At 44.7% G+C, this 141,844-nt stretch overlaps 3 protein-coding genes and 2 non-coding genes across 12 annotated transcripts; 2 read left to right on the top strand and 3 right to left on the bottom strand.

Annotated features, from left to right (window-relative positions):
- Positions 1-1,210: 1,210 nt before the first annotated feature.
- On the bottom strand, positions 1,211-1,338 carry LOC138831192 (small nucleolar RNA SNORA40). Its single transcript, XR_011373143.1, has one exon. It is a non-coding gene; the product is annotated as a small nucleolar RNA SNORA40 (small nucleolar RNA).
- Positions 1,339-23,152: 21,814 nt separating this feature from the next.
- Rhbdl3 (rhomboid like 3) lies at positions 23,153-78,863 on the top strand. Of its 2 annotated transcripts, XM_070027230.1 has the most exons (9): positions 23,153-23,263; positions 25,192-25,215; positions 40,750-40,908; positions 44,549-44,773; positions 48,189-48,337; positions 50,617-50,729; positions 58,540-58,640; positions 70,671-70,731; positions 75,253-78,863. In XM_070027230.1, exons 1-9 carry the CDS (start codon positions 23,153-23,155, stop codon positions 75,522-75,524), a joined length of 1,215 nt encoding a protein of 404 aa, XP_069883331.1. In that variant the 3' UTR covers positions 75,525-78,863. The 2 variants fall into 2 exon arrangements, with proteins under 2 accessions (XP_069883331.1, XP_069883332.1); XM_070027231.1 differs by lacking the exon at positions 25,192-25,215.
- Positions 78,864-82,915: 4,052 nt separating this feature from the next.
- CUNH17orf75 (chromosome unknown C17orf75 homolog) lies at positions 82,916-96,960 on the bottom strand. The gene is made up of 10 exons (XM_070027229.1): positions 96,776-96,960; positions 96,003-96,071; positions 92,346-92,471; positions 90,555-90,698; positions 90,271-90,328; positions 87,080-87,199; positions 86,594-86,658; positions 86,320-86,456; positions 84,841-84,944; positions 82,916-83,285 (listed from the first exon to the last, which is right to left on the bottom strand). Exons 1-10 carry the CDS (start codon positions 96,913-96,915, stop codon positions 83,070-83,072), a joined length of 1,179 nt encoding a protein of 392 aa, XP_069883330.1. The 5' UTR covers positions 96,916-96,960; the 3' UTR covers positions 82,916-83,069.
- LOC138831186 (small nucleolar RNA SNORA3/SNORA45 family) lies at positions 84,191-84,326 on the bottom strand. The gene has a single exon (XR_011373137.1). It is a non-coding gene; the product is annotated as a small nucleolar RNA SNORA3/SNORA45 family (small nucleolar RNA).
- A 148-nt stretch (positions 96,961-97,108) lies between the features above and the next one.
- Positions 97,109-128,483, top strand: Znf207 (zinc finger protein 207). 7 transcript variants are annotated; one of them, XR_011373052.1, is made up of 14 exons: positions 101,063-101,289; positions 103,028-103,154; positions 108,575-108,713; positions 109,159-109,326; positions 109,726-109,801; positions 110,264-110,311; positions 111,875-111,945; positions 113,200-113,357; positions 114,615-114,707; positions 115,789-116,031; positions 116,799-116,958; positions 117,138-117,613; positions 120,541-120,595; positions 124,668-128,483. XR_011373052.1 is itself a non-coding variant. In XM_070027224.1 (13 exons), the coding sequence occupies exons 2-13, from the start codon at positions 101,249-101,251 to the stop codon at positions 117,296-117,298; spliced, it is 1,485 nt and encodes a 494-aa protein (XP_069883325.1). In that variant the 5' UTR covers positions 97,109-97,125; positions 101,240-101,248; the 3' UTR covers positions 117,299-117,506. The 7 variants fall into 7 exon arrangements, 4 of the variants coding, with proteins under 4 accessions (XP_069883325.1, XP_069883327.1, XP_069883328.1 ...); XR_011373051.1 differs by having other exon boundaries at positions 124,665-128,483; XM_070027224.1 differs by lacking the exons at positions 120,541-120,595; positions 124,668-128,483 and adding an exon at positions 97,109-97,125 and having other exon boundaries at positions 101,240-101,289; positions 117,138-117,506.
- Positions 128,484-141,844: the final 13,361 nt, after the last annotated feature.

Genomic DNA, 141,844 nt, shown 5'->3' with positions numbered 1-141,844 from the left:
AGATGCTTATAATGGAAACCCAGCGAAGATTTATTTAGCAAAGCAGGACAAAGTAGGGAGAAGTCAAAGGAGAGAATATTCCCTGCCTATTAGGGACTCAAAATGTCAGTCTTTTCCCTAGGTATATTTATACCTTCTGAGCTCAGAATCAGTTTAAATCCTTATCTGGATATGGCGTCACTCCCTAGGAAACTCTGGTTTTGTTTAATTCCCAAACATGGAGATAATAGGATAGGTGGATTATTACCCCAAACCATGAGGGCAAGGTGCCGAGGATGGATTTTCTTATTACTCAAAACATGGAGACCATGGGTACAGTCTTTGGGCCCTTTCTTGCTAAAACTAAATGACTCTTCTTGAGAGATTGCAATGCACTTTGCTTCTAAGAAAGGAGGGTGATGGGAGAAATGCTTGCTACCTCACTGGTTTTTCAGCTTCACTTCCTAATCCTCTCAGTTTCCTCATTGTGACTCTTTAAAGATTCTTTCCTTATTTCTAAGTTCCTTGTTGTCTCATCCTATGCTGCCTCTGTTATCTCCCAGTTTCTATGAGTCAGGAATTAGGTACAGTGTTTTTTGGAGGAGTCAGTGGTGCTGGGAAATTAAACCTAGGTTCTCACACCTGCTACACAAATGGTCTACCATTAAACTGTACTCTTCATCATAGAAAAAGTTTAACTAGATGCTGTGCCTCAGAATCTCTCATTAGATTGCAAGCTCTTGGTTGAGTTGTGGTAATTTGGAAGCTTCACTGAAACTGGAGGATCCCTTTCTGACATGGCTCAGTCACATGGCTATTAGAACACCCCAGGATACATGTTTAACAAAGGAAGGTTTTTCTCCTGTTTGTGAAGTTTTGTTTTTTTGTTTTTTGGGTTTTTTTTTTTTGCCTTTACATCAACATTATTTTCAGAGCCAACCTGCAGGGTTAACAAGCCCCATCATTACCAACTAGTGTAGGAATCATATTCCTTCTTTCTGTTGTTGTTGGCGGTGGTCTAGGGGCTTGAACTCAGGGCATGGGTGCTGTCCCTGAGCTCTTTTGCTCAAGGCTAGTGCTCTACCACATTGAGCCATAACGCCACTTAAAGTGTTTTGGTGGTTATTTGGAAATAAGAGTCTCTGACTTTCCTGCTGTGGCTGACTTTGAACTGCAATCCTCAGATCTCAGCCTCCTGAGTAGCTAGGACTACAGGCAGGAGCCACTGGTGTCTGCCCATATTCTTACATGTACCAAAAACTCATACTCAACAATGAGTTCTGGATTACAAAAGAGGATTTACTGTTTGCATCTGTCAGTAAGGTTTTGTTACAAATTAAACACACACACACAAAAGAAACAAGTGCTACTTCTTTGATTTTCTTGATAGTGACTTTTGTTGTGGTTGTTGTTGCCCATGGGGCTTGAACTCTGGGCCTGGGCGCTTTCCCTGAGCTCTTCAGTTTAAGGTGAGCGCTCTACCACTTGAGCCACAGTGCCATTTCTGTTTTTCTGGTAGTTAATTGGAGATCAGAGTCTCACAGACTTTTCTGCCCAGGCTAGCTTTGAACTGTGATCCTCAAATCTCAGCCTCCTGAGTAGCTAGGATGGTGCCCAGCTTGATAAAGATTTTTTTAAGTGTATTTTTTTTTTGTCAGTCATGGGGCCTCAACTCTGGTCCTGGGTGCTGCCCCTCAGCTCTTCAGCTCAAGGCGCTCTACCACTTGAGCCACAGCACCACTTGCGGCTTTTTCTGCTTATGTGATGCTGAGGAATAGAACCCAGGACTTCATGCATGCAAGGCAAGCATTCTACCACTGAGCCACCTTCCCAGCCCCTGATAATGACTTTTTTTTTTTTTTGGTCCAGTCGTGGGGCCTGAACTCTGGGCCTGGGCGCTGTCCCTTAGTTCTTCAGCTCAAGGCTAGCACTCTACCACTTGAGCCACAGCGCCACTTCTGGCTTTTTTCTTTTTGTTTATGTGGTGCTGAGTAATCGAACGCAGGGCCTCATGCATGCAAGGCAAGTGCTCTACCACTGAGCCACCTTCCCAGCCCTGATAATGACTTTTGAAGCACCTAAGTTTCTGTTTTGATTTGTTTTGGTGCTGGTGATTGGACCCAAGACCTCATATGCTGAGCATGTATCTATTCCTGAGATGTACTCCAATCCCATACATTTTTTATTTTGATGAATCCTAAATTACCTAGTTTTTCCTTTTGTTGCTTGTGATTTTGTTATATCCCAGAAACTATTGCCCAATCCAAAGCCACCAAAATTTATACCTGTTTTCTTCTTAGAGATTTGGCTTTTATATTTGGATCTTTGAGTTAATTTCACACCTCATATGAGCTAGAGAGCCCACAACATTCTTTTGTGTGTGGATTTTTTGCATATGTGGCTAAGTGGTGTCACCATGGCACCCCTTATTGAAGTTATTCTTTTCCTATTGGTTTGTATTTTGCTTTTGAACTCCGGGTCTGGGCATTGTCCCTTAGCTTTTTCTTTCTTTTTTTTTTTTTTGGGGGGGGGGTCTGGTCATGGGGCCTGAACTCTGGGCCTGGGCACTGTCCCTCAGCTCTTCAGCTCAAGGCTAGCGCTCTACCACTTGAGTCACAGCGCCACTTTGGGCGTTTTTCTTTTTGCTTATGTGGTGCTGAGGAATTGAACCCAGGGCCTCAGGCATGCAAGGCAAGCGCTCTACCACTGAGCCACCTTCCCAGCCCGTCCCTTAGCTTTTTCTACTCAAGAGCTAGTGCTCTACCACTTGAGGCACAGCTCCACTTCTGGCTTTTTGGTGATTATTGGATATTAGTGTCTCATGGACGTTCCTGCCCCTGCTGGCTTCAAACCTCAATCCACAGATCTCATCATCATCCTGAGTTGCTAGAGTCACTGGTGCCTGGCATTGTGTTCCTCTTTAATAAGACTTTGGTGATTTCATTGCTCTTCAAGATTTTAACACCAGCTATATACCAAAGATTCCCAGAGTAGAGCCTATGTATTAGCTCATCTTTAGATTTATATCTGAGGCTTCCTGGATATTTTAACATGAATGTTGAATGTACATCTCAAATGTGACATGTCCAAGATTGCACTTGATCGAGCCCACAAAAACTTCCTCCTCTCACCAACTTCCCCTTCATTATTAACCACACTTTATTTTTAGCTCAGGCTAAAAATATCATCCTTATTGGCTTCTCTTACTCCCAACAGCCGTTCCATTAGCAAATCCTTATGGGCCGCACTTCAGAATAACCAGAGCACAGCCACTTTTACCACATGCATGACTAGGTTATCTTTCTCTAGCAGGATTGTTGGAACACGCTTTCCTACTCTCCCTGCTTTCCCCTGTGCCTGCCTTCCTGCTTTTCTCAGTATAGCAGTCACCTGGGAGCTGTTATCCTGAATAGATGTTGAGTTTTGTCAGACAATTTTTTTCATTTATTAATATCGTCATATAGTTTTTCCCCAGTCTGTTAAAATGGTAAATTACATTGATTTTCAAATCTTAAGCCAAGTTTGCATCCCTTGGAATTGTTCCATTTAGTCGTTGATGTATTCTCCTTTTCATATATGTTACAGTTGATTTTAAATCCTAAGAATGTTTGAAACTGTGTTCACAAAATGCACTAGTCTATGGTATTCTTTTCTTACAATGACCTTTTAGGTTAGGCATTAGGGTAATTCTCATAGAATTAGTTGAGAGGTATTCTTATTTTTTCAATTATCTAGATAAAAGTATGTAGAATGGATATTATATATATATATATATTATATATATTATATATATATTATATATATTATATATATAATATATATATATAAGAGAGAGAGAGAGAGAACATATGTGTGTGTGTGTGTGTTCATATGTGCATGCCAGTTCTAGAGCTTGAACTCAGGACTATACTGAGGTTTTTTGCTCAAGGCTAGTACTTGATCACTTGAGCCACAGCTCCACTTCTAGTTTATTTGTGGTTCATTGAAGATAAGAGTCTCATGGATGGGCTGGGAAGGTGGCTCAGTGGTAGAGCGCTTGCCTTGCATGCATGAGGCCCTGGGTTCAATTCCTCAGCACCACATAAGCAAAAAGAAAAAAGCTGGGGGGCTGGGAAGGTGGCTAAGTGGTAGAGTGCTTGCCTTGCAAGCATGAAGCCCTGGGTTGGATTCCTCAGCACCACATAAACAGAAAAAGCCGGAAATGGCACTGTGGCTCCAGTGGTAGAGCTGCCTTGAGCTGAAGAGCTGAGGAACAGTGCCCAGACCCAGAATTCAGGCCCCATGACCGGCAAAAAAAAAGAAAGAAAAAAGCTGGAAGTGGCACTGTGGCTCAAGTGGTAGAGCGCTAGCCTTGCGCTGAAGAGCTGAGGGACCAGGCCCAGAGTTCAGGCCCCATGACGGGACCCAAAATAGAAAAAAAAAGAGTCTCATGGAGGAGCTGGGAATGTCACTTAGTAGAGTGCTTGCCTAGCATGCATGAAGCACTGGGTTCAATTTCTCAGTACCACATAAACAGAAAAAGCCAGAAGTGGTGCTGTGGCTCAAGTAGTAGAGTGCTAGTCTTGAGCACAGAAAGGCTCAGGGATAGTGCCCAGGCCCTGAATTCAAGCCCCAGAACTAGCAAAAAAAAAGAAAAGAAAAAAAAAGAGAGTATCATGGACTTTCCTGTGTGGACTGGCTTTGAACCATGATCCTCAGATTTCAGCCTCCTGAGTAGGTAGGATTACAGGTGTGAGCCTCTATCACCCATTTTAAAAGAGGAATTAAGTGGCTGACAAAACCCTTTCCCTGGATGGCTTCATCTGACTTCATCCATTGCCACTCTGATTTTATCTCCTGCCCTCACTCCTTTCCTTATTCTGGTAGGGGTACATATTCAAGATGTGCTTCTATTCCAGGGCCTCTGCACTTGCTTCCCCTTTGGCAGAAATGCTCATCTCCCATGTATGTATATATGCCTTAGCCCTTATCTCCTTCGATGCTTACACAGATGTCATCTCAGTGGGGTCCTCCCTCCCTTAAATTTCAGGCCTCCATCATCCAGAAACAGAGCGTTGCTTCATTTTGAATGAATGTCCTTGCTTTACTTTTCTGTTCAGTGCTTTTCATCTTTTTTTGTTGAGCCAGGGTCTCACTCTGTATCCCAGGCTGTCCTTGAATTCATATTCCTTCTACCTTCTGCCTCCCAAGTGCTGGTACTAGAGGCATTTGCCACAGTGTTAGGTTACCCAGCTACACTATATTCTTTTGTATATATAATCAGTTTTGTGGTTTGTTAGTCTCCTAAAGCTCCCTGTTTTTTTTTTTTAATTTTATTGTGAAAATACCGTACAGAGGGGTTACAATTACATGGGCACAATAACGAGTACATTTCTTATCAAGCATTGTTGCCTCTTAAGCTCCCTGATTTTTTTCTCCTTTCTTCTCTGTTATATTTCCAGCTCATAGCACATAGCAGACACTTAAATATTTATTGGGTAAAAGACCTACATGAGAGTCTCAATATAAAGCAGATAGGTAGGAGAGTGTAGTAAGGAAAAACTAGTCAGGTACCAGTGGCTCACACCTGTAATTTTAATTACTCAGGGGGCTGAGACCTGAAGGGTCATAGTTCAGAGACACTCATGCATGGAAATCTTCTAGACTCCATCTCTAAGTATCCATCAAAATACTGGTCCGGAGACATGACTCAGGTGGCAGAGTTCCAGCCATGAGGAAGAAAGCCAAAGGAGAAGGAGAAGCTCTTGAGTTCAAGCTCCAGTACCTACACACACACATACACACACACACACACACACACACACACACACACACACACACACACACACACACACACACACAGAAAAAAAATAGCCTTTTTTTTCTTCTTCTTTTGTTGTTGTTGGTATTGGTGGTGGTGGTCGTGGGGCTTGAACTCTGGGCCTGGGCACTCAGCTCAAGGCTAGTGTTTTACCACTTGAACCACAGCACCAGTTACAGTTTTCTGGTGGTTTATTGGCAATAAAAGTCTCATGGACTTTCTTGCCCGGGCTGGCTTTGAACTGTGATCCTCAGATCTCAGCCTCCTTAGTAGTGAGGATTACAGGCATGAGCCACCAGTGCCCAGCAACTTAGCCCATTTTATATAACTGTTTCCAAAGTCCTTCTCACGTACCATTGAGTTCTTATTACCAAGAGGCATAGATATGATTGTCATCCCCATTATAAATATGGTGATACTGAGGCTAAAGGAGTTTGAATAACAAATCACAGGCCAGTGAGGCCATGGGACTGGAACTTGAGCTCCTGTCCCCTGCAGTACCTTGTCAGAAGTTGGTATCCAGTTAGGGACCCGAGAAAGGCTTTCATGTTGATTTTACTTGTGACTATTCCCTAAGGAAGGAGCAGAGCTTCGGCCATGGACTTGATGATATAAGCAGTGCCACATTTCTGACTTACAGCAGCCTGAGAAATCCCTAGCATACAGCATGAACACACCACCTGCAGATGCCCAGGAGAGCCTGGGACTTATTTTTAGCCAAGAAAGGAAAATCGCCCAATATCTTCTAGGAGAGTTGGCAGCTGGAGGGCTGCTGATACAGCTGTGTTTATGTAAGCTGGTGGCAGAGGGGAATGTGAGGGCTTCTGAGGCAGGAGGAGCGTCACCCACCTCTGTGTTTGCTGCCTGTTGAGGCTCTGACATCCAGCATGTTTTGTTGGGAAGTTGCAAGTCAGGAGTTACTGCTAAAGAGAGGGGTTTGTAGATCATTTGGAAATTCCAGACAGCACAGGAGCACCTGGCTCCCTGAGTCATAGCCCTTGTCAAAGCAGGCCCTTGAAAGGTCTGTCCTGGTCTCTTTATCCTGGAGAAAATAAAAGAACAAACGCCTTTTTCAAGTGGTTGTAAAGCAGAGCAGGTCACCTGATTTTAAGCACACTGCTTAGGTGTGTAGATGAAAGCCATCCGTAACACCCCATCCTACAGCAGCTGCCACATATCCAGTGCATCTTCTGGAAGCTTCTGAATAAGGCTTTTAAATATATATATATATATATGTATGTATATATATATATATATATATGATCATCATCATTATTATTATTTTGAAGCTAGGCACTGGTGGCTCATACCTGTAATCCTAGCCACTCAGGAGATGAGATCTGAGAATCATGGTTCAAAGCCAGACTGGTCAGGAAAGTCAGTAAGACTCATCTCCAACTAACTACCCAATGGACATGGACCTGTGGCTCAAGAGGTAGAGCACTAGCCTTGAGCAAAAAAGCTCAGGTATAGCGTCCAGGCCAGGAGGTCAAGTCTCAGGCCCAGCACCAAAACAAACAAAATCAAGCTGGGCACCAGTGGCTCATGCCTGTAATCCTAGCTACTCAGGAGGCTGAGATCGGAGGATCATGGTTTGGAGCCAGCCTGGGCAGGAAAGTCCATGAGACTCTTATCTCCAAAAAAAACACCAGAAAACTTGAGGTGGTCCTGTGGCTCAACTGATAGAGCACTAGCCTTGAGCTGAAGAGCTGAAGGACAGTGCCCAGGCCCAGAGTTCAAGCCCTATGACTGACAAAACAGAAACCAAAAAAACAAAAAAAACCCCACACAATTTGAGTGAATAGTGTAAAGAAGGTTCAACAATTTTCAACATGGATTATTTCACCTGTTCGTCTACCTGCTCTTCAATTATTTTGAACAAATCCTAATAGAACATTTATTTCCTCTGGAAATATTTTATTTTGTATCTCCAAAGCATAAGGAATCTTTTAAAATATTTTTATTATCGTTAAGTAGTTGTACAAAAGAGTTGCCAATCAACAAAGCACTTTATGAATACAATGCACCTTGATCAATGACACACCTTTCATCATTCTTACAAGGAATCTTAATAAAACAAAAGCCAACTACACTCTTTGCACTTTAAAAAAGGAACTGTTTTGCCAAGTGCTAGTGCTCATGCCTGTAATCCTAGCTATTCAGGAGGCTGAGCTCTGAGGGCAGGAAAGTCGGTGAGACTGTTTTATTTGTTGTTTGGTCATGAAGCTTGAGCTCTGGGCCTGGGCACTGCCCCTGAGCTTTTCTGCTCTAGGCTAGTACTTTACTTCTTTGAGTCACAGCTCCACTTCTGGTTTTCTGGTGGTTAATTGGAGATAAGAGTCTCATCGACTTTCATTGCCTGGTCTGGCTTCAAACCAAGATCCTCAGATCTCAGCCTCCTGAATAGGTAGAATTACAGGTGTGAGCCATCAATGCTCTGCTTATGAGATTCTTATCTCCAGTTAACCACCAAAAAGCACACGTGGGCATGTGCACATGTGCGCGCGTACACACACACACAACTGTTTCTAGCTAGCTAGTTGTTCAAGCCTATAATCCTGACCATTGAGAGACTGAGCTCAGTAGATAGAGGCCAACCCAAGAACAAAAGTTCTCAAGACTATCAATCAAGATCTGGGCACAGTACTTATCCCAGTGACAAAGAGAAGTAGAAATAGGAGGATTACAGTCCAGGCCTGCCTAAGCATAAAGCAAAACTTTATTTTGAAAATAGCCAGTATAAAAAGCTGCTGGTGGAGGGCTGGGAAGGTGGCTCAGTGGTAGAGCGCTTGCCTTGCCTCATGCATGAGGTCCTGGGTTCGATTCCTCAGCAACTCATAAGCAAAAAGAAAAAAGCTGGAAGTGGCACTGTGGCTCAAGTGGTAGAGTGCTAGCCTTGAGCTGAAGAGCTGAGGGAGAGTGCCCAGGCCCAGAGTTCAGGCCCGAGACCGGACCCCTCCAAAAAAAAATTAGAAAAAGAAAAAAAAAAAAAAGCTGCTGGTGGACTAGCTTAAGTGCCTGCTTTACAAACATGAAACTCTCATTCAAACCTTGGTACCACCACAAATATATGATACTCAGATTTCCACAACTATCTAAGCAACTTTTTCCCTCTCAGAATAGTTCGTTTAAATAAAAAAAATTTTTTTTACATGATTCACCTCATTACCCAATCCATTACAAGTTACTGCTGAAGAAACCAGGTCTTTTCTGACAGTATCCCTTCATTATCATTTAATATATTATTCTGTACATTTATTTATTCATTAACTGCCAATTATTTCCTGTGACTTGGAATATACAGCCAGAAACTTGGTGATCTGAATCGGGTGCAGTTTTGTAAGCTAAGATCACTTCACAGATGGTGCTGTGTTCTTCCATCAGCAGCCAGTGTCTGTCTGCAGTCACTGCCTGGATCACTTGTCCCACTGACACCTGAGTGTTAAGGAACAAATGTGACTGCAGTGGCAGTCTCTGAGTCATACATGTAGAAGAGCATTTCTTGGAAACAGCCATTTTCCGTAAGTCTGCCTTGGAGTGTGCACCTTAGGGAACCCACTCACCCTTGGGCACTGTGTGCTCTCTAGGATGCTATGGCTACTATTGTCCACTAGAGGACACTGTGGCTCCAGAACATTACATGGCTCCCAGCCAGCCTTCTCAGGAGGCAAAGCCTTTAGTGTGCATTTATTAAGCACCAACTATATGCTTCCTATGGCAAGGACAGAAAAACAAGTCCCTGTGTTATTGTTTCCAACATAGTTCCTGTGTATTTCCCTTAAAAATAAAAAACAAGGGGCTGGGAAGGTGGCTCAGTGGTAGAGCGCTTGCCTTGCATGCCTGAGGCCCTGGGTTCAATTCCTCAGCACCACATAAGCAAAAAGAAAAAAGCTGGAAATGGCGCTGTGGCTCAAGTGGTAGTGTGCTAGCCTTGAGCTGAAGAGCTGAGGGACAGCGCCCAGGCCCAGAGTTCAGGCCCCATGACTGGACCAAATAAATAAATAAATAAATAAATAAATAAAAATAAATAAAAATAAAAAACAACATAAATTTGTCATCTGCTGGAAACTATTTTAGCCTTTCACAGGGTGGCTGCCTCCTGCTATAAACAGCAGTTTTGGTTACCTGGTTGGATTTAAAAAAAAAAAGTCATATACAATTTTTTCTTTCTTTTTTTTTTTTTTGTCGATCGTGGGGCTTGAACTCTGGGCCTGAGCGCTGTCCCTCAGCTCTTCAGCTCAAGGCTAGCACACTACCACTTGAGCTACAATGCCACTTCCATATACAATTTTTAATTTGAGCATATATCCAACAAAGATGCCAAAGTATGTTTATCTCTGAAATAATTTATGCTTTCAACACCATATCCAGGGGGAAGGAAAGAGAGCCCTAGCTTACTGGGAGCTACTCTATACCACATCTTTCTCCTTTCCCCTTTCTACATGTTTCCTAGTAGGATAGTATTAAATCCAGGGAAAACACCAGCCTGTGGGTGCAGCCCAGGTCTAGAGCACCTGCTTAGCCTGTATGAATAAAGCCCTGGATTTGTTCTACAACATCACTAAATACATACATACATATATACATACATACATATATACATACATACATATATACATACATACATGCGTATATACATGCATACATAAAGTAATAGTTTAGCACCAGTGGCTCACACTGGTTATCCTAGCTACTTAAGAAGCTGAGATCTGAAGATCAAGGTTTGAAATGGATAAGTGGCTTCAGTGGTAGAGCACTAACTAGCTTTGAGCAATAAAACTCAGGGACAGTGCCCAGGTCCTGAGTTCAAGTCTCAGGACCAGAAAAATGAATGAATGAATGAATACAAGGAAACAAGCTCACTGAGGTTACCTCTTTTGCTAAAGGTCAGGTGCATAAAGAAATGTGGGTAAATGAGTGAATGTATTTTCTACTAAACCACCTATGCCACACTGAGATGGTTCTAGGATGCAGAGAATGTGAGGTGTTATTCAAAAACAACAACAACAAAAACTTGGTCCTTCAGGAGGTCGTGATATGACACAGAAGTGTCACAGAAGTGATAACAACAGGATAGAACCCTAAGTAAGTGAGTCCTGGGTGAGTGAAGGCATTTGTCTCTATCCACAAGCCCTCCTCTACTGTGATGACGCTGGCCCCCACTACCAAGATGGCATCCCTGGGGCTCTGCTCCTGTGCTGATGGCTCACTCACTCATCCCTTCTCCCCAGGTCTATAGTGTGGGGGGCATGGGCATGATTCAGGCTATGACCCTCAGCCAGACCTAGGCCCTGTTGCTTGAATCTGTAGTCCCATGAAGGAAGACAAAGACACATGCACTGTCAGGACAAAAGCGATGAGTTCTTAGAAATTCTCTGTGAATGCAGTACATTTAAAAAGGCCTGTCCACTCACTCATATTTTCAAATCCACTTAATCGAGTCTCAGCCTCGTTCCTGCTGTCTCCCACGTCAGCCCTGACCACACAATTGAATCCCTGTCACCAGAGCACAACCTGTGATGTAATCTCGGTTATTCTGGAACAAGAATGACAGCTGGCAGTGGGGAGGATGGATTGGCGGGTGGAAGTTGGGAAAGAACATACAGGTGGCAGGTGTCTGAAAACCAGAGCCAGGAGTGTTTGGAGAAGCCCAATCCTCAAAGCCTCTTCTGCTGCAGACAGTCACAGCAGAGGCTCTGGGAAGAGGAGAACGAGCGAGCGTGGGAGTGTTCCAAGCCACCAACCTCCTCCAAAGGAGTCTAGGATAATGAATGAGCCTTCTGCCAGCGCCTTTTCTCCCTGCGTTCAGATAAAAGGACCTCCTCCTCCGTAGACAGTCCCTCTAAGATACAATCGTGCCCTCCCAGTAGCCATCTGGCAATGGAGCTCGCTCCTTCAGTGATCCTAGTCCTTCCCTGACTTGTGGCCCCTTCTTTTTCTGGAAATAAATGGTTGCAGCAAGCAGAGCCAGCACACTGCTTAGTGGTGCTCCCCAGGCTTTCCTTAAGCCTGGTTATCCCCCGTGGCTCACAGTTTAGAGAGCTGCTCACAGCTAACAAGGTCTTGGATGCATGCATCTGCCCTCGCCACTGTTCTTGTGCATTTTGAAGGATGCAGAGCAGGCATCGGAGCTGCAGACCAGAGCTGCAGCGAGCAGATGGAGAAGCCGTGCAAAGCGCATTTCCGTTGTAGGACGTCCTTCACGGAGAAGGGGCAGGTTAACTCCATCTCTCTGCGGAGCACTTGGACAGCTCCCTGAAGAGCCACAACAGGCTGCCACAGCTGTAGGACAGATCACATGCTTCAACCAGGCAGAGGATGCCCAGCAAACTGAAACTGTCCATAGCAATTTCTGGGTCCAGTTTGTACAGAGCCATGTACCTCCTCTGACCTGGCTTAATAGTGTACAAAGCTGGAGAGTTATGGGTCACCTTGGGCCCATTTAAGGCCAGGCCTCTTATTCTAGCCTGCATCATTAATTCTGATTCAGAGAGCAGATACAGACAAGGAGATGGAAGAAGAGATTTGTTCTTGGAGGCACTCATCTCCTTGGCGACGTGCTTCATAGACTGAGACACCACACTGAGCCATCCACCATCACTGCCCTCATTCACAACCCAGTCCTCTCTGGGTGATTCTAAAGAGAAAGGAAGCAGTCAATGCAAACGCCCAGAATGTCACCATCACCCAAGCAGTTTCTATGCAGATTCACACCTTCCTGTCTGTACATGCAGTTCTTCTGTCTTAAATATATCAAGTCTCATCTACTTGACAAAATCCTACATGGCTTTTCTTTTTTTTTTTTTCTTTTCTCTTTTTTCTTTGCCAGTCCTGGAGCTTGAACTCAGGGCCTGGGCACTGTCCCTGAGCTTCTTTTGCTCAAAGCTAGCACTCTACCACTTGAGCCACAGCGCCACTTCTAGCTTTTTCTGCTTATGGAATCGAACCCAGGGCCTCATGCATGCAAAGCAAGCACTCCTACCACTGAGCCACCTTCCCAGCCCATGGCTTTTTTTTTCTTTTGTTAGTCCTGGGGCTTGCACTCAGGGCCTGGGCGCTGTCCCTGAGCTCTTTTGCTCAAGGCTAGTGCTCTACCACATTGAGCCATGGCTCCACTTCTGGTTTTCTGGTGGTTAATTGGAGATAAGAGTCTCATAGACTTTCCTTCCTGGTTTGGCTTTGAACTGCGATCCTCAGTTCTCAGTCTCCTGAGTAGCTAGGATAGCCACCAGTGACTGGCTACATAATCTTTTAAAATTCAATTGCACATGACCTGTATAGACCCCCCTTTCAGTTACCCCATACTTGGCCTCCACCTTTTTTTTTGTTCATCCACGTCTTCTACTCCTTACCTGTCATGCTATACCTGTGTTTGTTCAGCATGTCTTTTCCACCTCATGTAGACACCATCGAGGGTAGAGATAAAATTCTCCTTAACCTCAGAGTTTGGACACTTTGTCCATAAAGATGTTTATCATGCGTGTTTCCGCAGGAAGGCCCCAGATCACAGAATTTAAAGATGGATTCTACTTCCTGATCCCTCTCACTTGTCTCGCAGAAGACAAACACTTCCTCGGAGTGTGAAGAGCTGGCCTCTGCTGACTCCTGGTCCTGTTGTCAGGGACTAAGGAATGGCATCCTGAGCTGTTTCCTGTGTCCTGCCTGGGAAAAGGGGCTGATGGGTAATAAACAAGCTCCTGTGAATGAGCTTCTGCGCCAGTGCAGGAGGAAGGAGGGTTGGAAGAGTAGCAAATGAATTTCAGAATGGTCTAATCTAACCTTGGCCTTTACAGATGAGAAAATGGAGGACTTGGGAGTGAAGTGACAACCCAAGGTCACGTGCCAGCTAGTGATGGAGCCAAGCTGGAGCTGTACGCCTCCTAATGTCTAGGTCCATGCTACGATCAGGAGAATCAAGTTAACCTCTCATCCCAGAAAGATAATTCTGAGCCTTCTTGGCCAGCTGTTATCTGAAGGGCAGATCCCTGGAGTCCTTGGCTTTCCCAGGCTTTTCTTTCCCTTTCCTGGTGTGGCACAACACTTATGTAGTGTGCATTCTGCATAAATAATAATAAATGCTCCACTTGCAGAGAGGAAGGCCACGTCTGGGCAGGCAGTGTGACAGATGGTATTTACAATGTGTACTGAGAAGTTCTCCCACAGCCTCACTTGGGCTGTGTGGCTGAGAGATGGAGGAAAACAGATTTAACTGCCCACTGTCTCACTCCTCCTTCTGATGCTGCCAGGCAGCTGCTGCTGCTGCCCCTACTCCTGCATTACTATCCAGGGTTCTCTCCCATACTGAACAGGGAACTCTAGGATGCTCTGCCTGCTACCACCACTTCCTCAGTCCCAGGGCTACCATCTTGTAGCCCTCCAGCTGTTCTTCACAGCAACCCTCCCCAGAACAAAGGCTGGGCTGCAGTGACTTTCTCCTCCAAAGGAGGCTGAACATAAAGTTCACCATGGACCTAGTAGCTAACTGCTCTTCGCCCTCCCAGACTCTTGTTTAGCAACTACTACTGTTTTGTGTCTATATTCATAAGAAAGAATTCTAAGTTTTTAGAGATTAGTAAAAATTAGAGCTGATTTTTTTTCTTGCCCTAGCTCACACAAACCGGGTATTATCAGTGTACTATATGTTTAAGAATCTTACTTGAGCCGGGTGCCCGTGGCTCATGCCTGTAATCCTAGCTACTTGAGCTGAAGAACTGAGGGACTGTGCCCAGGCCCAGAGTTCAGGCCCCACAACCAACCAAAAAAGAAAAATATAATCACAAAAATATAATTACAAACAATATGCTTTCCTCAAGAAGGTGTGTATATATGTAATATGTTTGCAGAACGGGTTCCCATGATTGGTATACAAATGATTTTTGCCCATTTGTTGATTTTTTTCTTTTTCTATGGGAACCTATGAAGGTATTGTATGGTTTTGGGGTTTTTTTTTTGCTCGTCCTGGTGCTTGAACTCAGCACTTGGGAGCTGTCCCTGAGCCTCCTGGTGCTCAAGGCTAATACTCTACCACTTGACCCACAGTACCATTTCCAGCCTTTTCTGACTAGTTTATTGGAGATAAGAGTCTCATGAGCTGGGTGCCAGTGGCTCACGCTTGTAATCCTAGCTACTCAAGAGGCTGAGATCTGAGGATCACAGTTCAAAGCCAACTCGGGCAGAAAACACCAGAGACTCTTATCTCCAATAAACGACCAGAAAACTGGTAGTGGTGCTGTAGCTCAAGTGGTAGAATACTAGCTTGATCTGAAATGCTGAGGGACAACACCCAGGCCCAGAGTTCAAGCCCCATGGACTTTTCTGCCCAGGCTGTCTTTGAACCATGATCCTCAGATCTTAGCCTCCTGAGTACTTAGGATAACAGGTGTGAGCCACCAATGCCCAGCTGGAAAATTTTTAACTATTGAGAATGATCAGAATATTTCATTTCCGAAGCCTTCCAGGTAAGTTAGGTTTTATTATATCACATTCATTTATCACAAGTCTTTATAAATATTTGTCGAAGTACTAAAGGAAGATAATCAAGGATGAAAGAAAATTAAATGTTATATATTTAACTTTTCTAATTGTTTTTTTAATAACTAGTTAAAGTACTTACCATGTGCTGCTGAAAACATTATCTCAGGTGAAAATCATCTCCCAGTTCCTTGCATCTACAGGCTGTCTGGTGCCTGGCTTTCTGTGGTATCAAGTGTTAGCAAATCATCCCCTCTTATCTAGGGACACTATATACACCACTTAGAAAGAAACAAAGCAAAGCCAGGCACTAGTGGCTCACTACCTACTCAAGAGGCTGAAATCTGAGGGTTCTGGTTCAAAACCAGACTAGGCAGGAAAGTCCGTGAGACTCTCATCTCCAATAATCAGCAATAAAGCTGGAAGTGAAGCTGTGGCTTAAATGGTAGGTGTGAGGGGGAAAACAAAAGCTCAGAGACAGTGCCCATGCCTTGAGTTCAAGCTCCAGGACTAGCAGAAGAAGAAAGAAGAAACAACAATAAGGCAGAGCCAGGCAATCCCAGCTACTTGGAAGATGGAGGTGGGAGGATCAGAAGCCCAGGCAAAGTTGATGAGACCCTGTCTCAAAAACAAAATTCAAACAAAATAGGAGTGTGGTTCAAGCGGTAGAGCACTTCCTGGGGGAGGTCCCTGGGCTTAATCCTTATTCCTGTGGAGTTGGGGAGGAGGGGACCCAAAAGACTGTCAGCTGCCTACTGGGATCTGGGATGTTAGGATCTCAGCCTCCTGAGCAGCGAGGATTATAGGCATGAGTCAGGAGTGCCCAGTGGCATTATACTCTTAGAGTAAGAAATTTGGTGGGAGGAATGGAGAAGCAAACCTCCTCTAGATCTCCTGAGAGATTTTAGGAACCACATTTATAAAACGGAGGCCACTGTTTCTGTTCTACCATTTGAGGATGAAAATGAAATGACAAATGTGGAGGTATTTTGAAATAAAGGCAGCAGGCACACATGTGTGTCGTTGTTATTATGCAAAACAATCTTTGCTCCATAACATAAAACTTGTCTTTTGTTGGGGGCTGAGAGCAATAACTATGTAATTAGACTTCATGTCAGATCAAGAGAGGCTCACTCTGTTTTTCATTAGACAGGCATGGGTTTGGCTTCTACAGTGTGATGTGCAGTGTTGTATAATGTGATGGATGCAAAACTGAATCAGCTATAACTCTCCCCTTCAAAGAATGCATATCCTAGTATTAGGTCAGAAGAAGAAAGTATACGTGCGCGTGTGTGTGCGCGCGCGCACACACACACACACACACATACACACACTCCAGTGCACATGCACACCTGTGTGTGTGTGCATTGGTCAGTACCCCTTAGTGCTTTTTTACTCAAGACTGATGCTCTATCACTTGAGCCACAACTCCACTTTTGGCTTCTTGGTGGTTCAATGGATATAAAAGTCTAACTGACTTTCTTGCCTGGACTGGCTTTGAACTTCAGATCTCACCCTCCTGAGTAGCTAGGATTACAGCCATGAGCCAATAGTGCTCAGGAACAATTGGCTAACTCTTGGGATTGGGTAAATTTCCTCTGTCCTTTCCTGAGCTGAACTTTTGGTTGCCTATATTTCTCTTTGAAAGGGTTTGGTGTCTGTGAACCTAGACATCTTTCAGTAATGATTTAAGTTGCTCAGAAAATGGGGGGCCCTGGAGTAAAAAGAAGAGACGAAAGGAAAGGAGGGGAAAAAATCCATTTAGCAGCCTTGTTCTGTTTGATCTCACCGACAGCCAGCACTAATGGAAGAATGCTGGAGCAGAGGATAGAAGGTGGTTGGGTTCCAAGTGGCGTTCTCTTCCCAGAGCTACTGTCTGCTGTTTGGACTTGCAGACTTCAAACATGACTGGGGGATTCCTGGAAGACAAAAGAATTCAGGGCCGAGGCTTGGATCTCAGTCAAAAATAACTTATGTCTTCATCTTAGGCAGGCAGGCAGGCAGGCAGGCAGGCAAAGGCAGCAGCCCAGGGCTGATTTGCTGGCTTCTCAGAAGTTTGGAGCTACAGGTGCAGAGAAGGTCAGCTTAGGTTTGCTTTTGGAGACAGAAGGAGCCCTGGAAGGTATGTTCTTGGCTGAGGGAGGTAAGAGGACCAAGTAAAAGAGGTTCTGTTGCCAAAGCCATCCCCTTTCCCCTCCTTTCTGGGTGATGCCATTTGCTTAGAGCAATAATTATAGCCTTAATGTTTTTGCCCAGCTTCTCATTAGCTCAAAGTATCCACAAACAAACTGCTCCTGGCTTTTCAATGGCTGCCCCATTATTGAAACTCCCAGGCTCTGAACATTAGATCTTGCTCTCTTGGAGTCCGTTTTGGGGAGAGATTCCCCCCACCCCCTGCCAAAGCGCTTCCCTCTTACCATCCAGTTATCCCACTGAGCTGTAATTAGATTATCTTATTTCTCCCAGAAGGCCAGGGCTTGGCTCTTATCTAACCCTTTGTAGTCTCAGCACCTTGGTCAGGGTCTGGCAAATCAGGGACACTCATATCATGCTAGTTGAATGGCGCTGTTGAGCTGCTGCCAATTTAATCTTCCTAAAATGCCCTACCAGTGAGAAACCATCTTCACTCGCCATCACCTGCCAAGCCAGGCTCAACCTCATACTGGCACTCAAGGACTTTGTCTACAAGGTCTTCCCCCAGCCTTTTTACCATCCTCCTTTGGGTTCAACCACTTAGTAGTTTGCTTTTGCCACAGTGGTTCCCTCCCTGCAGAAACCTTCCAGGCTATCTCCTAAAGCTAATCCTTTTTGTTGATGGTCATGGGGTTTGAACTCATGGCTTGGGCACTGTCCCTGAGCTCTTTTGCTCAAGGCTAGCACTCTATGACTTTGAACCACAGCTCCATGTCTTGTTTTCTACTGGTTAAATGGAGATAAGAATCTCATATACTTTCCTGCCCAGGCTGCTCCTTTTTTTTTTTTTTTTTCCTGCCAGTCTTAGGGCTTGAACTCCTGCCCTAATCCTTTCTGAGTTCAAGGCTAACACTCTTATTATTACTTGAGCCACAGCATCACTTCTGGCTTTTTCTGAGTAATTTTTGGAGATAAGAGTCTCACTGACTTTCCTGCTAGGGCTGGCTTTGAACCGTGATCCTTAGTTTTCAGCCTCCTAAGAAGTTAGGATTAGTTGGGTATCAGTGGCTCAACCCTGTAATCCTAGCTACTCAGGAGACTGAGATCCTCAGATCTCGGTTCAAAGCTAGCAAGGGCAGGAAAGTCCATGACACTCTTATCTACAATAAACGACCAGAAAGTCAGAAGTGGTGCTGTGGCTCAAGTGGTAGAGTGCTTGCCTTGAGTTGAGGAGCTCAGGGACAGAGGCCAGGCTCAGAGTTCAGGCCCCATGACAAAAAAAAAAAAAGAAAAAAGAAAAAAGAAATAAGTTAGGATTATAGATGTGAACCACCAATATCCGGTTCTGCTCCATTTATTTTTCTTCACATTTTAGCTCCTATCCCCTCTGAACGGAGGTTGGTCCCTTAGAGTTAGGGAGTTTAGATGTCATATCCTACAGAGGTCTGTGTGCTAAGGGTTTGGTCTCCAGCTTGGAGCAATTGGGAGGTAGAAACTTTAGGAGGTGGGGGTCTAGTGGGAAGTCTTTAGATGTTTAGAGGTGAGACCTTGAAAGGGATTGTGGAACTTTGATTTCTTCCTCTTCCTCCCTTTTGTTACAGCACAATGAGGTAAGCATTTGTGTTCTACCCCAAACTCCTGCCGTGCTGTCTTGCACAGGTCCACAGATTCAAACCTGTAAAACTGTGTGAACCAAACTAAACCTTTTCTCTTTATTTCAGGTATCTTACTAGAGTGATAGAAAGCTAGCCTGTCCACCCCATTATCCTGTTCTGTATTGTCTTAGAGTATCTTGTTGGGAACTTCAAAAGAGGTATGGGGCTAGAGATATAATTCAGGACAAAGCCCTGGCCTAGCATGCACAAAACCCTGGATTTGATCCCCAGAACCAGAAGAGAGAAGAAAAAAAAAAGAGGAAGAAAAACCAAAAAAGCTATAGGTATGGAGTGTTGACAAAATGAAGAGTGGGACATAAAGATCAATCAGCCTAGTTACCTTCTTTGCTGTTGTCTCTCACTAGACCCTAAACACTCTCCCAGGGTGGCTGTGTGCAGCCTGAGTACCTGACCATGGTGGCTGCTGGATGAAAGTGAGCAGACACCTTGACCATTCTCCCCTCTGCGGCACAGAATGTACCACACTTGAGGCTGTCTTAGGCTGTCTTTTAGAGGTCCAAAAACTAGCAGGTAGCTGGCCACTCCCATCCCTTGGAGGTCTCTCTAGGCCTTGGGTCACAGATACCATGTCTCACTGCCTACTGGGGAGCAGCAGGAATCTTTCTTAGCTACAGATTACCTTGGGGCCAAGGAGAGGGGGAATAGGCTGACTGTGGAGGCTGATCAGTACTGGGAACATGGCTGTTGGGTGTCAGAATTCATCCTAGTAGTGTCCAAGCCTAATGGCCATCTTCCTTTCAGCTGGGGTCTGGAGGGGAGAGGCAAGGAGGACTCTGGGGAGAGGCAAGGACGCTTTCCTAGGAGGCTTCTGAGGACACAGTCTGCCAAGGTAGGCACCTGTTCCTAACGAACAGCTGGAAGATGGAAGAGCAAGACACGATTTGGAAAGTCTCAGATTCTTCCTCTCCTCTTTGTTCTAACCGCACGTGTGGTTTCTTTGGATGGCAGAGGGGCGTGTGTGTGTGTGTGTGTGTGTGTGTGTGTGTGTGTGTGTGTGTGTGTGTGCTGCATCTGCTGATCCCAGGGCTTCAACTCAGGGCCTCTGAGTCTTCAACTCAGGTGTTTCTGAAATTTTGTGCTCAAGGCTACTCTACCGCTTGAGTCACAGTTCCACTTCTGGCTTTTTGGTTATTAGTTGGAGATAGAGTCTCATGAACTTTTCTGCCCAGGCTAGCTTTGACTTGTGATCCTCAGATCTCAGCCTCCTGAATAGCTAGAATTATAGGCATGAGCCATTGGCACCCATCATGGGATGTTTTTAATTAAATTGTTTTTTTGCAGTACTGGGGTTTGAATGCAGAGCCTTTTACTTGCTAAGCTGGTGTTTTACTGCTTCAGCTATGCCTCCACTTGTGCATTTTTCTGGTTATTTTGGAAATGGAGTTTAGTGAATGTTTTTACATGTTGGCCTCGAACTGATTCTCCTTATCTCAGCCTTTTGAGTAAGTAGGCTTGAGCACATTTTTGTGAGGGTATGTTGAGATGGGGTCTATGTTGCCCAAAGTAGCTTCTAACTCCTAGGCTCAAGTGAACCTCTTACTTCAACTTCCCAAATAGCTGGTATTACAGGCCAGTACCATTGTACACAACTAGGAGAGATCTTTTTAAATGTTACTCTACCGGTGGGGGGGGGGTCCTCACATTTATAATCCTATATAATCAGGAATCAGAGACTTGGAGGATAATGGCCTTAAAGCCAGCCTGGGCAGAACTCTTTGAAAGACTACATCTCCAATTAAACAGCAAAGAGCTGAGCTGGAGGTGTGGACCAAGTGGCAGAGTGCCAGTCATGAGCAAGCAAGCCAAGAGATCATGAAACTCTGAGTTCAAGCTCTGGTACCTGGGGGGGATGTGGGGGAGGAGTTGCTCTCCTTTCATAGTCCTTCAAGTGGCTCCCCATTTCCCTTAGGCTGAAATCCCAACTCTTTCACACAACCCTTGCCTCCAGGCTGGGCTCTTTGGTGCTTTGCTATAATTTCCAGCCAAACCCAATTGCTCAACATTCTCATTGCTTTCGTCCCTTCTGGTCCATCTATTCTGGAGTACATCCTTTTGAAAGACCTCCTGGATCCATGTATTTAGGTTTCTATCCTCTGTAATCCACAGCTTCTATATCCTCTGAAATCCGGAATTTACCTTTGTTGGAACATCGTTGTCTCCCTTGTCAAACTGTTTTAAAAGAGCAGGGTCTTAGCGCTCAATAAATGTTCTAGAGTTTAAATGAGTCTGCTAAAGTCCCTTCCCCAGGCTGGAGAAGAAACCGAATCAGGAGAGCAGCTGGAGTCAGAAGGCTGTCCAGCTGCTTCTAGATGCCCCTCTCCTTGAATTCCCCAGAACCAGGCTTCCTGGGGTACCACTCCACAACAAATGGTCTGATTTGAACAAAGCCAGAACTCAGCCAAATTATGCAAATGATGGTAGGAGGTGGGAAAGGCAATGACATGGCCTCAGCGTCCCCCAGCTGCCCCTCATCCTCCGGGGCTTCCCCCCCCCCTCAAGAAGCCAGCCTCTCTTCTGTCCCCTGAAGGCTGTTTTCAAAATCACACCCATGCAGACAGTTTTATTTACAAGGAAATCTTGGCAGGATCTTGACTTGTTAGTAGAGTAGGGAAGGGAGGGAAGGTGGTGAGAAATAAAAATAGTTAAAATGATCACACTTTCAGAAACCGAGATGAAAATTGGTGTCTGTAGCGAAGAACTCACCTAATTAGGATGGAGCTAATTTCCTTCTGTGTTCAAGGGGAGCAGTCAGAGCTGGGGGAGATGGTCACAGGTTGGATCCCAGGACTGTGTTATGCGGTTATGTGTTTGCCTGACAAAGCCGAGAGCATGCATCACAACTTTCGCAAACAGAAGGAGCCCGTTTCTGACTGGAAGTTGAGAGAGGCCCAGGTGGTACCGGAAGGGGCAGAAGGGGCAGGGGGCGGGAAGGGCTGGGTTCATCAAGAGTGGGGGTCTGATTGTGAGATCTCATCAGGAGTGAGACCCTGAGACTTCCATGCAGAACTGGGCACCTGTCCCAGTGAGCCACTGGTACCAGTTACAGACAGAGCCTCTGCTTAGGGGGTGAGTGGGGGGCAGCGTTCCCAGGATGTAAAAGATCCCTTAAGCGGTTTTTGTTTTTAGTTTCTACATCGCCCTTTCCCCCAGGTTGGGCACTCTCCTGGGCTGCACGTGGTCCGACGGAAGCCTGGGCAGAGTCTCAGGCCTTTGGGTTATAGGAAGGGCAAGGTTTAGGGTTTGGGGGTCTCAGAGAGATCTCCTCCCTCCCCCCTTATCTGACTTCTCCAGTATCTAGGTTTTTCCTTGGACCTCCCAGAATCTGGGTGAACAGAGGCAGGAGCGGTGGTGGTGGGGAACCCAATCCTCACAACATCCCGCCCCGAATCCTTCCTAGTTAATTAACCCTGAGGTTGCCAAAGAGTGAAAACCTGGCTTCTGCCTCCAATACTCAAACTGCCGCTGCCTCGGGGCGATCGCGATCTTCACCCCGGCAGTGGAAGCGAATGGTAATGGGGTGGAGGGCAACGCAGTCCCCACCCCTGCCCAGGCCGGGCACCCTCATCCGCCCCCCCCCCGCCCCCGCCAGCCCCGCCGCAGCCCTCCTTCCCTCCTCCCCCGGGCAGCGCGGCTCGGGCCCGGGCGGTGGCGTCCGGGTGGGGTGGGGCGGGGGCCCCCCGCGCCCCGCGAGCAGCCCCGCCCCCGCCCGCGCGCCGCCCCGGAGGAGTCCGCGGGGAGGTGGAGACTCGGGCGCAGAGCGGGGGCCGCGCGGAGCGGGAAGGGAGTGCGGGGAGCGGCGGGGCCGGGCCGGCCCAAGGGCGCCCTCGCCTCAGAGCCAGGCGCGGGGCCGCGGCGGAGGCGGAGGCCGGCGGCGCCGTACGGCGAGGCGAGCGCGAAGTTTGGCGGCGGCGGGCCCGGCGTCCCGCGGTGGCCGTCGCCAGGGCCATGGGGGCGGGCGCGGGCGGCGGGACTGGCGCGGGGGCGGCCAGGCGCGCACGGAGCTCCCGGAGCGGCGCGGCCGCCGCGGCGCAAAGTTAGCCCGGCGCCCCGGGACGAGCGCCGCCGCCGGCGCCGGAGCCCCCACCCCGTGGCCATGGGCGAGCACCCCAGCCCCGGCCCCGCCGTGGCCGCCGGCGCCGAGGCGGAGCGCATCGAGGAGCTGGAACCCGACGCTGAGGAGCGGCTGCCCGCGGCGCCCGACGACGTGAGTGCCCCCCTGCCGCGCCGCGCAAACTTTCTGGGGGGCGCCAGGTGGGAAGCCTCCCCGGCTCCCCGCACCCGGTAACTTGGAGGTTTCAAGGTGATGCGGGAGCGCCGGGGATTTCACCGGGTCCTCGCGGCGAGCCCGGGGAGGCTGGGCTGGGGACCACCGGGCTCCCCGGACATGCACGCGCGCGCCTCCCCTCCCCCGCCCGGGCTTCCCCTGCGGGACGCAGCCCCGGCGGTGGAGCCCGGGACCGGTGGAGCCCGGGACCTGTGGGCCCGCGCTGCTGCCCCCCCTCCCCGCGCTGCTGCCCCCCCCGCGCTCCTATCCCCCCTCCCCGAGCTGCTGCCCCCCCTGCGCTCTTATCCCCCCTCCCCGCGCTCCTACCCCCTCCCCGCGCTCCTACCCCCCCCCGCGCTGCTGCCCCCCTCCCGCGCTCTTACCCCCCTCCCCGCGCTGCTGCCCCCTCCCCGCGCTCTTAGCCCCCCTCCCCGCGCTCCTACCCCCTCCCCGCGCTGCTGCCCCCCCTCCCCGCGCTCTTAGCTCCCCTCCCCGCGCTGCTGCCCCCCTCCCCGCGCTCCTACCCCCTCCCCGCGCTGCTGCCCCCCTCCCCGCGCTCTTAGTCCCCCTCCCCGCGCTCCTACCCCCTCCCCGCGCTGCTGCCCCCCTCCCCGCGCTCTTAGCCCCCCTCCCCGCGCTCCTACCCCCTCCCCGCGCTGCTGCCCCCCCCTCCCCGCGCTCCTACCCCCTCCCCGCGCTGGTGCAGTGCCCGGGACGCGGCGCCTGCCTGCAGAGGCGGCCGCGTCACGGCCGTGGCTCCCCCTGCCCTCCCCCTCGCGACCTGCGGACTCCACCAGCCCAGCTCTGCCGCCGCAGAGCTCCCGCCCCCCCCCCCCCGCTACGCAGACCTATCTGGGGACCCCCTTTCCCTGCTCCCACATCAGCTCCCGCCCCCGGCAACCTGCCCTGACGCCACACTGTTTGGAATTCAAACTGGTCCCCATCCCTCCGCCGGGCCGGGACAGGGATTGGAGTGTGGGGAGCGGGTTTGCTCCCTGGAGAGGGCTCGGGCGCTCCACCGAGACCTCAGCGCTGCTGCCTCGGACCGGGCCCTGGGGGGAGGAGAGGGGAGGGGAGGGAGGGAGGAGGGGTTCCCCCCCAGAGGGCTTTCCTGCCATCTGCCGCTGGGGTCTCCGACACGCCGGTCCTGGAGTCCAAGGATCCAGCACTGGCAAACTGTGGGAGCTAGAGTTGCTTAGGCTTCTCCCATCCTGGGTTAACCAGCAGGTATGGGTGGCAAAACTAGGCATAGGCCCCTTGCCCTGCCCCCTCCCTCCTTCAGTGGAGAGAGATGGACGTGGAACCAGGGCTACCCGACCTGCAAAACCTAAGCCAGCAAATCTGGATAGGGCTGGGAGTTTCACCTCTTTCTGCCTTCTGTGGTTAAACCTATCACTTCCTTCCGGCCCTATAGACTCTCCTCTACTCACCACTTAGACTTAGCGTCAGAAAGGAATTGGGAAACTTCCTTCCCCACTCCTACAACAACACAAAACAAAACTGCCAGCAAAAATGTCAGTGATTACCTAGGGGTGAGTTCCTGGCCCCACAGAGGGCCTGAGCTTTTGAACGCAGAAGTTACCAGTTGCAGGCAAGCATCTGTGTCCCTCTAAGGAACTGCCTCCCACCAGGGACACTCATCTGGCTAGCCCCCATTCCAACCCCCTACTGTGAGTTCCCTGTTGCTCATTTGGGGGAGGGGGTCTTCCCCCGGGTTTTCCCTGGGCTCTTGCTGCCCATCCTTGAGGCTATTTCTGACTCCTAGGCAGCAGCTGGAGGCTGTCAGAAACCTTAAGGGGCTGCAGAGACCTTGGTGATATGTGTCTTTCTCTTCTCTTTCTCTTCTGCATGGCCTCCCTCTCTACCAGCACTGGAAAGTCCTGTTTGATCAGGTATGTGAGCAGTTAACAACCTCCCCCCCCCCCCCCCAGTCCTCCCTGAAATCAGTCTCAGTCTCCCTGCTTGCGTGGGCTTCCCTAGCTCTGTGCTCCTGAAATGATGACGTCAGGTGGGGGCGTGGCTTGGTGCATCTCAGGCTGAGCAACACTGTGCTCCAGGTATTAGGAGGAGGCCTTGGGCTCCTCTGAGAGAATCCCTTCCTCCCTCCTCACAACTCCTGCTGTACAATAGCTGGGTTTACACAATGTAGAAATTGTACTGAATGCCTAGGAAGTTTTCTGTTGCAGCAGGAGGGAAGCTGGAGAGGTGGGGGATGGGTTTAGGTTAACCATCTAGCTGCCTGTCTTTCTACCTACCTCCACCATGGAAGGTCCCTGGCCATCACTGAAGTGGAAAATCTCTGCCATCCTTGAGTGGGGGCTGGGGGAGCTGATTTGGGCTTTAAAGACTGATTTTGTTTCTGTAGTTCTGGGCTACCAGAATGGGGAGGGCTGAGAGGTTACAAGTGAAAAATAGCATGTGATTATTTGCAGTGCCTGGAGTCTTAATGTAGGGAATGGAATTGGGAGTGCCATGTGTTGGCATTGAGCCGGAGGTGGACATTTGACCTTCACCAAGGAAATGATTCTCTTTTGGTTCTCAGGTGCTACTCTGTATTTCCTTTTCACTCTTTTAACCCATGGTGCAGGAACGGGGGAGGTAAGAGATATCCTAGTGTGAGGGAATAGTGAACACTGCAGTCCTGCTGTGGGAATGATTGTACCATGAACTTTGTGCAGCTTTAAGATTATCAGTATATTTGGACCAGTAGAAGGTGTTGGGTTACAGAGAGAGATAAATATGAAAAAAGGTGAAAATATGATCCAGATCTCTGCTATAGTCAAGGGAAGCCTTTGAAAGGTTTTTTTTTTTTTTTTTTTTTTTTTTTTGTCGGTCGTGGGGCTTGAACTCTGGGCCTGGGCGCTGTCCCTCAGCTCTTCAGCTCAAGGCGAGCGCTCTACCACTTGAGCTACAGCACCACTTCCGGTTTTCTGGTGGTTTATTGGAGATAGGAGTCTCACGGTCTCTCCTGCCGGGGCTGGCTTTGAACCGCGATCCTCAGATCTCAGCCTCCTGAGTAGCTAGGATTACAGGCGTGAGCCACCAGCGCCCGGCAAAATTACAGCATTTCTTTTTTCTTTTTTGTCGGCTGTGGGGCTTGAACTCTGGGCCTGGGCGCTGTCCCTCAGCTCTTCAGCTCAAGGCGAGCGCTCTACCACTTGAGCTACAACACCCCTTCCCTTTGAAAGGTTTTTAGCAGAGTTGTTTGGGGATTGTAGGGATGAGAGAAGCTAGCCAGGGGCTTGCTGCAGCGAATGGAAAGACGTATTAGTCAGCTTTCTGTGACTATAATAAACACTTGAGACAGTCAGATTATGAAGAGAAAGGTTTGCTTTAGCTCATACCTTTGGGGGTTTAAATCTGTGGTTGCTTGGCCATGTGACAAGGGAACATATCATGGCAAAAGCTTGTGATACAGCAAAAGTCATTCACCTTACGGCCACAGCACAGAGAGGGAGAGACTAAGTTTCCACCGTCTCCTTTAGGATACACCCCTGGTGGTCTAAAGACTTCTTTCTTAGCCATCTCTTAAAGCTTTCACTGATTCCCAATAGCTCCAAGCTGGGGAGCAGGCCTTTAACATGTTAACTTTTGGGAGACACTTAGCCAAGGCATGGGATACCTTGACTTACAAGGTAATAATGAAAAAGTAAAGATAGAAAAAGTATAGAAAAAGGAGAATGGGAAGATAGTTAATGACCTGGCTAGCTGAGAGGTGCCACATATCTAACAGATTTTGAACTTACCAGGAAAGGGAAAAGTAGAAGTGGGGGAAGGGTTGGCAAGCAACCTCTGGCTCCAGACAAGTTGAATTTGAGGAGCCAGCTAGATGTAAAGGCTTGAATGAGACTGAACACCTGGGATTGCAGGAGGAAAGACACCACAGGTCTCAGGTGAGAATTTGGGGCTAGTTCTGCATGAGGGCTGGCTATAGAGCACTGATTATCACTGTCCTGACAAGAGAGAGCATCTCTCTTAGTTTCTAATGCCACCCACTCTCCCTCTGGCCCCCAACAAAGGCCAGAAACCCCTGGCCTGATGCCCTGAGGCAGGAGGGAGCTACACTGCCACTACAACCAAGTAGCCAACCCTTCACACCTCCTGCCAAATTTAGAATCAGAACTTAGAACAAAGTGTATCGTGCTTTTTCTTTGTCTTTCACATTTAGCCAATTTCCTTTGCCAGTTCGTGTGTGTGTGTGTGTGTGTGTGTGTGTGTGTGTGTGTGTTTACATTTTTGGGGGGGTTCCGGTCATGGGGCCTGAACTCTGGGCCTGGGCACTGTCCCTCAGCTCTTCAGCTCAAGGCTAGCGCTCTACCACTTGAGCCACAGCCCACTTCTGGCTTTTTTCTTTTTGCTTATGTGGTGCTGAGGAATCGAACCCAGGGCCTCGGCATGCAAGGTAAGCGTTCTACTACTGAGCCACCTTCCAAGCCCCTGTGTTTACATTTTAAAAGAAACCATTTGGGTGAATGGAGAACTTTTAGCGGGAAGAATTTGGAACTGGAGAGCAATTCCAAGCAGAGAGAATGTGAGGCATTCAATGTTTAGCTGTTGGTCCATAAAATCCAGCTGCAGGGAGGTGCTAGGGTATGGCAGAGGGCATCTCCTTGTGTTTGAGGCGAGCTGCTCCTGAGCATGACTTTCACCTCTGGCAGATGTTGCTCTTTTGACAGCTCACAGAGCTCAAGAAAGAGTACGTATGAACCCTCAAGGAGCATGTGCCTCAGGACAGCATGTTATTCCTGCCTCTTTTTCTGAGTCTGACTAAAAGTAAGATTTGGCAAAGGTAAGTTGAGTGCACACGGGAAAGGAAGTGCAGTCAGTCCTCTCGACATTTCTTCCTCGATGATGGAACAGTGGCACAGAGACAGGACATTCATCACAAGCCTGGTACTCGAGTTCACCTTCCAGAGGTCAGTGGCCTGGGAGACTATAACCAGTTGGCATGCCCTCCCTCTCCATCCTGGGAGGGAAGGGATTGGACCAACTTCTTCCAGGCTCTATGGTTCTTCATTGTGTTTCATAGCCTTGTGTAGTATGAAGCTAACTGGACCCCAAGGACTAGAAGCCTAGAAGTCATTCTGGTTAGACAAAATTAATTCTAAGAAAGAAACTATACCTAGGTGGTCATCCTTCTAGCATGTCTTTTGTGGTGACTGGAATTGAGAAAAGCAGGTGAGCCAGCACTTCAGAAATGCCCCTGGCCCCACAGTCATTGTGGCATTTGGTCTGCTCACCAGGGGATGTAAGAAGGCCGATCCATGCCACTCCTTCTCTTTTACATCCCTGTGGGCTGCAAAGTCTGCACAGGCGGGAAACCCAAAGTCCACCAGCGGGTTTCTCAGGTGTCTCCTGTGTTTGTTGCCCAGCTTCTCCTTAAAGGGTCTTATCTTTGGCATCTTCGTGGTTTTTCCTAAATATTTAGGTCTTAAAGTTGTCATAGGGTGGGTATGTGGAATGCTTGCTTAGTGTGCAGGAAGCCCTGGGTTCTATTTCATCACTTCATCATAACAGTAATGATAAAGTTGCTATCAATTAAATCTGTTATTGTAGCACAATAACATAACAAAACAAGCAAGCCAAGGCCCTGAGTTCAAAGCCTAAAAATGAGGGGGGTAGGGGTGGGATTCTAAGATCTTTCAACATTTAACGAAGAAAAAGGGTTTAGAGCAGAGTTCTGTTAAATCAACAAAGCACAATTGCTTTTGAACTCAAAAAAGTAAGAGAGAAAAGGAAACCTTTAGAAATCATTTGGTTGTGTCCCTTTCCCACTAGGGAACATGAATTTCCCAGACTCCAGGAGACTCTAACTTTGCTAGTCCCTTCCCTACCCCCACCCCTCTACCCCCCATCCCCACCCACAGGAAGTCTGCATTGACATTCCCAATGACATTATTACATTATGCCGCAGACAGAGCATGGGGAAGCTTTGATGGGCTATTCGGGGCAGTACTTTGGATCTGGGTTCCAGTCTTACCAACTTTGTAACTGAGGCGATTGTATGATCACTCTGAGCCTGTTTGCTCTCTTGTAAGATGGGGGTGGTGATCTTTAACTTCAGGGTGACTGAGAATTAACTGGACTTGGAAACTCCCTTTGCAGTATCTGATTCCTAATGAACATTAACTCCTGGTAGACTGTGAATCCTTCTTTCCTAGAAAAGACACCTGGACCCTTGTGGAGAAGGCCGCTGAGCAAGAGAGCCACTTCTAGGCCCAGAGGATTTTTTGGCTTTCTTTCTCCCCAGCGTATGCCCTATCCAGCTCCCTTTCCCTACAGCCTGAGGGATCTTCTGCTGGCCTGGCCCTGACACCTACCTTATTCATAAAATTCCTGTAAGCTGACTTAGGGGGAGTTCTGGGAGCCAAGTAGAGGTTCGGATGAAATTGCTGAATGGATTAGTGAGCATCCATAGAGAAAACACCTGCTCAGAGATAACAGCATGGACCATAGCTCTCAAAACATGTGATTAGCCAATGGAGTAGGATTCCCAAAGAGGGGTAAAGCCATGAGTTTAATTGGAATTCCTTCCTCCAGCTCTTCACCCCTAACCCCTTAAACACGTGGCCTCTAGGACCCTTGAAGCCAGGGACTTCCCTGTACCACAAAGCCAGCTTTCCCTGCTGGCTTCTATTTGAGCCACCCTATCAGCCATGCTGGAAATAGTTCTATCCTTGTCCACTGACACAAAATAGACATAAGCAGGGGGCCCAAGGGATTCCAGCTTGTATACTACCTGCCTGATACACATTAGGTCCATACAAATTTGAGTGAATGATAGATTGATCTAAGCCCTGCAGGTGCCATCTTGGATTAAAATAGCCTCTCCAGGAGCAGACCCTGGCCATGGTGCTGCTAGGCTCATATTGTCCTGCGCCTATACTGTGGCTGCTGACCCCTCAAGAATCATAGGTTATTAGAAGGCCAGTGGAAACATCTTGTCCAGTCTGTTCATTTTGCAAATAAGTAAAGGTCAGTGACCTTCTGAGGTGACTTGGTCACTAATGAAAGGTCCAGAGTGAGTGTCAGAGCTCCTGTGTCCTTGTCACTGGCCCTGCACTCCTATTTGCTTACACCACCTTGAGTGGTGACCAAGAAAGGCAGGAAGAAGAAGGAGGTGGTCAGGAGGACAGTCTGAACTGAGTTCTTACCCTGCTCCCACTAGATGTCAAACAGTAGGCAAACCAGGCAGCCTCGCGAGTCTCAGATGTCTCCCTGTAACTGTCTAGGATAATTCCTGCCTGAGCCTTGTGAGGATTAGGCCATAGATACCATAGTATTTGGACCAGCAGGTTGTGAGCACCTGACAAATATTGCCACATGTTACTGGGATCAAATAAACGCTGTTTCCACAAGGTCATGGGGATTTCATAGGCCCAGATCTTGAACCAGTGTCCACAGTCTCAATCTAGTTTCCTTCCTTCCTGGGAAACTAAGCTGCTTTTGCTAAGGCAGAAACTGGGAACCACCCTCCCACCTGAACTTTCCTGAGGCAAAGGAGAGGAGGTTTTGGGTGAAAGTTGCCAGGAGAGTGTGGTTGTCAGCGATACTCCTTTGCTTTCCTGACTTGTCCCCCTGCCTCATAGAGGTTGAAAGTAAGAATGAGGTGTTTGCCTTTGAGGTGGGCTGGGCCAGGCCTCTTCTCTGCCTCCCATTTGGCAATTCCTGCTGGACCTTTCATTACTGGCCAATGGTGAGATTGGACCTAGGGCCCTGTTTTGTGTTATGGAAATGAGCTAGGGTTAACCCCTAAGCCTTCTTCCTTCTCTATTTAGTTTTTGACAGGGCCTTTGCTGCATAGCCCAGACTGCCCTCAGAGTGACCCTTCTGTTTCAGCCTCTGTGAGTGATGGGATTACAGTCTCTGTATCATGTCTAGTCTCCAACTTTTTTTGGAAGCAAGGTATAGGTCTGAGTAGGTAAAATTTTGTTTGAGGGGCTAGGTGCCAATGGCTCATATCTGTAACCCTTGCTACTTACTAGGCTTGAGATCTGAGGATCATGCTTCAAAGCCAGCCTGGGCAGAAAAGTTTTTTTTTTTTTTTTTTTTTTTTTTGGTCCAGTCGTGGGGCCTGAACTCTGGGCTTGGGCACTGTCCCTCAGCTCTTCAGCTCAAGGCTAGTACTCTACCACTTGAGCCACAGCACCACTTCTGGCTTTTTTCTTTTTGCTTATGTGGTGCTGAGGAATCGAACCCAGCACCTCAGGCATGCAAGGCAAGCGCTCTGCCACTGAGCCAATTTCCCAGCCCTGGGCAGAAAAGTTTGTGGGACTCTTATCTCCAAGAAACTATCCCCCAAAAAGCTGGAAGTAGAGCTCTGAGAGCCCAAGTGGTAGAGTACTAGCCTTGAGTAAAAGAAAGTCCTGAGTTCAAGCCCCAGGACCAGCACACATTAAAAAAATATTCTTTTTTTTGTCAGTCATAGGGTTTGAACTCTGGGCTTGTGCCCTGTCCCTGAGCTCTTTTTTCTCAAGGATAGTGCTTCATTACTTTCAGGCACAGCTCCACTTCCAGTTTTCTGATAATTACTTGGAGATAAGCATCTCATGGATTTTCCTGCCTGGGCTGGCTTTGAACTGCGATCCTCAGAGCTCAGCCTCCTGAGTAGCTAGGATTACAGGTGTGAGCCGTCAGCACCAGGCACAAAAATTTCTTAGAGGGAGCAAACACGGAGTGTCTACTGTTGGCACATCCATCCATCCATCTGTCATCGTGTGTGTGGATTTCTCAGAGGCCCTTCAGGGTGAGGTGTTGTGCCTTCTCTTTACAGAGGAAGAAACTAGGGCCTGAGGAGATGCCCAATGGCACAGAACAATAAGAAGCCTCTACAGCAGATGCACTTGTCCCCAGGACTTCTGAGTGTCTTCTAGCAGGAGGTAGCAAGTCCACAGGAGGTGAAGAGATTGTCTAAGACCATTCATTCTGCCTGTCTACTCTTGGGCTCTCTCCCACTTCCTTTTCCCTACCACCTTCCTGGATCTCTTGGCTTTCTCTGTATTGAGGGATCAGCTGAACCTTTGGGGGCTTCCAAGAGAGGCAACAGGGGGACAAGTATTGAGGCTAATGGGGTAAGACCTGGCAGATATCAGATTCCCCTCCCCACTCCAACCTACTACCACTACTTCCCTCATTCCCTTTCTGCTGCTCCCTCAAAACTTTTATGTCTTCAGTCCCTGGGGGCCCTGACAAGCTGGGCTTGATGAGTCAGACTGGGCACTACATCTGTTGCTCGTACCCAAAGGAACTGTCTCTGATTCACAACCCCTACCTCTCCTCAGGGCTTGCTGCTTTGTTCATGCCTGGGAGGCCTTAGGATGGCACTGAGGGAGGGAAATGGGATTTTCTGGGGAGGGCATGGTGGGGAGGGAGGCTGACCTCCACTCCTCCGTACCCACTCGTCTCATCTTCACACATTCGAGAAAGATCTGAATCTCCTCCTTCTCCTCCCCTTTCAAGTGTTGGGGGAGAGTAGGTAGGTTTCTGGAAATGCTTTGTGTAGCCACTCAACCAGCCTGGATTCAATCCAGGATGCCCCCTTCTTTGCCTGGGCAGAATGATTTGAGTCCTTAACTGGCCTGCTAGCTCTAACCCCTGGGGTTCAGTAGGAGGAGGGATGCTTGAGAGCCTGGCTTGGGGCCTTGAGACCAATCCCTTGTGGGTCCTGAATCTCTGTCACTGGCATCTGGGAGAGCAGAAGTAATACAGCTGGGAGTCATTGAATAAGCCTAGCCAAACCTCAGGGGAACAGGAGCACCAGGCCCCTTGTGCCTCCATCTGGAGAGGCCAGATCAGAATGTAGTTTTCTGACCACTGCCCTTCGCCTCCCAAGGGGGCTTCAGGCCTTTGGGAATTCACTCCTTGTTCATGTCAGAGCAGGAGTAGGCTCCTCAGTGCCTGTTCTCACCTGGATAGCCGCTCCTTATCTGTTTGTGGCACTAGTCACACAATCTAGGGTTGGTGTGAGAATGAAAATAGAGATTTGTGAAAACGTTTTGCAAAGTGTGTGTGTGTGTGTGTGTGTGTGTGTGTGTGTGTGTGTGTGTGTGTGTGTGTGTGTGTGTGTGTGTGTGTGGAGGGGGAGAAGGTCAAGGGAAGGGCATGAATGGTATTTGTCTGAGGAGGATTAGCATCCTCATTTGCAAGGAAGGAGAAGTGGAAGAGAAAGCTCTGCTCCCTTCCAAGTGCCTCCTGACCTCAGCAGCTGCAGCCTGGACCTAATTTATGGGGCTGTAAATATCCATGAATGGGCCAGGGCTCCCTGGTAGGCTCTGGCTGCTGGGTAGGGACAGCTCTACTGAGTCATAAACCCCTGGGCAGCCTCTTTAGTTCTGCTCCGCTCAGTAGCTGAGTAACCATGCAAGGAGCCTGAAGATGAGTCATGGCAACAAGGCTCTGTACCTAACCTGTCCCAGCATGCAACCTGTGCTCCTTTCCCAGGGCTCATTCTGCCTCAGTGGACAGACAGGAGACAGTGGGAAAGGGAGGCTGTCCCCAATGTTAGGTCTCCCTCCTCCCAGAACCCAGAAGTCTTCACAGGATGACAGTTCCAGGAGCTGCCTCTGCCTCATTTCCAGTGTTCACAACCTTCTTTGAGGACCCTGGGACTCTCTGGATGCAGGAGAGAGAAAGAATTTTCTCTAGAGAGAGAATTCAAGCGCTAGAAGCAGGAAGCAGATATTGTCTTGTCCTGGAAATACAGCTTGTGCAAATCACAAATCTATGATAGATATGAAATAAACGGGGTTTCCCCCTCTTATGCTTCATTGCTGCTGGCCAGATTTGCTGGCCTGCAGCCGGGAGGGGAGAAGCAAGGCTGCTGTCCTGGGTGCTGAGCAGGCAAATCCCAGCTCCAGTAGGGTTCCTTCCCAGAGAGCTCAGCTCACTGGCCCCATTAGGCCACTCACTGATTACTCAGCCTCTCCTGGGACCAGGTGTCCCCAGTCAACCTTGTGGATCCCACAGACTTCTAGCTCTGCTGGAAGACTGCAGCATACAGCTTTTGTCAGCTACCTTGAGAGCCTGTGCTATTCATGAACTGGAGGCAAAAGGCTGGGTCCTAGCCTTTTGACAAAGGGGCTAGGTTTCACACAACGGGAAACAAGTCTTTACTATGGATTCGTCATTTCTCCTAAAGAGTATTCCTTGAAGTGTGCTGTGTGAAAAGACACTTTGGTCAGATGCTGGATTGAACGAAAGCAGATAGGTTTCTCCACTGCAAATGCCTTGTAGAGCCCTCACTGTGGTTTCTTGCATTGTACCCCTTGAAGAGGGGCCCCCAGAACCCTTACCTCACATACTTTCTTGGGCCTCAAGTTCCACAACACACACAGGGACTTTGTTTGATACAATGGAACAAGAGGGAGAAAGAAAAGAGGAAAGGCTGAAGTCAGTGAGCCCAGTGGAAGGACCGCAAATTATCTCTAACCCCACTAACTCACTTTTCTGACCTTGAGCTGTTTTCTTTCACTCCTTTTATTCTCTGCATCTATTTCCCATCTACAGAATAAGTGTGCTGGTGTTGGATGGATAGATGATAGGACTGGACTCAGGTCTCTCAAACTCATTTTAACTGCAGGATACTAGTCACAAGAAGAGGGGGGGCTGGGCTCCAGGCTTTTCTACCTGGGCATGAATTTTAACTGGAAACAGTTACCATCTGATCAAATTTGAGTAATTCTACTCGTAGCTGTGGCTCCATCCCCCATTCCCTGCACCCCCATGGATCGGATCATAGTCTCTACCTCATAGAGTCATTGTGAGGCTTAAAATGGGGAGGGGGGAAACTCTATTACTTAATAGCCAAGTTAGGACACAGAATCAAGGGAGGCTATTAATAATTGTGTTTGGAGAAAAGTTGTAAACCATGTAGGTCCCAGGAAAACTAAGGTAGATAATGACTTAAGTGAGCACCTGAACATAGCAGATATCTCACAGATGTTACATTGTTGTTCACCTGGGCTCTAGATGAGGGCCAGTGGACAGACAGATTCAGAGTTGCTGAGCAATTTCCTTGATTCTGCTGCTGGCCTTTGAAGCCCCACAACCTCTAGAACTCTGTAGCATAGTTTGAAAGTCACTGAGGTCCTGCTAAATATTTGGCCTCTGATTTATGAGTTCTTAACCTGCTGTCCCTTGTCTCTACTACCACTAGGTCCCTCTGATACCACAACTCTCATTCCCCATATGGAGATACCTCATCTTGACCCCAAATTTCCCATCTGCCTTTTGGCTGTACCAGGATGCAAGAGAGATCAGCTGCTCTCCCACGCTGAATGGGCTAGGGCTTTCTCTTCTTCAGCCCCTTTTTAACATATAATTTGTTTGTATCTGTCCACATGGATGGATATGCCCACCTTCCATTTCCCCGAGGGAGCACTCCTACTGTTTCATTGATGGAGAATTGGAGGTGGTGTGGTTGAATGAATTGTCTCAAATGGCACACAGCAGCTGAGGATGCTGGATTTCTTCCCCACTTTGTCCCAGGGAGTGGGAAGAAGTTCCAGAAGGCAGCCACGCTGAGAAAATGTTGTGGGTAATTTCCCCAGACTAGGTGGCAGAGCAGAGGAGAAGGGAGACTGCGTGTGTGTGTGTGTGTGTGTGTGTGTGTGTGTGTGTGTGTGTGTGTGTGTGTGTGTGTGTGTGTGTGTGTGTGGCCAGCCTTAGACTGGGGACAGCTAGTGACCTAGAGGATTAGGGGTTGGGCACTGGTGGGATTAAAAGTCCCCTTGGAGCCTCTTGAAGCTCTTTTCAAGCCTGAGGCAGGTGGGCGGGAGATGTGGGAGGGCCAACCCCTCTCTCTCTCTGCAGACTGAATGTGGTTTTGACACCTCCAACCTCCCACAGACCACACCAGACCCTCTTAGAGGGAGCTCAGGACCCTCCCCAGCGCCTGACTCCCTGCTGGGACCAGCCCTATTCATAGCCCACCAGCTGCCATGACCACCGCCAGACCAGCCCCACCTCACCCGGAAAGCGCCCCACTAAATGGGCCAATCCAGGCCATGCAGTACTCGAGGGAGGGAGGGCTGATTCAGGAGCTTCAGCACGTTATTAACAGGGAACTTGCATTTACAGAGCTCTTTCCCCTCAGAACGCCAAACCACAGTGCTAGTGTGATGTCATTCCCATTCCCCGCCCCCCACCCCCCAGCAGGGCAGATGGAGGCCAAGGGTAGGTAGGAAAAGGTATCCCCTCTATTCATTCAAGTTACACCAGTGGAAAGTCTGGTGCTGGTAACTCATGCCTGTAAACCTAGCTACTCAGGAGGCTGAGATCTGAGGTTTAAAGCCAGCCCAGGCAGGAAAGTCCATGAGACTTTTTTTTTGGTCAGTCATAGGGGCTGAACTCTGGACCTGGGTGCTGTCCCTCAGCTCTTCAGCTCAAGGCTAGTGCCCTACCACCTGAGCCACAGTGCCACTTCCTGCTTTTTTCTGTTTATGTGGTGCTAAGGAATTGAACCCAGGGCCTCATGCATGCGAGGCAAGCACTCTACCACTGAGCCAAATTCCCAGCCCTCCATGAGACTCTTATCAAAAACCAGAAGTGGTGCTGTAGCTCAAAGTGGCAGAGCTCTAGCCTTGAGCAAAAGAGCTCAGGGACAGTGCTCAGGCCCTGAGTTCAAGCCCCATAACCAACCCCATCCCTCCCCCTACAAAATATGAGGCATGTGAGACCAGGCCCTGGTGCTCTGCCCTGGGAGTGCTTCCACTCCACAGATAAAGCCTTTGGGGCTAGAGCTGTTTACCTTAAATGATACAAACTCTAGTTGTTGGCTGATTTTACCTGGCTCCTTGTTACCCTGCTGGAGGGGTATGGCCTTACTTAGAAGCCCCCAACCTCATTCTGAAGTGATGGTACCTTCTGCCTTCTCTGCACTTGATCTCCCTCCCTCTGGCTCTCTGTCCCTTTCTTCCTCTCTCTGCCCCCACTCCCCTCCTCCTGTGCCTTACTCCCACACCAGCCTTTGCCCTTTTCTTCATCTTCCCAGGTGCTGGGTGGTGATGGAAAGGTATCCTGCATGCATTCTGCGGCCCAGTCAGCCCGCCCCATCTCTATCCCCTCTAGTCATCCTCCAGTCCCTGAAGCCTCATTATTAGGGTTGCAGTGACCCTCCCCTCCCTCCCCTGCATTGTCTAGCCTGTCTGGCCCTGGCATGAAAGGTAGAATTTTGGCAGAGAATGGAGGCTCGGCCTGATTCCAGCTTGTTCTTTGCAGTGTAGAGTCTGTAATATGCTTGGGGCAGAGCAGGCAGGCTGGGGTGGGGGCTGGGGGCCAGGGAGCCACAGGGCATCCCCTGTCACTAGGACAACAGCAGGGAGCCTGAAACAAGGGAGAGCCAGGAGGAGAGCAGGTGGCTCTTTGTCTGTTGCCTGATCCCAGCCCCCTACCCCATTGCCCTCCAGAGGCCCCTGGGAAGGGATTGGTGTCCCTGCTCCCAGCATATGCAAAACCACTGGGCTTCTTCCTACTGCTGGGCCAAGAGAGACTATATGTTGTACTACAACCCTCCCCTCCCCCCCGCGCAGGGCCCACTGGGGATCTTCCCAGGCCTGTGCCCCCAACCCCTGTCTCCAAACTGTCTACACAGCACCAAGGCCCACATGAGAGCATGTGGAGGCTGGCTAGTGATTCCCCATGATGGATTTGGAGACTTGGCCCTCAGGGATGAAAGAGGCCGCACCCTGCCAGCCATTGCCATAGTCTGCTCTTCTCTAGGCTCTGTGTTTCTGCATCTGAGCAATAAAGTGGACAAAACAGTGGTTCTTTTCTGCTGAAAAATAAGCTCTTTATGAGAAGTACAAGTTGTCACGTCGAAAACGAACTTTACAACTTGGGGGGGAGGATTGGGTGGGGAGGAGGGAGGATGGGAAGGGAGGATGGGAAGCTGTTTAATCACATCATATTGCAAATAAACTGACTTTTTGAGCTCTCAAAAAAAAAAATAAACTGTTTAGAATAGGATCTTGGAAGAAGCCCTGTCTCGCCTAGGTCTGAGGCTGTGCTCAACTTTGTCGTCTCTCAGTTTTGAATCTAAGCAGCAAAGCAGACCTTGAGGCTGAAGGGCAGTGACTTCAAGTGGTACTAAATTGCCCAGGTGTGGAATCCTGCCTCTGTGGCTTGTTGGGAAAGTCACTTCTATGCTGATTCTGCCTTTCTCTTCAGTAATACAAGGACCATAGTACGGTCTACTGTACTGTGATAGGAGGTCAAAGATCATTCTGGAGCTTAGGATATCTGGATTTTTTTTTTTTTTTTGTCCGGTCGTGGGGCCTGAACTCTGGGCCTGGGCGCTGTCCCTCAGCTCTTCAGCTCAAGGCTAGCGCTCTACCACTAGAGCCATAGCTCCACTTCCGGCTTTTTTCTTTTTGCTTATGTGGTGCTGGGGAATTGAACCCAGGGCCTCAGGCATGCAAGGCAAGCGCTCTACCACTGAGCCACCTTCCCAGCCCGATATCTGGATTTTAAGATGGGCTTCTTTAGAAATGTCCTCTTGGGGAGTTCTGGGGAGAATTGAAGTCATCTATGACTGTGACTCCTGGCTGTTATTCTTATATTGTCTTAGAAACGCTCCACACAGAACCTGCTTTCCTAAAATAGCCTTCATTAACCTTATCTAGGAAAAGGGGAGGGAGACCAGCTGGCTGTGGTGGTACACATCTGCAGTCCCAGCACTCAAGAGGCCGAGGCAGGGCGATATACTTGGGGTACATAGTGAGACAAACCCTATCTCAAAAAAGGGAAGGAAGGAAGGGAGGGAGAGAAGGAAGGAGTTTAGCCTTGTAAACTCCCTTGTCCCCAGATAATATATCCCTAATATCTGTTGTCTTTTTATTTATTACCTATTTTTGCCATGATGGAGATTGAACCTGTTACATGCTAGGCAAGTGCTCTATTACTGATCTCCATCTGTTGCCTTTTAAAATCTAAACAACCTACAGCAGCATATCCAGAGCGACTCTGGAGTCTCTGGAGTCTCTCTGGAGTCAAGGGGAGAGCCCTTTGTTCTTATCACATACGTGGTAGGGTCCATGTGAGGGTAGATGTGGGCACTGGGTGAAGGAGGGGCAGGAAAGGTTAAGAGCTTCTCTGGGAGAGATGAATATGTTCCTGCTTTTGCTAACTGAAACCATAAGACTTTCCAAGGAAAATTAGTGCCTGTCTATCTACACATCCCATCTACTCATTCAACAAATCTGAGTGCCCGTAATGGAGCTGTGCATTGAACATTAGGGTGTTGGGGTGCAGTGCCAGCCTTTGCTGAGCTAAAGTCCAATGAGGAGGCAGAAAGTAGCTGGAGACAGTGTGGTTAAGAGGCCCACAGTCTATCCAGGGCACAGAGAAACAGTCATATAGAGCTGTTTGTGAGGGGGAGAAAAGAGGATGGCAGAGTAGTGGGGAATAGTGAGTCCCAGGGTGAAGAGAGAGGAAAGGCAATCTTAATTGGAGGGACCTACATGTGCAAAGCTGTAGAAGGTAAGGAAATAGGTAAGTCTAGCTACTTCAGGTCAAGACCTGAAGGATCTTGGTTCAAAGCTATCCCCTGCAGAAAGGCTACAAGATTCCATCTCTAATTTGCCAGCAAGATACTGGACTTGCATCTCAAGAGCAAGAGCTATGAGCAAGAAAACCAAGTGAGATATTAAGGCCTTGAGTTCAAGCTCCAATACTGATGCATGCACACACATAAAGAAAACAGTATGAGTTGGGCGTTGCTGGCTCATGCATGTAATCCTAGCTACTCAGGAGGCTGAAATCTGAGGATCATATTCAAAGGCAGCCTAGACAGGAAAGTCCACGAGACTCTTACCTCCCATAAACCACCAGAAAACTGAAAGTGGTGCTGTGGCTCAAGTGGTAGCGTGCTAGCCTTGAGCTGAAGAGCTGGGGGACAGTGCCCAGGCCCAGAGTTCAAGCCCCACGACCAGCCCCCCCCCACTCCCAAATAGTGTGAACATATACCTCCCCAACATAAACTGGCCTGAGTGGGTGTTAGTTGGTCCCTGAGGGGGCAGGTGGACTGTATCCAAGGTATACAGGACATTCCAGGGTACACCTTCTGCTCAGGGAGAACTCTGCATCCCTACTTTAGTGCTTTAGCTCGGCTCCTCCCTCACCTGTCATCAGATCTCCTAGAAGGAACTCCTTCTCCCTGCTAACCCTTATCCCTTGAGTCCTGTTTCCCTGTCCACTGTCAGAATGAAAGGTGAAGGAAAGATGCTTTAATACTTCTGAGTCTGCCTCCTTCTCTGTGCTAGACAGTTGGATTGGGTGATACTGAACAATCCCAGATACCACCTGTCCTCTGTGGGCAGAAGGTGGGGCCAGGACTCAGTGAGTGATGGTGGAAATCTGGGCCCTGTGTCAGTGCTGGGAGATGGGGGAGGGCCCTGCTGATTCCACCGCTTTCTGTGCTTCTTCCTCAGTTTGATCCTGGGAACACGGGCTTCATCAGCACAGGCAAGTTCCGAAGCCTCCTGGAGAGCCATAGCTCCAAGCTGGACCCACACAAAAAAGAGGTGCTCCTGGCTCTCGCTGACAGCCATGCAGATGGGCAGATCTGCTACCAGGATTTTGTCAACCTGGTGAGCACTCTGGGGCCCTTGCCTCAGAGGGGCCTGTGTGGGGGTTGTGTCTTAGATATGGGTGGAAGAGATTTAGATAAAGGGGTCACAGCATTAAGAGGTCCAGGCTTCAGCCAGTGAAAGGATACCACTCAGAACCTGATTTGTCTTCATCTCTCAGCTCTGCCTTCTTCAGAAAAGATCCAGACCCTCCCATTGTGGTAGCAAGGTGGCTGCACTGTTCCAACCCTCACATCCTCAGACCATATCATGCCTAGATTCAGTTCTTGTGGGGCTCCTGCACAAAGCCTGGGATTTCTTCCCTTCCACTGGCCTAGCCTGGATCTACTAACAGACTCAAATCTCAACAAGTGCCCAACCCTAAAACTTGGATTGGGGCCAGCTACACCAAAATGACTGAGAGTAAGAGTTGTTGCTAGTAAAAGTTGCTAAGACAGATCAGACTTTCCTGGGAGCGGTGCAGCATGTGGGAGCGGTGGAGGCCAGAGCTTGGCAGATGTCTAGGGTCTGCAGAGGGGCTGCAGATGGAAGGTTCCTGAGTCTGGTATTTTCGGGTGGAGACTTCTTCCTTTCTGAGGGTTAATCCTGTGCTATTGCAGGGACTACTGTGGCAAGATTCACCATGAGTGGACAGGAATTCCTCAGTAGAAGCTGCAAGAGTTAGCAAGATAAATGCAAGACTGATAGTCTCCCTTGCTTTCCCTGTTGGTGTTATGGAGGTGATCCACATCTCTTCATGTCACACATGGATGGAGGGAGTGTGAAATGGCCTGTATGAATTACCCAGTCTTCTACAACGCAAAGGCATCCATTGGGGAGCCCTTACCACTCAAAGGCATCATCATAGCATACTAGCTGTCTGTGATAGGGGTGTCCAGGCAGCAGGTTGCTGTAAGAGTCCATCAGCTAAGGGCTTCCATGACCCAGACAGAGGTCGTGGTTGGGCTTTAGGGATGGAGGAATCGTCTGCTGTTTAGAGCATACCCAGGGAGCACAGCTCCTGAGAGAGTGGAGCTGACGGGGGATTTGAGGGTTATGGAGATTCACAGTTCAGATGGTGGAGATGAGTTTCAGTGACTTGGAGCCCAGCAAAGCACGGGTCTGAACCTGCCTAGTCCCTGCATTTGTATACAGCAAGATTCCTGCCCAGTCTCAAGGCCCAGTGAGAGTATACTGAGCTAGAGAGTTACCAGTGAAGCTCTCCAAAAGAGAGTGACATGCTACTATCAGGATTTTTCTGGCTGGAACTTCCAGCCACAGTCTGGATTCATGTGAGCTGGGCTGCTCTGGAAACCCAATAAATAGACCAGGGAGGAAGTTCTGGATAGGTGGGGAGCTCAGGGCCTAAAGTTAGGCAGACCTGGGCCTTGAGTCCCTCAGTATGCCTTTGCCACTCACTGAGAAAGAGCCTTTGGTCCTTTGATGTCCTCTCTCTACAGTGAATCCAAAGTTTTATTCAGGGATGCTTCAAAGATTGAATCTGATAAAGGACTCTATTTGAAAGTTTTGTTGTCTCATACTGTTGTTCTTCCAGGTAAGCCCCTGCATCTTCTGTGAGATCTCTCCTGCCCCAGCCCAAGCGGAACATGTTATCCTTAGCCAGAGCCCCTCTTGTGCTTTTCCTAAGCCTCAGTAGCACAGTCCACATTGTATACAGTTGAGCAGACAGGGTTGTCATGTACAGGTGTGCAGGTTGTGTACTATATACAAGAATCCTGACTGAGGGATGAATAAGAGCTCAAACCTAGTCTGGAGTGCACCAAAGCCTTAGAAAAAGAGGTTCCTGGGTTGGGAAAGTGGCTCAGTGGTAGAGTGCTTGCCTTGCATGCATGAGGCCCTGGGTTCGATTCCTCAGCACCACATAAGCAGAAAAGGCCAGAAGTAGCATTGTGGCTCAAGTGAGTTGAAGAGCTGAGGGACAGCACCCAAGCCCAGAGTTCAGGCCCCAGGACTGCCAGAAACAGAAAAAGAGGTTCCTATATCTATCTCATCATAAAAATCCTGTATAGGCTAGTGTGGACTTCAATCAAATAGATCTGGATTCTGCCCATGTAATTTACTTAGGGTCCATGGGGAAGTGATTAATTCTCCCAAAACTCAGATCCCTATCTTCCTGAGGTGGACCTACCTGCCGTGAACTTAGCATGAAGAGATAAGCTATAAAATAACAATGGAGTCCTATTTGGGGCTAATGTGAGCCCCAGTTCCTGCCTGCATTTGCACAACGCCTGTGCCACTGGGATGAGGGTGGAATGGCGGAAAGGTTCCTTTGAGATTGTCTACTTGAGTATGCAGGCTTGATGCCAGATTTTTGAGGTGAGAGACAGCAGGGCTCAGTACTGAGGAAGGGCTGTGAGGACAAGTTCCTACTACTTGGCTCTGACTGAACCCATATCCATTCCCAGCTGCCTTCCTCTGACGGGGCTCAATCCCCAGGCCTTGCCAGCCCTGTCTGGCTTCTGCTATCAGGTTTGGTCTTGACATCCCACTGCTGGCTCGTAGCCCCCAAGTCCACTGACCAATCCCACTCCAGTAGTCATAGAGTAGCTGTGCACCATGGTATGGAGGACTATGTTTCTAGGGATTCTCCTCACCTCCACAGGTATTGTGGGGTATTACAGCCCCGGTAGGCAAGTGGGGTCTGCAGGCTCCTGTAAGCTTGAAGTCAGAAAGCTGCCTCTGGTCTGGGAGTTAGGCTGACTGCTAGGTGAGGCAGCCAGGGCTACACTGAGATCATGCCAAGGCTGCCAAGGGGAACACCATCACTCGCCCTTGCCCAATGTCACAGGTCCCAGAGGCACATAAGAGTGGCTTCTACAGCATAGTCCTGGCTAGGTTCTGGTTGTCAGGGCTTCCATACACTGTCCAGCTCTGGCTGAGAATGTGTAGCTACTCAGCCTTCAGCTCCCACCCAGCCTGCACTTCTTCCAGGTCTTGCTGACCACCTGGAAACAGGCCTACCTCTTGTGTGTTGGTGGATTCTTTTTTGTTTGTTTTGTCACGGGACTTGAAATCAGGGTGTGGGTGCTATTATGCCTGATGAGCTCTTTCCTTCAAGGCTAGCATTCTACCTCTTTGAGCCACAGGTCCACTTCTGGTTTTCCGGTGGTTAATTGGAGATAAGAGTCTTACTTTCCTGCCTGAGCTGGCTTTGAACTGCGATCCTCAGATCTTGGCCTCCTGAGAGACTAGGTTTATGGGCATGAGCCATCAGTGCCCAGCTCCTCTTATGTGTTCTTATGGCAGCTATCACTTACTCGGACCTGCAACTGCTGGTTACTTCTCTATCTTGATACTTAGTTGCTTGGTAAATTATGGTAGGTAGGTGTTAGATGAGTAAATGGAAGGAAGGTAGAGGGAATACAAATACAGAACTGGATTTGAATGTGGTAGCTTCCTAACACTGTGCCTCAGTTTCCTATTCATGGCCCTTATTTAACAGATGATTTGTGAACATCAAATGTGCTAACATATGTGAGGTACTCAGAATAACTACCATCACATAAGAGCTTAACTATTAGAGAACAAAAGGTTATATAGGGTTCAGCCTACTCTTAAGGAACACACTGGCTGGGAAGTGGGTGTAGGGCTCCCCTGAGGCCACAGCTCTGACTCTTTCTTCATCCCTTTTCCTGGACAGATGAGCAACAAGCGTTCCAACAGCTTCCGTCAGGCTATCCTGCAAGGCAACCGCAGGCTGAGCAGCAAGGCCCTGCTGGAGGAGAAGGGGCTCAGCCTGTCGCAGCGGCTGATTCGCCATGTGGCCTATGAAACCCTGCCCCGGGAGATTGACCGCAAGTGGTACTATGACAGCTACACCTGCTGTCCCCCACCCTGGTTCATGATCATGGTCACGCTGCTGGAGGCAAGGACAAGGGTGGGGCAGGGGCTGCTCATTCTTGGGGGAGGGGTGCATGGGGAGAGGAGCCAAGAGGATCTCAGAGATCATGGCAGGAGCGGACAGTTTCCTCCCCCAAAGGATAATGGTTTAGGATCAAATAGCAGTTGTCATTGCAAGTCAGACAGGACTGTAATGAATGCAGGTGTGGTTCTATCCCTGAATGTGAGGAGACATCCAAGGATGATTACTTAAAGCAATTTTTGCTAAAGCCAAGTCTCCAATATGGCCACAGCTACCAAAACAACAACAATAGAAACAGCAAGTAGATTCCCTGATTTGGGGATTTAGCCAGGAAAACTCGGTAAAATGAATTTACCTTGGTTCCTCCCCAGGTGTGTATGGGTAAGGCATTCCCAGGATTAATTTCCTGCCTGTAATGTAGAAGCAACCAGACCTAGAAGATTGCCTCTATTTGTATTGCTTTCTGAACACAAAAGTATCACACAAATGCCTCTGGGAAAGTGTTTATGAGCAAGTAAATGTGGGCTTAACATATTTTTAAAGAATATTCTCCCCTTAGGGAGTCAGCCATACATCTTGTCCAGAATCGGAAGGTTCTACTTGATGGAAATCAATTCTCTTGGCTGTTCTACCCAGGAACCCGTGTAGCACACCCCACCAGCTCCTGAGTGAATGCTTCACTTCCCTTTGGCATGTTACGATCTTCCACTGTTTTTCTTCCAAAGCCACAGGCCTAATTACTGCCTCTGCATATGTTCTTATAAAGTTCCTGCCTAATCAAACGGCAGGATCTGTCAGCTTTGAGGCACCTTCTCCTTCGCTTTTGCGAAATCAGAAATAATCTGCTCTGCCCACCAGAGCTCGTCTGTTTGTTGTTATGGCTTTGTCCAAGCACAGATTGTGAAAGTTGTGTTTTTTTTTTTTCCTGAGATATTCTTGGACTCATTCTTCAAGTACTTACTGTGTTGGTCTATTTATTAACTTCTGTTTGAGGACCAACAACAATGCCATTGCCTTGGAAGCTGCATGCACTGCCAGGATTCCCACAGGGTGTTAAGTGGACAGAACAGGCTCTCAGAGAGCCCATGGATACAGCACCAGGGGCCTAAGCCAAGTCCAGACTTAGCCTAAAAAGTCTTAACCTCACACTAATTATAGCTTTCTCCTCTGCATGAAATGGGCATAGGGATGATTCTGTACTTTCTCACTTTCATTTGATTATTTTGAGACAGAGTTTCACTATTATTTCCCATGCCTCAGTTTCTCAAGTGCTAGGATTATAGGAACCTGCCATCACTTTTTTTTTTTTTTTTTTTTTTTTTTGCTGGTCCTGGGGCTTGAACTTGGGGCCTGGGCACTGTCTCTGAGCCTCTTTGGGCTCAAGGCTAGTGCTGTACCATCAAGGTTAGTGATATACCACTTGAGCCACAGTGTCACTTCTGGCTTTTTCTGAGTAGTTTATTGGAGATAAGAGTCTCATGGACTTTTCTGCCCATGCTGGTTTCGAACTTATGATCCTCAGATCTCAGCCTCCTGATAACAGGTGTGAGCCACTGACACCTGGTACTTTTTTTTTTTTTTAACAGTACCAGGGTTTGAACTCAGGGCCTTACACTCTTACTTGGCTTTCTTTTCAGGACTCTACCACTTGAGCCATGCCTCCAGTTCATATTACTTTATTATTTTTAAGCTTCCTGACCACTCTGGAAGCAAACACTGATAAAGTGGCAAATGTCTGTGTATCCTCACTGAGTGGGTAACATTCTGACCTAAACCATACCTACAGAATACTGCCCCAAACCACTTAGGGTAGCTCATTATTTCAATGCACAAGAGCACTTAGGAAATTCAGCATATGCTATGACAGACTGCGTGCCAGTGGTTCACATATATAATTCTGGACACTCAGAAGTCTGAGATCTGAGAATTTCCTTTCAAAGCCAGCCCAGGCAGACAAATCTGAGAGATTCTTATTTTCAGTTAACTAGCAAAACACTGGAACTGTCAGGCGGTAGAGCACCAGCCATGCAAGAATGTGAGGAACTGAGTTCAAGCCCCATGCATGCACGCACGCGCGCGCATGTGCACACACACACACACACACACACACACACACACACACACACACACACACACACAAATACAAATTTTTTTTTATTTTAAAAAGAAAAAATCCACATTTTAGGCTTTTGTCTTCTACAAAACTGATTTGTATGGCGTGTTGGTGAAGATGTGGGGACCCAGACCTTTATGTAAGTGTAGATATAGTCACTATGAAAAAAAAGTCTAGTATTTGTTAAAAACAAACAGAACTGCATATGACCCAGAAATTTCACTTCTGAGTGTGTATCAAAGGAGATGAAAGCAGGGTCTAGAAAAGATATTTGCACACTGTGTTTATAGCAACATAACACAATAGCTCAAAGTGTCCAAAGACAGATGAATGGTTTAAAAGGAAAACTCTGGAATATTATTTAGGTTTTAAAAGGAAGGAAATCTGACACATGCTACAACACAAAAATACTACAAGCTTGAAAATACGCTAAGTAAAATGAGCCAGTTACAAAAGGAGAATGACTGGGTGATTCCTGTTATATGCAGGGGCAACAGGGAGTTTAACAGGAACACAATTTCAGGTTTGCAAGATGAAAGGACATTGGTGACAGTGACCCGATGTGAATGTGTTTAATGCCACAAACTAAACTCAACACTGGAAAGTGGTTACAGTGGTGAAATTTATATGTATTCTACCATAATACTTTTTGTTTGTTAAAGAAATCAACCTGCCTCATCCTAGCTACTCAAGAGGCTGAGATCTGAGGATCACAGTTCAAAGCCAGCCCAGCTTGGGCGGGAAAGTCTATGAGACTCTTATCTCCAATTAGTCAAAAAAAATGGGAAGTGGAGCTATGGCTCAAAGTATAGAGCACTAGCCTGAAGCAAAAGAGATCTGAGACAGCATCTAGACCCTGAATTCAAGGCCCAGAACTGATAAAAAAAAAAAAGAAAGAAAGAAAGAAAGAAAAAGAAATCAACCTCTACTGGATGCTGGTGGCTCATGCCTGTAATCCTAGTTATTTAGGAGGCTAAGATCTGAGGATCAGTTTGAAGACAATCCGGGCAGGATAGTTTGTGAGACTCTCATATCCAATTAACTCCTCCTCTCTCTCTCTCTCTCTCTCTCTCTCTCTCTCTCTCTCACACACACACACACACACACACACACACACACACACACACAGCAGGATGGATGAGGGATGGCTGGGCATTGGGTGGACACTGGCTGTGTGTGTTTTTTGTTCTCTGAGAAGGGAGGATGACAGCTTACTGTAGGGACTCCACTGCTGGTCATCATGAAGGATCTCTCTGGGCAACCATGCCTAGCAATGAACAAGTCTTCTCACTCCATTCTGTGCAGGTTGCTTTTTTCCTCTACAATGGGGTATCGCTGAATCAATTTGTGCTGCAGGTGACCCATCCACACTACCTAAAGAACTCACTGGTTTATCATCCCCAGCTCCGGGCTCAGGCTTGGCGCTACCTGACATACATCTTTATGCATGCAGGGTGAGTACCTGTCTTCTTTCTACCAAGAATCCCTGCTGATAAGTGGTCAGGATCATCTAAAATTGAAAATATATGCACATATACATACAGGTTTTTTTTTTTTAAGTGCCTGGGATTGAATCCAGGCCTTTGCACATCCCAGGAAAGTGCTCTGCCACTGAGCTATGACCCCTAAGGCCCCTGGAGTGCCTGGGAAGGTTCTCCAGGTTTGAGGTTTGGAGGGACAGAGACAGCCAACATCTGGGGAGGGCCCAGCAAGGTAAACTGTTATGCTGTGTGCCTAGGAATCCAGAAGTTACTGTGGTAGAGAAGCAAAACTCAGGAGCTCTGGGTTATTCCTCATCTGGTCTCTTAGTCTTTTATTTTTTAATTTAATTTAATTTTTTGCTGGTCCTAGGGCTCAAACTCTTGGCTTGGGTGCTACCCCTGAGCTCCTTTTCAGCTCAAGGCTAGTGCTCTACGACTTGGCCATAGCACCACTTCTGGCTTTTTCCTGTGATTAATTGGAAATAAGAATTTCACAGACTTAGCCGGGTGCTGGTGGCTCACGCCTGTAATCCTAGCTACTCAGGAGGCTGAGATCTGAGGATCGCGGTTCAAAGCTAGCCCGGGCAGGAGAGATGACCGTGAGACTCCTATCTCCAATAAACCACCAGAAAAACCGGAAGTGGCGCTGTAGCTCAAGTGGTAGAGCGCTCGCCTTGAGCAGAAGAGCTGAAGGACAGAGCCCAGGCCCAGAGTTCAAGCCCCACGGCCAACCAAAAAAAAAAAAAAAAAAAGAATTTCACAGACTTTCCTGCCTGGGCTGGCTTCAAACCATGATCTTCAGATCTCATCCTCCTCAGGAGCTAGGATTAAAAGTCATGAGCCATCAGCACTGGGCTAGTCTCTTAGTCTTTTCAAGGGCATAAGCGCAGAAAGCCTCTAAGGTCTCACATGGCATTGTCACTCAACCTTTCCAGTGAATATTCCTAACATTTCTCATCATAGAATCCTTTTGCTAGTATAGGCAGTAAAAGGTAGAAGATTCCAGCAGAGTGGGGATTCAGGACACAGCTCAGTTTGTCCAAGTTACCTTGAAGGTGCTCATGTGTCAGCTCTGTAGCCCAAGTAAGCCTCCAGTCAAGGCCTTGCTGACCAACCTAGAGCCATAACCCAGAGTAAAACCTAGACTCTTGGTTTCAACACTCTCCAAACCCCAGGGAGCTGTTCAGTGTCTGCAAGCTCAGTTTAAATGAGAAAATGGACTTTAAAGTGCTTTGTAAACTTGAGAGCCCCATATTGATTGAATATAGTAGTAGTAACCTTACGATCTTTTCTGGTAATACTTAAACTTGGCTTAGACACACCACACATTTAGGGACAAGATCTGGCACCAGATGACTTGTATTATACAAAGGTAGAGGTTCACAGGATAAGAAAGCCTACTATCCTTTCTCTTTGCCCTGAGAATTTTGGAGAGGAGCAGGTACATTTTCATACTACAAAGGAGAAACTTCCTCGATGAAACTTAAAGGAGAACTTGAAATTATTAAGTTACAGGTATTCCCTTTAATGCTTGCTGTGTTTTTGAGAATATCTTTTGTTTTTTGGCAAGTGTTTTTGCCAGTACCAGGCAGGGTTTGAACTCAGGGCCTCATACTTGTTTGGATTGCTTGGTTGTCTGGCACTTGTCATTTGAGCCATGCCTCTAGCCTCACTTTTTTGCCAGTTATCTTGGAGTAGAGAATTTCATGCACTGTCTGCCCCAGCTTGTCTTTAAACGTAGGTCCTCCAGATCTCAATCTCCTGAGTAGCTAGGATTTATAGACATAAGCCACCAGACCTGGCAAAAAACATTTTGTTTTTCAGCATCAGTAGTTTTTACAAATATACTAGAGTGTTCTGGTAACCTCAAGGCCAGAGGATAGAGCAAGTCAGGTAGATCCCCAGCGAGGCCCCTAATTAGTTATGTGACTTTAAGTCAATCCGTGCCCCTCTCTGAGTGTTGGCTTTGTGCATATGAACCCATGACACTGTTACGTCTTCTTGACTGTGCTTAGTCTTGCTCACAGTGGCAGACAGATACTGCTAGTCTCCATCCGGGCCCTGTTTGTGAATTCAGTCCTGGCTGGAACACTTGGGAGACTGTTTCCAAAGTAGTCTGGCTGCATTGTCTTTCTCCCCCACATACCAGAAGCTCCTCAGAAGTAGGGACAAGAGTCTTGCTCACTCCTGAATCTTCAGCCTCTCTTCACATGGTGTTTGTTGAGTGAACTAATGAGTATGATCTGTTACAGGATAGAACATCTGGGACTTAATGTCGTGCTGCAGCTGCTAGTAGGGGTGCCCCTGGAGATGGTACATGGAGCCACCCGCATCGGGCTTGTCTATGTGGCCGGCGTTGTGGCAGGTAGGAAGGAGGGCCCTGAGTCCAAGGGATGAACCTTCCCAGGATGGATTGAGGGAGAGCCTGTAAGTGGGACAAGCACTAGGCTTCCAGGTCACACATGGAATTCTCATTGCCAAGGTTCCAGGCAAATCTCCCACCTCCCTGGAGCCCAGACAGGAAGATGTGTGAGGCTTAGTGGGGCAGAACACAGGATTTGGAACAGGCAGATTGACAGTGTCTACATTCTATGAGCTTGGAAAAATGCTTTAACCTCTGTCTTGGTCCTGTCATGCTTGAAGAAGGAACTAACGAGCTCTGTAGGGATGTAAGAGCTGGTAGGTAGGAAAACGGTGCTGTTTAAATTGTGCAGGTTGTGGTAGAATGCTAGCCTTGAGCACAAAAAGCTCAGGGACAGCACCCAGGCCCTGAGTTCAAGCCCCACAACTGACTCCACCACTCCCCCCCCAAAAAAAAAGTAAATTGTGCAGGGTGCCAGGTGCTGGTGTCTCTCACACCTGTAATCCTAGCTACTCCGGAGGCTGAGATCTGAGGATCACAGTTCAAAACCAGCCCAGCAAGAAAATCTGTGAAACTCTTTCTCCAATTAATTGTCAGAAAAAGTAGAAGTGACAATGTGGCTCAAAGTGGTAGAGCTCTAGCTTTGAGCAAAAGAGCTCAAGGACAGCATCTAGGCCATGAATTCAAGCCCCATGACTGAGAAAAAAAATATGCAGGGTGAATGAGATTGTGTAGGGCAGCCATGGGCCTAAACCTATGTTCTTGCTGGCCAGAGCAGCAGCTGAACCCACAGGGAGATCTTGCCTCTACTTAAACTAACCATTGTCCCCTTGATTGACCCTCTGAGAACAAGAGGAGTCTGGTCTAGGAGACAGTGGAGAAGTTGAGGGTGGAGGGGTGTGTCAGCCTGACACCTGCATAGGTGTGGCTGTGGCAAGTGATCCTTTTCCCTGGAGCAAGGAGTAGAGAAGGGAACTGGGGGAGCAGAGCTGATTTCTGCAGAAAAAAATCTCACCAGCCCAGCTTCTGCGCACCAGGGATCCTCCCTCATTATGTTTCCAACTTTATTGCTCTTTTTTTTTTCTTAAAAAAATTTTTTTTTACAAGGTTTGCTACCTCAGCTCTTCAGCTTGACAGCTGTACCCAAGAGAGTTTTGTGTGTATGTTTAAGTGAGATCTTAATCCTTTCTGAGTGGCATTAAACTTATCATCAGAGAGCTGGGCAGCTTTGGCCTTATAAATACCATCCAGGCAGGGGCCCTTGGTAGCCACTAAACTGGTCTCAAATATAAAAGGGAAGGATCCCACCCTACCCCTGTGACACTGGTCTGCTAGTTGGAAAACCCTTGACCTAGAAGATTCTCCTGTTATTTCTATCTGTGGTCACCAGTTTAGACCTTGTGCCCTCACAACCCTTTCCTAGAATCTCCCACCTACTGTGTCCTTAAGAAAGGTCGACCAGATCTGGGAAGTTGGCTCAGTGGTAGAGTGCTTACCTCGCATGCGTGAGGCCCTGGGTTCCATTCCTCAGCACCACATAAGCAGAAAAAAGCTGGAAGTGGCGCTGTGGCTCAAGTGGTAGAGTGCTAGCCTTGAGCTGAAGAGCTGAGGGACAGCACCCAGGCCCAGAGTTCAGGTTCTGTAACTGACAAAAAAAAGAAAGGTCTACAAGGGCTGGGAAGGTAGCTCAGTGGTAGAGTGCTTGCCTTGCATTCATGAGGCTCTGGGTTCGATTCCTCAGTACCAAATAAGCAGAAAAAGCCAGAAGTGGCACTGCGGTTCAAGTGGTAGAGTGCTAGCCTTGAGCTGAACAGCTGAGTGTCAGCATCCAGTCCCAGAGTTCAGGCCCCATGACCAACAACAACAACAAAGGTCTAGGAGCCTGGCACTGGTGGCTCACTCCTGTAATCATGTCTACTCAGGAGGCTGAGATCTGTGGATCAAGGTTCAAAGCTAGCCCAGGTAGGAAGTCACGAGACTTAACTACCAAAAAAGCAGAAGTGGTAATACTCAAGCCTAGGGATAACGCCTAGGTTCTGGTTTCAAGCCCCAGGATAGGCACACACATACATACAAAAAAAAAAAAAGAAGAAGAAGGAAGTAGAGCTGCGACTCAAAGTAGTAGAGTGCTAACCTTGAGCAAAAGAGCTCAGGGACAGTGCCCAGGCCCTGTTATGGAGTTCATGCTCAATAACTGCTAAAAAGAAAAAAAAAAAAAAAAGAAATGATCAAAAGAAGATGGGTACCAGTGGCTTACATCTGTAATCCAAGCTACTCAGAAGTCTGAGATCTGAGGATCATAGCTCAAAGCAGCCCGGAAGAAAAATCCATCAGACTCTTATCTCCAATTAATCACAGAAAAAGCTAGAAGTGGCACTGTGTCTCGAGCAGTAGAGCACTAACCTTGAACAAAAGGAACTTGGGGAGAGTGCCAAGGCCCAGAGTTCAAGCCCCAGGACCAGCAAAAACGGGGGGGAGGGGTAAGGGGAAGGAGGGGGGTGGAGGTCTAGGGTGGTGAAGTGCTGTGTAAGAGAGAGAAAGGTGAGGGAGGGAAGGAAGGAGAGAGAGAGAAGAAGGAAAGAAGAGGGAGGGAAGGAGGGAGGGAAAAGCACCTCTTTGTACTCCATTTTCTCAGCCTCCAACACACCACTGGGTCCTTACATCTAGGGAGTTATAGCTTCATTTTCTATACCTAGACACTCAAGAGTCCCAGATGTTAAATGGAAGGAAACGGGGAAGATGCTCGTAACACTTGCAGTTAGTAGTCAATTAGATGGGGGTGCTATATTACCTGGAAGACAGCAATAAGATCCAGAATGACTCAGACCTCAGTCAGAACAGATGACACAGTCGGGAGACGGCAGGTAGCACTCCCAGTGATGTCAGCATGGAGTGGGAAGTACAGACACAAGTGGGATTCATCACCTAAATTGGTGGATGTAGGGCTGTAGCAACCTGCCAGCCAAGAGCGAGCCCTGTGCTGCCTGAGTCATTGAGTCAGAACAGAGGTCCCTCTGGTCACCACATATCATGCCATTGATCTTCGGGACTGAGTCAGTTGATCTCCTAAGCCTGTTTACTGACAGCCAGACCAGAGGGAAGAGCTACCTTGTACCACTATAATTAACCTCTACAACCATCCCATGTGGCAGTTACTGCTGTTTTCTACCTGGTATAAGTAACAGAACCTAAGACTTTGGGGTTGGGAATGTAGTTTAGTGGTGTAGCATGTATTTAATACTGGCCTTATGTTTAATATGTGGGAGGCTCTGGGTTCAATCTCCAGCACCTACACATGCACACATAAAAGAGCCAGAAGCCAAGGCTTATAGGAACAATTGACTTGAGAAGAAGACACAGCTCAGATGTGATGGGTTTGGGCTCACACTCATACTGTGTTCCCAAAAACTGTCCCATACACATTACCATAGTATAAAGATGACCAAGAGGTAGGTTTTTGTCTTTGTGCCTTTATTATCATAAAGAAAGGGAGACATGATAGGTGTCAGGGCTACTTTCTGATTTCTGCCTAGTGAAAGTATTGCTAGCTGGGAATGTGGCCTAGTGGTAAAGTACTTGCCTAGCATGCATGAAGCCCCAGGTTCAATTCCTCAGTACCACACACACAGAAAAAAACAGAAGTGGTACTTTGGCTCAGGTGGTAGAGTGTTAGCTTTGAGCTGAAGAGCTTAAGGACAGCACTCAGGCCCAGAGTTCAAGCCCCACAAACTCCCCCCCCCCCAAAAAAAAAAGAGAGAGAGAAAGAAAAGTATTGCTTATCCAATGTCATCACATTTTATAGCAAAAATGGCTCACCCTTACTGTGTGTATACAGTTTCCCGAAGTGTGATACAGGGCTCCAAGATGTTGTGCATCACAACAGTTCTGTGATGTGGGTGCTATAACACCCATTTTACAGGCAGTTTAGAGAGGTGATATGATCAGCCAGTTGAACTGCAGTGAGCCCTGTGCTTCTAATCAACATTTACGCCAATAGGCAACTCACTCATGACAACTAACAGTGTAAGCTATTAACAGTGTAACTACTTTAAAAGCCAGTATCTTTTCTTCTTCTTATGTCTTCAAAGAGTTGTACAAGGAGGTTTCAATTTAACTTATCCATTTATGTGTACAATGCATCCTTATCAGTCACTCCTTCCATCCATCATGCTTTCCCATCCCCATCCTTCTCAAGTTCTCTAGTTCCATTTTCGTGTATGTACATTCAGTGCTATGACTGTATAAATTCATCATTCCTCTCTCCATTAACTTGTCCCCCCCTTTAGTTCCTGTACCTCCAGTGAAGACATGTTTTAGCTTTCTGGTATTTGTTTTGTTAAACTGTCTGTTGATAGCTCAAATAGGTTACAGCATGAAATCTCCTGTGTATATCATACTTTAGTCAATTAAAACTAGTATCTTAAGTACATCACTAATCTTTTTTTCTTTTTCTTCTTTTTTTTTTTTTGTCGGTCATGGGGCTTGAACTCTGGGCCTGGGCGCTGTCCCTGCACTCTTCAGCTCAAGGCGAGCACTCTACTGCTTCAGCCACAGCGCCACTTCTGATTTTCGAGTGGTTTGTTGGAGATAAGAGTCTTACGGACTTTCCTGCACAGGCTGGCTTTGAACTGAGATACTCAGATCTCAGCTTCCTGAGTAGGTAGGATTATAGGCGTGAGTCACCAGCATCCAGCTCTTTTTATTTTCTGAGACCCACGATTTGAACTCAGTGATGCTTTTGCATATTGGCTGGTGCTCTACCACCTGAGCTATGCCTCCAACTTTTTTCTTATAGATTATATAGATTATAAGACATGTATGCATTCCCAGAGCCTAGAACCTTTTAGGTAATAAATATTAGTAGAGTACATGAAAGAACACATGAATAAATAAGGTTACATTGCTTACATGCAGTTGTTGTGCCAATTTTTACTTGGATTTTTGCTAATGGCTAAGAAAGAAAAATGCCTTATGCCTTAAAACTTTCCAAGTTAAAACTACGGAAAGTTGTGCTTCATGCAAGGTCCCCAATTGATGAGTTCTGGCATAGACCCAGAGTGTTGTTTTGAAGTCCCTTGTAGTCCTGATTAGAACCAGCCCCTTGATCCACCACTGGGTGGAGGTAAGGTTTACCATCACTGCAGTTTGCCATTCTCTCCCCATCTGGTGTCCCCACAATCTCTGTGAGAATTCATACTGGTCTTATGAAATAGTCATCCCGAGGTTCCTAGCTGGTGAGGGGATCTTGCTGGGCCTGTATTTCAGGTCATGTCTTAGGATAGCCTTTGGTACTCTATATACACATATCCCTTGTTTGTGTTCAGACCATCCAATCCTTTCATCCCCCAGCTCATTTGCAGGAAAGTCTAGCCTGTGGTCCAGGTTTCTAGAACCTCAGGATTCTAGAACCAGGATCTGAGCCTCAGCCCCTGAGTCATAGGCCAAGCCAGGGATCATTGAATTCCTCTAGAAGAAGCATTTGAGGTCCCCTCTAGTGTGGATGGTAGGATTTTTCTCTCCCCCACACCTCAATTCAAGTAGGGCCACACTCTGCTCTGTAGGTAGAGGGTTCTGGTCAAGTTTCCTTTGAAAAGATGGTTTTACTGCTCAGAATTTGGAAGACTTTAGATTTAATTTTGTAGATGTGAAAACTTGAAGCCTGAAGAATTCAGGGGCAATTGCCCAAGGTCATATAACAGTCTAGCCACATACACACCCCATTCTGTATATGTCTATGGACCAAAGCTGGCCTCCGCCCTAGGAATCAAGACTCTGAATCATGAATAGGGTGAAGGAAAGGTCAGTGTTGTTCAAGTTGATCCTGCCACGGACTCTTTCCTGCCTGCAGGCTGCCTGTAGCCTACCCTGGTGGATGATGCTGGAGTGGGAAGTGGGAGCTGCCTTGCCAGAGAGGCTGGGCCTTCTTCTCTCCAAATGGTAATTAATGAGGAGCGGCTTGGGCAGCCAGCCCTGCACAGCCCTGCAATGCAGCCTTCTCAGACAACCCGCCAGGAGAGCGTGGGAATCCTTTGTCATGCAGATCTCTGCCTATGTATGTGCCACCCTGGGAGTTTTTTCTTTCTCTTATATATGGCTGACCCTGTGGCTGGGTCATCAAAAAAAAAAGAAAAAGGAAGAAAGAAAGAAAAGAAAGTTATCTGACAATAGATCAATACCTTATTAAAGCCAGAGTGAAGGCATGAAAGAGGTACAGAAAGATTTATAGTTGCCCTGGGAGGGGAGAAGAACTTTGGGAGTCCCCAGTTCATTAACAGTTTGGGGTTTTCTTCTGAGAGATTGACATTTAAGTATTTCTAGTGGGGAATCTCTTCCTTGAAAGTGCTCACAAGGGATTAGGGAGAGGCAGATGGACAATGACATGCTGATATTCTATAGGGGAACTCTCCATGTCCAGATTTAGAAGGTCAGAGTTCCTGACCATCTTCCTAAGGTGTGGATCCCTCACCCCTGAGCCTGCAGAAGTCAAATCTCTGCCTGTCCTTCCCGTTTCCAATGGCTAATTGGCTCCAGAGCCTGCAGGCATTTTCCAGTGGTTGTTTCTGCTCACTCACCCAGGCCAGCCACTGCTCACTCTCTGTTGCCCTGGGCTCTACCTCCCAGTTATTTTTAGTCTCCTGTGTCTTGCCCTGGAAGCCAAAGCATTGATCACACTTAAATAAGACCAGAACAATAAATTTCCCATCTCCTCTCTGCCCAGCTTTCCTTCCAGAGCAAAATTTTGTCATCCCCTAGACCAAAAGCCATAGGCCTCCCTTTCCCCCAGACAGTATGACATCATCTGTATCTTCCTAAGAACTTTTCAAGGACATTTTTTTCCTCCAGAAAAGTCCCCACTTGGGATCCTGTTGGTCTTTTGTGCTTTTTCAACTACAGGGTGATGGGGAGTGATGGTGCTTTCTAGATACAGCTGCGTAAAGGGGACAGTGGTAGAAGTGTCTGTATAGGGGGGTGCCTACTTTTGAGAGCTTTGATCAGTAACACACATTTTGGATTGGGTATGTAGCTCAGCAGTAGAGTACCTGCCTAGCATTTGTGAGGCCCTGGGTTCTATCCAAAAAGAAAAAAGAAAGAACATGAGTTTTGTATCAGGCAGAATGGACTCAAGTCCTACTTCTAGCACTACCAGGATACTTGGCTCAGATTCTTCTCTTTTCTCTGCTTGAGGGTGGAAGGGAGGAATAGATGTAAAATGCTTGCCCAGTGCCTTCCATGCACTGCCTGTGTGTAGCCAGTTCGTTCTGGGTAACTACTGTCACTTGTTTTTGTTGTTTCTACTTCAGAACCCTGTACCAGCACAATGTCAGGTAGAGAGGCAGGTGATCTAGGTTATAACTCAGGACCCCCTTTGAGCAAATCACACATTTTTTCCTCCTCCTCCTGTTCCTCCTCCTCTTCCTCTTCCTTCTCCTCCTTCTTCTCTTCTTCCTCCTCTTCCTCCTCCTCCTCCTTCCTTCTTTCTTCTTCCTTCTTCCTTCTTCCCTCTTCTTTTGAGACTGGGCTTGACTGTAGCCCAGATTGGCCTCAAACTCATAATCCTTCTGCATGAGTGCTAAGAATACAGGTGTGCCACCCACTCTTGGCTCACTTTTTCCTTCTTTAAATCCTGCATTCCCTTGTGTAAAGTGTGAAAGTTGAGTCAAGTGCTAATTTCTACCATAAACTAATTCTTTGGGAAATCCAAGGCAACGTTGGTATCAAAGGAGGAAGAGATGGAGGCTTTTGCTGTGGAGTCTTCCCACTCAGGTATAGCTGAGCCCCATATTCTTGACAACTCTCCATTTTTCTATACTAGGGTCTCTGGCTGTGTCTGTGGCTGACATGACTGCCCCTGTTGTGGGCTCTTCTGGAGGGGTGTATGCTCTCGTCTCTGCCCATCTGGCCAACATTGTCATGGTGAGTCATTCCTGTTCCTACAGCTCTCTTCCTTGCCTCTTCTCTGTCATTGCTGGACCTGACCATTACACTACTAGAGCTGGCCCAGCCTAGGCAGACCTGCTTGTTTACAAGGTTTACATGCACTCCTCCCCCTCTGCAGGCCTACTCTAACTGGGACCCTCCTGTACCTGTCCACATTTTCTCTAATCATGGCATAGCCTATGAATATATCTGTCTCATTCTTCTACCTATTTCCTACTTGGTGATTTTAAAACATGTTAACATTTAGTCATTAGAAGCTGAGCACAAGTTAACTGAATAAGCATGATGCCCTGGGTTCAAATACTAGTACTGACAAAAAAAAAAATTGGCCACTGGTATGCGTGTCATTGAAATTCCTGTTTGCCATAGATGGTTAAATAAGAAGACCTTAGAGATTACCTCTCTCAAATTCTCAAGTAGAAAAAAAGAGGCTTTGAGGAGTAAAGTGATCACCCAAACTCACATTGAGGTTATATATAATCAGGACTTCAGTCGAAAAGTTCTGACAGCCATTCAAGTGTGGTTCCCATGCACCAGCCCCTCACAATGGTGGTATACAATGATGGGCAGTGTAGGAGTATGGTCTACAGAGCCCACTTCCTAAAGGGTGACCTTAGACCAGTTACTGACTGTTTGGTGCCTCAGTTTCTAAATCTGTAAAAATGAATGATAGGCAGTAAGTGAGAGAAAATGAACATAACCATGTAAAGTTAATTTCTCACTCCTCACAAAAGAAAGAAAGGAAGGAAGGAAAGGAAGGAAGGAAGGAAGGAAGAAAATTTAAAAAAAAAAAAGAATGAGTCTGATGGGGGATGATGAAGCGCCACCTGTTTTGATGGAAGTCTGAGTATGGAGGAAATCTGAGTCTGGTGGGGTGTGGTTGCCCTGCCTCATGTTCCTCCTGGCCTAGGAGCCTATAGTTCTGACACTCTTCCTGGCTAAGGCTGCTCTTGTGCTCAATGGTGCCCATTAACTTAAGAGGAAGGAGGTTGGGAGACACAAAGAGAAGGGGACAGAGGGAGAGGAGGGAAGGAGGGGAGGGAAGGGAAGGGAGGACAAGTAGGTAGGCTCCTCCTCCCCACCCCTCCTTATCCTGTCTATCCCCACATGGCTTTTGTGGCACTGTTTGATTGTACAGAGCCTCGCTTACAGTCCTCTTGCAGCAGCCTCCTGAGTACTGGTATTTTCTTGAGCAGTCCAGTTCTCACTGGACGGACACACACACACACAGACACACAGACACACACACACACACACACACACACACCTTCACACACACACACACACACACACACACACACACACTTTTCTTTTCCCAAATGTCCCCTTTGTAAATGGAGTAGGCAGACACTGAGTAATTACACTTGCTCCTGGCCTGAATTTTTTGGCAACTTTCAGTGACTATGGGTACAGTTTGCATGTGTGAATGTGAAGGTGGAATGTGTGTTCATCCATGTATATTACACACACACATGAGTTCAGTCTCTGAAAGCCCATGAGCCCAGGTTGCCTCACATAGCCCTTTTAAATGGGTCATTCTGTATCAGTGCCACATCTTTCCCCAGACACAGCTTTTCCTCTGAATTCCTCCTCCTCCTCCATTCCCCCTCCCCCTGCCCCAATTCCTCTCTGTAGGAAAGGAAGGACTGACCTCCTCCCTCCCATTCCTCCAAGATGTGGATGCGAATGGGGTGGGGGAACACATGCCACAGATCAAGAATATGGGAAGGGAGAAAGAGAAGTTCCGAAAGATGCCCTAGTCCCACCCTCCTAATCTCATAGAAATAGCCCTGATGTCCCAGAAATTCTCAGTGGGCAGATAGTCTACCTAAGGCTGAGGATCAGGACAGAGGGGAGGTGTGGAAACAGTGTTGCTCCAGTTCATACTTTGGTCTGACAAGTAGCCCATGACCTGTGGCTGTGGTGATCACGAGCAGTCCTTCTGAGCCCTTCCCTGTCTCAGTGCCTTCCCAGAACAAGCAGCTTTCCCTGCCTCCTGAGAGCAGTAGGCAGGCTCCGGGGTGTATAACCTTCTCTAGAAATATGTGTGGTGCTTTCTCATTAGGAAAGTCACTGTCCCTTTGTCAAGGGGCCAACTTTACCCAAATTACCTCAGTGCTGGGCAATTCAGAGATGTATTGAACTAACCATATGATCTGTAGCCTAATATGTGTCAGGTACCCAGGCTTGAATTCAGGGCCTGGGCACTGTCACTATCTTTTTTTTTTTTTTTTTTTTTTTTTTTTTTTTTTTGTCGGTCGTGGGGCTTGAACTCTGGGCCTGAGCGCTGTCCCTCAGCTCTTCAGCTCAAGGCGAGCGCTCTACCACTTGAGCTACAGCGCCACTTCCGGTTTTCTGGTGGTTTATTGGAGATAGGAGTCTCACGGTCTCTCCTGCCCGGGCTGGCTTTGAACCGCGATCCTCAGATCTCAGCCTCCTGAGTAGCTAGGATTACAGGCGTGAGCCACCAGCGCCCGGCTTTTTCTTTTTTTTTTTTTTAAATCGAGGCTGGTACTCTACCATTTGAGCCACAGCTCTACTTGCAGCTTTTTGGTAGTTGATTGGAGAAAAGAATTTCATATCGTTTTTCTATTCTGGCTGGCCTTGAACCTCAGTCCTCAGAGCTCAACCTCCTGGGTAGCTAGGATTATAGGCATGAGCCATTGTCACTGAGCTCCCAGAAACACTTGAATGTCAGCAATTTCATATGGATCAGCCTAAAACTGTCTTTAACTCTAGAATGAAGATTTATTATTTATTTATTTATAGTTTAAAATATTTCTTATTGAGATTAAGTGGTTATATAAATTTCACTGTATTGTGAGATAGTGATACTTAACGTCAAAAACACATTTAACCTTCATGAGGCAAATTATCATCATGGTCTATAATGTTTGTGAACTCTATGAGCTTTGACAATACAACTATTTCTCCTACATCGGGTGATATGTACTCCCTTTTGTTTAGTGTAAGCTGTTCCTTCTTTCCCTCTCATTCCCTCGCTCCCATCTTTGCTCTTGAGTTGCTTAGTTCGTTAGAATGAAGATTTAGAGTGTTATGTTTGTACATAACACCTTTCAGAGCAGAAGGCAGAAAAACTATGAATTAAATATTCAGAGGAACTGGATTTGAGAACCTAGTCACCATCTTAATATTTGAGTGGGTCACACACAATTGTGGAGCCCAGCTGCTCTCATCTGTAATTCATCTTCACAAGGCAGTTGTTAAGATGTGGGATAGTAGACTTGAATGCAAATCACCATACAACTGTGAGATCCCCCTTGTACACACACACACACACACACACACACACACACACACACACACACACACACACACACACACACACACACACACACATGTGTTTATGTGTGCGTTTTTGTTTTTTTGGGTCAGTCGTGGGGCTTGAATTCTGGGCCTGGGCACTGTCCCTCAGCTCTTCAGCTCAAGGCTAGTGCTCTACCACTTGAACCACAGCACCACTTCTGGTTTTTCTGCTTATGGGGTTTTGAGGAATCGAACCCAGGGCCTCGTACTTGCAAGGCAAGCACTCTACCACTGAGCAACCTTTCAGCCCCCTGGCTGTGTTTTTATATAGAATTCCTTTAGCTATAAATTCTGCCTGATGTCTATACTGAAAAAAAATCTGTTGTTTTGGCTCCAGATACATGATTTAAAAAAAAAAAGTGGTTAGTATTTCTGTTCTCAGAACTGTTTAAATGAGACATTTTGCTACCCTAAATGAAAATATGTCTTACTTGGTATGGTAGGGTACCCCTGTAATTCAGTACTCAGGAAGCTTAGCAGGAGAATTGTAAGTTTAATGCCAAGCTTGACCCTGTCAAGATTTTGCCTCAAAAAGACAAATGGCCAGCTGCCAGTGGCTCATGCTTATAATCCTAGCTACTCAGGAGGCTGAGATCTGAGGATCTCAGTTTAAAGCCAACAGAGGCAGATAAAACTGAAAGACTTTTATCTTCAGTAAACCAACAAAAAGCCAGAAATGAAGCTGTGGCTTAAGAAGTAGAGCACCAGCCTTGAATGAAAAAGCTCGGGTACAGCACCTAGGCCCTGAGTTCAAGCCCCATAACTGGCACAGGCAAAAAAGAAAATACAAACAAACAAGCAAACAAACAGAAAACCAGGTAGGGTGGCTCTCACTTATAATCCTGCCCATTTTGGTTTGTTTGTTTTTTTTTGGGGTCCGGTCGTGGGGCCTGAACTCTGGGCCTGGGCGCTGTCCCTCAGCTCTTCAGCTCAAGGCTAACGCTCTACCACTTGAGTCACAGCGCCACTTCCGGCTTTTTTCTTTTATGCTTATGTGGTGCTGAGGAATCGAACCCACGGCCTCAAGCATGCAAGGCAAGTGCTCTACCACTGAACCACCTTCCCAGCCCCCTGCCCATTTTGGAAGGCAGAGATTGGGAAGATTAAACTTCCAGGCATGAGCAAAACGTTTCCAAGACCCCTTCTCAATCAATAAAAGTTCAATGTGGTGGACAAGCACATTTGTCATCCAGCCAAACAGGAGGTGTAAGTAGGATTGTGAGCCAGTCCAACCTGTGCATAAACACCCTACTTGAAAAATAACAAAAGCAGCCGGGCACTGGTGGCTCACGCCTGTAATCCTAGCTACTCAGGAGGCTGAGATCTGAGGATCGCGGTTCAAAGCCAGCCCGGGCAGGAGAAACCGTGAGACTCCTATCTCCAATAAACCACCAGAAAACAGGAAGTGACGCTGTAGCTCAAGTGGTAGAGCGCTCGCCTTGAGCTGAAGAGCTGAGGGACAGCACCCAGGCCCAGAGTTCAAGCCCCACGACCGACAAAAAAAAAAAAAAAAAAAAAAGAAAAAAGGCTTGTGTGTGACCCCAGTATAGCCAAAAAAGAAAAATAGATTGTTAGACATGGTGGTACATATCTGTAATCCTCAGGTATTCTAGATGAAGATCATGGTTGAAGGCCAGCCCTGACAAGAATAACTTGATATACTATCTGAAAATTAAGCTGAAAAGCAAAAGGATTGAGAACATGATTCAGGTTGTTGAGAACTTGCCTAGCAAGCACAAGGTCCTGAGTTCAAAGGCTCAATACTGGGGAAGGCTGGGGTGTTTTATGTCTTTTTCCTGCCTGGGCTGGCTTTGAACTCTGATTCTCAGATCTCACATTCTTGAGTAGCTAGGATTACAGCATGAGCCACCAACACCTAGCAAAAACATGTCTTATTTTTTTTCTTTAAAAAAAGTTTCAAAAGCTGATAGTTTATATCAAAGAATTAAGGTTGAAGGCTGGGAATGTAGCTTAGTGGTAGAGTGCTTGTCTAGCATGCATGAAGCCCTGGGTTCAATTCCTCAGTACCACACAAACAAGAAAAAAAAAAAGAATTAAGGTCGACCAAATATCTGGGCTGCAAAAAAGACCTGCAATCAAGATTTCTTATTTTAAACACTGGAAATATAAAGATCCACTTAATTGAATAATTTATTAGTTGCCTGCTACTGGAGTCCGTAGACCAGAGTTCCATTTTAAAATATGCAGAATATTTACTTATACTTTCCTTTGTCTGTTAGATGGTTTCTTTTTTTTTTTTTTTTGTCGGTGGTGGGGCTTGAACTCTGGGCCTGGGCACTGTCCCTCAGCTCTTCAGCTCAAGGCGAGCGCTCTACCACTTGAGCTACAGCGCCACTTCTGGTTTTCTGGTGGCTTTTTGGAGATAGGAGTCTCACGGTTTCTCCTGCCCAGGCTGGCTTTGAACCGTGATCCTCAGATCTCAGCCTCCTGAGTAGCTAGGATTACAGGCGTGAGCCACCAGCGCCCGGCGGTTAGATGGTTTTTTTTTTTTTTTGTCGGTCGTGGGGCTTGAACTCTGGGCCTGAGCGCTGTCCCTCAGCTCTTCAGCTCAAGGCGAGCGCTCTACCACTTGAGCTACAGCGCCACTTCCGGTTTTCTGGTGGTTTATTGGAGATAGGAGTCTCACGGTCTCTCCTGCCCGGGCTGGCTTTGAACCCTGATCCTCAGATCTCAGCCTCCTGAGTAGCTAGGATTACAGGCGTGAGCCACCAGCGCCCGGCGGTTAGATGGTTTTTTAAAATATTTGAGATTTGAATTTTTGCAAATTGTATCATATTGTCAAGGCACAAGGAATGATAGTTGTTTAAAAGACACCAAAGATCTCTTACAAGGCTTATATAATTAGATGAAAACCTTTTGGAGGATAATCACTTCCTGATTTACCTATATCATGCTTTCATATTTCCTGTGTTCGGTTTTCTTGAGTTTCTTGGAAAGAAATGGTTTCTACCAGGGGTATAGCATGATATATTAGAATGAAAAAATTCCCTATCTCCTGCCTCTTACCTCTCTGTGTCTGTCTTTTATCTCCTTCCTCTCCCTTTATCACTTTCTTTCTCTTTCTCTCTGTCTCTCTATATCTTCCTCTTTCCTTCCTTCTAGTAGCCTCACAAATATGCTAGGTAAACACTGTACTATTGAGTTCCTAACTGATCTAGTTAGCAAGATGCCAGGTGACTGGTTACCAACTTGTTTGGTGTGGCTGAGTTACTATCTCACCCTTCAAGGATCTGGGAAAGAGTAAAATTAAAGGACTTGGAAAATGTCTGCATTCCCCTGGGGCCTGCAGGCTTCCACATTTATAGCAGCAGTAGTGCTGGCTGAGTGTGATTTCTTCTTTTTCTTCTCTCTTGGTGGTTCATATTATGGGAGGGAATGGTGGTTCAGGGGAAATAAGGCAGCTGGTGGGAAGGAGTGACTTTCTAGTTTAACCCCTCATCTGCTGGGAGACTGTCAGTTATTATAGGCAGTCAGCTCTGGGGGCAGCTTAGTAGACAGCATGGGTCTCGGAAGGGTGATGGACAGAGTCAGATTCACTCTGACCTTGAACTAGCTCTGCTGGATCCTCTGTTTCTTCTTCCCTGAGGTGAGGGTAGAGGGTGTTGGACTGGATCTGCCTGGTGCACTTTGGTGCTTCTGCAGAGGGCCAGGCTTGTTTGTAAACTCATGAAACTGTCCAAGGAGCTTTGATAAAATGGGAGCTCCTTGGCTTTGTCTTCTAGATTCCTTTTTTTTTTTTTTGAGACATGTTTTCATGGCCAGACTGACTGGAAGTAGCCCAGGCTAGCCTCAAACTCTTGGTCCTCCCGCCCCTGCCTCCTGAGTGCTGCTATTTACCAGCATGTACCACCACCCAGTCCTGACGTTGGATTCCAATTTTTTTTTTTAAGACATTCTATAGAGTGAACTCACCATCTTTGCTCCTGGTCTAGATAGTACTATTAAACCCTTATATGACTGATGTTTCAGGATCTGATACTTTATACATTCATTTCACCCTCAGAATGCCTGATAAGATAGGTTACTGACATAGGTACTATTATCTCAAATACTTACATGAGGACACTAGAAAAAAAAGGAGTGCTGAGCCATCCCACTGACGGCTATGCCAAGCCAAAAGTATGAATGGGGTTTCTTAAGATTGTTCCTAGATCAATCTTAAAATCTCTGCACAGAGGCAAGAGGACCCCAAGCTAAGGGGTAGCAGCTGTGTCATTCTTACTTACCTTGCTTTACAGTGACTTAGGATACAGTGCTCAGGGCTTTGAAGGTGATACTGCTTTCACTTGAGGTATTTGCAGAGTTTATAAGGAAAAGGGATATTAGAAGTGGTATTAGAACTGGGTGCTGGTGGCTCACACCTGTAATCCTAGCTCCTCAAGAGGCTGAGATCTGAGGATTATGGTTCAAAGCCAGCTGGGGCAGGAAAGTCCATAAGATTCTTTTTTTTTTTTTTTTTTTTTTTTTTTTGGTCCGGTCATAGGGCCTGAACTCTGGGCCTGGGCGCTGTCCCTCAGCTCTTCAGCTCAAGGCTAGCGCTCTACCACTTGAGCCACAGTGCCACTTCCGGCTTTTTTCTTTTTGCTTATGTGGTGCTGAGGAATCAAACCCAGGGCCTCATGCATGCAAGGCAAGTGCTCTACCACTGAGCCACCTTCCCAGCCCAAGTCCATGAGATTCTTATCACCAACTGAAGTGGTGTTGTGACTCAAAATGGTAGATTGTTAGCCTTGAACACAAAAGCTTGGGACAATGCCAATGCCCAGAGTTCAAGCTTCATGACTAACCAAAAAAAAAAAAAAGATGTTAATATCACTTATGTTTGTAATTGTATAAGTGTATATAACCTAAGATTTACCATCTTAAGCTGGGTATAATGGCTTACTCCTGTAATCTAGCTACTCTGCAGGTTGAGATTGACAGGGTCCTGGCAAGACCTCTCCCAGTGAACAGGCCCGAAGTGGTAGTGTGCACCTGTCATCCCAGCAACTTGGAAGGCTATATAGGTAGAAGGATTAAGGTCTGAGACCAGCACAAGCAAAAACATAAGACCTGCTGGGCGCCCATGGCTCAGGCCTGTAATCCTAGCCACTCAGGAGGCTGAGATCTGAGGATTTCGGTTCAAAGTCAGCCCAGGCAGGAAAGTCCATGAGACTCTTATCTCCAATAAACCACTAGAAAACCGGAAGTGGTGCTGTGGCTCAAGTGGTAGAGCGCTGGCCTTGAGCTGAAGAACTGAGGGACAGGGTCCAGGCCCAGAGTTCAAGCCCCATGATCGACCAAAAAAAAAGACCCTCCTGACCTGAAAAACAGTTAAAACTAAAAAGGGGGAGTGGCTTAAGTGGTAGGTAGCATGCCTAATTAGCAAGCACTAGGCCCTTAGTTCAAAAGTAAATACCAAAGGGGAAACAAAGGAGGAGGCTACAATGCTTGATAAGAAATGTACTCATTATCTTGCCCATGTAATTGTAACTCCTCTGTACAATATTTTCACAATAAAAAAAAATTACCTTGCCTGGGCATCAGTGGCTAATACCTATAATCTTAGGTATGTAGGTAGCTGAGATCTGAGGACTGCAATTCAAAGCCAGCCAAGGCAGGGAAGTCCATGAGATGCTTATCCCCAATAAACACTCAAAAAGCTAAAAGTGGGGCTGTGGTTCAAGTGGTAAAGCACCAGCCTTGAGTGGAAAAGCTTAGGGACAACACCCACGCCCTGAGTTCAAGTCCCAAGACCACACACACACAAAAAATTACTCTACCAGTGTTTCATACCTGTAATCCTAGCTAATAAGGAAACTGAGAATTGAGGATTCTGGTTCAAAATCAGCCCAGGCAGGACAATCCATGATACTCTTATTTCCATTTAATCACTGAAAAACAGAAAATGGAACTGTGGCTCAAGTGATAGAGTGACAGCCTTGATCAAAAAAGCTAAGGGATGGGAAGCTGGCTCAGTGGTAGAGTGCTTGCCCCGCATGCCTGAGGCCCTGGGTTTGATTCCTCAGCACCACATAAGCAAAAAAAAGAAAAAAGCCAGAAGTGGCACTGTGGCTCAAGTGGTAGAGCCCTAGCCTTGAACTGAAGATCTCAAGGACAGCGCCCAGGCCCAGAGTTCAGGCCCCACGACTGGACCCCCCCCCCAAAAAAAAAAAAAAAAAAGCTAAGGGACAGTTTTATTTCTGTAATGTTGGGATCACATCCAGGGCATACTTACTAGTCAAATGACTCTCTAAAACTTCATCCTCCCAGGCTGAAATTCTATACCTATTAATGCCAACTCCCCATGCCTCCTCCTCCAATGCCTAACAACCACCATTCTACTTTTTTTTCCCTTTTTTTGTGCCAGTCTTCGGGTTTGAACTCAAGGATTGGGCGCTGTCCCTAAGTATTTTCACTGAAGGCTGGTGCGCCCTACCACTTGAGCCACAGCCCCACTTTCCTGGCTTTTTGAATGTTTACTGGGAGATAAGAGTCTTGGACTTTACTGTCCAGACTGGGTTTGAACCTCCATCCTCTTATATCAGCCTCCTTTTTTCTTTCTCTCTCTTTTTTTTTTTTCCCCCGGTCATCGGGTCTGAACTCTGGGCCTGGGCGCTGTCCCTCAACTCTTCAGCTCAAGGCTAGTGCTCTAGGGCTGGGAAGGTGGCTCAGTGGCAGAGCATTTGCCTTGCATGCCTGAGGCCCTGGGTTCGATTCCTCAGCACCACATAAGAAAAAAGAAAAAAGCCAGAAGTGGCGCTATGGCTTAAGTGGTAGAGCACTAGCCTTGAGCTGAATAGCTGAGGGACAGCGCCCAGGCCCAGAGTTCAGGCCCCAGGACCGGACCCAAAAAAAAAAAAAAAAAAAGTCTAGTGCTCTACCACTTGAGCCACAGTGCCACTTCCAGATTTTTCTGCTTATGTGGTGCTGAGAGATCAAACTCAGGGCCTCATGCATGCAAGGCCGGCACTCTACCACTGAGCCACCTTCCCAGTCCCTCTAAGCCTCCAGTGTAGCTCAGCTTACAGGCTTGAGCCACTGAAGCTCAGGTACCATTCTACTGTCTTTCTTGCCTCCTTTTCCCTTCCCTTCCCTCCCTCCCCCTTCCTTGTCCCAGCTACACTGGAGGCTGAGGCAAGAAAGCTTTAACAACACAAGAGAGATACCATCTCAAATAAGGGGTGGGGGGGGAAGACCCTGGAAGTACAAGAAGGCTCAGCTTGAATAACAATATCAGGAAGTACTTTCCAGTCACAAGAGCCCTTCCTAGCCTTCTCCCCAGGCCCTCACAGGGACCACAGGGGCATCTTGCAGGCCACTTGGCATCTAGTATCCCTTTTGGGAAGTGGTGGCTCATCAGGGATTGCCCAGGTTTCTCTAGCACCCTTCTGTCTGGTTGCTGGATCCAAGGGAGGCATAGGCTCCATTTTCTTCCCTGCCTCTTGGCAAGGTTCCCCTGTGGACAGACACCAGCCAGGACAGCATTATCCAGCCATCTGCTTTCTAACACCCAACACGTCAGCAAGCAAAGATTGGACTGGCCATTACCCACTTCACCTTTTGTCAAGAAGGGCTAGTTGGTCATTGTAAAATGAGGGAAGAAGAGGAAGTAGGCAAGAAGGATTCCTCCCTGTTTGGAAACTTCCCATGCCCTGCTTGCTCCATTGATAACCTCTGTAACAGGATTGAAGTCACCCTAGCCTCTGTGAAGTTTTATGTGTGTTGCTGCAACCTCAAAGGAGAGTGAGCTGTGCTCTGGAGCAGTGCCAGGGGCAGCCAGCAAGGGCAGATTGGGTGGGTGGGAAGAAACAGTTGTCCCTGGGCTGTGCCTAGTAGTTTGTTTCCGTGAAGCTGATATGTTCCAAGAAGGTCCCAGGCTCTGAGTATGTTCCTGCGTCTTTATAAGTGGAATAATGGATTATTTATTTATTGTATAGGTCCTGGGGCTTGAACTCAAGGCTTGGGTACTGTTCCTGAGCTTTCATGCTCAAGTCTAGTGCTCTCCCCTTGAGCCAAAGCACTATGTCTGGCATTTTTGGTGTTTGAACATTAGATCTCAACTTCCTGAATAGTAAGGATTACAGGCACCCAGCATGGAATATACCACAGGGGTTCTCCTCAACAAGTCCTGGGATGGACTCTCTTGTGAAGTTTAGAATCCTTGTGTTAGGCAAATAATCGTACTTTTATTTATCTGCCTTGGAAGTTCAGAGTTTCCTATCAGATCTCAGCTTCCTGAGTAGCTAGGATTAATTACAGGTGTTTGAGCAGCTGGATTTTCAGGGTTTTATTTTGTTTTGTTTTGTTTTTAATCACCCTAATGGTTCTGATTTGACTTTGCTTAGTGTGCTGTTCTACGTGCCCTGTTACCTGAAGGACACAACCTTTAATGCAACTTTCAGGTAGTTCAGAGAGGAAGACAGACATTCTCTCATCTCCCTAGATCTAGACTGTCTGATGCTGTTAGTGCAGCTCAAGCTCGTGACTGGGCTACATTTAACATGGCCTCAGATCTCAGTCATGCTTTAAGTCATGTTCCACTTACTAAGCCCCAACACTCTCATTCAGGACTTCATGGAGGTGATTCCTTTAAATGTCAGGTGTTGGTAAGAAGGACTCACATGCAGAGGATCAGCCTGATCTGGAACTAACAGTCTTCTCTTCTTTTTTCTCTAGAACTGGTCGGGTATGAAGTGCCAGTTCAAGCTGCTTCGGATGGCTGTGGCCTTGATCTGTAGTAAGTACGAAGACAGCAGGCTGGGGAAAATCCTGGCTCCAGGTCCTAGGGTTACAGAGATGCCACTGCACTTTTCTTTCAGGGGCTTGTGGTCAAGAAAAGGCCGAGAGCATGTTAGTGATGGGTGACAAGGAGGGATGCTCTGAGTAAAGCCATCCCTCCACACTGCTGCTAAGCCTTAATCTTTTATTTATTTGTTTGTGTATTTATTTATTCATTTTTGGTTCTGGGGCTTGAACTCTAGACCTGAGCTCTTCAGCTCAAGGCTAGCACTCTACCCCTTGAGCCACAGTGCCACTTTTGGCTTTTTCTGCTTATGTGGTGCTGAGGAATTGAACCCAGGGCCTCATGAATGCAAGGCAAGCACTCTACTACTGAGTCACCTTCTCAGCTCATTTCTTGGAACTTTTTTTTTTTTTGGTTAGTCTTGGGGCCTGAACTCTGGGCCTGGGAGCTGCCCCTGAGCTCCTCACCTCAAGGCTAGCGTTCTACCACTTGAGCCACAGCACCACTTCCAGCTTTTTCTGCTTATCGAACCCAGGGCCTCATGCATGCAAGGCAAGCACTCTACCACAGAGCCACTTTCCCAGCCCTTTCTTACTCTTGTTATGGACATAAACTATACATTCACCAGCATCAATATCAAGGAAAACAACTTCATGACTTTTTGGGTCATAAAGGTGATACTTTTGAGATTCTCTCTTGGAACTCAGGAATCTCTTCAGAATATGTGCATATTGTATGGTACATGTGTATACCTGCATGCACACATTTTTGCCAGGTGCTTATTATGGCTCATACCTATAATCCTAGCTACCCAGGAGGCTATGATCTGAGAATCATAGTTCAAAGCTACCTGAGCAGGAAAGTCCTGGAGATTTTATCTCCAATTAACCAGCAAAATGCCAACTTGGAGATGTAGCTCAAGTGGTAGAGTGCCAGTCCAGCAAGTGTGAGTTTTTGCCCTATTAAGGGCAAAAAATAAAAATAGAGTTTAGCAGGTTTATAAACTCTAATCCGTGAATCCTACAAACAGGGTATGAAGGGGAGGTTGGATGGAGAGGTTCTAGTTACAAAGATTGTTTGAATGTGAAAGACAGCCAGATGTTGAATAGTCAGATGAGGTACAAGAGGGCATGTTGGGTAAAGGCGCAGCAGGAGTAAAGGTACGTGAGTGGGCATGGCCAGCAAGAGGACTAGTAAAACTGACGAGTGGAGCTTGGGACTGTGTTTAGCTATAATGAGAGATAAACAACATAGTGGTATATACTTGTAATCCCAGATATTGGAGAGACAAGGGTGGAGTATGAATTTGAGTTCAGCCTGGACAAAGTTAGCTAGCAAGATCCTATCTTAAAAATAAATTATAGCTGGGCACTGGTGGCTCATGCCTGTAATCCTAGCTACTCAGGAGGCTGAGATCTGAGGATCATGGTTCAAAGCCAGCCCGGGCAGGAAAGTCTGTGAAACTCTTATCTCCAGCTAACCACCAGAAAACCGGAAGTGGTGCTGTGGCTCAAGTGGTAGAGCTCTGTCCTTGAGCTGAAGAGCTAAGGGACAGTGCCCAGGCCCAGAGTTCAAGCCCCACGACTGACCCCCCCACACACACACCCTGCAAAAATAAAAAAAAAGGACTGGAGGTGTGAGGGGTAGAGTTGAGACAAGAGGCCACAGGGCTCATTTTGGAAAGGTAAGAGATAAGTCTGACAGAGCATCCGAGGTAGGAACAGAAAAGAGAAAAGAGAACATATCCTCTTCTTTAGTCTTCAAAAATGCCTATGAAATAGGGTATCATCTCAATTTGCAAGAAGGGAATTGCAGGGTCAAAGAGTTAAGTTCTTTGTTGAAGGTCATTCAGTTAAAAGGAAATGAAAGACAGAATTTAGAACCAGCCTGGGTAAGCCACTTGCTTTGTGAATAAGATGAAGACTGGCAGATGGAGGTGCAGTTCTGTGAGGGATCAACTTTTGCTTCAACACTCCTTGTCTCTCAGCCCATAGCTTTCAGGGAAACTAACCAGCTCTGTCCCTGATCCACTGTGGAGCACTCTGGATATGTTTTCTAGATGTTTCTCTAGTAACAGCGAAGCTTTCCCAGCCTCTTGAGCCAGGACAGCAGGGGAAAGGAGGGGACAGAGAAGGAGGTGGGAGTGAGTAGTGCTTCCATGTCTGTCTGTTCAGACTCTTTATTTTTTTACTTACTTTTTTTTGTCAGTCATGGGCTTTGAACTCAGGGCTTAGCGCTGTCCCTGAGCTTCTTTTGCTCTAGGCTAGCACTCTACTTTGAGCCGCAGCACCACTTCCGGTTTTCTGGTGGTTAATGGTGAGAGTCTCACAGACTTTATTGTCTGGCCTGGCTTTGAACCATGATCCTCAGATCACAGCCTCCTGAGTAGGATTACAGGTGTGAGCCACCAATGCCCAGCTCAGACTCTGGTTTTTATCTGATTTCCTGGAAGGAAGGAGAAGTATGAGTCTCATTATTTATAAAAGCTAACTCTTAAGTATCATGAAGACTAAAGTTCTGGTTTGGTGTTGGGAATCATTATCTTTTATACTTCCTTTGTTGACCCTGGACCTACTGAGAAGTTTGAACTGGGGTTGGAGAGCTACTCCTTTTTCACTGACTATTGGCCATCCTGCAGTTAAAGTGGAAGTGGAAGATACCTCTCTGCCCCAAGGAAAATAAGGTCCCTGGGAATTCTGGGCTCCTTGTGAGGTTAGTGTGGAGAAGTTCTGGTGAATTAAGGGTTACAGCATTCCCTCAAAGGGCCTTATTGCAATCTAGCAATTTTGCTTTGGTTTCCTTGTATGTGAAATGGGGTAAGTATAGCTACTGTCAGTGCTCCCTAGGGAATGGGGAATGAAAACTCATTCTCTCAAGGAACCACCTTCATCCCTAAACAGTTCACAGAAGGCCTTAAGGTGTGGCTCAGTAGGTTCTGAATTCAAACCCTAGTTACCAAAAAAAAAAAGAGGAAAGAAAAGAAAAAAATAATTTCCTGGGTACTCGCAACTCATGATTATAATCCTAGCTACTCAGGAAGCTCAGATCTGAGGATCATGGTTCAAAGAAAGCCTGGGCAGAAAAGCTTGTAAGACTATATCTCTAATTAACTAGCAAAAATGCATGCTAAAACCATGGCTCAAGTAGTAGAGCTCCAGCCAAGCAGGTAAGCTGAGTGAGATTGAGAGATCAGGCCCTGAGTTCAAGCTCCCCTGTATTGGTACAAAAACACACACAAAAAAGTTGACAGTATCTTAGAGTTGAATAAGAGAGAAATTCCACAATTTTGTTGGGCTGAAGCTAGAGTTAGTTGGTTTCTATTTTGCTTTGACCCTTGTAGCCCTTCACCCCTCCCTCCCAAGGACAGAAGCACTGATCTCAGGGTTTCTGAGATAATACATGGAAACAATTTATAGATTGCTGTGTGCTGGGCAGTTGTGAATTATGTTTGACTAGTGCAGTCTGCCACATTGAGGCTGAGACTTTATATCAATGGACAGATGAGGAAACTTGAGTCCCCATGATTCAATTTGGCCATAGAGGTACAAAAGGCCTTTGGGCAGAGTTGTGCCTTCTATCAAGAAGGCCCTTCTCCTCAGAGTCTTAAGACCCACAACTGACAAAAGAAAAAAACAAGCTGGGTATCGGTAGCTCATGGCTGTAATCCTGGCTACTTAGGGGTCTGAGATGAGGATCACAGTAAAAAGCCAGCCCAGGCAGGAAAGTCCATGAAACTCTGATCTCCCATAACCACCAGAAAACCAGAAGTGGCTCTGTGGCTTAAGTGGTAGAGTGCTCGCCTTTTGCTGAAGAGCTCAGGGACAGCGCCCAGGCCCAGAGTTCAAGCCCCACAACCAACAGAAAAAAAATGCCCTTCTCACCAGGCACTTGTGGGTCATGCCTATTGCCTGTAATCCTAGCAACTCAGGAGGCTGAAGTCTGAGGATCACAGTAAAAAGCCAGCCCAGGTAGGAAAGGCGGCAAGACTCTTATCTCCAATGGACTACCCTAAAATTGGAAGTGGTACTGTGGCTCAAAGTGGTAGAGTACTAGCCTTTAGCAAAAACAAAAAAAAAGCTCAGGAACAGAGCCCAGCCCTGAGTTCAAATCCCAAGACCAACCCTTCTCCACCACCAAAAAAAAAAAAAAAAAAAAAGTGCCCACACAAGGTTTTCTCTTGATAAACTCAAATCTTACGTCTTGAGTAAGGGGGGTAGAGTTGTTCTACATTACTCTGTGAAGCATCCCCTTCCTTATACCAGTATTGATTTTACAGCACCCATCTCCCCTGTATCTGTAGAAATCATCTCATATAAGTCTTCATTTACTGGTTTAATGCCAGTTCTAGAACAGTTTGTCTCTTTGATTGCCATTCTTCCAGTGCATGTGTGGCACTTGGCCTCATGAAAGTGAATTAATTTAGGGGGGTGAGGGTAGGATGGCCAGAGTGTGGTCCCCTCCCCAGCCCCTGTCTCAAGCCTTCCTGTGATTTCTCTACACTTCCTCTCCTTTCAGTGAGTATGGAGTTTGGACGGGCTGTGTGGCTCCGCTTCCACCCATCGGCTTATCCCCCATGCCCTCACCCTAGCTTTGTAGCACACTTGGGTGGCGTGGCTGTGGGCATCACTCTGGGCGTGGTGGTCCTGAGGAACTATGAGCAAAGGCTGCAAGACCAGTCACTGTGGTGGATTTTTGTGGCCATGTACACCATCTTTGTGCTGTTCGCTGTCTTCTGGAACATCTTTGCCTACACTCTGCTGGACTTGAAACTGCCACCGCCCCCCTGAGGGGCTGGAGGACTGGGTGGGTGGGGGAGGCAGCATCTAGAAGGGAGCACCTGTGTCTGTTTCTTATCACCAGCTCAGTGAGGCCAGGGAGAAAGAAAGCATGAAGACTGAGCTGCTATGGAGTGTGTTTATACTGGGCAGACACTGGAGACTTTCACCTGAAAGGTGTTGATGGAGGTGCAAGGTACAGGTGTTGTCAATATTTTCCTAGGCTGCTCTGACATCAGGCCAGTGTGAATGCTTGGGGTAGGGTGAGAGTAACCATGCCCAGGGCTGGATTCCATGTTCCAAGTGCTTCCACATACTCCTTTCCCCTCATCTTCCACATTCAGAGACCCCTGAAGACACGAGGAAGCCCTGAGAGTCGCTACAGCCAGGCAGCTCTTCCCAGCCCAGAGATTTGACAGGCCAGGCAGTGTTTCCCTCCACAGCCTGGGGTTTGGAGGAGTCTGGGATCAGAAGGAGGCCTGCCTGGTGCAGGCTATGTTGGCTTTGACCTTGGAACCAGAGTTTCCTCCTGGGCCTGCAATTGGGTGCTGGAACATGATCTTCAGGGCTTATGCTGAACATAGCAGAAGGATACTGAAGGCCAGTGTGGCCTATGAAAGGGCCCAGTGTGGTGGGAGTAAACTTCATCAAGTTGCCTCTGAGGAAAGCCTGGAGCCAATTTTTAAACTTCTCCCTCTTTGCCATCCAAAGTGCTGGTATCTCACACTAGTACCCACATCTGTGCCCTGTGTAGACTTCAGGGTCTTTCTTTCCTTTCTGCTGCTGACTCTACTTGGTGCCTCTCCTTTGGGCATGGAGAGAGAGAGAGAGAGAGAGAGAGAGAGAGAGAGAGAGAGAGAGAGAGAGAGAGAGAGTACACCTATGTGTGTGTACACCTATGTGTGTGTGTGCCTGTGTAGTGGCAAAGACAATATGAGGCAAGTTGGAGCCTAACAGGTAGAGCATGGGGAGACAGTATGGGGCATCCAGGGCATCCATATAGGAGGAGAGAAGATACTGGGAAGGTTGAGCCATGGTGTGGGGTGTATCCCCAATGTCTTGGATTTTGTTTTAGCACAGCTTGCCCTTGTGTTTCTCATCTCCTGTCCCTTCCAGACACTGCCCTGAACATGATGGGTATAAGAAAACTGTTCTTGATGAAGGGAGATGTTGGACTCTACCAAAGGCTCTTAGGCTGCTAGGAGGAAACCTCTCAGCTGCTTTCCACTCCTGTTTCCCTCTGGGATGGTCCTATATCCAAAAATGCCTCCCATCGAAGGGACTTTTTTGGGGGGTGATGCCAAAGGGGCTGGGACAGAACTACCAAGGCCATATTCTAAGTGAGGCTATTATAAAAGAAATTAACAGATGTAGATAATTGCTCTGGAGAATTGTTGGGCATTGGGTAATTGTCCACGGTGAGAGCAGCCCATAGACTCAGGTGCTTAGCGTTAAGTCCACCCTTGCCTTCATGTCACAGGCAGGAAATTTAGGGAATGACCTTGTCCATATCCCCACAACCCCAGGTGTTAGGGTAGGAATCTGGAGGGAAAGCCCTGACTCCCAGCAGGATCCCCAGCAGCCTCTTCCCACCTAGGAAGAGAAGGGATGCTCCAACTAGCACTAGCTGATGCTGCTGCAAGCCCAGAGTGAGTATGTCAGTGACAAAATATTCCCTTACAACTTCCTTGGTGGCTCTCAGCCTCTGATAAAACTGCTGGTCAGGGAGGTGAGGGACAGAATTCATACAGAAGCAAGTGCAGGAATGTGGGAACTGCCTTCCACCAGCACTACTCCCAGCAGAGCCCTTTGTGTGATGAGATCTGGAGTCTGCCAGGCCAGGCATTGGGAACTATGGCCACTGTAGCCTTCTGGCCTGGAGATGACATAGATATGGAAAGGATCTTTCTACCCAGGAACATGCCCATTCGCCACATTGTCTACCAACCCCTCCCTGATCCTTGCCCACAACTTGGTTGCCCTGCCCCCAATGTAAGGGTACTGCTACACTGGAGCCAATACCACACTGAGGCCCCTTTGGCTGAGCTGTATCAGGCTGGAGACTTCTGTCCCTGGCTTGCTGTTCTCTGCCTGGAAGAGACAAGGAATGTATATGGAGGAGTCAGATTCTTGGGAGGAGAGATTGAGGCTCTGCAGTTAGAGCCAAGATTTCCGTGAAGTTCAAGGGGGCCAGGACTTTCTCCTTTAGGCTGCAGCCTTGGCTAAGCCAGAGAGTGCTATTACTTTCTAGGGTGAAGGGAAGCCGCTAGTGCCCTGCAGGGAATTTCCCTCTAGACTTCTATTTTGGCAGCAGGGACTGCTGGGATGTGGGTGGAGTCAGCAGACTACCACCCATGTTTTTATCTTGTGTGGTCTGGAACAAGTTGAGCAGGCTTTGAACTAAGAAACTCCACAGTTCCTCAGGACAGGGCCAAGTTCTTCTTTCTTCTGCAAGCTTGGTACTTAGAAGGTCAGCCTTTGTTAGGATTTCACCTTCTACCCTGTTAAGTCTCTTCTCCCAGTCTGGGATGCTGGAAGCAAGTCCTCTGTACATCTCAGGCCCCATCTCTACCACCCTCTCCTGACCATCCCTCCCAAGCAGGGCCATAATAGGGACAATAAAGTCACTTAACAGAAAGGTCTGCTTTTTGGTGTATGGCCTTTTCCTCAGTAGGTTTCCTTGCTTCTGCATCCGTATATTTCTAGAAGCACTTGAACACCAGGCCTCTAGCTTTGTTCACATACCCCACTCCTTTCTCAAATGTGGCTACCAGCCAGGATGTTGGGATGTGAAGCAGTGCAGATGTTCAGACCAATGGAGGTAGGTTGGCCTTTTATCCACAGGACAACTTTAGAATCTTTATAAACAGGAGAGAAACCACAGAAAATGGAGAAGGGAAAAACAGGCCTTCAAAGGAGAAATTTCACTTTAACAGCACCATCTATCATTCCTTTTGTAATTAGGAAACACTCCCAAATGAGGCTCTTTTGCCAGCTAATGAGACTCTCAATTTCCATGCAAACCATTCTTGCCCAAAGGATTAGGGGAGCCATTGCTCACTAAACCCAGATCTTTCCTCAGGCATCCAATTCGGTTTGTAGATAATGTAGATTGCCTGGTACAGTGGGAGCTCTTTCTGCATCATTCATGTTGCTCTCAGGGCTGGCTGTTGAGCACTAAGCACCCATTCTCCTCTGCCTTAAAAACAGTGCCCCATTGTGAACTGCCCCTCTGAGGACCTTGTTAAGTGGGAAGAACAAAACACAAGCTGCAATGTTGGTTTCTAAATATTTTTGTATTGTGTACATTCTGTATATTTTTGTTGTAATATATTATTTGAGCACAAATTCCATTAAAGGTTGTTTGTGTGTGTGTGTGTGTGTTTGTCACTGGTTCTTTAGAAAGTGTCCTGAAGGGCTGAAGTGGGAGCCTGTTTCCTCTACACCTGGGTCAGGATGGGGGGGGGGAGAGTGATCTGTGAAATAGAGGAGGCATTAGTGCTTGGCACCAGTCTTCCTGATTTGGTGGTCCTTCACCTGTCCTGACTCACTGAATTCTTTTGTGTAGTATGATTGCTCATCCCATTAAAAAAACACAAAATTATTTACATAAAAATATCTTGGCCCAGGGGCTGGGAAGGTGGCTCAGTGGTAGAGTGCTTGCCTTGCATGCATGAGGCCCTGGGTTCGATTCCTCAGCACCACATAAGCAAAACGAAAAAAAGCCGGAAGTATCGCTGTGGTTCAAGTGGTAGAGCGCTAGCCTTGAGCTGAAGAGCTGGGGGACAACGCCCAGGCCCAGAGTTCAGGCCCCACGACTGGACCCCCAAAAAAAATATCTTGGCCCACAGATACTTACACAAAACCTCAAGGACACTGACCTGTAGACATTGTCAGGGTATTTGTTAAAAGAGCCAGTCTCATGACATCAGGCTTAGGGTCATCCTATAACAATAACGAACTTTGGGACAGTTGCTCAGAGTTCACTTAGACTCTTCACTGTGAGTCCTGCCAGAAGTAGTTTACAAAAACTCAACAGATGTCAACCCATTCCTACTTCCAATTCATCCTGGTTTCCAGAATCTAGGTATTTATGCCCAGTCGGCAGTCTGTGAGACAGTTGGAGAACTGAGCTGCCTTCTCAGTCAGACCTCCAAGTGGAAAGACTCATTGAAGACACCGGGGTTTCCTTCGATTGAGAAGACATGGCAAGGAAAATGTCCTAGAAACTGATTTTTTTTTTGGCCAGTCATGGGCTAGAACTCTGGGCCTGGGTGCTGTCCCTCAACTTTTCAGCTCAAGGCTAGTGTCCTATCACTTGAGCCACAGTGCCACTTCCGGCTTTTTTCTGCTTATGTGGTGCTGCGGAATTGAACCTAGGGCCTCATGCATATAAGGGAAGCATTCTACCACTGAGCTACCTTCCTAGCCCCCTAGTAACTGAATCTTCTGAAAAGCCTTCAGGCTTTCAAAGCATCTGGCAAAGTGATCCTGAGGTGGAGGACAAACATTTGGTAAGGTTAATAATGAGAGGATGGGGCTGGGAAGGCAGCTCAGCAGTAGATTGCTGGTCTCATGCACCCAGGCCCAGAGTTCAAACCCCATGACCAAAAAAAGAAAGTGAAATTAGGTAAAAATTACTTGCTTTGATTAGAAGCTATGCTTTATTATTACAAATATGCAGATGAGCAAATCATGAATACATGACAAATATACATTTTCCTATGTGTTTATTGCATGCACATAAAACATTATTGAATGTCTGAACAAAGACTTAAAACTAAAAACGCATTAGCTTACTAAAATTTGAATATCGTATATGCTTCTGGCCATGAGTTCTTACTTGTCTCATGACCCACAAGATATTCAGTTCTATCACATTTTTCTTCTCTAGAACAGTGATACTTTGTCATAGACTTTAAAAAAAAGCCTATTCTAATGTAGTGAGACTACATTAAAATATATATATATATACACACAGAGAATCTATAATTAGACCTTGCCTATATCTACAAATGATTTAACATAGATAATACATTTATCTACTTTATGATTACTTTTGTCAATTGTGGGGCTTGAACTCAGGGCCTGGGCACTATCCATGAGCTCTTTTGCTCAAGACTAGAGCTCTACCGCTTTGAGCCACAGCTCCACTTCCAGTTTTCTCATGGTTAACTGGAGATAAGCGTCTCATACTTTCCTGCCCAGGCTGACTTTCAGTGGTGATCCTCAGATTTCAGCCTCTTGAGTAGGATTACAGGCATGAGCCACTATGCCCAGCTACATTTGCTTTTAAACTACCATTTACAACATAGATTGTTGGATCATTGGCATATACATCTGAAAGTGAAAAATATGTTTTCCAGACTCAAAATGTTGATGTCCTAATGTTGCTCATTTTAAAACAAACAAAAATTACAAGTAGGCAATTAAGTGCATTAGAAAAAGGCTAGATTCAAGAATAGTGTCATAAAATGGCTAATTTCTCATAGTCATCCTGAATGCTATAAAAGATGTTTAGATTTTTTTTTTCTACACTGCCTGTAATCCAAGTTATTAAACTTTAAAACCATATGAAAGCATTCACAAAGATCCTAAATTGTATTTCTCATTAAAGGAAAAGGCTGGTGAATCATGTCTCTAGACTGACTTACATAAAGGAGAAAGCAGTCATTTGGGAAGTTAAAATTTAGAACTTGATGGGAACTTAGAGCAGTTAAAGGATTTCTGTTTTAGAGTCTGTGTTCCTTGGAGAGTTCCAAAGGCAATAAGAACACAGGACTTCTGATCTTCTAAACAAAAATCATTATCAAATGAATTTATTAAAGAGCTATGTAGAGTATGTGGCTACAGTTGAGAATTATAAATTATTAGACGAGGGCACTTTCAGTTGATTCAGAGTAAAACAGGCTGATAACAAAAGTACAAAAAAAAACTAAAATCACTAACTGCTAAGACTCGAATTCCTTGTTATAGTTTGCTTATGAAATGTGTTTGTATTCTTTCCTAAACACTTTAAAAATCCCAGCATTTTCATTTCTCAGAGAGGTTGCTAAGCACTGGTGGCTCATGCCTGTCTTCCTAGCTACTCAGGAAGTTGAGATCTAAGGACTGCTCTTCAAAAGACTGCCTGAGCAGTAAAGTCTGTGAGACTATTAACTCTAAACTACCCTCCCAAAAACCAGAACTCTGGCTCAAATAGTAGACCATTAGCCTTGAGCAAAAGAAGCTTAGAACAGTACCCAGGCCCTGAGTTCACGCCCCAGAACTGGTGTACATGCACACAAATGCATGCACGTACACATACACAAACAACTGAATGAGAGCATGAGTTTAAGCCCTAGTTCTGGGACCCTTCCCCGCCCTCCCCCGCCCCCCCCCAAAAAAAGGTGGAGTTGCTCATACCTCTATTCCCAGCTATGCAAACGGCATAAGTAGGAGTCACCATCCAAGCCTGCCTGAGTAAAGTGTGAGACCATATCCGAAAAATAACAATCCAAGCTCAAGGCTCTCAAGTTCAAACCCCAGTACCTCCAACAACAAAAAACAAACAAAAACCTGTTGTCAACAAATACCTGTAAACAAATGAATAAAGTGGTGATGGGGGCCAATTCTGCAGTAGCTTTCCATAATGCATAATGTTTTATCTTGAAGCTAGTGCATCTATTTTTAAAGCTCATTTAATTTCTTACATACTCATGATTTATTTGCATATTGACTTAAAAGCTAGCTTCATCATCCATGCCAAGTATCAATCAGACAAAAAAAAAAGGTATCAAGCACACTCAGGATGCATAAATTACTCTTTGAAATAGTGTCACCGTGATAATCTATCCTGACTATGATTACTTATGTTTGGAGGCAAGATCTCACTGTAGATCTCAGGCTAGCCTGACTGCCTGCAACTTGCGACTGACTTGCTTCTAGGTTCAGAGTGTTGGGATTACAGTTATATGCCACCTCCCCTGGTTGGGGTTACATTTTTTTTGGGGGGGGGGGTCGGTCATGGGGCTTGAACTCTGGGCCTGGGCGCTGTCCCTCAGCTCTTCAGCTCAAGGCGAATGACCACTTGAGCTACAGCGCCACTTCCGGTTTTCTGGTGGTTTATTGGAGATAGGAGTCTCACAGTCTTTCCTGCCCAGGCTGGCTTTAAACCACGATCCTCAGATCTCAGCCTCCTGAGTAGCTAGGATTACAGGCCTGAGCCACCAGCGCCCGGCTGGCGTTACATTTTTTAAGATGATTCAATCTGTTAAGAGACAAGTACTGTGATTTTTCTGGAATGGATCATTTGCTGTATAATCTCAGGCAATAAATTCCTGAAGTTTAGAATAGGTCCAGCAATGTACTTAAAATTCTACAACTCTAACACAGACCTATCTACAATTCAGTGAAGACATTCCTCAGATTGTTATGTTTAATTAAGTTAAATGGCAAAAGTGTAAAAAGAAAGAATTTGGTAGGTTTCAGATCACCTTAAACAGTAACTCTATGAACAATGACAACTGATGATTCAAACAAATATACAACTTCATGAAGAGTTATTTCAAAACATGATCAAAAACTTCGGGGAAGAGATTCTTTCATGAATTCTTCAAGGACAGCTACCACACTTTTAGCTTCAGGCATTTCTTCATGTTCTACTTTCACAATCTTCAAAAGGACATCTCCACTCCCACAGTTCTTCAGGAACATATAACATTTAAACAAAGCATAATGGTTCATTTCTGCCTGCCGTATAAACCTCTTCAAATTGTTTGTGTCTTGTATGGCCTAGAAACAGATTGCCTGGTTAAATAAGTGTTTAGTGAAATAATGAAAAAAAAAAAATAACCTCCTATCTAGTTGAGAACATGCTGTGAGATGTTAGCTTTTTAAATATTTCTATCATATTGAATTGAAACCCCTCTGTACAACTACTTGAAGATACATTTAAAAATTAAAGAACAAAAAGAATAAACTACTAAGAATAAATATTTCCATCTTTTTTATTGCTAATATGCCTTGGCCTTGGTGGAATAAAAGTTTTACTTAAATTTATTGAAATTAAAAATGTAGATGGGGGGCTGGGAAGGTGGCTCAGTGGTAGAGCGCTTGCCTTGCATGTCTGAGGCCCTGGGTTCGATTCCTCAGCACCACATAAGCAAAAAGAAAAAAGCCGGAAGTGGCACTGTGGCTCAAGTGGTAGAATGCTAGCCTTGAGCTGAAGAGCTGAGGGACAGCTCCCAGGCCCAGAGCTCAGGCCCCACGACCGGACCCAAAAAAAAAAAAAAAAAAAATGTAGATGGGCACAGGTGGCTCAGTCTTGTGATTCTTGCTACTCAGGAGTCTGAGATCAGAGCATCAAGATTCAAAACCAGCCTGGGCAGTCTGTGAGACTCTTTATTTCCAATTAACCAACGAAAAACTTGAGGTGGAACTGTGGCTCAAGCGGTAAAGTGCTAAGCCCTGGGCAAAAAAAGTTCTGTAACAATGTCCAGTCCCAGTTCAAGCCCTGGACTGGCACCAAAAAAAAATTTTTTTTTTTTGCTAAGGTGAGGACCTATCCCTATTAGAATTCTGTATTTTTTAATTTTTTTTGTAAAAGATTTGAGTATGCCATAGTAAATACCAGATAGCAGCTCCCTAAGTGTAATGAGGAAAGGGGCCTGCTAACTAAAACTCTAGGATGCATAGAGGCATGTTTCTGATCTAGACACTAATGAGGGCACAGTCTATTCCCACCAGTGAGTCAAGACCAGCAGATTCTGTCTGAGAACTCTAGCACAACAGGCAGGATAAGGTCTGTGTCCAGGGTGTGACTCTAGTCTCAGCCTGAATTACTTGCCTGTGCTTGGTTTTTTGGTTTTTTGGGGGTCTGGTCGTGGGGCCTGAACTCTGGGCCTGGGTGCTGTCCCTCAGCTCTTCAGCTCAAGGCTAGTGCTCTACCACTTGAGCCACAGCACCACTTCCGGCTTTTTTCTTTTAGGTTATGTGGTGCTGAGGAACTGAACCCAGGGCCTCATGCATGCAAGGCAAGCGCTCTACCACTGAGCCACCTTCCCAGCCCTTGCTTGTGCTTTGTAACTGAGGTACAACATAAATTTAAAGCTTGAGGTCCCTTAAATATAAACAACCATTCAACTCAATTTATTGGAAATGAAACTATTTACATATAGAAGCTACTGAAAAATGAAGATAAATACCTTCTTATGATTCATATTTTAGAGATGGCCCATTTAATAATGAATAAAACAGCTGGAAAGCATATTTGTTATTCTATCACTAGTACAGATTAAAATTGTATGTGGCCCTTGACATACAGCCAATTAGCCAATAAACTAATTACCTTTAGCTTAAAGTTCTCCAGTACTTGTCTGAAGAGAAAAGGGTTGCCCCCTTCAGTGCCATTTAAAAAAGCTTGCATCCAGTCCTCACAAAACCGGTTGCTTCCTATAAAATATTTTGGAGAAATAAAAGAAAATGAAACCCTACAAAGCACAAGGTATTTAAAAAACACAACTGCTTAAGACTTGTGGTCTAAAAAAAGAGTGTATCTTACCACATGGCTAAGAAATACCAGAGTAAGCATGGTGCCACTGGCTCATGCCTATAATCCTAGCTACTCAGGAGATCTGAGGATTGCAGTTCCAGCCTGGGCAGGAATGTTTGTGAGACTCTTAATCATCACAATCAACTTCCAAAAAACCAGAAATGAAGCTGTGGTTCAAATGGTAGAGGGCTAGCCTTGAGCACAAAAACTAAGGGACAGTGCTCAGACCCTGAATTTAAGACCCAGGACGATCACAAAAGGAAAAAAATACCACAGTGGTCCACACTCCCCATAGGTCTGTCCTTAGTCACATCTCCCATATATTTTGTTAACCTTCTGCTGCCTAACTTAGTATTGGTAAGCTTTACCAGTATTATTCCACACATGTTAAAGCCTTTATGTATTTTTCTTTAATGGCTGATCTACTAGATAATATGTTTTTTTTTTTTTTTTTTTTTTTTTTGTCGGTCGTGGGGCTTGAACTCTGGGCCTGGGCGCTGTCCTTCAGCTCTTCAGCTCAAGGCGAGCGCTCTACCACTTGAGCTACAGCGCCACTTCCGGTTTTCTGGTGGTTTATTGGAGATAGGAGTCTCATGGTCTCTCCTGCCCGGGCTGGCTTTGAACCGCGATCCTCAGATCTCAGCCTCCTGAGTAGCTAGGATTACAGGCGAGAGCCACCAGCGCCCGGCTAGATAATATGTTTGAGAGCTATACTAACACAGTTGTAACTGCTCCCTTGCATGAATTAGCAATTTGTCAGTTTTCTGTAGGTAAACATTTAAGTTGCTTCCAATTCTTTGTTTTTTTTTCCAGATAATGCCTTTATGAGCATTTTTTTGTCTCCTTGTATGCAACCATGACTTTCTTTTTTTTTCTTTTTTTGTGTGATGGTACTGGGGCTTGACCCAGGGCCTTTGCTCTTTCTTGGCTTTGTTTTTTTTTTTTTTTTTTTGCTCAAGGCTAATATTCTACCACTTGAGCCACAACTCTACTTCTGCCTTTTTCTGGTTAGAGATAAAGGTCACATGGACTTTCTTGCCCAGACTGGCTTCAAATGTTGAATCTCGATCTTCGGAACTTAGGGTCCTGACTAGCTAGGATGTACAGGTGTGAGCCACCACTGTCTAGCCTATGTGTTTCTTTATATGCCTAAGAGTGGGACCCTAGGCCTCTCTTGATTTCCATGCACATGAACAAACTGCAAGAGGATATGTAGGTATTATGTGTTCAAAGTACAAAGACAAGACTCACAAGAGGTCCAGGAAGTCCACTCACCTGCATTGTGGAACTGAGGTTGGGAGCCGCTGCAGTCTATGAGCACAGACTTGTGCTGCTCCTCCGTCATGGCCATACACAATGATGTCATAGTGCCTTCATGAATGAGTCCTTCGAGACTGGCCACACTCAGAAACCTGCCACACAGAGCAAGTCCTTTTCCACAAACATATTGTAGAATGGGAGGAAGAAAGAAAGTTCATCCTGCACTGCAGGGTTAAAAACTTAATCAGGCTAGCTGTAGAAAAGCTTGTTGCTGCACAATCTTCATTACCTGTTAATGTCCCTCTTTGTTTTGTCATCTGATTCTTTAACCTCAACAGGAGTATAACTCAAAGCCTATAAGAGAAAAATAAAACATGATTGATACATACTTCTCATCTTTCCATGAGCATCCACTTAGGATTAAACTCTACCTTTTTGCCTATGAGTTCTCCAGAGCTATGTTCAAGAATGCTTGTTGACATTTTAAATAGGTAAGACCATTTTGGTGTTTTGTGTTTTTTTTCTCAAAATGTTTTGGAAATTATACATCTCTGAGATTATTTCAACTAGTAATTATTTTAAAACATTTTATCTGATTAGGAAACCTCCATTAGCATTTGCCATTCAATTCTACTTACTATTAAGATCTGAGTAAATAGTGTGGTCTATCTTGACAGCAAGCATAACTTAAATGAATGTTCAGAGAAAAATGAATACAAACTCTGCCAAAGTGCTTCACCATTAAGAGACTACTCTTTGTTTGGGTGACACTTACAGCATGCAGCAGGAAGGTAAGTTTCTCCTGAAAGAGAAGAACCACCCTTTGAATTGGGCATACAACATCTTCAAACCAGCTGTTCAGATAGGACTTTACTTGGTTCTCCAGGCCACTTTCCTACATCAAGAGAGAATGTCATTTGCTTTAAGACCATATAAACCTTAGTGGACACCATATTCTTAACTGTAGCCTTGGTGTTAAAATCAATTGCGACAGATATCTTTCCCTTTCACTCTCATCTCCCCAGTACCTGGCAGTGTGTCTGAAATACACAGAACTCAAGCTTATTGACTACAGAACAATTGAAGAAATGCAGAGAATTTGGTGTTATTGGTGTTTGAACTCAAGGTCTCCTGTTAGGGAGGTCCTCTTATCATTTGAGCCACTCCCCAAAGAAATGCAGAAAATCTGTACTGAAAATGAAAAGAAGGAAGGATACAAATGACTCATCAAAGTATTGAGGCTGCCAGGCAGGTATGACACCTGTAATCCTAGCTACTCAGGAGGCTGAGATTTGAGGATTACAGTTCAAAGCCAGCCCAAGCGGAAAAGGCTGAGAGACTCTAATCTCCAATAAACCACTCAGAAAACGAGAAGTGGCACTTTGGCTAAAGAGGTAGAACATTCACCTTGAGCTGAAGAGCTAAGGGACACTACCCAGGCCCAGAGTGCAAGCCTCATGACCGAACAAAAAAAAAACTATTGAGGCTGAATCCAACTGTCACGTTCCCCCAAGGGCTTTTTAGGGTGTGTGGCTCTAGGGACCAGTTTTGCACAAGAAGACCTCTTAACAGGGAGAGTAGTACCTCCACACTGTAATCCTGTAATCTTCACCATTTTTTTTGGGGGGGGGGGCCCGGTTGTGGGGCCTGAACTCAGGGCCTGGGCGCTGTCCCTCAGCTCTTCAGCTCAAGGCTAACCCTCTACCACTTGAACCACAGCACCACTTCTGGCTTTTTTCTTATGTGGTGCTGAGGAATCGAACCCACGGCCTTATGTATGCAAGGCAAGTGCTCTACCACTGAACCACCTGCCCAGTCCCACTGGCTCACTCTTGACTTCATCCTTTTCCTTCCTTCATTATCTTGTTTGTGACAAGGGAAAAGAACCATTACCACATGTAATTTATAAGAGTCATAACTTGTAACAACGTGCACAGTGAAAGCAATTTTTAAAAGGTCTGGATAATTTAATCAATATGGCTATATCTAATTCATAAAGGACTGATGAATAAAAATGGGACACTTCTTCAATCTTTGATAAGTTCAAGGGCAGTTATAATGTTACACAGCATATATCTGGTGCCAGCGACTGTGTGGACCATTAATTCTAACCGAAGTACAAATGTGATGTGCCTATAAATAAGAAAAGGGGCCGGGTGCCGGTGGCTCACGCCTGTAATCCTAGCTACTCAGGAGGCTGAGATCTGAGGATCACAGTGTGAGGCCAGCCCTGACAGGAAAGTCCATGAGACTTACCTCTAATTAAGCACCAAAAGGCCAGAAGTAGAACTGTGGATCAAGTGGTAGATCACCGCTTTGAGTGGATAAAGCTAAGGAACTGTGCCCAGACCCTGAGCTCAAGCCCCAGTACAGGTACACAACAAAAACAAAAAAATCCTACAGTCTACCTGGATGCCACTGGCTCACACCTACAATCCCAGTTACTCAAGAAACTAAGACCTTGGTGAAGGAAATGCAAATAAAGACAACCCTGAGATACCACCTTACCCCAGTCAGAATGTCCCACATCCACAAATCAGCCAACGACAAATGCTGGAGGGGATGTGGAGAACGAGGAACGCTATTACACTGCTGGTGAGAATGTACACTCATATAACCACTTTGGAAAGCAGTCTGGAGGGTCCTTAGAAAGCTAAAGATTGACCTCCTTTACGACCCAGTCATACCACTTCTAGGCATCTACCCTGAACAACAGGAACCAATATACAAGGACACATGCACCTCCATGTTTATTGCAGCACTGTTCGCAATAGCTAGGATATGGAAACAACCTAGATGCCCCACCACAGATGAATGGATCCAAAAATTGTGGTATCTATACACAATGGAATATTATGCAGCCATTAGAAATGACAAAATAATGGCATTTGTAGGGAAATGGATGGAGCTAGAAGGAATCATGTTGAGCGAGGTAAGCCAAGAACGAAGAGACAAACAGTACATGGTCTCCCTGATAAGTGGATGATAAATCCAAAATGTTAGGTGATATGACAAAACTAACAGGACTTAAGAAACAAAGAACTCCCACTCATCTGGTTGAACCACTACCAAATATCCCCATGCTGCTGATCACATATATGGTATATGACATGTGAGTACCGTTATATATTACAGACTGTGATAGACAATTTGCTCCAGGAAAGTTAGAATGAACTTGTGACTTTAAATGAGCATCATTATTCCACAATACTGTGAATTACCGGAAATTAAGTAATCACTTAATCACAATCAAAAAAAAAAAAAAAAGAACCTTGGGGAAGGGAGGGAGGGAGGGGATGGTAGGGGGAAAACAATGGAGGGGGTAACAATGTTCAAGAGGAAGTGTACTCATTACCTCACTCATGTAACTGTAACCCTCTGTATAGTATCTTTACAATAAAAAAACTAAAAAAAAAAAAAAAAAAGTAAGACCTTAGAACCACAGTTCAAAGCTAGCCTGGGAGGGGCTGGGAAGGTGGCTCAGTGGTAGAGCACTTGCCTTGCATGTCAGAGGCCCTGGGTTCGATTCCTCAGCACCACATAAGCAAAAAGAAAAAAGCCGGAAGTGGCGCTGTGGCTCAAGTGGTAGAGCGCTGGCCTTGAGCTGAAGAGCTGAGGGACAGCGCCCAGGCCCAGAGTTCAGGCCCCACGACCAGACCAAAAAAAAAAAAAAAGCTAGCCTGGGAGACAATTCCAAGAGTCCATCTCCAAAATAACCAAAAAAAAGTTGAGCTAAAGGCATGAATCAAGTAGTAGAGTTCAAACTGCAGTACCATTAAAAAAAACAAAACAAACAAACAAACAAAAAAAAAAAAACACCACACACAAGAAAACCCCAGCACCAGTCTGCTAACCCACAAGGGAAATTTTTAGAATTTAGCCAAGTTTGTGGCTACCTATTTGACTTGATAATTATTGCAAGGTAACAGCAGTTCAGTCTTATGAAACTTAAGTCAGTCATCTTACCTCACAATTCATGTTAATTTTCAGCCCTTGAATGTACTTGTCCAATTCAAGCCTGAACGTGTGTTCTTAAGGAAGTAATAAAGGATGAATAATCAAGTCAGTGTTTTATCTCTTTAACAGGAAATATAGGGTCTTCCAAATAATGCAAACTGTAAATTAAAAGTAGCCAAGGTAAATGCCATATGAAGACACAAAATTCAAACCCACCTTTAAAGGTAGAGACACACAGGGAGAGTGTTAGAGATACTCCCCCCTGACGCCCTCAAAGACCAATGAAAGGATATAGCTCGAGGCCCTTTTCAGACCCTCCTAAAAAACAGACCACATATTCTGAAGGGTTATGTTCAGAGCCCATTGTTGCTGTTTCAGGAAGCAATTTTTCTTGTTGGAAAAGGCAGTAATAACAACCAACTCGGTAACCCGGACTTCTAGAAAAGAAACAGTAAAGTGAAAGTAAACTGAGATGTTTTGAGCACTAAAGCATTTCATTGTGCCCTGCTCTGGGCCCTGGTAGTCTTGATCTGGCAAAACTTTGGAATAAACTATTTAAGATCTTCTCAGACTTCTGATCAACTTACTCCTCACAGCAAAGAGACATGGAGACACACCCTGGGGGGGAGGGGTGGTAATTAAAGCAGCCTCTAACAGAGGTGAACTTTTGAATTGTCCTGCTTATATGTGAAAAGATGCAAGTTTCCCTCTTGACCAGAGTAAGTACACGTTTTCCCTTCTTCCTAAACCCTCATAAAGCATGGATGCTGCAGGGAGATGTGCCAGGCTTATTCTGTGACCTTATCATCGTGCCACAGCCTAATAATCTTCAGACCTTAATGCCTACTTCAACTTCATGGTCTGAAGTGCACTACAATAGAAGTGTAACAGGAAGATGGGTGGACTTGAACTAAAGATACCCATGTTTAAGCCTGAACATCATCAAGGTAACAAGTCCTATGCTAGGGACTGGTGGCTCATGTCCCTAGCTCAGATCTGAGGATCGTGGCTCAAAGTCAGCTGGGGGAGGAAAATCCATGAGACTTAAGAAAACCAGAAGTAGTGCTGTGACTCAAAGTGGTAGAACACTAGCCTTGAGCTCAAGAGCTCAGGGACAGCACCCAGGGTTCAAGCCCCATGACTGACCAAAAAAAAAAAAAAGTAACAAGCTCTTTGACTTTGGGCATCCCATTTAATTTCTTTTTTTTTTGGCTAGTCCTGGGGCTTGAATTCAGGACCTGGGTGCTGTCCCTGAACTTCTTTTGCTCAAGGCTAGCACTCTACCACTTGAACCACAGCACCTCTACCAGCCTTTTCTGTTTATATGGTACTGAGGAATCAAACCCAGGACTTCATGCATGCTAGGCAAGCATTCTACCACTAAGCCACATTTCCAGCCTCCATTTAACTTCTTTGAGTTGATTTCCTCATTTTAAAATGGAAATAAGAAAATTAGTCTATCTCACCTTTATAAGAATTTCATAAAAGCTTATGAAAGCACTTTTCTAACTATATAAACTATATGATTTTAGTTTAGATAATTACTTTTTTTTTCAGGGGGCAGGGGGATAAAAGTCTAGTGCTGGGGATCAAACTCTCAGGCCCTTTCTATGCTAGGCAAGTGCTATACCACTGAACCCTTAACTCTTTTCTCCTAAGAACAAAATTAACCCACATGTCGGTGGTCTTTACCATTCACTTGCCATTCTTTTTTTTTTTTTTTGGGTCCAGTTGTGGGGCCTGAACTCTGGGCCTGGGCGCTGTCCCTCAGCTCTTCAGCTCAAGGCTAGCGCTCTACCACTTGAGCCACAGCGCCATTTCCGGCTTTTTTCTTTTTGCTTATGTGGTGCTGAGGAATCGAACCCAGGGCCTCAGGCATGCAAGGCAAGCGCTCTACCACTGAGCCACCTTCCCAGCCCCTCATTTGCCATTCTTTACCACAAATGTTTCTGTGTGAAGCCTGGTGCTTCAGCTGCTGAAAAACAAAAATGAACTCTGCAGGCCTAGATCTTTTAGAGTTTCTTATCAGTTCTCATGTTTAGCTCAGAAACAAAAACTCAAGACACAGCACATTTAACACTTACCTCAGCTCCACGGATGCAACATTACCCAGCCCTTCAAAGACTGCTCCTTTCGAAAGACGCTTAGCAATGAAACTGCGTAGCTCTGGCTCCACTTCAGATGGCAGATTAGTATCCACCAAGGAGAGGCTTGACAATGAAAGACACACATTCTTTACCAGTGGATAAGTGCATTCACACCCGTAAGTTAGACAGAATGGTATCATCAATGGCAGCATTTCCCTTAAGGACTTAAGAAAGATGGCTGCCTGTTGGTGAGTGCTATAATTTAGATGTACAATATTCTTTGTTTTGGGTCCGGTCGTGGGGCCTGAACTCTGGGCCTGGGCCACACCGCCACTTCTGGCTTTTTTCTTTTTGCTTATGTGGTGCTGAGGAATCGAACCCAGGGCCTCAGGCATGCAAGGCAAGCGCTCTACCACTGAGCCACCTTCCCAGCCCCATGGATGTACAATATTCTTTAAAGGCCCATGTACTGAAAGCTTTTTTGGGGGGGAGGAGGAGGGCAGGCTGGGGTATTCGTTGTAGGGCTTGAACTCAGGGCCTGTGCACCATCTTTGAGCTCTTTTGCTCAAGGCTAGCACTCTACCACTTTCAGCCACAGCTCTACTTTTAGTTTTCTGATGGTTAATTGGAGATTGGAGTTGAGTCTTATAAACTTTCCTGTGTGGGCTGACTTCCAACCTCAATCTCAGATCTCATCCTCTTGAGTAGCTAGAATTACTGGTGTAAGCCACCAACACCTGGCTGAAAGCTTTGACTTTTGACCCTAACTCATGGTGTTATTGTCAGCTGGTGAGTTCTATAGGAGGTGGGGCCTTTTGGGAGGAAGTTAAGTCATTGGAGGTACTAGATATGATATTGGGACCCTGGTTTCCTCCTTCCTCTTTCACTTCCTAGCTACCATAAGATAAATGGGCTCCCTTGCCACATGCTCCCGCCATGAGATATGTGGCCACGGGCGTAAAGGCAACAGGAACCATGGACTAAAACCTCCTAAGCTGTAAGCTCATTTGCATTAGCTCAGTTGGGGACACAGCTCAGTGGTAGAGGGCTTGCCTAGCATTCTCAAGACCCTGGGTCCCATACTCAGAATGGAAAAAATTAAGGACTACCTGAGATATTTTGTCCCAGCAATGGAAAGCTAACAAAGTAGTACCTCTAGTTATATATATTACCAAGTATGACCTACCTTACCAAAAGATACTCCTATCTTTCCACCTTATTCTCTCCAGTATTAGAGTTGCACTGGCCATTTTTCATTGTATAATCATCCCCTTGCACTCACTCTTGTTTTGCTTTCTTTTGGCTTCACTGAGGAATAACTGTCATATAGAAAGTGAGTACTGCACACAAGCTCCTTTAACTGCTTTGCTGTTTCTATCTCACTGCATTTGCTTAGCAAAACCAGTTTTGCTTTCCATTTACCCTGCACCAGTACCTATGCACATAAAATGTGGTTGGATGAAACCCTACACACCTGTTGCTGAGCCTCCTGTTTAGTTAATGATCTAAGTGATCTAGCCTCAGGTTGGTCCTATTTACTTACTAGTTATCAGTATATTTTCTCACTGATTCTCATACATCTTTATTTCCTGTCTCCTTCCTCAACCTTCCAACTACTTCCTATCCATGAATAAACACCTAGTGTTTATAAATTAAAGATGCCAGTGTCTCATGCCTATAAACCTAGCTGTTCGGGAGGCTGAGATCTGAGGATTACTAGCCCAGGCAACAAAGTCTGTAACACTCTTTTCTCCAAGTAGCTACCAAAAAAAAAAAACTGCAAGCGGAGCTGTGGCTTAAGTGGTAGAGTGTTAGCCTTGAGCACAAAAACTCAGGGACAGTGCCCAGGCCCTGAGTTCAAGCCTCAGAACTGAGACTAAAAAATAAAAATAATTTCATTTCTACTCACAGTGGCACATGCATGTAATCCCAGTACTTGGAAGGCTGAAATAGGAGGATTAAGAGTTTGAGACCGGGGCTGGGGAGGTGGCTCAGTGGTAGAGTGCTTGCCTTGCATGCATGAGGCCCTGGGTTTGATTCCCCAGCACCACATAAGCAAAAAGAAAAAAGCCAGAGGTGGCGCTGTGGCTCAAGTGGTAGAGCACTAGCCTTGAGCTAAAAGAGCTGAGGGACAGTGCCCAGGCCCAGAGTTCAGGCACCACGACCGGACCCCCCCCCCCAAAAAAAAAGAGTTTGAGACCCATAGTTTGGGCCCAAGAGTTTGGGCCCATAGAAAGTTCCTGGCCAGCCTGTACTACCTAGCAAGATCTTGTCTCAGAATCAATTAGTGAGGTGCTGGTGCCTCATGCTTATAATCTTAGCAACTCAGAAGGCTGAGACCTAGAAGACTGTGGTTTAAAGAATATTCAAAGGAGGGCTGGGAATGTGGCTTAGTGTTAGAGTACTTGCCTAGCATGCATGAAGTCCTGGATTTGATTCCTCAGTACCACATAAACAGAAAAAGCTGGAAGTGGTGCTGTGGCTCAACTGGTGGAGCACTAGCCTTGAGCACAAAGAGGCTCAGGGACAGCACCCAGGCCCTGAGTTAAAGCCCCAGGACCGGCAAAAAAATAAAAATAAAAAATATTCATAGAAGAAAATGTACCCGCGGGCTGGGAAGGTGGCTCAGTGGTAGAGCACTTGCCTAGCATGCATGAGGCCCTGGGTTTGATACCTCAGCACCACATAAGCAAAAAGAAAAAAGCCGGAAGTGGCACTGTGGTTCAAGTGGTAGAGCGCTAGCCTTGAGCTGAAGAGCTGAGGGACACCGCCCAGGCCCAGAGTTCAGGCCCCACGACCAGACCCCCCCCCCAAAAAAAAGAAAGAAAATGTACCTTAGCACAAATAACATATGCTAATTTATAAGATTAAAACATTCAAAGGAAACAATTCAAATTTATATCTTTAATGGGTCCTGGTGGCTCATACCTGTAATCCTAGCTACTCAGAAGGCTAACATCTGAGGATTGTGGTTCAAAGCCAGCCCAGGCAGGAAAGTCTGTGACTCTTAACTCCAATAAACTACTCAGAAAAAGCTGGAAGCAGTACTGTGGCTTAAGTGGTAGAGCACTAGCCTTGACTACAAAGAGGCTGAGAGACAGCACCCAAGCCCTAAGTTCAAGCCCCAGGACACACACACACACACACAAACACACACACGACACACGACACACGTATGTATTTATATATACTTTTATAAGTGCTGGTACTGGAGCTTGCACTCCTGGCTAACACTCTACCATTTGAACTACACCTCTACTTCTGGCTTTTTGATAGTTAATTGGAGCTAAGAGTCTTTGTCTGCCCAGGCTAGCTCTAAATTGAGATCCTCAGGCCTCATCCTCCTGAGTAGTTGGGAGGGATTACAGATGTGAGCCATCAGTGCTCCACTTAACTTGAAATCTTTATAGTGTGATACTGGATATTTTACTGCAATTCCAACCGAGAAACTCAAGTCATACAGGACTGTCTGTATTTGGATCTGTCTCAACTTGAAAGAATAGAGGCAATGAGGAAATCAAGAGAGCTTCCTAGGGGATAGACTGTGGGTTATGGATAGCTCAGGGGAAACTGTACTCACTGACATCTACAGGCCAGAAAAGCACAGAAAGAAGATAAAAGTACAGGTCTGGGTTATGGTTAAGCTGTTTTTACCTGAAATCATCACCAGAGGGAGTTTCTGAATTTGTGCCATCATCACTGTCTGCTCGTTGCTGTGCCAATCTGCAAGCCACAAAAACAATAGTGCTATCAATTATGGGTTCTTAATCACGCAGCGTATAGGAGCCTTGGCAAGCTGGGGAAGGGCAAGGAGTCCCCTCAACTGCAAAGTGAGATTATATAGGTTATCTATCCCTTACCCTCATGATAGGTAAACAAATAGAGCCGTGCAGACAAGAGCTCCCCTTCTCCCTCCAAATTACCTAAGGGGTGGAGGGGAAAGGCTTAATATCCAGAAGATTCATGGAAACTCTTAAAAAACAACAAACCACCAAAACAATAACAAAAAACAGACCTCAGAAGGCCAGGAGAGCCCCCCTTATAATTCTGGCCTCTCCCAGCCAAGAGGGGGGAAAAAAAAGGCAGCGAGCACAGAGGGGATCAGAAGGTGTCAGTGAGTGGCGGAAATGTGGGAAAGAGATGAATGATCGGAGGCATAGGACACAACTGAAACTGTGTTCGAGAACCCCGCACATCCCACGGCAGGGACTGAGGGGACCTGGGGGCCGGGGTATGCAGAGGCTTGAGTGAGCCGATCTTAGAACTCCACGGGAGGAGCTGGGAGGAAGAGTGTGGTCGGAAGGGCCCTCCGGGGCCAGAGACCTTGGCTGGGAGAGAAGGTGGCCTCTGGGAGCTGCCAGGCCCCGGCGCCCGGGTGGGGTGCAGGACCGGGCGGCGGGCCCACGGGGACGGCCGGGCGCCGGCACCTGCTTCCGCGGCAGCTGTAGAGGCCGTAGTGGCTGCTGGGCGGCGGCTCGGGTCTGCGCTCCTCGGCGAGGCAGCCCTCCTCGCTGCTCTCCAGTTCCTTCTCCTCCCCGTCCAGCGACTCCTGCAAAGACGGGAGCATCGCGCCGGCCTCCGAGCGACCCGGTGTCTCCGCTAAACCGCTCCCCCGCCGCCACCGGACAGTCCTCGGTGTGCCGTCTCGTCCGGATCCCCGCCCTCGCACACCTGCGTTCCGCTGGTTTCCTGGGCCCTAGGGCAGAGGAAGCTGGCCTGTGTGCGTTCCTCTCCTCTGCCAGGTCTTCTGAACTCACTTTACTGCCTCTGATGATCGGTATGTGGTAAAGACGGTAGAACTAGCTAGTCTCGTGGATTTTCTTTCTTTTCTTCCCCTGTGTTTAGTGGTACTGGGATTTGAACTCAGGGCCTCATGCTTGCTACAACACCGGCACTCCAACCACTTGAGCCTTATTTATCCCTAGGTATTTTGTTTGTATTTTGGTTTTGAGACTAACTTTGCTGAGCTGGCCCAGAACTCAAGACCTTCCAGCCTCCAGCTAATGAGTAGCCAGGATTCCATGTGTACACAGCCTTTACACTTTCTTTTCCTTTTTTGTTGTCTCTAGGGTTTGAGCTCTGGGCTTCTGGCTTGCTCCTCTTACTTGGTTGGCTAGTACTTAAAAATATTTTAGCCATGCTTCTAGCCCTGCTTATTTGCTGGTTATTTTGGAGATGGAGACTCAGACTTTTACTCCAACTACCTTTAAACCTACATCTACTCCATATCAGTCTCCAAATCTCCTAAAATTATAGTAATGAATCTGTGCCTCTGGCTTTGTTTTTTTTTTTGGGGGGGTCCGGTCGTGGGGCCTGAACTCTGGGCCTGGGCGCTGTCCCTTAGCTCTTCAGCTCAAGGCTAGCGCTCTACCACTTGAGCCACAGCGCCACTTCCGGCTTTTTTCTTTTTGCTTATGTGGTGCTGAGGAATCGAACCCAGTGCCTCTGGCATGCAAGGCTTGCGCTCTACCACTGAGCCACCGCTGGCTTTGTTTTTATTTGTGGTAGAATACTTGGGCTGGAAATGTAGCTAGTAAAGGTCACATGTCCCCATTTGTGCTCCACCCCCCCTCCCTTACTTAGACTTGCCTTTATTTTAGTTCTTGCCAACTCACTGTTCATATTACACTGTCTACATACATCAGGGAAAGAGATCTTTTTTTTTTTTTTTTTTTTTTTTGTCATTTGTGGGGCTTGAACTCAGGGCCTGGGTGCTAGGGCTCTACCACAGAGCCACACCACCACTTCTGGCTATTAATTAATTGGAGATAAGAATCTCTTTGAAAACTTTTCTACCTAGGCTAGACTCAACCTGGATCCTCAGATCTCAGCCTCCAGAATAGCTTGGATTATAGGCATTAGCCCTCAGTGCCTGGGAGAAGGGGATCTCTTTCAAACTTAAATCTAGTGTTACTCTTTGACTTTGGGTAAATTATCCTAACTCTCTTATGACTCCTTTTATCTCATGTATATTAACCTGTTGATAATGGCATCTACCTCACAGGCTTCTAGACCAGTAACAGTGCCTAAAATAGAGTAATGTAACTAATGATGAATCTAAGACATACAGAGATCCTAATCCCTAACTTCCCTGCTAGTACACCAAACATGTTACCAGAAAGTTTAGGGCAGTTATACAACCTTGGCTAGATGCGGTATCTGGCAAAAAGGAATTCAGGTAAGACATAAAAAATAAAAGATAAAAGAGTTTATTAGAAAAAAATATGGCAGAAAAAGAGCACATCTGGAATAGGTATGCCATGGGGAAGACAGTAATTCAGCCCATTTCTACTGTCTCAAACTTCATTATCACTGTTTGGCTTTGGGTAATAGAATTTAGATGGCTTTCTAACTGATGGATTTCTGTGTCCTATAAGGTTGTGTGACACGGAAGATGTACAGTTCTGTTCTTCTTCCCCATTTTTTGTTGCTCTCTGTATAGTTAGGTTTTGGCATATCAGCTTATCCTTCTGTCTACAAGCTGCATAGGCTGAAATTCCCTGTTGGCTTTTACACCAACCCATTAGTTTAGTGTTCCACAGACAAAACCTTTTAAAAAAAATTTTGGCAGGGGTGAGGTTACAAGAACTTGAACTCAGATTTGCTCTTGTTTGTGCTCTTCTACTAAAGCCATACTCCCAAATCTTTTTGCTTTGTTTTTTAGGCAATGTCTTGCACTTTTTGTCTAGGTAGTCAGATCCTTGATCCTCCTGGTGTACCCTGAGTACCTGGGATTACAAGCATGTTACCACATCTGGTCTATTTTCCACCTTAAATACATAGTTCATATTACTAGCTATTACTACAATACAAATGGTTCTAAGCCCAGCCAGATGGAAGTTAGGAATGGACTCTAAGTCACTGTGTATGTGGGTGACCACATGCGCATGCCAGTACTAGGGTTTGAATTCAGGGCTTGGCACGGTCCCTTTGTTTTTTCCCTCAGGACTAGGACTCTACAATGTGAGGCACAGCTCTATCTCTGGTTTTTGATGGTTTATTGGAGATAAGGGCCTCACCGGGAAAGCTGGAAGAGTGAGGGAAGGGGTGACATTGTTCAAAAAGAAATGTTCTCTTTACCTGACTTATGTTACTGTAACTCCTTTAACCATTACCTTCATAATAACAATAAAAAGAAGTTTAAAAAAGGGCTGGGAAGGTGGCTCAGTGGTAGAGTGCTTGCCTTGCATGCATGAGGCCCTGGGTTCGATTCCTCAGCACCACATAAGCAGAAAAAAACATTAAGTGATGCTGTGGCTCAAGTGGTAGAGCGATAGTCTTGAGCTGAAGAGCTGAGGGACAGCGCCCAGGCCCAGAGTTCAGGCCCAACAACCAACCAAAAAAAAAAAAAAGGTAAAAAAAACAATCTCATCAACTTTCTTCACTGGGCTGGCAAACTGTAATCCTCAGATTTCAGTCTCCTCAGTTGCTAGGATTATAGGCATGAGCCACTGGTGCCCAGCTCAACAAACCACTTCTTGGGGCTGGGGGTTTAGCTCAGAAGAAGAGCGCCTGCCTGGCAAGCTGAAGGCCCTGAGTTTGGTCTTCAGCCTCAGCTCTGGAAAAAACAAACAAAATACTTTAGTCTCCATCTTAAAACTGTTCTCTAGCTTCTTAGAAAACTCAGAGGAAACAGAAACCTGCTTTTCTTACAAGGAAACAGAATTCAGCCATTTTGCAATTCATCAATCTCAGAATGTTCTAGGAATTTCCAGGACTTGCTTCTAGGGAAGCCTCTCCAGGAATAGTTCTTGCCACCAGTACCTTCACTATGAGTTACTGCCTTACGGTGCTTTTTTTTTTTTTTGTCTTTCTAGCCACGAAGACTTGAACTTTTTTTTTTGCCAGTCCTGGGGCTTGAACTCAGGACCTTGGCACCATCCCTGAGCCTCTTCGTGCTCAAGGCTAGCACTCTACCACTTGAGCCACAGCGTCATCTCTGCTTTTTCTGAGTAGTTTATAAGAGTCTCACGGACCTTCCTGCCCGGCCTGGCTTCGAACTGCGATCCTCAGATCTCAGCCTCCTGAGTAGCTAAGGATTACAGGCTGTCAGCCACCAGCCACTGGGTCAAGACTTGCACTTTTGAGACAGGACCTGGCTGCGTTGCCCAGGGTGGTTTCTTAACTCTGGGGGGCAATAATTCAGTGCTGGGACAGGCACTGACTGCACTTCCCACCCAGCATGCTCAGGAGCCCCTCAGGACACCTCCACAATCAACAAAGCTGTTTTAGGCCTTCCTCTGGCGGTTTTCCAGTCCCCTTCACTTCCCCCCCTGGCGATGACGCAGTGAACCCCTCAGCCTTGTTTACTTGCCTGCCTGTCTGTATGGCGGGGTCGGTCGCCTGGCCCAGTCTCACTTCTTTTGCCTTAGCACGTGGTAGGCCCAGACACCCACACCGCACAACGGGTTTACCCGGTAACTGACACGAAGTTTAAAAATTGGGCGCCGAACCTCTCTTTAATTATACTGGCAATCCTTTCATTTTGTTCCCACCCCCCCCCTCCTTTCTTCCGCAATTCGCTAGCACCAGAGGCCAACTCCCTGACAAAACAACTCCCTAGGCTTCAGCCACCGGAAGCAGGGAGGGAGGGGAAGCCAAAGGCTTGGACACAGGCCCTGGTGAGAGCCGGGGCCCGCGTCACGTGACACACACCCGGGCCTGGCCCCGCCTCCGCCGCCGCAGCGCCTGACGGGAGGCGGAGAACGAACGACGGTGTCGGCCATTTTGTGTCGGCTTCGTGTGGGACGCGGTGGTGGCCGTTGGCTCGGGAAAGCAGGCGATTTTTTTTCGCCTTGTTTTTCCTGCATTTACTCTTTTCTCTCCTCTGCCCCCCCCACCCCCGTCCTCTCCCCCTCACCCCTCCCCGCTTCCCTTTACTTCGTCGGTAGAGCGCAGATATGGGTCGCAAGAAGAAGAAGCAGCTGAAGCCGTGGTGTTGATATCCTTTGTGGGTTTGAGGTCGAGGCTCCGCGGAGGGTGCGGGTGGAAGAAGGCCGGGGCCGGGGCGGCGGGTGTGTGGGCCTACGGCGCGGAGCGTGCGGCCTTCGGGGCCTCGGGGTGGGTGGCGTGAGAGCTCGGGAAGGCCTTCCGGGAAAACGGAATCCCTCAGGCGAGGGAGTTGTGTGGGACTTGGGTGCGAGCGACGGCCGGCCCGGCGGGCGGAGGCCTGGACCCCGCCGCCAAGGGCGCTGGCCCCGAAGGCCCCCCGCGCCCGCTGTGTGGGTGACGATCCAACCCGGGGGTTGGGGTGGGGAGAGGCTTCTCTTGTAATGTAACAGGCTAATTGACTCCGTGGAGGATGGTGGAAGAACCTTCCGAAGTCAGTCTCTTGTCTCTCGGGGAGGCCGCGGAGAGAGGTCGCGGGGGGGAGGGGGGGAACGACGCGGGAAATGGATGGTTTAATGGAGTTCACTTAGGTTTTGAGCGATTGATTCTCTTCCCCCCCCCTTTTTTTTCCTCTCTCCCCCCCCCCGTGGGTGGCAGAGAACTAGCTTCCGCGTCTTAACCCACAGGCGCCTTAATCTTCAGGAAGCGATCTTTTTTTTTTTTTTTTTTTTTAACAGGGTGGAGTTTCTTGTTTGTACTAGCCAACTTTGTAGGACTCTTTTTTTTTTTTTTCCAAAAATTTTTAAAAAGCTTCTTAGAAGGGAAATTGGTTAGAATGTGGCAGCCTTGGGGAATACTTTTCCCAGAGGCGAGTAACGTACTTTACGTTGAAAAATTGATTTTATTACTTCCAAACGGTTTCTGGCGGAGCTGCATTTAGTTGTACTTAAAAAAAAAAAAAGACAACCTGGGTCACGAATTTTATAATGTGCTTGCAGGAAAGTCTGGGATAGTGAGCTAACAGTTCTTACTATTGTAGATTTTGCTCGTCTGTGAGTTTTACATTTCCTAACGGCGAAAGTTAATGTGAAGTACCTAATCTCCCAAGACAGTATCAAAATTGTAAGCAATTCTGGATTGCTGAATCAAAATATTGGCCACGAAATTAATCTTTTTGTAAATTCCTTATATTTCGATTTTTTTGTCACTTCTGTATGTAATGAGTTATGTCTTGGCATTTAAATTTGACTCAAACATATATGGAACGCTTTCCTTGTGCATTTGGAAGCATTCAAATACTAACATTTCTATTAAGCACAAGAATTTGACCAATATGCTTTGGATTATTGTGCTGGGTTTCTTTGGTGGATGTTTCTAGAGAATTGAAAATAGGGAACTACCTGGCATCATTTATAATCCTCAGGTGAAGTCCTATTTTGTGCATGGGGGGGAGGGGAGAGGCTTCAACTCTAGGCCTGGTCACTGTTCTTCAGCTTTTCAGTGCAAGGCTAGCACTCTACCACTGGAGCCACAGCTTGACTTCCGGTTTTCTGAGTGGTTTATTGGAAATGAGAGTCTCAGGGACTTTCCTGCCCAGGCTGGATCCTCAGATCTCTACCTCCTGAGTAGCTAGGATTACAGGCGTGAGCTACCTTAAAAAATTTTTAATTAAGAAGCTGATTAACACCAACTGTTACTTTATATTAAGTTTCTCCTCACATCTAGGCTCACATGCTCCAGCTTCAAACTGCTGGGTTTATGGACTGGCACACACAACTGTGCCCATTCCTCCAGATTGTTTTTATTACGGACAAAGTCATTATGTTTTGTACCTTAGCACTCTTGATTAGGTATTGCAATAGAGATTTTGATGATGAGAAGATCCTGATACAGCACCAAAAAGCCAAGCATTTTAAATGCCATATATGTCATAAGAAATTATATACAGGACCTGGCTTAGCCATTCATTGCATGCAGGTAAGGATTTTTTTTTTGTATGTTTGTCTCCTTTTCATTTGAAAATAATTAGCTTTATGGTTTTGTTTATATTGGGAGGAAGACAAAGTGAGAGAAACTGGGACAAATGTTACTGGAAACCTTGCCTCTAAAGAACAAGCTGGAATGGGATGCATATCTTTTCCCACCTAGATAGAAGGATCAAGGTCAGCAAGGCCCTAGCAAAAAAGTGCTTGAGAACACGAGTTTAACTCAGATCTCTTTTTATTACCATGTTTGAATATATCTGTGCACAAACTACCACTGAGTATGTATAAATATCAAGAAGATAACCTGAGCTTTGTGTGTGTGTGTGCGTGCACGTGTGCACGCCATTCCTGGGACTTTGAACTCAGACTTGGGTGCTGTTCCTGATCTTTTGCTCAAGGCTAACACTATACCACTTAAGCTACAACTCCACTTCTTTGATAGTTTAGTGGAGATAGTCTCACAGACTTTCTTGACACTACTTGCCTCCAGTTGTGATCCTCAGATCTGAGTAGCTAGGAGTACAGGTGTGAGTTACCTAAACTGACTTTAGTGTTTAATGAGAGAGTATATTTGTATTTGTCTTTAAATTACAGATAGGTAACAACTAGGTTGAGGTAATAAAATATATTCTAAATACCTGGGGCTGAGAACAAGGATCAGTGATTTAAGTTTTGTGAGCAGTATGGCCATAGGATTAAGAGTTAATAGGCACAACTCATTGCCACTAAGGATTTGTTATAATCTGTTGGGGCTGGGCTTATTCTATATATTGAATGGTACATTTCTTTGCCTGAGAATGGGTTGATAAATCCAGGATGGTCTCAAAACCTTAATCCTCCTGCCTCAGGCTTCTGAGTGCTGTGATTATAAGCCTGTCCCACCATGCTTGCCCTTAGTGTTTGGTACATGAGACTCCTGAGATGTAAAATGAGCGAGTCGGAGGAAATGCAACAAGTTGGAGGAAGGAAGACATTACATTCCAGGTTATAAAATAAATTTATGTGGGGCTGGGAAAGTGGCTCAGTGGTAGAGCACTTGACTTGCATGCATGAGACCCTGGGTTTGATTCCTCAGCACCACATAAGCAAAAAGAAAAAGCCAGAAGTGGCACTGTGGCTCAAGTGGTAGAGGCTAGCCTTGAGCTGAAGAGTTGAGGGACAGTGCCCAGGCCCAGAGTTCAAGCCCCATGACTGGACCCTAAATGAATAAATAAATAAATAAAATTTATGTGAAGGCTGGGATGTATGTGTAGTTTAGCCATAGATCATTTACCCATGCAAATGTTGGGCTCTAGGCTAAATTTCCATTACTGAAAAAAAAATGTAAGTTCAGTATGAATTCTATTCACTCAAATTCAGGATAGATTGTTTTCACTCTAGGGCTTTATTGTCATAGTTTAGCTTAATAATTTAGCTTTTGTTTGAAAGCATCAAAGCCAATGATGGTAGCTTCTGCCTGTAAGTCCTAATTACTCAGGAGGCTGAGATCTGAGGATCACAGTTCAAAGCCATTCCTTGAGACTCATCTCCAGTTAACCAGCAAAAAGACAGTTGTGGCTGAAGTGGTAGAGTGCTAGGCTTGAGTGAAAAAGCTAAGGGATAGCACCTAGGCCCTGAGTTTCAAGCTCTAGTACCAACACAAAAACAAGCTAACAAATGAATGAAATGAGCACACAAAAGCTATGTTTGTGGTACAAATTAGTAGTAATCCTAGTGCTCCAAAGAGAGGCTATTACATAATAGATTTCAGCTGTTTACTGAAGCAGCCATTAGTTTCATATAGCTGTTTAAGTAAATTAAAAATTCAGTTTTCTGGTCACATACCCACATTTCCAGTTCTCAGTAGCTACCTGTGGCTATTAGGTGTCCTGAAGTCAGGAACAGTAGCTGTGTTTCCTTAAATCACAGAAAATGCCTATGGAGCTGCTTTGTACTAGACATGTTTTAGGTACTGAGTATGTAACAGTGAATACAAGTTTCTTCATTGTGTTTGCTTTATATTGTGAAGGAAAATAACTTACATAAATATAACTTGTAATGCCAGGTGCCAGTGGCTCACGCCTATAATCTTTGCATCTCAGGAACCCGAGATCTGAGGATTGAAGTTCAAAGCCTGCCCAGGCAGAAAAGTCCATGTGACTTATCTCCAATTAACCACCAGGAAACCAGAAGTGGCACTCGTCTTGAGCTGAAGAGCTCAGGGACAGCACTCAAGCCCAGAGTACAAGCCCCTGACTGACCCCTCCCCCCCCAAAAAAAAGTAAAAGAAAACTAAAACAGTAAAGACCTGAAAGAGTAGCTCATATCTTTTAAGAGATTAAACTCTGAGAAGTAGTATACAAAGAATGGCAAGGGAGAGGACTATAGCACAACTGCTACTTTTTATTACAAATGAAATGGATTTGAAGAGATATCAAACACAGATAACACCCTTTGGGTGGGGGGAGTCACAGGTCTTGGGGCTTGAGAACCTAGGCACTGTCTCTGAGTTTTTTTCTCAAGCTAGTGCTCTACTACTTCGGGGTCTTTTGGTGGTTAATTTGAGATAACGGTCTCATGGACTTTCCTGCTTAGGCTGGTTTCAGGGTATGATCCTCAAATCTCAGCCTTCTGAGCAGCTAGGATTACACTCCTGAGCCACTGGAGCTTGGCAACTTTCTTTTTTGTTGGTATTGGGGTTTGGACTTGGGACCTTTGCTTGCTAGGTTGGAACTATATCAGTTGATGCAAACCTTCAGTCCAGTGGGTTTTGTTAGTTTTTATTGGTGCCAGTTTTGGGACTTGAACTCAAGGCCTAAGTGCTGCCTCTTAGTTTTTTGCTCCATTCTTTTGATCTACCACTTGAGTCATGTCCACTTTCATCTTCCTCCTTTTTTTTTTTTTTTTTTTTGCCGGTCATGGGGCCTGAACTCTGGGTCTGGGCGCTGTCTCTCAGCTCTTCAGCTCAAGGCTAGCGCTCTACCACTGGAGCCACAGCACCACTTCTGGCTTTTTCTGTTTATGTGGTGCTGAGGAATCGAACCCAGGGCCTCATGCTTGCAAGGCATGCACTCTACCGCTGAGCTACCTTCCCAGCCCCATCTTCCTCCCTTTTAAAAATTTTTTAAAGGATGCTTCAGGAGTACAATTAGGTGATAGTGACAGACCAAAGTTTGCTGGTAGATTTGATGAAGGATATGAAAAAGTAAGGGATTGTGAATGGTATCAAAATGTTTTGAATAGATAGTACATGTTAAAAATGACTTCCTAGGAGTGGCACTGTGGCTCAAATGGTAGAGCACTAGCCTTGAGCTGAGGAGCTGAGGGACAGTGCTCAGGCTCATTTCAAATCCCATGACCAACCAAAAAAAATCCTTTTGAGCCAGGAACTGGTGGCTCACCCTTGTAATCCTAGCTATTCAGGAGGCTGAGATATGAGGATCTCAGTTCAAAGCCAACCTGGCCAGAACACTCCCTGAGACTCTTATCTCCCATTAGTCACCAGAAAATTGGAAGTGAAGGTGTGGCTCAAAGTGCTATCCTCAAGCGAAAAAGCTCAAGGACAGTGCCCAGGCCCTGAGTTCAAGCCCCATGACCCCCAAAAAAGTCTTTCTGCAAGGTACTAGTGGTTCATATCTGTAATCCTAGCTACTCAGGACAGTGAGATATGAGAATCTTGGTTCATAGCCAATCCAGGAAGGGAAATCTGAGACTCTTACTTCTAATTGGTTACCAAAAAACCAGAGGTGGAGCTGTGGTTCAAATGGTAGAGCATTTGCTTTCAGCAAAGGAGCTCAGGAATAGTGTCTGGGTCCCTGAGTTCAAGTCCTGGGACTGGAACAACAACAAAAATCCCTTGTATTGAGATGTGGGAAGCTGCAAGAAGAACAGGGATAGAGATGTGGTCAAGAAGATAGTTTTGAGCCAAGTTCCAGTCAGTGGCTCATACTTGTTATCTAGCTACTTAAGGAGGCTGAAACCTAAGGATCTCAGTTTGATTCAGTTCAGGCAAGAAAGTCTGTGAGCCAGCCGGGCGCTGGTGGCTCACGCCTGTAATCCTAGCTACTCAGGAGGCTGAGATCTGAGGATTGCGGTTCAAAGCCAGCCCGGGCAGGAAAGACGGTGAGACTCCTATATCCAATAAACCACCAGAAAACCAGAAGTGGCGCTGTAGCTCAAGTGGTAGAGCGCTCGCCTTGAGCTGAAGAGCTAAGGGACAGCACTCAGGCCGAGTTCAAGCCCCACGACTGACAAAAAAGAAAAAAAGAAAGTCTGTGAGCCTCCAATAAACTATCAGAAAAGTCAGAAGTGGACCTATGGCTCAAGTGGTAGAAAAAGCAGCTGAGGAACAATATTCAGGCCCTGAATCAAGCCCTAGGACCAACAAAAATGGGTTTTGTATTGATTTTAAGAAAGCACAATGAATGAAGGAGGAGAATAAAGTATAAAAATGGTTGCTTTGGTTGGGCTCCTAAGGCTCATACCAGTAGCCCTAGCTACTCTGAAGACAGGTCTATCAGTTGTGGTTTGAAGCCAATCCTGACAGGAAAGTTCAGAAGACTGTTACCTCAAAAAGACAACTGGAGCTGTGGCTCAAGTGGATCACAAACTAGCCTTGGGAAAACTTGTTCAGTTACAGTGCCCAAGCCCTGAGTTAAAACCCCAGGACCAGCATGCTTGTACATGCACACACAAACACATGCACGTGCTAGAACAGCTATTCTAAGTTCTGAAAATGTTTTAAGTTCTGGTAATACATGTACATGGGAGTATATTCCTTGTTATGCAGTGGATAGAAAAGTGGATGTAAGTGTGCTCTGCCATAAGCCATTCCTAGCCTTCACTTCATTCTTACCACTTCAATGGTAAGATTTGTAAAAAACCATCCAAGGACACTGAGAGGAAAACTGAGAGGCATACCCTATAAGCCAGTGAAATGTTTCAAAGAACTTGAGTCATACTGGTGATTGAGGTAAGTTGACTGAGGTTGCATTATAACAGTGAAAGCTTGAAGTACTTGAGGAGAAACCAAGAAGTATTAAGTTTTGTTCTTTTGCCTGCTTTTAGCCTCAAGCTTGTGAGGCTGATGTTCTTATTTCTAAAGCCATACTCCCAGGCCTAAAATTACTTAAAAACACTTTTTTTGGGGGGGGATTAAAAACACTTTTGGGGGGGGTCCAGTTGTGGGGCCTGAACTCTGGGCCTGGGTGCTGTCCCTCAGCTCTTCAGCTCAAGGCTAGTGCTCTACCACTTGAGCTACAGCACCACTTCTGGCTTTTTTCTTTTTGCTTATGTGGTGCTGAGGAATCAAACCCAGGGCCTCAGGCATGCAAGGCAAGCGCTCTACCACTGAGCCACCTTCCCAGCCACTTAAAAACACTTTTATAAAGTGATTTTTGTCTGTGTAATACAAGTTTCATTTTTTAATGCTAGGTGCATAAAGAGACAATAGATGCTGTACCAAATGCAATACCTGGGAGAACAGATATAGAGTTGGAAATATATGGTATGGAAGGTATTCCAGAAAAAGACATGGATGAAAGACGTCGACTTCTTGAACAGAAAACACAAGGTAAATACTGTAAAGTGATGTTTTTGTAAAATAAAGCTTAATTTTAGCGAGAATAGGTCTGTTTTCAAATATCGATGGTAGATTTAGAAGTCTTCCCCCATTGGTGTAAAGGAGTCTAGATCATCTCCTTCCTGAGTAGCTGGGATTATAGATGCATACTACCATGCATGGCTCAGAATTGTAATATTGAGTACTGTTTTTCCTTTATGTCTTATGTTTAGTAGTGGTGTTTGACATCGTATTTGAACTTTACACTGTTCAGATCATAGAAAAAAATTTACAAGCGCTGGGAAGGTGGGCTTGCCTTGTACGCATGAGGCCCTGGGTTTGATTCCTCAGCGCCATTTATTCTTGCTTTAAATAACATACGAAAAGGTTGTTAACCTTGGAAGAGTATAGATTTTGAATATTTTTTTAAGATACTGTGCAAAACATTTTTTGGCAGAGAGTCAAAAAAAGAAACAACAAGATGATTCTGATGAATATGATGATGATGAGTCTGCAGCCTCAACTTCTTTTCAGCCACAGCCTGTTCAACCTCAACAAGGTTATATCCCACCAATGGTGCAGCCAGGACTGCCACCAGTTCCAGGAGCACCAGGAATGCCGCCAGGTAGCACAAGAAGTTGCTTAAAATGTAACATTTTTTTAAGGTTTTTATTGATAGACCATAGAAGAATTATTTCCTGATGGGGCTGGGAAGGTGCCTCAGTGGTAGAGTGCTTGCCTCGCATGCATGAGGCCCTGGGTTTGATTCCTCAGCACTACGTAAGCAGAAAAAGCAGGAAGTAGCGCTGTGGCTCAAATGGTAGAGTGCCAGCCTTGAACTGAAGAGCTGAGGGACAGTGCCCAGGCCCCATGACCTGCAAAAAAAAAAAGTATTCCTGAGCATTGGACATGGCTCAATTCCAATCCCAGTACTACCCCACCCTTCAAAAAAATATTTCGTCCTTATAACACTTAAATTTGTAATTTAATTTGTAATTCTTTGGTTGAAATTCTTTATTTGTAGGCATACCTCCATTAATGCCAGGTGTTCCTCCTCTGATGCCAGGAATGCCACCAGTTATGCCAGGCATGCCACCTGGGTAAGAAAATTTTTAATTGGCTAATGATCTTTCTCAACTTGGGTTTTAATATGAATTAAACATTAATTTGCATTATTTTTGCTTCTAGAAAGTATGGGTTCTGAAAGTCTTCCCTAAGAATGGGTCAGCCAATAAATTTAAGGTGTAAATTTACCTTAGAATAATAGTGTTTTGGGTTTTAGAATGTTTATTATGCAACCATCTGCTTCTGTTACATTTGCTGTAATTGAAGTAATTGGTTGAAGGTTTGACTTTTTGAGATTCAGAACTGCCCCATCACACTTTCTAGTTGTGAACAGAACAAACTCTTAATTTCTAAATCAGAAAACTATACTGAATCTGAGGTACTTGTGCCTATCACTTTTACTTAAGGATTTTGTGATTTGAGAGGTATACGATACACTTTCCCACTGTATTTTGAAAATCACAGTTAGATTTTGATTTTGTCATACATTTTCACAGATTGCATCATCAGAGAAAATACACCCAGTCATTTTGCGGTGAAAACATGTAAGCATTTCATTCATAATGTAATTTAGGAGGTATATGATCATAATGTCATTTTGTGTGTGTTTAATGATAGCTATTTAGTGGAATTCAGGAATATTCTAATCTTCCTCACTAAAACTTAGAAAATTTTCAAGTTAATTGACACAGGTTTCTTAAGGGAAATTTAAACATCTTTGAGGAAACTGACCATTAAAATTATTCTCTAATTGTGTTGATACTTCCTCAAACTGCTAAAAGTACTGAGACTTGGTAAACTGATAAGCATAATTTACTAAATTCATCATGCTTTATTATAGATTGTAATTGAGTCCTCTTTCAATTAGAAATGATATATAGAAGTTACACTTCTGATAATCCCATGATATAGGACTTTGGGGAGTAGCTCAGTGTTGAGGATATGGCTAAAAAAAAAAAAAAAAAAAAAAGAGGATATGGCTAGTGTACCCCAGGCCCTGATGTCAGTCCTCAACACCAAAAACCCTTCTAGGTATTGACAAACTTTAAATTGGACACTAATACATGAAGGTCAACTTTTTCTAGCCGAAAGCTTGATAAGCTTAGGTTGTATTTTTAAATCATGGCTGGGTGACAGTGGCTCATGCCTATAATCCTAGCTACTAGATCTGAGGATCGAGATTCAAAGCTAGCCCAGGCGGGGAGAAACTCTTATCTCCAATTAACGACCAGAAAAATGGAAGTGGCGATGCTGTGGCTCAAGTGGTAGAGTGCTTGCCTTGAGCTGAAGAGCAAAGGGTCAGTGCCCAGGCCCAGAGTACAAGACCCACGACCGATTCCCACCCCTTGCCCCCCCCCCCCCAAAAAAAAAAAGGTATTTTTAGATCATGGTTTGGTGTTATATGTCTATTCTATAGAATCAGACGACCAGGCCCTGGTGGCTCACGCCTGTAATCCTAGCTACTCAGGAGTCTGAGATCTGAGGATTGCAGTTCAAAGCCAGTCCTGGCAGGAAAGTCTGTGAGCCTCTTAAAAAGCCAGAAGTGGAGTATGACTCAAAGTGGCAGAAAGCTAACGTTGAGCAAAAAGCTCAGGGACAGTGTCCAAGCTCTTGAGTTTAAGGGAAAAAAAATCATGGAGTCTTGAGTTTACTTCTGATTAATTTTGATAGTATTTGCCCTTCTAAAACAAAAAATTCTTAGGCTAGCACATTGAGCTTTTTTTTTTTTCTGTTCAAAATTCTGACAACTCCATAGAGTGCAGTTTTTCTAATTGTGTGGATATTTGACAATTGGAACAAAAGATTTTGCTTTCCAGTAAAACATCCCATTTTAGATGAAATCTGTACATAATGAGTGATATTATCAGTGACTTTGTTTTGTCAAGAAAGACAATTTTCCTCATTTTATGGTAAACAGAATCTTTACTAAGTTTTAGAGGACTTATTTTGATAGAATTGTTTGTAGTATATGATTGGTTCTTTCAGCTTGATTGTTTCAATATTGAGATTGAATTAAAAGTCTTTATTGTTTCAGGCTATAGCCAAAACATTTTCCTGTAGTCTATATTGTTAATTTATATTTCTTATTGAAATTTGCTTTTTAATAGAATGATGCCAATGGGTGGAATGATGCCACCTGGACCTGGAATACCTCCTCTGATGCCTGGAATGCCACCAGGTATGATGTGTTAAACAATTTTTTTTTTTTTTTTGGTTGGTCATGGGGCTTGAACTCTGGGCCTGGGTGCTGTCCCTCAGCTCTTCAGCTCAAGGTGAGCGCTCTACCTCTTGAGCTACAGCACCACTTCTGGTTTTCTAGTGGTTTATTGGAGATAGGAGTCGCACGGTCTTTCCTGCCCAGGCTGGCTTTGAACTGCTATCTTCAGATCTCAGCCTCCTGAGTAGCTAGGATTACAGGCATGAGCCACCGGCGCCTGGCTTGTTAAACAATTCTTTAGGAGGTTGTGGTACTGGTTTGAACTTAGCCTGGGAGAGCATGTCCCCTGGCCTTTTCACTGAAGGCTAGGCTCTACCACTTGAATCACAGGTCCACTTCCAGCTTTTTGTTGATTAACTGGAGAGAAGTCTCATCGACTATCTGCCTGGGCTTGCTTTGAATTGTGATCCTCTGATCTCAGCCTCCTTGTAGCTGGGATTACAGGCTATCGTCATCGTTGCCCAGCTTTTTTGTTTGAAAGGAGAAGAGTTACTAGGGCTAGAACTCAGAACATTGTTTGCACTTTGCCTCTGAGTTTCTAATGTCTATAAGCTTTAGTACTGTTTTATCCATACTCAGGGTACAGTGGTATTTTTTCACATTGAAATTCTAAAGTACTACTAAAGAAAGGAAAAGTTTGATGTGTGATTGTAGTCAGGAGCAAGTGCCTAAGTTCCTGAACTACAGAGTTATTCAGCAGTAAATGAATCCTTGTTGAGTGGGCGGGGAGGAAGGGGAGGGCCCTCCCTCTGGAGCTTGAACTCGGCTTGGATGATGTCCCTGAGCTCTTGTACAAGGCTACTGCTCTGCCACTTGAATCACAGTTCTACTTTTGATTTTGTGGTGGTTAATTGGAGTCTCACAGACTGCCCAAGCTTGCTTTAACCCATGATCCTCAGATCTTAGCCTCTTGGGTAGCTAGGATTACAGGCATAAGTCACTGGCTAAATGTTGCATTGGTTGCTGGGAAGGTGGCTCAGTGGTAGAGTGTTTGCCTTGCATGCATGAGGCCCTGGGTTCGATTCCTCCGCACCACATAAGCAAAAAGAAAAAAGCTGGAAGTGGCACTGTGGCTCAAGTGGTAGAGCACTAGCCTTGAGCTGCAGAGCTGAGGGACAGAGTTCAGGCCCCATGACTGGGTTACCCGCCCCCCCCCCCCCAACAAAAAAAATGTTGCATTGACTTGAGTTCCCTCCCCCAATATTTCTGTTGCAGGTATGCCTCCACCAGTTCCACGCCCTGGAATTCCTCCAATGACTCAAGCACAGGCTGTTTCAGCACCAGGTATTCTTAATAGACCACCTGCACCAACAGCAACAGTACCTGCTCCACAGCCTCCAGTTACCAAGCCTCTTTTCCCCAGTGCTGGACAGGTAAGGTAAAATCCCTAAAAAGGACTTCATTTATACTTAGGTAAAGTCTTTACAGAAGAAACCTTTGGAGGTACCACAGGTTAAATAAGTAGCCAATCCTTTTCCATTTTTACATATCTTGATTGTCTAGTCATGAAGTGTGAAGATACATGAATAGTTAATATGTCATCCTGGTTGTAAGCTATAAATGAAAGATTTCTGTTACTTTAAATACCTAATGCTGAGATGTCATTGTTTCTTTCTTGTAAGTGGAATGAGGCTATAGCCAAAGATGTCTTTACGACTAGCAAAATAATTCCTGGAATTTTCTCCAATGTAGAATAGTGCTGTGTTCTTTCGGGAGTAATCATGTAATGGCTTTTAATTTAGTCAAACTAGTTCCTTAGTGGTCTTGTCTTTTAAAACCTTTTCCAAAATATACTGAAAGATGCTTCTGTTACATGTAATGTACACATAATGACCAACACCTTTGATTTTTTTCAATTACATTTAGCATTAGTAAATGTGCTTATGATTATTAGGATTTACATTTTTTTTAGATTATTCAATGCTACTTTTTAAAGCTTTCCTGCTTATGGGTGCTTCATTAAAATGACTACTTTTAAGCTGAGCACTAGTGACTCAAGCTTGTAATTCTAGCTATTCAGGAGACTGAGATCTAAGGATCATAATTGAAGCCAGCCTGTGTACAAAAATCTGTGAGACTCTTACGTTCAACCACCAAAAAGCCAGAAGTGGAACTGTGGCTCAAGTGGTAGCTTACTAGCCTTGAGCACAAAAGCTCAGACAGAGAGACCCAGGCCCTGAGTTCAAGGCCAGAGAAGTACATATATTAAACCAAATATATATTACCATTAAGCATATTGACAATGCTTTTGTGATTGGATGGAAGTTTGGTTTGAAATGTTAAATTTGGCATTGATCTTTTGTAGAAAGTCATTGATAATAGAATTGAAATGTCACTAGTGTATCTTCAGTTTAAAGTATTCTTTTAATACTACAATGTGAAACATACTAGTTTTAGAAAAGAAATGGTGGTTAAGTAGGTTTATTGGTACTGAATTGTAAAAGGTTTTGAGGCTCACACTTTCTCTGTTATTGTAAATGCATTAGTTGTCTGCCTCTAAATAATGACATTTGATTGCATTAAATTTTGCATTTATAAAAATGCAATCTGTACTGAAAGTCTGCCACATGGCTTATTTTTTACCCATTTGTTTGGAGACTTTTCATTGTTTCCTTTCTTTTATGCTACAGATGGGGACACCTGTCACAAGCTCAAGTACAGCTTCATCCAATTCAGAAAGTCTGTCTGCATCTTCTAAAGCTCTGTTTCCTAGCACAGCACAAGTACGCAGGAAGTTGCAGTTTAAAATTGTTAAAATGGCTTTATAACTTAACCCTTTGGACCCTACTTTAAAATTAAATCTTTATTATTTAAAAATATGTATTGTTTAGTATGTTAAAAATAAGATTATGTTAATCAACAATCAGGTGATATTTGAACTCATACTAACAACCAAAAACAAAAGCCTAAAGTGTACCCCATACATGGTTCTAAAGGGTTAAAGCATGTGAGCAGTAAATGCATTATAGTGGCCAGTGATTAGCTTGATGCATGGTTAAGCTAGTTTAAGTTTATTCAGTTTAATGCATCATGTCCTGTGTAAGGAAATTTTAGTACTCTGCATTTGATTCTAAAGTTGACCTAGTTGATGCTTTAGATACTTGTATTATGAAAAGTACAAGTCATTTGCTTTGAGAACATAGCTCAACTGGTAATTCAATGCGTATAGCAAGTTTGAGACTTCTTCAACTCCCAGTACTGCAAAAAAATAAAAAGTTTACTGATAACTTCCTAATTAAGAGTCTACTAAGCCAGGTTCTAGCACTCCCATTTGTCCTTGCTCAGGAGTCTCCTTAGGAGCTCAGGACTCTGGCAGAAACCCAGGCTACAAATGTGGCTCAAGTTGTAGAGTGCTAGATATGAGCAGAAAAGCCCTGAATTCAAGTACTGGTACTGGCACATATCAAAGAGAGAGCCTCCTAAATGAATTATATTGTCCAAGACATCCTTTTAGGCATTAGTAATTTGGAAGGTGTTGTGTTACTATGTAGTTATTTTCTTCATATGTATCTTCATATACTATTTTTTTGTGCTATACTTTGTGGCTGAATTTATGGTTCTGTAATCTGGAACATACAGAACATTAAACTTTTGGTAAGGAGTTAGGGAATGTTTCCTTTGTTATAATGTCATTTGCATCCAGGAAATTTTGATAGAGCATTTATATATGTTAACTTCATTTTCGTTACATTTGAAGTTTAGTCCTTTATTTCATTTTTCTATATTGTTTTTAAAACAATCTACTGGTTGGGACAGTCAACTTTATGTATTGAAGTTTCATTGATGAAGGATTATATTTTGCAGGCTCAGGCAGCTGTCCAAGGACCTGTTGGTACCGATTTCAAGCCCTTAAATAATACTCCCGCAACAACTACAGAGCCCCCAAAGCCTACATTCCCTGCTTATACACAGTCTACCGCTTCAACCACAAGTACAACAAATAGTACTGCAGCAAAACCAGCAGCTTCAATAACAAGTAAGCCTGCTACACTTACAACCACCAGTGCAACCAGTAAGTTGATCCATCCAGATGAGGATATATCACTGGTAAGTTGTTTATAATGGTTCACTAGTAGTAGGGTTTTTTTTTAATGTATTTAAAATGGTCTTAAGATCTCTTAATACCAAGTGTCTCTTACTATTTTTTATGTGTCCCATGTATCTGGGATAGCAGGTTCATATCATGCCTAGATTTTTATTGATTGAGGTGGGTGGTTAGGATGTTTTTCTCTAGCCTTCAAGATCCTCCTGATCTCAGCCTCCAGAGTAGCTAGAATTACAGGCGTAAGTTACTGTGCTTTAGCCACTTCTGTAAGTTAGATTCTTACTGTTATAAAGTGATTTCGTTAGACATAAATTTTCATGTACTGCTTAAAGAAATAGAGCCTGAAGAGCCCCTATACCCCTATAGGTCATATAGAGGAGTTTATTTACTAGAGTGAATATTTAAAATTTTAATAATCATAGTTTTTGTTTGAGACCGGTTCTTAGTGTATATATTATGTATAGAGAGAGCTGAGTAGCTGCTTCCCTCAGCCTCTCCCAAGTTGTTAGAATGCATGTTTTGCTTACATACTCAAGCTAAGATTGTGTCTTGCTGAAAGTTTATAATTCCTCGTTGCTAACCCTATTTCAAGTATAAAAACCGATGAGATTTTAAGGCATGAAGATTTTATGTATTAGACTGGTTTGTGGATATAGGAATAATTAGTAACAAGTGTAAATAAAAAAATTAACTATTACAAGATTTTAGGAGCTTTTATGTTTATTAAGCTTCTGTAATCATTTATTTTGTGCTTTATTTGTATTCTCAGGAAGAGAGAAGGGCACAGTTACCTAAATATCAACGTAATCTTCCTCGGCCAGGACAGGCCCCAATTGGTAACCCACCAGTTGGACCAATTGGGGGTATGATGCCACCACAGCCAGGCATCCCACAACAACAAGGAATGAGACCACCAATGCCGCCTCATGGTATTAGTCCCTTTTTTGTTATATTTATGAAGTCTCTTGTGTGTTCTGAATTTTCTGATTGTGCATGTATGTTACGTATATCTGTGAAATACATTGTGCTTGAAGTTACAATGCATAGACCACTTAACCTTTTTTTTTTTTTTTTTTTTTTTGTGTGTGTGTGTCTTTAAATGTTATAGGTCAATATGGTGGTCATCATCAAGGCATGCCAGGTTACCTTCCTGGGGCTATGCCACCGTATGGGCAGGGACCGCCAATGGTACCCCCTTATCAAGGTGGGCCTCCTCGACCTCCAATGGGAATGAGACCTCCTGTAATGTCGCAAGGTGGCCGTTACTGATCTTACTTCATCCAATCTAATAGGTTTGGAGATTAAACCTTTTCTCAACTTGTGCTGTTTATATAGCCAAGCTTCCGTCAATAAGGCTTCATTGTGACTTTTAACAAACATTATCTTCCCACATACCAGGAACTATTGGACATTTATTTTACATGGGAAAAATTATTTGGAATAATAAAGCAGGAACTTTTCCTGAAGTTGCAATTTATACTGTATGGCTTCTTTTTCATGTTTCATCTAGGTTTTTAGAAGTGAAGTATAGTAAATTTGGTTCGTTAAATTGTGAAGGCGCTGGAACATACCACCTTTATAAAGGCAAGTTCTGTAAGCTTACATTGCTATTTGTAAAGTTATGCCTTCACAGCATTTCAGATGCTGTTGGACTTCCATGTCCCCAACCTAGCTTGGTGAGGGCTGTAACTGTTTCCAAGTACCTGTACATTGGAAGTCTGAATGTGTAACTATTTAATGTATTTAGAGTTCCTCATGTTGCAGGGTATAAGAAATTTGACCCACCATGGTCATGTGACTTTTCTGTACTGTTAAACTTCATTGTAATAAAATGAAAGAAAAATTTATGCCTTTTTATTCATAACCCAGCTGTGGACCACTACCTGAAAGGTTTGTACAGATGCATGCTACAATAGATGTCCACATAATAAAATTCAGTTACCAATGCAGTTTTTGATATATCATTGGGTCCTCTTGAGTTGTAGATTGTTTCTTAGCTGCATGTTAATGCTTCAGTTAACAACAACAACCAAAAAAATTTAGATATATGTGAATCATTATGTACTGGGTCTGAAGCCTATATTGTGTCACTTTCCATATCCTTTGGTATCATCAGATGTGATAGGAATTAAAGTGTAAACCTAAATTCTTCCTGCTGAGATGTTTAGAGCCTAGTGCCAGACCTGTTCATTTCCTTCTGACTATTTTTGACAAGTGAGTACTGCATGGACCTCAGAAGCTTTTCAGGTGCAAACTTCTAGAAGCTTAGGTGCATGCAGTAATAGCTTTTTATGCTGTTAATAGATTGGTATATGTTTTAAATGTGCCTCTTAGGATGATTTAATGGCTGACATGTATAGTGGTAATTTTTTTATGATGATTCTGGCATCACTTACTTGATTAATAGGTTCTTTCTGTGCTTAAAGCCTACATAGCTTTATAAGCTTTTTATCTTTAGAAATTTTGAATGGTACTGTTGCTATAGAGGTGATTATTACTCAGTGTTTTGTGTGCTGCAAGTCCCTTAAAATACCTCTGATTTTATTTTATTTTTTAAGTGTTTTTCTAATCTTTTTTTTTTTTTTGTCAGTCATGGGGCTTGATCTCTGGGCTTGGGTGCTGTCCCTGCGCTCTTCAGCTCAAGGCTAGCACTACCACTTGAGCCATTGCGCCACTTCCGGCCTTTTCTGTTTATGTGGTGCTGAGGAATCCAACCCAGGGCCTCCTGCATGGCGAGGCAAGCACTTTACCACTGAGCCAACTTCCCAGCCCCTTTTCTAGTTTTTTGCCAGGGTAGTTTTAAGATTAAATAAAACCTAAGTCAGGAGATGATGGCTCATGCCTAGTTCCTCTGGAGGCTGAGATCTAAGGATTGCAGTTTCAAGCCAGACCAGGCAGGAAAGTATAAGACTTATCTCTAATAAACTGCCAGAAAAACCAGAGGTAGAAGTGTGGCTCAACTGTTAGCCTGCTATCCTTGAGCACAAAAGTTCAGATTCTGTCCACACCCTGAGTTAAGTGTTAGGACTAGGGAAAAAAAATTAATCTCAAATCAGTATCAATATGCCAAATAATTATCAGTAAAATGAACTGGAGATTTTCTAAATATAGTGTTAATATTTCTAATTAGGTGGTTAGTATATACGAAGATATGTAAATAATATGTAAAATCTGAAGCTTTAAAAGAAAATAGGCTTTAACTTTGTAGGAAAATATGGGGGAAAACATTACAGAATGGCTAAAAGTCATACATTTATATGTATGGAAATATCTTAAGACTAAAAACTTTTAAATGTGGTATTTTGTTTCATTGATTTTTATTATTGCTTTGCTGTGTTGCTTTTGAGGAGCAAAAATCCACAATTGCTATTATTTGCAAGCAGCATGGTCCCAATAATATTACTTCTACTGAAGGCTTGCCTAGATTTGAATAGGTTTGGCATTGTGCATACTTACTAGATGTGGCAGTATATATTTTTATACTGCCAATGAAAAATCTTTACTCAGAGTCATCCAGGTAAAAATGGCACGACTAAATTGAGGGTGATTAAATAGGAAATGGTCTTCAAAACAGAGGTCTGAATGTCTTCAGAATTTCCTAAATGTTTACCAACAAACAGTAAAGGTTTGGTAGACCTGTTTCAAAGATTACAGAAAGGTTTATTTGCATTTTATGCATAGACTACTAATATTTCACAATTAACTTGGAAGCAAGAGATTTCCTCTCTGAAGTCTGAAGCAAGAAATTGAAAAATGATAGTTACATGCATGGCACTTAACATGATTTCCTTTGTTTTGTGGCTATATTGCTTAGAGGTAGGGTACCAATTTTGGTGCATTGAAAACATTGTTTTTGCATGCATCCAAGCATATATTAAGCTTCTAGATTATACTTTTTACCTAACTGCTTCTGAGGTCCATATTGTGGATGAATCAAGAGAAAAAATTATGTAAAATAGCCTTTTTTACTTATGCCCCTTCAAGTTAGTCCTTACAGACTACTTTCGGGATTTGAGATTTTGAAATGGGCACTAAAGGAACTTGTAAGATTAATTAAGGCTGGCAATTTTGGCTCTTCCTCCTGACAACTTTTCATATATCACCTTTTCAGAAAACAAGACAGTTTAAAACATTTTGTCTGATACTAGTTTTTATTTTGTAAGTTACTAGTGATGGTAACAAAAATAGCAGATGAAAGTCAACTTTTGAGTGCCTTCTAGAAGTATTTTGACTTAAATAGTGTTTTAGTAATTTCACACATTTGCCAGTTTATGTGGGAAGAGTACCTATTCCGCTGATAGAGTTACTTACTGAACTTCAACTCAGTTTAATTAAACTTACAGGGTGGGAATCCCTAACAAAAACAAATACAGGCACAGAATACAATTGTAGTGACAGCTACGTTTTTTTCTTTTGCTTGCTTGGTCATTGGGATTTTAAAAAAATAATGCATGTCTTTTTATTTAATTGGGTAATGTTTTTCTAAAATTAAAATTTTCTTCTTCCTATAGCCCTGCCATAGGACAGGCTGAGGCTGAGTCTCAGTGTTGCCCTGTTCAGTCTGAGGCAAGTGGGATTTATTTTATTCCTTATAGGGGCTTTCACAGCTTTATAGCTGTTGGATATTTATGTCCCCAAACTTGCAGCAAGTTTGGTGAAGGCCCCTAAATTTAATTAAACTTAGGATTTTTATATTCTTTTGGCAGAGAAGGCTCTATATTAATATTCACGTTTGACTGTGGTGTTAAAAATAACTATTAAATAATATTTAACAGCTTCAGTAAAGCTTGTATTGAACCTTAGTAAATCAACAATTTGATTTTCTTTATTTGGAGGCATTGAATGTTTGAAATTTCTCAGTTTTAGGAAACTAATACTGATTTTCTCAAACTAAGATTTAACCTCAAGACAAGTTTTAATTGTAATTGCCACAGGATACCAAAAATCTATATTTTTAATCCCAAACTTAGACATTTGTACATCAAGGTTGTAAAGTCATCTAGAAATGCTTGTTGATTTTTATATTTTTAAGTCTCACCACACTAGAGCAAATGTTAATGTAGAGCCCTGTGAAGAGTGGGAAGGTGGTGTGTCTGTGTGCTTGTGTAATATGTGAAGTGTAGACTATACAGGTGTGATGTGATAAGGTTTGGACCTACCTGTGAGCATGAGTAGACCACTAATTTTCACCTAAAGACGCTAAGTTGGGTCAGTTAATGTTAAACTGAATTTTGACTATTTTGAATTTTATTTTCAGCCTCATTGAATGGTGCTTTATGCCACACGAGTAATATTCATGTTTGGTTCCATTTAAAATTTGCTTTTATTTTTGGTGAGAATATTGTATGTATGGATGTCTGTTGTAGGGATGAGATAGTTGAAAAAGAGGCCAAAACACAAATCTGGCTTATGTTTGTTCCACCTTGTGTTTGAGCCACCATCCTACCCAGATAGCATTTTTTTTCTGAACAGTAACATTGAGTAAAGGATTGAGCAAACCTTGGGGTTATTTCATGGTTTTCATGTTATCAGATTCGTTGCTTTCATGACAAAATATTTTAATGGAATACTTTATAAGTTAAAGCTACACATATAAAAAACATTTTTTAGTTCTTTTATCCTACACTTACCATTCTCTACACTCAGATCTCTAGTAAGTTGCTTGACCTAATTCTTAACATTATAATTGAAGTAGGTTTTTGTGAGTAGTAGATGGAGAGGGTATTTTCTAATGGTAACATAATTTGAAGATGATGGTAGTTATGTAATGATATCTGTGGAATTCTGCAGTTCAAATTTAAGTAAGGTTTGAAAATCATATAAACGTTTCCAGATGTCCATAACCTGCACTCAAAAAACTTGTAAGTGAAAAGAACCATTGAACTCACTTGAATGAGATGTTTTGGATATACTGGTGTAATTGAGTACATAAAACAGTTGTATCGCTTAGAGGATAAATGTTAAGCATGTACCCTGATTTTCTAAAGATCAGGTGTGTTTTTCAAAGAAGGTACTTAGTGTTTTTCAAAGAAGGTACTTAGCAGGCACCAGTGGCTCACAACTGTAATCCTAGCTACTCAGGAGACTGAGATCTGAAGTTTGAGGTTTAAAGCCAGCGTGGGTAGGAAAGTATGAGAGACTCTTGTTTCTGATTAATCACAAAAGGCAGGTAGTGGAGTTGTGGCTTGAGTGGTTGAGCGTTAAAGTTGAGTGAAGAGGCAAGGCAAGAAGTGATGCTGTGGCTCAAGTGGTAGAGCACTAGCCTTGAGCACAGAGAGGCTCAGGGTTAGCGCCCAGGCCCTGAATTCAAGCCCCAGGACGGCCCCCCCCCCCCCCAAAAAAAATAGAGGCAGGTAAGCCGAGTGGCTCACGTCCATAATCCTAGCTGCTCAGGAAGGAGGCTGAGATTTGAGGATCATGGAAGAATGTCACAAGAATTATCTCCACTTAATGACTGAAAAGCCAGATATGAAGCTGTAGCTCAGTCACTCATTGCAAACCAAGGCCTCTCCGCCCCTCCTTCCCCCTGCCCCCCACAAAAAAAACACAGGTAATGCTGAGCATTCTTTGGAAAAACCTTTCCAACTGAAACTTGTATTATAACTTTGTGAAAGAGTCCTCCAAAAGGAAGGTTGCCTTTGTTAGTAAATGTCCTAATTCCTCTTTTTAAAATTCTTTTTTAATATTTTCTGTGGATATTACAATCTTTAGTTTTTATATTAACAGTTAACTGACATTTCTTTGTATATAAAGAACAATACAGTGAGCAGTCATAAATTTAAAATCTTAAAATTAAAGTTGAGTTTTCCTAACTATAATATGTTCTTAGATTTTCCCAACTGATTCCTAGTATGAATTATGGGAAGTAGAGAAAGCAAGACTCAAATTTGAGCTTCCTAATAACTCAAATAAATCCAATAAGTTGAAGTATAAATATTTTAAAATAGCACCATTTTTTGTCTAAAGAATTGACAAACAATTGCACATACTTCTAAGAAAGTCTTGCAAGTGTCTAAGCCTTAAAAAGCATCCATCTGTTAAAATGTTCTTTCTTGACATTTTTGTTAAAATAGCTTACTGTAACATTTTTAGAAAGCTCTTTAGTAAGGCTCATTATAAAATTGCTTTTTATAAGCATTATACCTTCTCCGCATAATATTTAGTCTGAAATGGATATGTCAACTCTTGACAAAAATAAACTGAAATGGTTGGGCACCAGTGGCTCACGCCTTAATCCTAGCTACTCAGGAGGCTGAGATCTGAGGATCGTGGTTCAAAGCCAGCCTGGGCAGAAAAATCAATGAAACTCATCTCCAATAAACCACTCAGAAAACCAGAAGTGGTGCTGTGGCTCAAGTGGTACTAGCCTTGAGCTGAAGAGCTGAGGGACAGTGTTCAGGCCCAGAGTTCAAGCCCCATGACCAACAAATAAATAAATAATAGTTTGAAAGTCTTGAGGCATTTCTCATTAAATCTGTTATTCTATTTTCATATAGAAATAAGGTAGAATTTTACAGCCTAGAAGAATCTTTTGAAGCTAATTGGAATCAAATTTGTGAATCAAATGGAGCACCAATAAATCAAGACTGACTCATTAGATGGAAAATTACTATGGTTAGGGTCTTTAGGTTGCATGTAAGATTGAGTTTGTATTTTGATTTTGGTGAGATTAATGAGAAACGTGTGAGTATGCTATCAAAATGGTTGACTCCTTGGACTCCACCCATTGTTTTTAAAAGCTACAATGGTGTGATAAGGCATAATTTCAGCTAATGTACAATGTGTTTGGTAAGGAATTATCTGAACCTCTGTGAGGGTAAAGTTGAGTCCACTGACAATTTGTTCTCTTGATTCTCTCCTTTTTCAGCTAGTACTCTAAAAGAACCTGTGGGTCTTCAACTTTTGTTAAGTTAGAGGAGTTAACCATGAAATTGGTGTCTAACTTGATGAAGCTGTAGGTATAGCTGTGTAGTAGAATTCATACTTCACAAGGCCCTGGATTCAAACCTTAGTACCACAAAAAGAAAAATAAGAATATAATGTTTCCCCACTTAACACACAAACCAATAGTGATTACTAGGGAGACAATCTTGGGTATTGGATGTAAGAACCTAAAGTGTGCCAGGCATTGTCATTCATGCCTATAATCCTAGCTACTCAGGAGATGATGTCTGGGGATTGTTGTTCAAAGCCAGCCTGAGCAGGTAATCTATTTTTTTTTAAACCAACACCTTTTAGTTGTTTAGCTTGCTGATAATCTTTGGGAAGGAGTAATAAAACTTAATTTGGGGCTTTTCTTTTGAAAATTGTTAGTGAAATCACTTTATGAGAATGTTCTCTTTGGAAATATGTTTATATGTTTAATTCTCAAAATTATGTGTGTAAGATAGACTCCCTGTTAGGCTTCCAAATTTTCCAACACAATTCTCATTGGCATACATTATTAAATTTGAGGTGTGTCCTAAGAGATACTCTTGACACTCAAGTTTAATAGCTAACATAAAGTAACTTCTGTTAAACTTAGGGACAAAATTTAAATGTATTACTATCAGGCTCTGAGGAAATTAATGCACATTGACTTTTTAAAGTGGATGGAACTCCTCAGTTTAATACAATTTGTGTTTTTGTTAACTAGCAGCAGAATTTCAGCATTTGCTACTTACTGGTAGAGAAGAAAAATCCCACAGCCCTGCCAGTACAGGTTAGTTTAATCTGTAAGTACTTGATGTTCCTTTTTTTCTCCCCAAAAACATACTCATAACCCACACAAAAAGAAGAAAGCTGTGTAGTTATTTAAGTGTGAGTATAATTAATAGACCCATTGGACACTTTCAAACAGTATTTGGGCCAGTGTAGCTCTAGGTTCGCTAATGTCAGGTGTAATAAAGGTGTATTACTGCTCCTTTATCTGGTTGTGAGCAAATGTAAGTAGATACATTATACATGAAAGGGGAAGCATTTCCTTTATTCTGCCCTTATTGGTGTATAAAATGGAGTCCATGGTCTCCTTAAGACACATAATGGTTTGTGAAGTTTACACTTTCAGATATCTACAGTATGGATTATCCTAAGTAGAAGCAGATTTTTTAGCAAGGAAAAGTAATGTACAGTCAAGCTAGAATATTTCACTGCTTTTTAAATCTCATTTTTAACATAAGACTTGTTCAGAAGTACTCTTTATCTTTTTTAATACTGGAAGCATTATGAAAGCTGACTCTGCCCATCAGGAAACCTAGCTAGAGCCCGATGTGGTAGTGTGGTAGCATATGTTTGTATTCCAGCACTGTGGAAGCAGAGGCAAGTAGGATCCACAGGTTCAAGGCCAACCTTGGTTATATAGTAAGACCCTGTTAAGAAAAAGAAAAGCCAAGTGCCAGTAGCTCACTCAAACCTGTCATTCTAGCTACTGAGGAGGCTGACATCTGAGGATTGTAGTTTGAAGCCAGCTTGGGCAAGAAAGCCCATGATATTCTTTATCTCCATTTAAGAACTAGGATAGGTGGAAATAGATCTGTGGCTCAAGTGGTAGAGCACTAACTTTGAGCAAAAAAAAGCTCAGGGATAGTGCCCAGGCCTGAGACCCAGCACAAAAAAAGGGAAACCTAGCCAGTTTTCTAATTATAATCTTAATGGGCAATGGGGATGTGACAGATGTGTTAACATTTTTACTATTTTTCATTTTAGCAGAGTTCAGTTCATTATTCAGACCATTCTTGAAAAACAATTTGTAACTTTTAAATACTGTGTTTTTTTGTTAATGTTAACTGAAAACAGAATGAAACTTAATTTGAGCAATCCTGGACCATCTTCTAATTTGTAGCATTGACACTGGAATGTACGGCTTCCTCCCATTTACCTTAAGTGTAATCACTGATCCATCATGAATGTAGATCATCTTTATTTTAGTCTGGAAGTCGTGTGTTCTATGAAAATTTCAAATCCTGGATTATCAAGTGATAATAAAAATACATGTGAAATACCACTTTTTCAAAATTGCCATAGGGCTTAACTTTTATTGCCTTTACCAAACAATCTCTAATAGCTGCATTTCTGGTGAGTACACATTTATACTTTTATGTCACAGTTTTACTTTTAAAAATAATTGAAAGGGTACACCAGCCAAAAGCAAACAGTCTGAATTTCTTCATGTTACACTTTCAAAATATTAAGATGGTTACCAGCAGACATTTCTGTACAACTATGGATTTACTTTGGTGTGACCTTTCTTGTAGACATTAAAACAAGTCATTTCTTTTGATGAAACTGGAAGTTTTACTGAAAAGTAAATCTAACGTTGAAACATTGTTTTTATAAGCTAAAATGTTTGGCCAGGCATTAGGGGTCATATCTGTAATCCTAGCTACTCAGGAGGCTGAGATCTGAGGTTGTAAGCTAGCTTGGGTAGGAAAGTCCATGATAACTCCTATCTCCCAATTAACCACTAAAAGTGCTGTAAGTGGAGCTTGGGTGCAAGATGTTTTTGGTTCCTACATTGCATAGGTATAAAATCAGAATTGGGGCTGGGAAGGTGGCTCAGTGGTAGAGTGCTTGCCTTACATGCATGAGGCCCTGGGTTCCATTCTTCAGCACCATATAAGCAGAAAAAACTGGAAGTGGTGCTGTGGCTCAAGTGGTAGATTGCTAGCCTTGAGCTGAAGAGCTGAGGGACAGTGCCCTGGCCCAGAGTTCAGGCCCCATGATACACACACGCACATGCACACGCAAGTGCTATTTTTAAATTGCCCTAATTACTGATTTCTGCCAGGTGCTGATGGCTCATGCCTGCAATCCTAACTGAGATCTCAGGATTGAGGTTCAAAGCCAACCTGGGCAGGAAAGACTGAGACTTATTTCCAATTAACCACTGGGAAACTGGAAGTGGTACACTGTGGTTCTAAGTGGTAGAGCCTTGGGACAGTACAGTACACAGACCCTGAGTTGAGTTCAAACCCTGTTACCAACCAAAAAAAGTACTGATTTCTGATACTTTGTATACTGATTGTTTTTTTTTAATATATCCCCCTATGTGTACTTATGCCTTGTTTAATTGTAAGTAAAAAGGGATTTATTTTTTATCCATATCCCAAATACATGTTAAGGGTCTTCTCATTTGCATTGAAATTTAAAGTGAAGTCAATTTCTAAGGAACCTGTGTCCTTTCCTAGCAGGGCTAAGCAGAAAATGAAAATTGGTAAGTATGTACTTTTAAATGCATGTGGTAGTGATAAGAGTAAATTGTCAAATTTACAATTTTAAGATACTGTTTAAAAGAATTTTTGAATTCCCTTTCAGTTTGATGTGTTAACATTGTTACAAATATGTGTGCATAATGATTAAACTGCAGTGTACTTTACACATTTGTCTGCTTTTTTGTATATTTAAGTACTAATGTTTTTGTATATGTATATATATTTTACACTGTTTCAGGGTAGAAATAAATGGCTGTTAATATCAAGAAGAATCACTTAAAAGACCTTTTAGAATACTCAGTAATGACTTTTGATTTACTTGTCTTTTGTTTTCTTTCCATCACTAATCAAAACAGAATAGACAACCGTGGGCTGGTGACTCCTGCCTATAATCCTAGCTACTCAGGAGGCTGAGCTCTGGATTGGGGTTCAAAGTCAACCCAGGCAGGAAAGTCCACAAGCACAAGAGTCATATCTCTAATTAACTACCAAAAAGCTGGAAATAGAGCTGTTGTTTGAATGGTAGAGTGCTAGCATTAAGTACCCAGGACTGAGTTCATGCCCTGGAACCAGCCAAAAAATTTTAAATGAAGTGTTTAACTGCTACAACAGGAATGACTTATTCTGAGAAATAGGAATCTAGTCTTGTATTATTTTGATAATTGGATTATAAAGGGGGAGGCTTTTATCTCTTAATTTCCAGGCTTTACTCCAATCTTCAGGTGTACTGAAATGAAATGAAGAGCCATATCTCTTGAGCAATATGATTTTTAAGGACCTGAATGAAGCATACAAGGAACAGTATGTTTAAGTGATAGCATGGCTAATTATTAGGAATTACATGATTATGTTTATTAGCATAAAAATTATACACAGATTCTGAATAGTTTTAATAAGAACATTTTTGTGTTTTGTCATCTGATTAAATAGTTGGAAGGCTATGTGGATAAATTGAAATGGCTCACAGTACATATTCAAGTTCCAACTTTTTTTCTACTGTTAGGATTTGTGGAGAATTGTCTATCTGCCTGTAGCTATATTATGTTTTAATACTTAAAGTACATTTAAGCTTACTTTATTTTTGAAGTCTGGGAATATTTGCTAGTCCAAGCTACTGTTTTAAGAATGGTGCTTTTCTAGTGAATTTTAGTTTATTTTCATAAATTGTTTTTTGCTTCTGCAGTATTAGGAAATAGTGGGATTTATCATTAACAAGCCTTTCAGTACCTTCCATCTCAAAAGTCAATAAAATCTTTGAATTACTATTTATGATACTTGTCTGAGTTTGTTTTGTGTCCAGAACAGCTTATATTGATTAGCCGGGCACTTGTGATGTATACCTGCAGTCCTAGCTACTCAGGAGGCTGAGATCTGAGGGTTGCAGATCAAAGCCAGCCCGGGCAAGAAAGTCAAAGAAACTAATCTCCAAATAACCCTCAGAAAACCGAAGTGGTCCTGTGGTTCAAGTGGTAGAGTGCTAGCCTTGAGTTGAAGAGCTCAGGGACAGCGCCCAGTACCAGAGTTCACACCCCATAACTGACCAAAAAAAAAAAAAGTGGATTATAAAGTTTTTTTTGGTGCCCTGGTAACCAGAAAGCAGTTATTTTAAAAATGTATAATGCCTATAAGGAGAAGAAAGTATAGGCAGTGTTAATAATGTTTTGTGTGATAATGTACAAATAGAAGTTTGCTAGATCATTGAGTCATAGTGACTTAGAGCATAAAATTTGCTATCAAACACATGCTTTTCTCTACCATATACTAGTCATGAGATTTTTGAACAAGTTATTCTTCAAATGAATAAGTTCTTCCAAGTTTGTGACACAAAAATTATGCGTAAAAGTAGTAGACTATCCTGGCACTTTAGAAGTATTCTCCAACTAAGTTTACACATGCTCCTGAACAAACTAATAGATTTAGAATAACTTTTATCAAGCTACTGATGTTATAAGACCACACAGTTACGGAAAACCTAAAGGTTTAGTAAATGCAGATATAGGAAATATATGCCTGTTACACCTAGTAGCTACTGTTAGGTGTAGATAACCCAGAAAGGGCCTTGGAATTGAGAAGCCACCAATCTTTGCAAGAAGTTTTTGTGTTGTGGGGTGTGTGTGTGTGTGTGTGTGTGTGTGTGTGTGTGTTATTTTTTGTTTTAATTGGGGGGGGTTGGAGGGGCAGGTGATCTGGGCCTGGTTACTGATCCTGAGCTCTCTTGCTGAAGGCTAACACGGTTTACCATCTTCACCCACAGTGCCATTTCTGATTTTCAGTGGTTAACTGGAGATAAGACATCTAGGATCTGTCTGCCTCAGTTCATGATCCTATTCAGGCGCTGGTGGCTCAGACCTGTACCTATTCAGAAGGCCGAGATCTGAGGATAGTGAGCCTGGAGAGTCTTAAAGCCCCAGTACCAATCCCAAAGGGTAAAAAAGTTCGTTGTAACCTTTGTTTTATATTCTCCAGTATGGTTTTATGTATCCAGGCCCGAGTGAGTGAGAAAATACATATATGTAAGCATGCATAGAAGACCCAATGAAAGCAGGGCACCAGTGACTCACACTTGTAGTTCTAGCTACTCAGGAGGCTAAGATTTGAGGATCACAGTTGAAATCAGCCTGAGCAGGGAAGTCTGTGACAATAAAAGCTGGAAGTGGCACTGTGGCTCAAGTGGTAAAGCGCTAACCTTGAGCAAAAGGAACTTGAACAGTGTGTGATCTGGGCACTAGTTCCTTGGGAGGCTGAGATCTGAGGATTACCAAACTAGGCACACAAAAAAAAAATTCCATTAGAGGGGCTGGGAATGTGGCTTAGTGGTAGAGTGCTTGCCTAGTAAGCATGAAGCCCTAGGTTCATTTCCTTAGTACCACATAAGCAGGAAATGCCAGAAGTGGTGCTCTGGCTCAAGTGATAGAGCACAGATAGGCTTAAGGACAGTGCCCAGGCCCTGAGTTCAAGCCCCAGGGCCAGCAAAAAAAAAAAAAAAAATCCATTAGGCTCAGCTTACTTTAAAGTAATGACCAAAATTAAGCGGAGCTGTGGTGGAATGCTATCCTTGAGCAAAAAGGCTTAGGGTCCCTGAGCTAGGTCCTTGGACTGGCACAAACTCATTTTGCATAGTAAATGCTAATAAAGTTTCAATGAGTGAAGTGGGATTGAGAGTGGAATTTAATACTATGTCAGAAATACAGATTACTTGTAGATTTTGTGTGTGTGTATGTGTGTGTGTGTCCTGGGGCTTGAATTCAGGGCCTGGGCACTGTCCCCAAGTGCTTAAGTCTAGCACTCTACCACTTGAGCCACTGTGCTAACTTCTGGCCTTTTCTATTTATGTGGTACTGAGGAATCAAACAAGGGTTTCAACATGATAGGCAACCAAAAAGCCACATTCCCAGCCCTAGATACTGTTTAATCAGCATTAACAATGCTCTAGTTTTTATCCCTTAAATTTTTTTTTTTTGGTTGGTCGTGGGACCGGAGGTCGGCCTGGGTGCTGTCCCTCAGCTCTTCAGCTGTAGTAGACTACCACTCTACCATTTGAGCCTCAGCCCCACTTCCAGCTTTTTCTGCTTATGTGGTGATAAGGAATCAAACCCAGGGCCTACCACTGAGCCACCTTCCCAACCCTTGATCCCTTAAATCTTGAGTTAGCACTCAAAGACATCATCACCACATACAAAATCTTGCCACTATTCTCTTGTTGTGGGAGGATTCAGAAATCTTAAGCCTGACTGCTTTTTACAACAGCCTTGTTCATGAAAATCCACATAAATATCTTTTAGATGTTCTCTATACTTTAGAACTTGTTTTCCTTGGAATCTTTTTTTTTTTTTTTTTTTTGGTCGGGTCATGGGGCCTGAACACTGGGCCTGGGCACTGTCCCTCAGCTCTTCAGCTCAAAGCTAGCACTCTACCACTTGAGCCATAGCACCACTTCCGGCTTTTTTCTTTTTGCTTATGTGGTGCTTGGGAATCGAACCCAGGGCCTCATGCATGCAAGGCAAGCACTCTACCACTGAGCCACCTTCCCAGCCCTTCCTTGGAATCTTTCCAGATAGTAATGTTTCAATTTTTTTTTGGGGGGGGGTCCAGTCCTGGGGCTTGAACTCTGGGCCTGGAGGCTGTCCCTTAGCTCTTCAGCTCAAGGCTAGCGCTCTACCACTTGAGCCACAGCACCACTTCCAGCTTTTTTCTTTTTGCTTATGTGGTGCTGAGGAATTGAACCCAGGGCCTCAGGCATGCAAGGCAAGCGCTCTACCACTGAGCCACCTTCCCAGCTCCATGTTTCAATGTTTCTGACAATTTCTCCTGATTCTTCTGCTCAGAAACCTTTGTGAAGCTGGGCAATATGGCTCACAGCTATAATCCTAGGCAGTCAGGAGTCTGGGATCTGAGGATTGAAGTTCAAGGCCAGCCCAGATGTGAAAGTCCATTGAGACATCTCCAGTTATCCATCAAAAAATGAACTGAATCGGTGGCTCAAGTGGTAGAGTACTAACCTTGACTGAAAAGCTAAGGCACAGCATCTAGGGGCTGAGTTCAAGCACCAAGTACTAGCAGCACACACACATACACACAAAACAAAAACCCATGTAACTGATGTGTCTAAATTCACTTTCTATTGATTTCTCTAGGATGGGTATAGTTATTTTGTTCTTAATCTTTAATCAGATCACTAAAGGACATTATGTATGGTTCAAAGCTGGCTGTGATTAGACATTAAAAAGCCAGATAAGGGGGCGGGGATGGGAAGGGGAAACAAAGGAGAAGGCAACAATGCCTGATAAGAAATGTACTCATTACCTTGCCCATGTAATTGTAACCCCTCTAGAGCATTTTCACAATAAAAAAAAAGCCAGATGAAGGATAATGACTTTAAGGCCAAGATAGTATCTGTATCCTTAAGACCCTGTACTCCTTTGGGAACTAGGAGGCACTTTTAAGGTCTGAGTGCTGTCCCTGAACTTTTCTGCTCAAAGCTAGCACTCTGCCACTTGAGACAAAGTTGTACTTCTGGCTTTTTGGGGTAGTTAATTGGAATTAAGATTCTTAGGGACTTTCTGGCTTGTGTTGGCTTTGAACTATAATCTAAACATCACAGCCTGCTAATTAGGATTACATTCTCCTGGTTTTGGCAGGCACTCTTAAAATTCAGCACTGAATGGATCCATATCTAATCTCTTGTAACTTTAACTTAGTTAATGACATTCTACACTATCTCCTCAATTGTAAATCGTGGAGTTCTCTAAGTATCTTTATTTTCTTTCCTTTGGTGTGAATCTTGGGGTTTGAGCTTGGGGACTAAACTGAGCTTTTTTGCTCAAGGCTATCACTCAGCCACTTGAGCCACTTGAGCCACAGCTCCTCTTCCTCCTTCCCTTCATCCCTTGCTCCTTTCCTTCCCCTTCCCTCCCTCCCTCCCTCCCCTCTCCTCTCCACTCTTCTTTCCCTGCCTGTTTGCCTGCCTGCCTACCTTCTTTCTTCCTTTCTTGTAGTTAATTGGAGATAAGAGTCTTACAAGCTATCCTGACCAGGCTGCCTTTGAACCAATATCCTCAGATCTCGGCCTTCTAACTAGCTAGGATTACAGGCATGAGCCACCAGTGCCCAGCCTTATTGATTTGTTCTTCCTTCAACTTCATCTCAAGGCTGCCAGTGTTCAGAGTTTTGGGATTTTTTTTTCCCTGAAATATTTTGGTATTCTAGGCCATTTTTCATTACTTGACAAGCTTCCAGAGCTACTTTAAAACAGATGTAACCGCTGGGCGCTGGTGGCTCACGCCTGTAATCCTAGCTACTCAGGAGGCTGAGATCTGAGGATCGCGGTTCAAAGCCAGCCCGGGCAGGAGAGACCGTGAGACTCCTATCTCCAATAAAACCACCAGAAAACCAGAAGTGGCGCTGTAGCTCAAGTGGTAGAGCGCTCGCTTTGAGCTGAAGAGCTGAGGGACAGCGCCCAGGCCCAGAGTTCAAGCCCCACGACCGACCAAAAAAAAAAAAAAAAAACAGATGTAACTAGTCTATATGAATGCTCTGCATGTGTATAGACTGAGTTCCAAACAACTCGACATTTCACATGCATAACAAAAACTGGGTTGTAGTGGCTCATATCTAAAATTGTAGCTACTGGGGCTGGGAAGGTGGCTCAGTGGTAAAGCGCTTACCTTGCATGTTTGAGGCCCTGGGTTCCATTCCTCAGCACACATAAGCAAAAAAAAAAAAAAAGCCGGAAGTGGCGCTGTGGCTCAAGTGGTAGAGCACTAGCCTTGAGCTGAAGAGCCTGAGGGGCAGCGCCCAGGCTCAGAGTTCAGGCCAATGACCGGTAAATAAAAAAGATAGATAGATAGATAGACAGACAGATAGATAAAATTGTAGCTACTCAGAAAGTTGAGGTCTGAGAAATGTGATTTGAATGCAGCCCAGCAGAAGTTTCTTATTTCCGATTAATCACTCAAAAGCTGGAAGTAAAGCTGTGGCTGAAGTGGTAGAGCATTAGCCTTGTGTGAAAAAGGTAAAAGACAATACAAGTGTACGCCCCATTAGTCCATGTACACATGAACACACATACACAGGAAAAGAAAAAACTTCACAGGAGGAAGACAACACATAGCTACAGAAAATTTACACTAAAAACTAAGTGTATCCCTTTCGAATTTCCACCATTAAATGGACCAGAGGCTTCAGTCAATTGGTAGGGCCTGGGAAGAGCAAGAAAGTTGAGTGAAAAGGAGACCTGTTTTTTTTTTAAATTATTTATTTTTGCCAGTCCTGAGGCTTGAACTCTGAGCCTGGGTGCTATCCCTAAGCAGCTTTTTGTTCAAGGCTAATGCTCTAATATTTGAGCTACAGGAGCTGGGAAGGTGGCTCAGAGGTAGAGCGCTTGCCTTGCATGCATGAGGCCCTAGGTTCGATTCCTCAGCCCCACATAAGCAAAAAGCCGGAAGTGGTGCTGTGGCTCAAGTGGTAGAGCACTAGCCTTGAACTGAAGAGCTGAGGGACAGCACCCAGCCCCAGAGTTCAGGCCCCACGACCGGACCCCCCCCCCAAAAAAAAATTTTTTTTTGAGCTACAGCACCACTTCCAGGGCCCTGAATTTAACTCTGGTATTTTCACAAAAAAAAAAATTAGATAAAAAATAAGTGACTACTGGGGCTGGGAAGTTGGCTCAGTGGTAGAGCACTTGCCTTGCATGCCTGAGGCCCTGGGTTCGATTCCTCAGCACCACATAAGCAAAAAGAAAAAAGCCGGAAGTGGCGCTGTGGCTCAAGTGGTAGAGCACTGGCCTTGAGCTGAAGAGCTGAGGGACAGTGCTCAGGCCCAGAGTTCAGGCCCCACAACCGGACCAAAAAAAAAAAAAAAAAAAAAATAAGTGACTACTAACCCTTCCTCACATCTGTAGTTTTCAAACAAGCAGAGGTAATAAAGGGAATAAATCTGCTTATTCATTTGAAGGATTGTTTTATGGAAACAATTACAGAATTACAGAGACAATAACAATGGAAAAATAAGTCAAACTATTAATCACAGTGATTTGCCCTTCTCTGTAAAAGAGTAGTTTATTGGATTTTTTAAAATCTGTTGTCTAAAAAGAGGGCTAAACCCAAATGTATTTATTTTGCCAGTACTGGCGCTTGAATTCGGGGCCTAGGCTCTTTCCCTGAGCCTGTCTGTGTTTAAGGCTAGCCCTTTACCATTTGATCCACAGCGCCACTTCCTGGCTTTTTCTGTTTATGTGGTACTGAGGAGTCAAACCCAGGGCTTCATGCATGCTAGGTGAGCACTGTACCATTAAGACATTTTTCCAGCTGCATTTAAAGAAATGAAAATGACTGGCCAGGTATGGTAGGGTATACCTATACTTGGTACTTGGGAGGCTGGGGCAGTTGGATTTTTAATTCAAGACCAGCACAGCTTACAAACAAAAGGCCAGTCAAGTTATAGAGTGCAAATGTGTCTGAAAAAACAACTCAGGTAATATTAAAAGAAAGTTTGTATAGCAATATTATTACCAGACAAAATAAGGCAAAATGAATATTGATAAAATGGGCATTATCTAGTGGTAAAAGAAGTTGTCTACCAGATAGAAAAATATGCCTTTTCCCAGCACTTTCATTGACAGGTCTGTGAGGAAAAATAGATTCATGGGAGAAACATATTCATTGGACATTTTGATGCACCTTTATCACAACTGGTACAGTAAACAAGAAAAAAGGGGCTGGGAAGGTGGCTCAGTAGTAGAGTGCTTGCCTTGCATGCCTGAGGCCCTGGGTTCGATTCCTCAGCACCACATAAGCAAAAAGAAAAAAGCTGGAAGTGCCACTGTGGCTCAAGTGGTAGAGCGCTAGCCTCGAGCTGAAGAGCTGAGGGACAGTGCCCAGGCCCAGAGTTCAGGCCCCACGACCGGACCCAAAAAAAAAAACAAGAAAAAAAAAACAAGAAAAAATAGCTTACTAATATTCAAACCATTTTGGAGTCAGGGGCATGGCTCAAGTAGTAGAGTATTGCCTAGCAAGTACAAGGCCCTGAGTTCACTTTCTAGTACTAGAAAATAAAAACTAAGATTATTTTTATATACATCGTCAATTTAATGGAAATATATATATTGGCAACATGGCAGTTGTTGCAAGGTTACAACCTTAAAGTAAAAATGGACAAGGGAAGTTCAAGAAAGGATGTTAGAGGGCAGGGAATGTGGCTTAGCAGTAGAGTGCTTGCCTAGCATGTGTGAAGACCTGGGTTCGATTTCCTCAGTATCACATAAACAGAAAAAGCCAGAAGTGGTGCTATAGCTCAAGTGGTAGAGTGCTAGCCTTGAGCAAAAGAAGCTCAGGGTCAGCCGTGAAGAGCTTGACTTCAAGCCCCAGGATTGGCAAAAACAAAAACAAAAAATGATTATTCTAGGAATGTGAGAAATTAGCAATATATTACTCCTTACCTCAAATTTCTCCATTGTCACAATACAAAATATTGCATCAGTGGTTCCCTCAATTTAACATGAGTTTTCTTAGATCTTTACCCAAATGTCATCTCAGGAAAAACTACTCTGGCTGTCCCATTTTCTCCAGCATTTATAACCTCTTGTACCATGTAACTTTTTAGCTTATTGTCTGCTTCCTCACCTAGTTTAAGCTTCCTGAAGGTTGGACTTTTTGTCTAGTTTTTGCTCTTTTCCCAGTATACAACAATGCCCAGCACACCATAGACACTCAATGAATGTTTATTGAATTAATAAATGTATGGTTATACATTAGAATATCAGGCGTGGTGGTTCATGTTTGCAGTCTCAGCATTCTGGAGGTGTGGAGGCAGGAAGATCATAAAGTTTTATACTATCCTGGTCTTTCACAGCAAGTTTGAGACTAACCTAGGATGCATGGCAAGACCTAATCTCAAAAAATAGGCAGGGCTTTGGTGGCTCAAGCCTGGAATTCTAGCAACACAGAAGGCTGAAATAAGAGGATCAAGGTTCAAAGTTAGCCTGGGCAGGAAAGTCCATGAGACTCTAATCTCCAATTAACCAACAAAAAAGCTGGAAGTAGATCTGTGGCTCAAGGGGTAGAGCACTAGCTTTGAGTTAACAAACTCAGGGACACTGCCCAGGCCCTCAGTTCAAGCCCAGTACCTGCACCAAAATAATAATAATATAAAAAGTAGAAATGCCAGGTGAAGACTAAACATGAATCAAATTGAGCTATGTATGATATGTCCTGTAGAGATTAATTTTCTCCCCTCCCCCAACCTCCCTCCTCCATTCTGTTTGAACTCCTGGCCTTGTGTTCTTGCTTGATTTTTTTGCTGGTTACATGGAGGTAAGAGTTTCTTGAACTTTTCTGCCTGGGCTGGCTTCAAACTGGGATCCTCCAGGGTAAGCCTTCTGACAAATAACTAGGATTACAGAGGTGATCCACTGGTGCTGTGCTAATATTTTGATTTATATATGCCAGTAACAGGTGTTGGCCAATAGTGAGATGCTATTCTCTGGTGCTATTATGCTAATAATCTATTGTGTGACTCTATTTCTTTTATTTATTTATTTATTTTTGTTGGTTGTGGGCCTCGACCTCTGGGCCTGAGCGCTGTCCCACAGCTCTTCAGCTCAAGGCTACCACTTGAGCCACAGCGCTGCTCTGGCTTTTTCTGCTTATGTGGTGCTGAGGAATCGAACCCAGAACCTCATGCATGCAAGGCAAGCACTCTACCACTGAGCCACCTTCCCAGCCTGTGACTCTAATTTCTAAGGTATATTATTTCACTCAGATCTGAAACTTTTTTAAATGGATGATCATTTATAGCGCAAATTTTGTACTAGCTCTTGGAAAACCACAGCTAAGACAAGGATCTTGATCTCAGGTAATACAGATGACTTATACAACCAGTACTATAAGTATGAAAAAAAAGGGGAAGATGTTTGATCCAGATAATGGATGCAGTAATGATAGGTAGTGATGGCATTTAATTCTTTGTATATTTTTATTTACTAGGAAGAATAAATATGTTTTTGTGTTTTGAAATTGTTTCACAATTTACATAGACAGTGTGATAAACTTTGAAAATTAAATTTTCCACAGTTATAATTTCTGATAAACCTGTGTGATACATTAGTGCATTCAGCTTAGACAACCCTCTTTGACACTATTTATGGAAAAAGTGATTAATTTATGTGCATAATTTGGACCTTTGCATCCAAAGTGAAATTTTAGAAATATTTTGGGTGATTAGTGTTTGGTAGGTTTTTGCTGTTATTCTTAGATCTGAAAAAGATGGACAGAAATAACATGACAACTCTTGGGAGTAGCAGTGCTTGAAGTGCATGAAACAAATTGCATATCAACAAAAATGGAAGCCTTTCAGGTAAAGAACAGAAAAGTCTGTAATTATCATTATTATCTCCAAATGGCTGTTGATCACCCTATTAATGACATAATTAAACAAATGCATTTTGAAGCAATAGAGTTCTTAATTCCTAGAGCATTCCTCTCTATTCAGGTCTTTGCTTAAATGTCACTTTCTTAGAGTCTTGTACAATTCATTAAACTATCTTTTTTGCTAGTCCTGGGGCTTGAACTCAGGGCCTAGGCACTGTTCTTAAGTTGCTTTTGCTCAAGGCTAATACTCTACCACTTGAGCCACAGTGCCACTGAGAAATCAAGCCCAGGGCTTTATGCATGTTGAGCAAGCACTCTACCCACTATGCCACATTCCCAGTCATGTACTTATTTTTTTATATGTGTGTGTGCTGGTACTGGGATTTGAACTCAGGGCAATATGCTCTTGCTTGTCTGTATAGTTGGGACTACAGGCAACTCTAGTACTCTGAGTATAAAAGAAATTTAGACCAAAAGTATTCACCTTTATTTAAAATTCAGAATGAGAGTAAGTGTTAGGGTAAGAATTTTATAGTCAGCTGACCTATCCTCAAGGACAGTAAAGACATTTTCAGCCAAGGACAAGTTTATCACATTTTCATTAAAGAAGAACCACAACAAAGTCCAACAAATACAATCAGGTATCTGGACAGCAAAAGACAGCAAGTGGCAGTATTTGAGGGAAGGGTTTCAATAATGACATTTTTCCTCCTTTTGTTTGTATGTAGGGTAGCACAGGAGAGGTTAGAGGTATCCAGTTTTGAGGATGCTGTGGTGACAGAAGCACGATAAGCAGGAAAGGGAGACAAGACTGTGAAGGAAGTCTAAGATGTAAACAGGAAGGACAATTGATTGCTTTTCAATTACTATGAATATCACTAATTAAAAATATGTTTGGCAGGCTGGCCACACTGGCTTACTGGTAGAGTGCTTGCCTAGCATGCATGAAGCCCTGGGTTTGATTCCTTAGTACCACATAAACAGAAAAAGCCAGAAGTGGTGCTGTGGCTCAAGTGGAAGAGTGTTAGCCTTGAGCAAAAGAAGCTCAGAGTCAGTGCCCAGGCCCTAAGTTTAAGCCCCATGACTGGCAAAGAAAAAAAAAAATCTGTTTGTCTCTTTTGTCTGGCTCCCTCTGAGGGAAGTGGTCAGTTAATCAGGTAATTCAATCAACAATCACAATTTTAATAAGTATAATTTGTTGAACATTTACTTGTATTAGTCATAGTGCTGAAGTGTTTTAGTATATTTTGTAAAATATAAACTTCAGCCAGATGCCTGTGGCTCATGGCTGTAATCCTAGCTAATCTGGAATCTGAGATCTGAGGATTGCAGTTCAAAGGCAGCTTGGGCAGGAAAGTTTGTGAGACTCCCTAATAAATTACCAAAAATTTGGAAGCAGAGCTAGGGCCCAAGTGGTAGAACACTTGCCTTGAGGGGAAAAAAAAGCCAGGGACCATTCCCAGTCCCTAAGGACTGGCATAAAAATAATAATAATTAAACTTCAACAATTCTGTAAAGTTGATTTTTTTTTTTGCTGGTCCTGAGGGCTTGAAATCAGGGTATGGGCACTGTCCTTGAGCCTGTCTGTGCTCAAGGCAAGTGCTCTACCACTTGAGCCACAGCGCCACTTCTGGCTTTTCCTGTTTATGTGGTACTGAGGAAATGAACCCAGGGTTTCATGCATTCTAGGCAAGCACTCTACCACTAAGCCACATTCCCAGCCTCTGTAAAGTTTAGTGTGGTAAAATATTAAATATTTTTAGAACTTTTTTTTTTTTTTGCCAGTTGTAGGGCTTGAACACTGGGCTTGGCTTGGGCACTGTCCCTGAGCTGCTTTTGCTCAAGGCTAGTACTCTACCACTTGAACCACAGCATTACTTCTGGTTTATCTGTGTGTGTGGTACTAAGGAATCAAACCCAGGGCTTCATGCATGCTAGGCCAAGCACTCTACCACTGAGCCAGATTCCCAGTCCATATTAAATATTTTTAAATGCTAGTTTTGTATTATTTAGTACATTCACATCAATATGCAGTCATAAAGTGGTGTGTGTGTTTTGGGGATCAACTTTAGGTCCTTTTTGATAGGAAATGTGTTCCACCACTGAAAAATCTCCCTTGATCACCCATCCAAGTGCAGTCTCATGTCTAGATCATGTCATGTCATGTTACTTTACTCTTTTTATCTTCATGAAACGTCATAAGAATTGTAAAGTTTGAATTATCTTAATGTTGTGCCAGTACCAGGGTTTGTGCTCAGGGGTGGGTGTTGTTGCTTGACTTTCTGCACACATCGGGTGCTCTACAACTTAAGCCATACCTCAGACTTTTTTTTCCTGGTTATTAGAGATAGTTTCAGGGATTTTTTTTTTTTTCTGTTGCGCTGGCTTTGAACCACAGTCTCCTGTGTCTTTAGTAGATAGGATTATAGGCATGAGCCACCAGTGCCCAGCTGATGTGTCACCAATGTGATGTTATTTAGTATGTGGCCCTTTGAGAGGTGGGTAGATCACTAGGGGAGAGCATTCATGAATCTAGAAGATGCCCAGAGAGCTGCCTTTCTTCTTCTACTGAGTGAAGGTACAAGGAGAAAGCACATTTGTGCATCAGGAAATGGGCCCTCACTAGACACTGAATCTGCCAAGTCATTGGTGTTAGACCTCCAAGCTTCCAGACCCATGAGAAATAAATTTCTATTGTTTATGCATTAGCCAGAATGATAGTTTTCTTTTTTTACCTATTCATTTTTATTTTCAATTTATATAGTACTGTGAAATCAAACCTATGGCCTCATGCATTCTAGGCAAGCACTCTACCACCAAGCCACATTCCCAGCCCTATGGTAGTTTTCTAGTTTACACTGACTTATATATACTGAGGGACTTGGTGAGGGTACAAAGTATATTAATGCTCTAGGATTTTGCCTGGATGACACCATGGGAAAATCTCCTAAACCAGTCAATCAGTATTCATCTATTTATCATCTGTCTATCTTTAGGGGGAGTGTATTTGTACATGCATACATGTGTACGTTATGCATACACATACACTCTGGTACTGGAGCTTGAACTCAAACCCTTGCTCTGTTTTCTTGCTCATGGCTGCTGTTCTACCACTTGAGCCATGCTTCCAGTCTGATTTCCAGTCTCGGGGCTTGAACTCAAGACCTGGGTACTATCTCTGTACTTCTTTTGCTCAAGGCTAGCACTCTACCACTTGAGCCACAGTGCCATTTCCAACTTTTTCTGTTTATGTGGTTCTGAGGAATCAAATCCAGGGCTTCATCATGCATGTTAGGCAAACACTCTACCACTAAGCCACATTCCCAGTATCCTCATTTTTTTTGTTGACTAATTGCAAGTGGAATATCGTAGCCCTTTCTGCCCTCTCTGACTTTGAATCTTGGTGTGCTAAGTCTCAGCCTTCTGAGTAGCTAGGATTATAGGCATGAACCATTGTTGTCCAGATTATCTTTTGAGACAAAATCTCAGATTGTGCAAGGTAGTTTATGCCTTTACTTTTATTTATTTATTTTTTGCCAGTTGTGGGGCCTGAACTCAGAGCCTGGGCACTGTCCCTCAGCTCTTCAGCTCAAGGCTAGCCCTCTACCATTTGAGCCATAGCACCACTTCCGGTTTTTTCTGTTTATGTGGTGCTGAGGAATCAAACCCAGGGTCACATGCATGCAAGGCAAGCACTCTGCCACTAAGCCACTTTTCCAGCCCCTGGTTCATGCCTTTAATCCCAGCTGCTAGGGAGGTGG

This window comes from Dipodomys merriami, unplaced genomic scaffold, assembly GCF_024711535.1.
Source record: "Dipodomys merriami isolate MVZ:Mamm:240054 unplaced genomic scaffold, mDipMer1.0.p SCAF_19, whole genome shotgun sequence".
NCBI lineage: Eukaryota > Metazoa > Chordata > Mammalia > Rodentia > Heteromyidae > Dipodomys > Dipodomys merriami.
This window is presented reverse-complemented; position numbering and strand designations above follow the sequence as displayed.

What these genes read in the sequence shown, in the direction of transcription:
- Znf207 (XM_070027224.1), top strand. Translation starts at nt 101,249, where the DNA reads ATGGGTCGCAAGAAGAAGAAGCAGCTGAAGCCGTGGTGTTG. An exon ending in TTTTCCCCAGTGCTGGACAG is followed by an intron (nt 113,358 to 114,614) that starts GTAAGGTAAAAT and finishes TTTATGCTACAG; the next exon opens with ATGGGGACACCTGTCACAAG. An exon ending in ACCACCAATGCCGCCTCATG is followed by an intron (nt 116,959 to 117,137) that starts GTATTAGTCCCT and finishes TAAATGTTATAG; the next exon opens with GTCAATATGGTGGTCATCAT.
- CUNH17orf75 (XM_070027229.1), bottom strand. Translation starts at nt 96,915, where the DNA reads ATGCTCCCGTCTTTGCAGGAGTCGCTGGACGGGGAGGAGAAGGAACTG. An exon ending in GTTGCATCCGTGGAGCTGAG is followed by an intron (nt 90,699 to 92,345) that starts GTAAGTGTTAAA and finishes TTTCTTTTCTAG; the next exon opens with AAGTCCGGGTTACCGAGTTG. An exon ending in ACAAAGAGGGACATTAACAG is followed by an intron (nt 86,457 to 86,593) that starts GTAATGAAGATT and finishes TCTGTGTGGCAG; the next exon opens with GTTTCTGAGTGTGGCCAGTC.
- Rhbdl3 (XM_070027230.1), top strand. Translation starts at nt 23,153, where the DNA reads ATGGGCGAGCACCCCAGCCCCGGCCCCGCCGTGGCCGCCGGCGCCGAG. An exon ending in TCATGGTCACGCTGCTGGAG is followed by an intron (nt 44,774 to 48,188) that starts GCAAGGACAAGG and finishes CATTCTGTGCAG; the next exon opens with GTTGCTTTTTTCCTCTACAA. An exon ending in TACATCTTTATGCATGCAGG is followed by an intron (nt 48,338 to 50,616) that starts GTGAGTACCTGT and finishes GATCTGTTACAG; the next exon opens with GATAGAACATCTGGGACTTA.